Source organism: Ursus arctos, chromosome X (genome assembly GCF_023065955.2).
Source record: "Ursus arctos isolate Adak ecotype North America chromosome X, UrsArc2.0, whole genome shotgun sequence".
NCBI classification, from domain to species: domain Eukaryota; kingdom Metazoa; phylum Chordata; class Mammalia; order Carnivora; family Ursidae; genus Ursus; species Ursus arctos.
Genome location: NC_079873.1, coordinates 106,253,043 through 106,395,493, shown reverse-complemented (window position 1 = coordinate 106,395,493; position 142,451 = coordinate 106,253,043). Strand labels below are relative to the sequence as shown.

Genomic DNA, 142,451 nt, shown 5'->3' with positions numbered 1-142,451 from the left:
CTGAAAGCACCCACCACCACCACCGCAGGTTCCTGTCAGGCTGTCCCACCTCCAGGTGTCAGGAGCCCCAGGGCTGAGCCTTGGGTTTATCACCAGGTTCAGCAAGAGGCAGCCAGTGCAGGACCTTGTCATTGTCTAAGCTCACTGGATGATGGTGATGACGATCCAACAGGCAGCAGCTGGGAGTGGGTGGAAACACTAAGGGGGGTTGGTGAGGAGAGGTAGAGGAAGCCGTGGGCTGGGAAGTAGGACCCCTGCGATCGAAGGCCCCTGCCTCGTTCTCATCGCCCAGTCTTGCAGAGCTGCAGTAGACTCCTTGTCTAGCAGGCCTGCGAGACGACGGCATCAGGAGGGCAGGGATGGGGCAGATCTCAGCCACCACTCTGCCTCCCACGCCAGCACTCAACCAGCACCTGAGCCACATGTAGTGGGCAACGGTGTCAAGAGGCGAGTGGACGTATGGAATGGACAGGAGCATGTTTGGTCGTCTGTAAAGAAGCCAAGGGAGTCCTCTTATGGAAGCCCAGTGGGCCAAAGGCAGGAACAACAACTCAGGCTTCTAGGCTCTTCTTCCTGAGACAGGCCAGCGGAGGGTGCCTCCCAGGGTGCCTCGGCTGGGCCAGCTCTTTCTTCTAAACCTGGTGTCGGTCAGGGCTGCCTTCCCTGTGATCAGGGTCGAGGCCCAAGGATCAGGCACGCGAGGGCCTGGAAGGAACGAGAGGCTGGAGCCCACGGCACACACATCTGTGGTCGCCTTCCGTGAGGATCCGAGGCTCCACCGCCAGCACACATTTGTACCGCTTCCCGGAATGCTGGCATTTTTCTTTCCGAGTAATGGGAGAGTGTGTGTTAAACGTGAGGGGCGGCAGGGGAAGAATGCTGCTGCTCCCCCCCTCCCCCTGTGATGCAAGGGTGCCTGCTGTCCCTGTTCAGCTGTTGGGGCTGACCTGTGCCCCCCCCCCCCCGGGGCCAGATGACAGTGAGGAAGGGAGGGAGGGAAGGAGGCAGAGAGAAAAGGAGAAAGGAAGGAAGGAGGGAGGGACGGACAGAAGAAGGAAGGGAGGGAGTAATCTTCAAGGCTGCGTCTCCAAAAATGCCCGATTCCTCCCACGTTTTATTTGTCTCGACCACCATCCCTTGCCCCTAGAATGGTGTTCCCTACTAGAGGTTTGGGGGTTTTGTTTGTTTTATTCAAGTGTGCGAATGAGCACTGCCTAGCCATTTGCTGTCGATAGCCAGCTCCAGAAGAAGAGTCACCAACAGAGCCCTCTGGGAACGGGCTTCAAACTCTGCCGTCCAAGACCAGTTTTGAGACAGAGAGCACACTAAGGCTTATTCTGGTCTTCCCCTCTCATCATACAGATGGGATTGGCTTGGCCAGAGAGGGGAAGGGCTCTCCCAAAGTCACCATGCCAGGCCCAGTCCAAGCGACAGCCTCCTCACCAGCCTCCAGCTCTGGCCTCATCTGAGCTCCCGTCCTCACCAGACATGAGGCAGTGTAGCCCTCTGGCCAGCATGGGAGGTGCTTCTGGACATTTCACTGAAGCCTGTCCATTTGGGAAATTTGTGGCCCCCGGTCCTGGCTTGGGGTAGTAGCTGGGCACGCCCTGCAGCACGAGCCTGCAGTTTCAGGCCTTGGGGCCACTCCTGAGCAGTGCTCAGAGGACAGAGACATTGAGCTCCACAGCCCGACCAGGCAGCAAGTCTGCACTCCCCGCCCCCGCAGGCCCGAGCACACATGCCCGGGAAACACAAGCCGGAGACACTTCCAAACAAACACGCAGGCAAATAAAGCCCGGCGGGCCTGGCCCAGACAGGTGCCAAGTTTCTGCTGCCTTTGTGGGAACGTCTCCTGTCAGCGGAAAATCTTGGAGAGGGGGTGCATTACAGCCCCTCGGCCCCCAAAACCTGACCTGGAGCCAGGGGGCCACTGCCCTGAGAAACTGACTTTTGGTGGCCAGGCTGCCCTGCGGCGTGGCCCACTGTGGAGGGCCGAGTGCCCTCTGAGATCGCTACCTGCGTTCCAATGCTGCCTTTGTCACTGGCCAGCTGGCTGCCCTAAACAGTGGAAAAGCCGTAAGAACAAAAGCATGGTTTACGGAGGAGGAAGAAATTCTGCCTCGAGATGGCAATATCAGCTCCTGCCTGAGCTTCCAGCTCGCTGGCCTGTCCTGCGAATTTTGGACTTGCCAGCCCCCACAATCGCATGAGCCAACTCCTTAATCTATTCCTTATATATTTATATCCTACTGGCCCAGTTTCCCTGGCGAGCCTTGCCTGCTACAGTGAGTAACTGTAAAGCGCTTGGGCTGGCATCTGGGACATAAGGAAGCGCTACACAAGGGATCACAGAAGAGACACAGACACGTGGCAGCTTGGGCCGAGGGCGGGGGTGGGGAGTGACAGGGCGGGAGGTGCCCAGGCACGCGTATTTGCCCCCAGCGTCCACTCATCCCCAAGGAAGCTCATGTGCCCAGAGGACTTTTCCAGTGAAGTAGGGGTAAAGGGTACTCCCCGAAACTCATGAAACGGTTTCCCACCCAAACCGGGTCAGTAGAAGACTGTTCAGCTACCCCATCCTCTGTGAGGGACACACATAGCACTTGAAATCTGTTGGGAAATATTCTATCTCCCTCCTGAAAATCCAAAGCCTCCATGACCTAATGAAGACTCTCATTAGTCTGACTGGAAAGAGCACCCTTTCCTGTTGTTTGACCCAGGATCCCTTAAACTTTTCTGATCTCAGAATCCTTTTTTCTTAGAAAGGCTATTCTTGTTCACATCTGGCAAAACTCGTGGTCTAGCTCCACAAGACCCCTAAAGCTGGATGGTTCTCTATTAATTGTCATTCATTCGTTGGGTTGTTGAGAAGGTCATGGCTGAGTGCAAATATCCTTGGCCGAGACACCCTCGGCAGGGCCCAGGGGCTCGGGAGCGGCAAGCATTTGACACTCTAAAGATGAGTTGTGCAGTGCAGCGTAGGCCCACAGCACGCTGTGTCCACCGAGAAAGGTCCACAGTCATGCTTCCAGGCAGTTAGGGGGTTATAGATCTTTTGGAGGGGCTGAGAAAAGTTACGGAACTTCTCTCAAGAACAATGCACGGAATCTCATACATGTGCACGCACCGTATTCTGCATCCACATCCAAGGGTCTCGTCTATGACCTCCCTGGTCTTCCTACGGCTGCCTGGACTTGGCTTAGGAGCCTCAGGCTCCTGGATGGGGTTCGCCTCCAGAGTTGGCATTCTAACAGGGGTCCTGAAGTAGGTGCTTGCCATCCCCTGGCCCTGGCTAAATTCGGAAAGCAACAGGAATTATAGGAGTGCATGGGACGAGAGGGCCAGTCTGGGGTTTTTGCTGAAGGGTTCGAGAATGGTTGGTATTAATCACAAAGATAGCTCTTTAGAGGTGGGGCTTTGAGCTGCGATTTGAAGAATGTGGGTTGTGGCTTGGGGGGATCTAAGACCAGTTGTTGCTTGCATGAGGGACAACTCAGGCAAAGGCTTGGGGATAGGAAGGGGGATGCATTGGAGAGAGTGGGGGTGGCAGTAAGAAGGAGAACCAAGCATGGGTCAAATGGAGGGTAAGCGTGAACTCACAGCAATTTAGGCCACAAATGGCAAACCCACCCTACATTCAGCAAACATCCCAAGGCCCTCCTCTATGCGAAGTTCCGTCTGCCTGGCAAGCAGGTAGGGCAGGAGGCGCTCCCTCCGTCAACTCAATCCCTCTGGAATTCCCCACAGCAGCTGTCCAGAGCCTCACCACCAGCCTCCTCCAGCCCCAGCCCCACCCTGACTCTGCCAGCAGCAGGCTCAGCTCAGGCTTTGCAGAGAAGACTAGAGTCATCCAACCGGAAGCTTCCATTGTCCTCTCCACCTCAGAATCACCACACATCTCCCTTCCCTCTCTTCCTTCTTTCTATTCAGTCTCAAAGGAAAAAGGATGGCTCCTTCCCCTGTGGATGGCTGACCCATTCCCCTGGGTCCTGGACCCCATCCTGTCCTATCTCCTCTGGGGCTTCCCTTCTTCTAGAAAGAGTACTCTGCTCTGGCTGACCCCACATTCCCCACATCCCCATAACCACCCCTGCTTCCAAGGCTGAAACAGCCAGCGATCTTTGATGCATCCTCTCCACCCTTTATCCCTGCAAAAACACTTCTCCCCCAAAAGCACTGGCTTGCACCCCTTTTTCCTGACAAACTTTCTACTCATGCTTCATATATCAGCTAACACATCACAATTTAGGGATGCTCTCCTGAGCACCTCTCCCCAGATTACTTAGGACTCCTGTGATCTCTCACGCTCCTGTGGCACTGGGCACAGCCCCCGTGTGAGACAAGTTACACCGGGTATATAAGTGTCCTGTATCTGTCTCTGCAACCAGTCTGGAAATTTAGTGAGGATAGGCATATCCCTTCTCTCTTACTGTGCACTCTCCAGAAAGTTGAATCTGAGACAAAGACTTATATGTGAATATTATTCAGGGGAGAGTGACCCCAGGGAGCAGAAGTGAGGGGTAGAGGGAGCAACAGAGGGAAGGAAAGAAAGTCAACACAAGGGGCACTTGGGTGGCTCAGTCAGTTGAGCAGACTGTCCGCCTTTGGCTCAGGTCATGATCTCGGGGCCCTGGGATCGAACCCCACGTCAGGCTCCCTACTCAGCAGGGAATCTGCTTCTCCCTCTCCCTCTGCACCCCGCCCCCCACTCCTGCTCTCTCTCTCAAATAAATAAATAAAATCTTTAAAAAATTAAAAAAATAAATTTAGAAAGTCAACACAGGAACACGTTTATCAAGTTGGACACTGTGAAAGGCAACTGGCTGTTTGAATTTATGGGACCATCTGAGAAGCCATATGAATTGCATCTCGAGATCATCCGTGATGGAAGAAAAAGGAAAGCAGTTATTTCATGGGGTGTTAATACCCCCGAATGCCAGGGTGTACCTGCGTGGGTGCTGAGTGAGTTCCCAGAATCCCATCCCCTGGCATCAGAGAACCCCAAGGTATGAGAGAAGAAGCATTGCAAGGAACTGACAGATTGCACCAGCGTGAAGGTGGTCAGAAACTCCACAGAACTGGTCACCACAACAGTGGCTGGAATAAGAGATGGGTGAGGCCAGGGGAATCTGATATGTCTGAGACAGTCCAATCCCTGTACCACTCAGATTTGCTTGTGCCCTCCATTATGACCAACTCCATATTACAATATGGGGCCTCCATTTTTGAGAACATAAAACGCTCTCACTTTTTCTTGAGACACACGAAGTCCAAGACCAATCCATCCCAGAGGTCCTTTCAAGGTGATGCCGGCTGTAATCTTTGCAAAGACTTAAGGCAAGAGGGTTGGTGAAAAAGTGACAGTCCCTGGTGCCCCGGCTGATCCCTAGGCCATGATTCTTTTTTTTAAGCACAAGCAAGGGGAACAGCAGGCAGAGGGAAAAGCAGGCTCCCCACTGAGCAGAGGGTCCGATGCGGGACTCAATCCCAGGACCCGGGACCCTGAGATCATGACCTGAGCCGAAGGTGGACCCTTAACTCACTGAGCCACCCAGGCGTCCTACCCTAGACCATAATTAATATTCATCATCTTCCTCCTCCACCCTCTGTTCTAGAAATGTTCTTCCCCGGGCCAGCACTTTGGCAGGTCTGTATTGCTTGCCTGGTGAGGTGACTCAGGCCTGTATTCCCAAAGACTCTAAGCTTTTAGCTGCCTTGCTCTTGTTAGGCCATGATTCCTGCAATTGCCCATTCACCTCTATTACTGGACTTAGAAGCATCAAGAAAAATGGTCCCGTTGAATTCCCTGGGCTCTAAGCACATCCCTCTCTGCCACCATTGTATGGCAGCAACCCTAACCCCTCCTTTCTTTTCCTGCTGATTTGCTGGCATGAGAAACCGGAACTGACCAGATGGTCGTTGCAGCTTCAAGTTCAATGGAATCCTTTCTGTGACCCTTGGTGGAAACATTCTGTCCCATCAAACCAGAACTTCTAATCTGGCAGAGACTAAAGCTTCAGGGACAGGAAGCACAATTCAACAAAGGAGTCTCTGGGAATGATGGTTATAAGACCCACACTATATCCATCCCTTGGTTTCCAGATATGTGGGTTCTAACTATTGGGGACCATATAGCAGCCATTGGATCCGTGTACATACTGCATCCTAAAGGATAGTGCCTCAACTCCATAGTGTGTTGTCCCCAAACTGGCATCTTAGATAAGCCTTTACTAGGCTAGTCTATGACACCTGCCACTACTGAGGGATTGGGTACATGGGTAATCCCAGTGAGTCCTGTGCCCACTGTTGCACCTCCATTGCCATGAACATGGTTTTCCAAGCATGTTCTTTCCAGGCCCCTAGCCAGCTACTGTATTAATTTTGCCAGGGCTGCCAGAACAAAGTACCACAAATTGGGTGGCTTAAAGAACTGAAATGTGTTGTCTTCCAGTTCTGGAGGCTAGAAGCCCAAAATCAAGGAGTATCAGGTTTGGTTCTTTCCAAGGGCTGGGAGGGAGGCCTCTCCTTGGTTTGTAGATAGCCACCTCTCCCTGCGTCTCTTCACAGGCTCTTCCCTGTGTGTGTCTGTTCTAATCTCCTCTCCTTATAAGGACATCAATCACTTTAGATTAAGGGCCCACCCTACTCTAGTATAACCTCATCTTAACTAATTCCCATCTGCAATGACCCTGTTTCCAAATAAGGCCACAGTCTGAGGTACCAGGGTTAGTTAGGACCGCAACATACAAATTTGGAAGGTGGACAAAATTGAACCTATGACAACTAGCTAAGCCAACTGCCACTACCCAGTGGTTCATCCTTTTACAGGCCACTTCTCCCTCCACACCAAGTTGATCACCAACTCTACCACTTGCAACTCCACCCACTGGGAATATTTCCCATTGCCACTGTTCTTTATGCCTTCTCCGAGTGGGGTGGGAAAGTAGCAACAGCCCAATTCTTTTTCAGCTCTTGCCAATACTTTGTACCGACCCATCTGAGAACCAGACCTAAATTACTTTATCTTCCATCAGTTGGTCGTAAGGACACTCCATAAAGCCATAGGTATGAGCTGAGGGAAAGGTGTAGTCAATGTGACTGATGCAGATGACACAAAACCTGGAGTATCTATTTGTGTAATTTAGTTGAGTCCATGGACCTTCTTGGATCCAAAGTCAAATTACTATTTTCATCACATAAAGGATGTGCTTGCCTGGCCTTATAAGGTAATGGATCTAATAATACTAGCTCATGGTGGACAACTGCAGTCTTATAGTTACTAGGGGTTCCATGGTCAAGTGCTAATTCTCTACCAAAGTCCAGTAGCACTCCAAGAGCTGTTTTCTAAAAGGAGAACAATTCTCTGCCACAGAAGTCATGACCTTGCTCTAAAACCTTGGGAGTCCGCACCGTGACTCTGCTATTAGAGCTTGCCGAAGCCTGCACACAGCATTCTCATCTACCGCAGACACATCTAGCACCATTGGATCTGATGAGTCATTAGGCTCAAGAGGTAAAGTAGCATGTACTTCAGCCTGGGCCCACTGCAGAGCCTTCTCTTGTTGTAAAACCCACTCAAAACTGGCAATCTCTGAACAACCCAATAAATGTCTTGGAGAAAAATTCCCAACTACATTCTAAGCTGTCTCCAAAATCCAAAATGAGACCCACCAAGTTCTCTGTCTCTCTCTTAGTGGTAGTCAATTCAAGGAAAAATAATTTATTCTTTTCCTTAAAGGAGATGTCATGGCATGTTTCGATCATTAGACCCCTACCAGTTTCACTGACATGGCAGCTTATATATCTTCTTGGGGTCTACTTCCCACCCTCTTAATTGCACATGTCCTACAAGGACATCTGACGTACTTGCCTCTTGACACTCGCCAGATCCAACTAGCGTGATGTCAGCAATTTCAACAATATGATGGACCGATGTAGTGTTCTATGAAATGTCAAGAAGACCAAGACCCCCACGGACTACATTAGGAGAGAGCTGAGAGCAGAGAATTCACCTCGCCCTGGGGTGACATGCTGAATACGTACTGCTGGCCTGCTTGTATAAACGCAAACTGCTTTTAATCCCATTTATTGGTGGGAATTAAGATAACGCATTCTCCAGACCCAGAGCCACATGCCGAGTGCCACGGGATGCTCTGGTCTGCTTCCGTAAGGGTAGCACAAGCAGTGCTGAAACCACCTGGTGAAGTTTGCAGGAAGCAGTTGCCACCATCTTGCCACAATCCATCTGGTTTTTGCTGGAGCCATACAGGTAACGTGGATAAGGGTATGATGGGCGCCATCACCCTTGCATCCTTTAAGTCTTCAAAAGTGGAGCTAATTTTTGCAATTCCTCCTGGTGTTGCTTCTGATTTAATATCTTGGCTGAGGGAGCTGAGGGAGTAGACGGTTTCAGTGCTTTTCGTTTGCTTCTTCCTATCAAAATAAGACTTACTCCACAAATCAGGGTACCGATGCAAGGGTTCTTCTAGTTGCTAAAAATATCTATCCCAATTATATACTTGGGATTCACAGAAATGACCACAGGATGGGCCCACAGATCCATCAGACCACTGGGCCAGAACTCCATATATCATTTCACTTCCCTAAGTCCCCACTCTAACAAGAAAACCATGGTGGCATCTTGGATTTCCTGATGCTAATAATGTAAGCTCAGACCCTATCTCCAACAGTTCTTGAAAAGTAGAAGTAGTTCTGTTTCCCTAGCACAGTTACCTTCACAAACGTCCTTAGTTCTCTTTGGGGAGGGTTGGGAGAATGTTTGTCATATGTAACTGTGGTGACACTCTAGGGTTCTTCCACAAGGAGACCTGTGTCCCCTTCCATCTGGGCTCTGGGCTTGGGAAGTGATGGAGATCTGGAAACTGGGTAAGGAACTGAATTTTTCATTGTGGCCAACATGTTCCCTCTGCTCATAAGGATTAGATATTTTTAAAATTATACTAATCAAGGGAGACCCCAGCTATCCGTCTCTCCATCTATCTGTCCTAGGAACACAATGGTTTATTGGTTATCATACAGATCCCTGTGGGTGTGACACTCCGGTTGCTACTCTGACCTTGCTCCCCACTATAATAATGGCGAAGTGTTGCCACCTGGGTTCTGCCATTTTAGAGTCTCACCATATGTACTGATACCAGGGAACCCACTTCCGTGGTGGCGTCTCATCTTGTAAAACAAACCTAGAGAGGACAACTACCTACCAAGCTGCTCGAATATGCCAGTGCCCCTCTTCCCTAATGCCTTGGTAAAGGAAATGTTCTTTGTCCCATGCAAGGAACAGAGTTAAGTGGTAGGTTTTCTGGTGCTACATAATAAATCTGTTCTAACACCTCTTTGAACATTATGCTTCCATCCCCAATACTATACTATCCAAGTTAGAGCAGCCCCATCTCGTTTATTATAGGCTATTGTCGTGTCCAAGTTTCAAGGAGCATCCCAACAGAGTATTAGCACCCATTCCCAATGATCTTGAACACTGAACGCCTAGGTACAAGTGAGTGCCACTAGGTCACTAAATTCTCCCATCGACTCCTTGGGTCCAGCACCTTTAACACCCAAGTCCCACGAGTGCTCTCGAAGCTCTCACCGGCACGTCTTAGCTGGTCTCTGCAGTTCTTTTGGCATGCAAGCTATTTTCCGTCAAAACGAGAACTGTACTTCCAAGCTTGGGTTATATGGGGATCTGATCCTGGCTCTCAGCCCAGAGGCCATGAGAGATAGTGGAGGTCAGTCTTGAAAAGGAAAAGCATCATCTTGCAAAGCACCTACATCAGGAGAGGTCGTTGCAGGGTCTCTACACAGCGGGAGGCTACTCTCCTCTGGCCAAAGAAAAGAGGCTGCCAGCATGGAGGGTTCTGGAGAATACGAGTTCGAGAGTCTCGGGCTTACCCACCCAGATGTCTCTATCCCAGGTCTTAAGGCCCCACCATTTTCTTTTTTGTGACACTGTTTTTACAATTTGATGTTGGGTCTGATTTTCATCATGGTCTGCCCTAGTGCTGAAGGAGATGAGGACACGTTTAAATGCTTCCATGGAGGCCCTCTCCCTGTCACGGGGTTTTGGAGTTGAGAGTCAGCTGACCCAAGCCTGTCATTGTCTTTATTGCAAGTTTCTCAAAGTAACAAAAGCCAGACGACTCCCAGGAGTGAGAACTGGAGGGGGCAGGGGTAAGACAGGGAAGGGGGAGGGAAGAACCCGAACAAGGGTATGATATCTAATTCTGCATCATCATGCGTGACTGGTCACCTGATGCCATAACAGGCCTCTGCAAAGCCAAATGAAACATGTCTCAGAACCAGGGAGAGAGGGGGGCAGCGGTCATCCTTCATCTCCTTTCCCCACTAGGCCAAAGTTTTCCTCCACAGAACTTTCCTCCCCTGCATGTGTGCATACCAAACAAGTTCCCCAGTATTCCATGCCACCGTGTCAAGAAAGAAGGCCCAGGATGGAGACATATGGTGCAAGCCTGAGGCGAGGTGCTGTCAAGCTATACTCATGTGAAGTTTCTTGGATCCTGCAGGGAAAGAACTGGTTACCTCAGAGGCGGTAGCAATAAGAGACAGGTGAAGCTAAGCAGACCTAATATGGTAGCTCAGAAGTGTCGGTAGCCTTCCCTTTCACACAGATCTTCCTTCCAGGACCAGTGCCGTGGTGGAGCAGCACTCTTGGAAGAGAGTGGTGACTGCCTGCTCCCTCTCAGGCTGGAGGCTGGGGCTGGGAGCGCAGTCAGGGTCAGGGAAGGAGCTGGACCTCCTGGCTTAGGATTCTTTTCGGGCCCAAGACTGGTGGTAGGAAGGACCAAGGCCACAGGCAACAGAGACTACTGGCCTGGAGGCATCTGCTTCTTCTCTGCCGGGTGATGGAGGCCACCATTTTCCCAACCGAGGGACAATGGACCATTCCAAAGAAGTAGGAATCCTTTAAGAGGGAGGCCTCTGAGGAACAAAAGTGCAGCATTGGGTTCTGGGAAGGGGGAAGAGGATCCAGTCAGAGCCATGGGAAAAAAATCATAAAAGCATCCACTTAGAGTCCTGTCTGCTTGCATCTGTAGCTGGGGCTTTAGAGGAAGAGGGATGGAGGGTTCTTCAGGAGACAGTGAGTGGAAACTGAGCAGCAGGAAGCCGCACCGGCTGCCTCTCTGGGTGCCTTTGGCGAGCGATGCGCCGCTTGCCTCTCCGGGTGTCTGGCGAGGGATAAGCTGCTTGCATCTGAGCGCATGGCCTCAAGCAACTAGATGGACATCCACAAGCAGGATGCTTTCGATTTGTACCATCCCACAGTCCCAGGAAACCGCAACTGAAAATCAATAATAACTAATAAATCGCTAAGTAATGCTACACTGGTGAAATGGCCATTTCATTAGCAGGAACAAGCCTGAGTGGAGAGCAAGAGGAGTTGGCATGGAGTTTGGCAGGGGACAGCTAGTTCTGGCCTCCGACAGGGGCAGAAAATGTTCTCTGCTTGCCGTTCATCCAACTGCAGAGAAACGTGGTCCCTCGTGGCTACAGCTTTTGAGGGCTACCGAAGTTTCTCAGGGCTTCTGCTCTGGCCCCACCAGCCTCCCTGAGCCCATGAGGAGGCATGGCGTGTGGGGCTGTGAAGTGGTGCATCTCAGGAGCCGGGAGCCAGTGCGCGGCGGTGGCTTCACAGACAGGGCCAGGACTCTGGAATGGACGATAATGCATCCTGGGAAAGAGGGTTTCTGTGGGACGGGATTAATGAGGGGGGCAGGGTGGGGAGAAAGCTGACTCCTACATGGCCACCTGTAGCAAGTTTCTAGATACCTGTTTGCGAGGGTCAGGGTGGCACCATGTCTAGCTTGCTTGGGCGAACGCTCTAAAGCGGGGCACCATGGCCATCCTAGCCAGTCGGGCATCTGCCACCAGGTCCAGGGGATTTGATTACGAAAGCTGGCTGTTTTGCTGCTGATGCAACACGACTCCAGCCTGTGCGATCTGGCCCCGGGCATCACGTTGCCGGCACACAGCAGTAAGATGGAAATTTGGCTGCTGCGAAAGGCACCGATTTTGCCTTCTTCTCTGAATCTCCTTTCTCTGAACAGCAGGGACATTTCAGTCCCACGTAAAGCACACACTCTTCCTCCTGGCAAATCCCCAGTACCGTAATTCCCTATATAGTGCCACCTTGGAAGGACCTTGGGCAGCGTCTCAGGGGCCGGAAGACTGTTCTGCATCGTAGGTCCTGAGACACTGTGGGAGGAATGAGGCACCCAGGGAGAATGCACTTAGGGAGCAAGGCATCTTTTCAACTTCACTTGCTTCTGTGCTCAGGGGAAAGGGCTGGGGAGACGAACGGCCCGGCTCCCAGGGAAGAGCAGCAAGCCACTTCCTGGACCTTTGGTTTCATCACTCAAATTGTACCAGATGCCATCCATACTCATTCCTCAAGGCAGCAGGGCTTCCCTGCTGGCAGACGTGGCCGGAAGGCAGGATGGTGGCGGCATCGTCACAGCTCCAACACAGCCAGTGGCCACCTGCAGCCCAGGACTGGCCTCTTGGTCACCGGGGCAGGTGAGGTGGGGTGGGGGTGGGGCTTCCTGGAAAATGCTGCCAATGGGCGGTCCAAGCCCAGGTGAGAGCTAGACACTAAAGCCCAGAGAGGGAAAGGAGCTTGCCCCAGATCCCATGCTGGGCCAGTTGCAAGACTGAGCCAAGTCTCCCTGCCATCCCCTGCCCCCCCCCCACTGCCCCGGGCCAGGCCTCTTATCACTTGAAGGAGCTGACCCCACAAGATACCCAGCATCACTGGCTCTTTAGGGACTGCCCCCTCCCACATTGATTTGTCCATGTTGCCTATTGGTTGCACTGAAGTCATTTCGCATATAGGATAGATGTCCTGTACCTGAGAGCTGGAGGGGCCCTTGGGACTCGCCGGCACAGGTCTGTCACTGGGCAATGCGAATGCTGGCTCTACATGAATAACAGCTAACATCGATCGATATTAACTCACTAAATCCTCACTCCGACCACGTGAGGTAGGTAGCCAAATTAGCCCATTTTACAGAAGAAGAAACAGAGGCACAGAGAGAGCAAGCAAGCTGCCCAAAGTCACACAGCTGGTGAGTGGCAGAGCCTGGATTGCAATCAAGCTGGCTCCTGGTTGCTTGCTTTTAAACTATGCTATTTAATCTCTCACGGGATCGGTGTGAGGGTCCCATGAGTCAGTACGTGTCAGGTATCAGCACCTGCTGCTAAGGTCCCTTCCGGCTCTCAAGTGAGGTACATCTGTTGTCTGTAATGAGTGTGAGGTGATTTGTCCTCGCCCCTCCCCACAAGAGCGTACAGCCCAAGCCCAGCACTCCGCACACAGTAGGTGTTCAGAAAAGGCTTCTTTGTGCAGTCACTCCGTCAGACATGCAGGCATTCATATATTGCACCCCAGCTCTGTGTCCGCGCCTGTGCTGGGAAGACATGATCAACCAGAGCTGGTACCCGAAAGCAAGCAGTACCTAGTCTACCGGAGAGAGGGGGGGGTCCACGGTCCTGGGTCAGGGCTAGAGTCAACTCGGCCGCCAGCGGCGCTTTTTGTAAAGAACAGCTCCTTCAGGGGCGCCTGGGTGGCACAGTGGTTGGGCGTCTGCTTTCGGCTCAGGGCGTGATCCTGGCATTGTGGGATCGAGCCCCACATCAGGCTCCTCCCCTGTGAGCCTGCTTCTTCCTCTCCCACTCCCCCTGCTTGTGTTCCCTCTCTCGCTGGCTGTCTCTATCTCTGTCAAATAAATAAAATCTTTAAAAAAAAATAAAGAACAGCTCCTTCTCCTGGGCCTCGGGGAGGAGGTGGGTCAACAAGGCTGCACAGAGGAGAACTAAGGCTTCAGCTGAGGTGGGGCGGCTGCGGAGGAGTGCCCCAAGTGAGCCGGGAAAGGAGGGCTCTCTGCTGCCTGCAGGGAACGCCATGTGCACAGCATGGAGGTGTGAAAGAACAATGTGTTTTGCAAGAACCAGTTGTTTGCTGTGTCCATCACATGCGTTGTCTTTGAGGAGGACAGACCATTGAGCCAGAGGATTATTCTCAAGCGTTAAAATTGAATGGAATTTGCCCTGCTACATTTCAGACTTTCTTGGGACCCGTGATCCCTTTCTTCCTTCTGATTCCTCCCTTTTGAAATGGAAATGTCTACCCTGTGCCTGCCCCGCTGTGTTAGTCGGTGGGGGGGGGGTGTTCTCCAGAGAAACAGACCAACAGGATATTGATATCGATCGATATCAATTGATAAATAGAGAGGAGATTTATGCAGAAGTCAGCTCACACTAACAGGGGCCGAGAAGTCCCACGATCTGCTGTCTGCAAGGTGAAGACCGAGGAAAGGCAGCGGTGTAATTCAGTCCCAGTGCAAAGGCCTGAGATCTTTCGATTCCGTCTGGGCTCCCAACAGATTGGATGGTGTTTGCCCACATTGGAGACCGTGGCTCTCTTTACTCAAGCTACCGATTCTTGCACGAACCTCCTCACAGACACACCCGCCATGAGGTTTTTTACCAGCTATCTGAGCATTTCTAAACCCAGTCAAGTTGACACATAAAAACAGCCATTATGGCCATCATTACATTTCGGAAGCCGACGATTTGTTACCTGGCTCCACAGGCTCACAGATGGTGAGGAATTCGGGCTCAGGATGAATTATATCCTGAGTCTCATGCATATCTGATTTCGATGACATTTGGATGAGATTTTGAAATAAGGGTTGGTGCTGGAATGGGTTAAGGATTTGGGGGATGTTGGGATGGGATGTTGAATGTATTTTGCATGTGAGAAAGGCACACGACCTTTTGGGGGCTAGAGGGCAGACCGTGATGGGTTGAATTGGGTTCCCTTCCCCAAATTTGTATGTTGACGTTCTAATCACCAGCACTTCAAAATGGGACCTTCTCTGGAACTAGGATCATGAAGGATGTCATTAATTAAGTTCAGGTGTGATGACACTGGTGTAAGGTCTGATACCACTGGTATCCTTATAAAATGGGGGGAATTTGGACACAGAAGACAAGGTGGAAAGACACAGGGAGAAGACGGCCACCTACAAACCAAGGAAAAAGGCCTGGAAGAGACCCATCCCTCACAGCCCTCAGAAGGAACCAGTTTTACTGACCCCGGCATCTCAGACTCCGCCTCCAGAACTGGGACACAGTGCATTTCTGTTGTTGAAGCCCCCCAGTTTCCGGGCCTTTGTTATGGTAGCCTGAGCAGGCTATAGAATTTTAGTATTTTGGAGCAGAGACTTTTCCCTGAGGGTAGTAGGGAGCCATGGATATATTTTAAGCAGGGGAAGAATGAGGTAAGCTCTGTATTCTAGAAATTTACCCTAGCAGCTGTGAGGAAGATGCATCGGATGGGGCAAGACAGGAGGCAGGGAGACTAGTTAGGACATGTTGCTGATGACTTGAGATGACATGACTCTAGATGAAAGTGGATAGCTGCCAAATAGAGTACTAGGAATAATAGTCATAATAGTTAGCAGTAGGCGCAGTACACTTATTTTTACAGCTAACCCTGGCCGATCACTTGTACCGTGCTGGGTGCTTCACAGGGTGTGCTATAGTCAATACTTGCAACAACCCGATGAGGCGGGCACTACCGTCAGATCCATTTTGCAGGCTAGCAAACTTGCCCAGAGCGCACGGCAATCGAGGGGGGGCCGGATTTGAACCAGGCAGTCCAGCTGTAGCACCTGCGTGCAACGGTTTGTTGGTAACTGTTTCACAACCAGCCCCGATCTGCAGCACTGGCCCGTTTCTGCCGTGTAGGTGCTCCTGCCACGGCCAAGTCCAAGCTACCAATGAGTCATCAACAGGTTCACAACATTTCTGAAAATGTAGCAATCTTTTTTTATGAGCTGGTGCCAGCCAGCCAACTAGCCAAAGGCCAGGCATGGAGCTAGTGAGCTAGGGAAGCACAGGTGGCCTCCTCCTCCTGGTGAGCTTTATCTGAACAGGATTCTGGGGGGGCTTCTGAGCCCAGACCGCCGAGGACACTCAGATCTTGGTTCTACCAGTGAGTAACGGTGTGATCTCAGACGAGGTGCTGAACCTCTCCGAGACTGTTTGCTCAGCTCTGAAATTAGTTTTTATAGGGCTTCATGAAGCACATGACGTGAAGCAGAGGGCCTGGTGCGTAGTAGGTGTGCCCCAAGCTTTAGTTGCTTTTATTGTTAATATGATTGTGTTTTCCAAACCCAGAACAGCGGGAGCACATTGTCTGGTTTTTCTCCAAAGGTCTGCCTAGACAGTGTGCCTGCCCGAAGCTGCACGCTGGAGGTTCCCTGGCGTTAGGGCATATTAACCTTCTGAACGGTCGTGGTGCTGGTGCGGCAGCAGCCTAGCTGTTGCTAGGACAGCCACAGACCAGGGTTTTGTTCTATGTGTGGGTTTTTTTTAATCACGAAATTGCAAATGGTCCGAAGGGTCCTAGAACAGTGGATGGAGCCTCTTCCCATGTGGGGCCTGAGTCGTGCCTGTGCTGTTGTAAAAAAATGTCATTGCATAAAGAGTAATAATTAGCAAGCCATCTGCATACTTTTTGCTATATAAAAGCTTTGACAATGTCTTTCAGCTGTATGTATGGTGCAAGAGGAAAACTGGCAGCCATCTGGATTTACGTTAATTCCCTAAATTATTTATCCATTTCTGTTTAAATAACCGCTGCCCGTCCTTATCTATGCTTTGATGGTATTACCTATGGCATTCTGGAAGTGGCATTCGTGGTAAGCAAGGAGCTGGGAGGGGGGAAATTGACTTGTAGCCTCAGTTTTCTGGTTTCACGGTAAAATCGATGCAAGCCATTCTACCGCCCCTTAATTAACTGCTCGCTTGCTAATGAGGGCCTTTTTTCTTAAAGGTTCCTTTTTTTTTTTTTAAATCAGTGAAGTTGCCAGGAAATTACAATCAATGTTTTAACAATTTCCCATTTGTTTCCATTGTGATTTTTAAAAAATGCTTACCATCACCGACGTCCCCGAAAAAATTAAAATTGTTTAAGAACACGGTGAGGAGAAATAGTTCACCTCATTTCCCAGTGGCTCTCCTTGACCCCACGTGTCCTCTGCAAGCACCCCAATCTGGCTTCCTACCTGGCAGAGACTCACCTTGTTCCAGGCATATCAAAATGCTCCCGGTTGGCCAATAGCATATGGTGTTGGGACCTCAGTGTGGGACCTGAGCTTTCATCCTACTGTGTGTCCTCTTAGATTCAACACCTGCCTCCTGCCTTTGGGGGTTTGGGGACAATAATCATAACGGTAGCTTCCTCTCTGAGGACTAATAACCTCCGGGCCAGCCACCCTGCCAAGGGTGGTCCCATGCATAGAGGCCACACCCTGACTCCACCGCAGTAAAGCGGGTACTCCTGTGACCCCCATTTTACTAAGGAGACAGCTGGGGCTACACCTACACCCACGCCTCCAGCCTCCCAGCTCAACTTGCACTTCCTGTGCATGGGGTGATCACTACCTTGGGCCTGCCCGAGGGCGTTTGTCTGTCCTGGTTCCCTTCCTTTGTGGCCTCCCTTCTGCTGTGGTCACGAGGGTCAGAAGGGTCAGAGGAGGAGTCAACAAGCCCTGAGTGAATGCTTCAGGAGCCTAGAACTCAGAGCCTGGGCTGTGGGGCATGTGGCTGGGGGAGTGTGGCCACAGGGGGCTGGTAGCCAGGGAAGAGGCCGGGGAGCAAGGGGAAGGGGTGACCTCCAGGTGGGCACAGCCAGCAACCTCTATACATGGACAGCGGTGGTGGGGGATGGGCAGGGGGAGACGCCATATCCATTACCTCTCTTCTTCCCTCTGGACCTGGATTCTGTCCTCCAGAGGGCACCCTGAACCCCCTCCAGCCATGAGTTCATCAGATAGGCTTTGGGGGAATCTCCCAAGTCTCTGGTAAAACAGTGAAATGGGAGAAGTCGAGGGCAAGGGCCTGCAGAATCAGAGAGATACAGACAAGCTGTGGATGGCCAAGGGTGGGATTTTGACAGGAGAGCTGGAATTCTAGGCAGGGGGGTGGGGGATGTGTGGGCGAAGGTGCAGAGGTGGGAAGAAGCAGGAATTGTTCGGTGTCCAGAGAACAGTCCAGCCAGGCAGGAGGCCCAGCGGCATGTGTGAAAGCAGCAGGTGATGGGTCTGGAACTGGAGGCCGGGGCCCACCAATGCAGGGCGTTGAACGGCCGGCTGAGGAGCTGGGACTCCGTGCCACCAGCAGCAGGGGCCACAGGCTGCTTTGCAGCAGAAAAATAATGAAGAACAGAGCAACTGATGTGTGTTTCTTCTCTGCAGTCGGCACGCCTGTTTTCCAAATTCTAGAGGCTGCCCAGTTAAGCCCCCAGCATTTGTCACAAGAACTTGGGAAAACTTTGTATGTGTTCATAGGAATAGGACAATGAATGACAGATGGCCACGGATTGTTTTCTTAACCCTTGAGCTCCAGGTTTGAGTCAGACCAAAGGCAGGGCCCACATCAGCCTTGGCGTGATGTCCCTGGACACGCATAGCCCAAGCTATGCCAGTCTCCTGGCAGCCTGTCAGCAGCAAGGCCAGAAGATTCCCCGGGAGAAGAGCAGCCCCCTGAGAGCCCTGTGGGATTCCTTTCCTCACCTGGAGCCAGGACTGCACACACTTAATGTGAATGGCCACATGGCAGGGGGAATCAGCCTAAGCTTTGAGGCCCAGTTGTTTCCTGCTCTGCAACTCTCAAGCTGTGTGACCCTGGCCATGTCCCCTCACATCTCTGAACCTCCTGTTCCCTCATCTAGAACATGGAACTGATGGTCGCTTACACCGCATTGTGTACCTGGACTCATGCAGATGAAACACAGAGGAAGCCCAGGTAAACAGAGGGAGCTGTTAGCTCCAGACTTAGTCTGCATTTTGGGTGACAAAAAGGTCTCAGAGCAAGTCTCTTCAGTGAGGAGAAAGCCCTTACCCAGCCTCTGTCTCTGGCTTCTTCTCTCGTTTCTCCATCAACCTCAGGATATCCAAGGTGACAACCATGAGGGAACCTCTGTCTCCAACAGTAACTGAAAGAACCACAACACGTCTGGATCACAGTGCCCCTTGGGGATGTGACCTGAGGCTGGTTTCATGGTGCTAACACAAAGCTCTTGGCCTGACCTCCATCCTTCTTAACCTTTGCCTAGGTCATGAAACTCCTTAAAATGTACCACAGCTATGGACCCCTTTCCCAGTGTGTGTGTCCAATTCCGTGGCCCCCAGAGTTTCCCGAAAAGTTCCAGGAAAACAGAATCCAAGTAACATTCATTGAGCAGATACTCCCTGCCAGTCACTGTGCTAGGAGCGGGGAAGACAGCAGAGAGTAAACCGGGCCCTGGAGTAGCCCTCCTGGGTTCTAACCTATCGAGGTCAGCTAGTGGTAAGTGCTCAAGAGAAAACAAAGCAGGGAAGGCGAGAGGAAGTGCCACAGATGGGTGTGGGGCTTTGAAATGTTACATAGGGAGGCCAGGTGACATTTGTGTCGATATTAAAGGAAATGAGGGAGCCAGCCCCATAGATTTCTGGGAAAATGCATTCCAGTAGCAGGAACAGCCGGTGCAAAGGCCCTAAGGAGGGATGTGCCTGGTGTGTTGGGGAAGAGTTGGGAAGCCTGGAGCTCACCAGCAGAGTGAGGGAGGGCAAGAGGGAAGACGATACCATCCAGACTGTGGTGGGGGCATGTCGCGCAGGCCCTTCTAGGCTACCAGAAGCAATTCCCTTTTACTGAGTGAAATGGGGACTGGACTGGGATTACGGACTGGACTGGGATTAGGGACTGGACTGGGATTTGGGGAGGAGGTAACTGGGGGGAGGTCGGAAACAGAGCCACCTGTTAGGTGACCACTGGAGTAACCTGGTGGCTGGACCTAAGGTTAGTAGTGGAGAAGGAGAGAAGGCTGGGACTGTGGATGCATTTTCAAGATGGAAACAGAATTGTCTGCTTCTCTGGATGTGGGGTGTGAGCGTAAGAGAAGACTCAAGCAAGACTCCAGGGAACCCAGCTGGGACAACTTGAATGAGGGAGCTGTTGTGAACTGAGGGGGGCAGACTTCAGGAGAAGTTGGTTTGGGGATGACCAGGAGGGACCGTGCGTGGTTTGAGATGTCTAGCGGCCATCCAGGTGGCGGTTCCAAGCAGGCAACTGGCCCTCTGACACAAGTGCAGCTGTCCTCTCATAGGCTCCCAGGACACTTGGGGGCGCGGACATCACCCACCCCCCTGGGGAAGCAGAGGGGAAGTGGCATGAGGGTGGAGTGGAAGTGTCTGAGAACAGAGCCCCATCTTCCACCTCCTGGACAAATGCACTGGGAGGAGGGGGATCAAATTTTAAAAGCACTCTGCAGTGCTCTGTGATAGACTTAGTTATCCCCCTGGTCCGCTGTGTTTAATCAGATTCTCTTCAAGACACTCTTGAGTTCTCTCTTGCTGAAGGGGTCATGCGGACAGGCCAGGGGCCAGGACCCCACTGCGGCCTTGTCAGGGGTGACGGTAGGGACTGCAATCAGTTCAATCACCAGAGAGCAATAACTTCTCCAGGCCGCTGGCCCTTTCCAGAGCAGCCTCGGCTGGACCCGGCCAAGGTGGATTCCTATCCAACAGCCTGGCTGAGCCTTGCCCCCGCAAGGCGCTTCGTTGGGCCACGCTGGCCGTGGCGCACCAGCGCTGCGGAGAAGGGGTCTGACACCTGTGCCTCGCGGTAGGGCACGGACGTCGCTCCTCAGCCTGGGGACTTCGGGAAACGCTCGGAGGCAAGCGCCCAGCTCCGTCGCGCCTACGTAGCCCACGAAGGGACTTTGGTTGGTTCTCATAGGGGGCCCCAGCGCTTTCCGCGGGCCGAGGGCGTGGGCGCAGAGAGAAGGAGGGGCCGAGTGGGCGGCGGGCCCACCCCTTTATTCCTGGCCTGCGGCTCTGCCGAGTGCGACCAGATGTGGTGGAGACAGGTCGCTACTCAGAGGTGCGGGCGGGAGCTGTGATTGGACTCTGGGGCTTTCGCGGGCGCTGCTGCTGTCGGACCAGACGCGGCGTCCGTGGGCTAAGCTCAGACCCCGCCGCTGCTACCACCCAGGAAGTCCAGGTTAGGAAACGGACGCGGCCGGGGACCCTGGAGAAGGGGCACAGGCTAGTACCCCCCGGTATGGGGGGAAGAGAGCCGCTGGCCTCCACGCCAGGGCAGAGGGCGGATGGCGCGCTCTGACCCGCTGGGCGGTTCACGAGGAACTCATGTTCCTACAGAAGCCGCAGGTGTCTACCCCGGGATAACCCCTTGCAGAGACGGGGCCGGTCCAGCCTAGCTCGGGAAGGGGCTTCGCCGGCCGCGGGCCAGTGGGGAGGGAGACTGGCTGGCGCGCCTGGGCTCCTGGCTGAGCTTACCGGCGGGCAGCACAGACAGGGTCTGCGCGGAGGCGGGGGTGGGGGCGGGCGGTGGAGGAGGGAATGAGGGAGAGGGCGGGGGACGGGAGAGGGGGAAGGAGGACGCTAGGCGAGACGGGGAAGAGGGGGTGCAGTTCAGTAGCCGCCACCTGAGAGCACTGGTCCCCACTGCCGTCACAGCAGGTCGGCTTGGCTGTCCCGGCGGGAGCCAGCTAGCAGACGCGTTGCCAGTGGGACGGGCGCTACCCACCCAGCAGCCACCACAGAAGGTGAGCGCCCTCCCAGGGCGAAGGGGGAGGGGGTCCGACCGTCAGCTCTGGAGTCAGTCTCTGCTCAGAATGGGAAAGGAGTGTGTGTGTGGGGGGGGGGGGATTGGACAGGCTACTTGACGGTGAGACTCCAGTCCCTGTGACGCTTCAGTGTCTTCCAGGGGTCTGCTTTCGCTCTCTACCCCCCCTCCCTCTCTCCATCTCTCTCTCTCTCCCCTGGCGTCCCTCTGGCACTCTATCTCCGTCCTTCCGTCGTTTCTCTCGGTCTGCCGGTGCCTCTCGTTTTCTGTCTTTCCCTCTGTCCCTCTTGGTCTCTGCCAGTCTCGCGCGCTGTCTCAGCCCTGGCGCTGTTGAGTGCTGGCTCTCCCGCTCTCCCCGCTCCCTCTCCGTCTGTCAGGGGCGCGCACGGCTCACCAGCCTGCTCTGCCCAGACGCGGGAAGGCTACCTTCCGCGTGCGGGTTTCCCAAGCGCTCGGGGCTCCGCCTGCTGCCCTCGGGCGAGCTCCATCCGCTCGTGCCCAGGGGCTCTCGGTCACCCCGCTGCCGCTCCTCCCCATCAGCGCACCGTCTAGACGGGCCACCTGCCGCCGAGGGCACCGACCGCCTCCCGCTACGCGCGGAGCCACAGAGGTAAGTGCGGCCGTGGCCCTTCCTTCCCTCCCGCACTCCCCAGCAGCCCTGGCTCGAGTGCGCTGGAGAAACGAGGCGACCGCAGCGAAGCCATCCTGCGGCCGTTTTCCCTTTCAAAGAGTGGCAGGAGGGCCGGGGAGGCCCCTTGGGCGGCCGCCGCGCTTCCGCTGCCCCCGGCCCCATCCGGCCTGGAAACTCGGTGTTTCGGGGCTTGGGGCTGGCGGGGTCGCGGGCGGGGCAGCGCGGCTTCCCCTTTAAGGCCGGAGCCGCTCGTCGCCGTGAGTGTGAGGGTGTGTGAGTGTGCGGCGTGCGTGTCTCCTCCTCCCCGAGTGACACAGCAGTGAGAAATGCCTATCAGTAACTTAAACCCCCGAAACTCCACCTTCCGGGCGCGCGGCGCGGAGCCGGGCGGTGGGAATGGAGCGAGCAGATTGAGGCCGCCACTGCAGCGCCGCCGGCATGAACTTGGCCGCGAGCTGAAGCAGCGGGCGGCGGGCGGGCGCGGGGGCACCGGCCGCTAGCCAGGGGGTGATCTGCAACCGGGCCGGGCCACTCGCGGGTGCCCGAGGCCAGGCTGCCTGCGCCGGCGGCCGCCTGCCCCTCGGGCACTGCCCCCGCCGCCGCCAAGGGAGCTCCGCAGCACGGTAAGACTGAGGGCGGGAGCGGGAGGTCCGGCTGCTCCGGGGGCTCCGGTGTGCACTTGTGGCCCCTACTTGTGGTTCCCGTCGCGGAGGAGCTGGGGGACCCCAAAGTTTGCTCCGAGCACACGGCCCACCTGGCGCTACGCGGGGCTGGCCCCCTCTCGAACTGGCCGGGCCGGCCTGAGCGCAGCTCCCATCGTCCGGGACTTCGGCCTCTGCCTGCCCTCGGGCGCCCATCGGTTGTCTGAAATCGGGCGGGGGCAGTTAAGTACCGGGGACGAGGGGGGGGTTGCGGAACCAGAGGGGCGCGAGCCACACGGGCTTCTCTGGCCGCGCCAGGCTCACCGGGAGGCTCCCACTCCGCTCAGGCGCCCCCCCGGGCCGCTGGCGGCCCGGATGCCACCGGCGACGCTCCCATCGCATGCCAGCTCCCAGAGCCTGGGCCAGTCGACAGTGGGCGCTGGGCACAGGATTCCACACCCCCCCCCACACACACACCCCAACCCGGTTTGCCGCCACTGAGCGGGAGTGTGGAGTGTGCGTGCGCCGAGCCCGCTGCCTGGCGCTCCCTCCCTTGCCAAATCCTCCTCTGGAGAGCAGCCCCAAGCAGAGCTGGCGGCTCAAGGCGGCCCCGACTGGGCTCCTGCCTGGAGCTCCCGGCGCCCCCGCGCTCGGAGCTCCCAGGCCTCGGAGCGGCGGCAGAGCCCGGCGCCCGGCGCCGGCAAGGGCGGGCGGGAAGCCCCCCGGAGAGCCGCCAAATACTTTTCTGGGCCAGTTGGCTCGGCTAGGCTCTGTCCCGATGCAGTGTGTCCGAAGCCACTTGGAAAGCTGGCCGGACCGTCTGATTTTGATCGGTGATTAAATGCGGACTGAGCAGACACTAATAGGATTAGCCTGCCAGAAAACTGCCCTGAAGTCGTCGGAACCTGAGCAAACTGACGCACCTCGGGCAGGGGGCTTAGCCCCACCGCGCTCCTGCAGCGAAGTGCGGCTGAGCCGGGCACCCCGAGTGTGGGTGTGTGTGCGCGGGAGGGAGCACAGGATGGCTGGGGGACGTGGGGAGAAGGGACTCCACTATCTGGGGTGGCTTGTCGTCGTTGTTTGGCAGCAGAAGGAATCCCCCCGGGGTGCCGTCCCCACAGCGAACATGTCGTTTGCGGGTAGCCGACCGAGGCCGGCTCTGGGACATTGTCTGTGAGGGCGAGCGAGCCCAGCGTACCAGAGGCGGCTGCGGTGGAACAAAGACGCAAAGTCTCCCTAAGCCCAAGCAATTTCGGAAGAGTTGGCAGGGAAGAGGATCCGGGTCTCCCAGGGGAGACCCCCGCGGGAATCGTACGGTCCCCACCGCCCTGGCCCCGCGGCCCAAGCGATCGTGTTCCCGGGCTGCGGCGAGCCGGCGGGCAGCATCGCAGCGGCGCAGCCCAACCCTTGGCAGGCGCGGGCCGCCGCCCGTGCCCACGGGCCGGGCGGGGTGGGCCGCGCACCCGCGGGGGCTCCCGGAGGCCGCGCAGCTTCTCCCCCCACCCACCTCTTCTTGTCTTTATAGATCCCCCCTCCCTTCTACCCCCACCGCCGCAGCCGCCAACAATCCGCTTTATAAAAAGCCCCTTTGTTTCCCAGGAGGCTGGAGCGAGGGAAGGGGGAAAGGGACGCAGAGGCAGGGGGCGGGGGCGGGGGCGGCTGCCTCCCAGTGGCCTCGAGCCGCTCGGGACAGGAGGGCAAGTGTAGGCGGTGGGGGAGGGGGTTGTGTTTCGGAGACCTTCCCCCAGAAACCCCAGAAGGCGTGGGGAGCCCCTGGCTCCTGGCTCCTGGCACCCACCGCGCGCCCCGCCTGCCCGCGGCGGGCACCCGGGGCTCCAGCGGCCGGGACCGCCCGGCGGGCGGCTCGGCGAGCGTGAGGACGCGGAGCCTAGAGGCCGAGCACGCTCCGCGGAAAGGGCAGATGCAGCTCGCCGCTGCGCTCGCTGGGCGCGGGCATAGGGGGCGCCGTTTCCTTGGTTTCGCTTTGCAGCCCGGGCCCCTCACCTCCGGGCTCCGGGCCGCTCTCGCGCCCGCGGGTGGTTGAGACGACGGCAGTGACTGTGAGGCTTTCGCCACCCTGCGGCTACACTCCTCACTCCTTCCTGCGCCCTCCTGCCCGCCACCCTCTCCCCCCACCCCCCCAACACACACTCTGGGGCTCAAATGCTCCGCAGTCCCCCTTTGTTTGGAGGCAGGGAGGGAGTTGGAACCGCCACCTCCGAGGTTCGTGCAGCCTAGGCGGGTTGTGGGGACGGGGAAACACCTCCAGACTGAGCGTCTGTCTGTCGCCTCTGCACGGACCCAGCGCCGGACAGTTCGGGGTGTCCTCGACGCATGGGTTGCCGGCATTAGTTGGATTGAGAATTTAGTGGGCCCCTATCCTCTACACCTGCCCTTCTCCCCAAAACTTGTGGGAACACGGACTTGCACTGAGGAATGTTAAACATGTTAGAAGCAACCTTTCGCCATCCTGTCGGCCTGCCCCCCCTCCGCCCCTACCCCCCCCCCCCCAAAGCTGTCCGCTTCTCTAGAAAAGTTTGTTCTGTTGGGAAAAGGAATACTGACAACAAGAAAAATTGACAAATAAGGAGAAGTGGGCGGGGTCCAAAGAGCGAAGTCAGATTCCTCCCGATCTCCCGCCGCCGCCGTTCCCCTTCCCATTTAGTCTCAGGGAGGGATATTATTTGTACCTTTTTGCATATCTTTCCCCTAATCCACTCCACTCCCATCTCTGGAGGTTATTCGACAGTGTTGGTCAAACATCTGTTCTCTGGTTTATGGACTCGAAAGTGAAGCGTTAACGACCCCCCGCCCTCCCCCCGCCCCCCACGCACGCACACACACACAACATCCCAACTGTATCTAAAAACCACAAGAAAGTACTCAAAGGGTAAACCACGGGTTCTACCTTCTCCTCCCCCTTTTGTGCTTCCCTTCTGGAGCAAGACCATTGGAAAATAAAGCTGCTGATGTGCGAGATGGAACATATGGTGCCTCCATAAGAGAGTAGCTGAAATGGCCTTGAACCTGCCGGACAGACCAGCTGTTTGCTGCCAGCCAGAGCAGCTAATCAGCTTCTTCGCCTTAAAGTAACATCCCTCTTTTCTCTTGATGACCAGTTTGCATATTAAATAGAATATTCTCCAGAGGAGAAAGGAGATGGGCTTCTACATTGCTTTGTGCTTTGGTGGTTCTCCACATGCCTGTCCCCTACTCTGGGTACTGATTTGGCCTCTCTCCCCATGCTCCCCATGCCAGCCGACAGTGCCTATGTTTCCTTTAATACTGATAAAAGAATGTTGCTCAAAGTGGAACTTGGGAAGAAGGAGGCAGGAGAGGGGCTGAGATATTCCCAGATGCCTAGGAGGAAATCTCTCGGTTTTGTTCCTATCGCCTTTAGAAAAACTAGCAGCTCTCTTCGCCCCCCCCCCAACACACACACATTAAAAATATCACAAAGATCTGCAGCTCTTCCTTATAAGATCTCCTTAGAAATCATCCCTTCCGGCCGTGACCATTTTCAGTTTTCCTTCAGTACAATGTGTTTGAGAGGGGGAAACAGTTTGTCTTTAGAAGAAGTAAGGCTTGAGGAGATACAAGGAAATTCCATGTTAGGAAATCATTAGCAAAGGGTGACTTCGTCTGTTTTCCTGCCACTGACGCTGACAGTGACACAGATGTGTGGGTTGAAACAGGAACGTCATTGAATTTTTAAACTCAACCAGGAAATAGCCTGTTGCTGGGGTTGGGGGGGGGGGGCTACACGTTCACTGCATCTTAAGGTAGGAGATTGACTGTTGTTGATCCTTTTCAATAAGGAAAGGGATTTTTTTTTTCAAGCCTGGCCAGCATGTTTAATTTTTTTCCCATTTTAAACAAATCACCTAAAGGCTTAAAATGCACCTGCTAATAGATCATCCCTAGGAAACTCAGTGGCTGTTCAGGCTTATGAAATGGTCAGAAACTGATCTTAGATCCATGGTTCTGACAATAGTTGGGCTACTCTCCTCTACGCAGTTAGCCTTTTCTTTTTTTTCTAAGAGTCTGATTTTCATTTTTTTTTTTTCCTGCAGCGGTGTATTGGAGAGATAATTAGCCTAGGAGCTGGGAAACTTGTGTTCTAGAACACTTTCCCCATTAATTAGCTGAGTGATCTTGGGCAAGTCCGTCCCCCACCTTGCTCCTCCCGAACCCCCCCCCCCGCCCCCCTTCATGACCTGGGAGTCTGAGTCCCTTCCAGCTCTAACACACTGTGATTTGTAAATGAAATAGTCGTTTTCTGGGAAAGTAAAACACTTTGGAGAAAATGGCTGCATGTACAAAGAAATGGGGCTGAGATTTGGAGAGGCAGCAAGAAGAGGGAGGAGTGAAAAAAAATGGCAAAGGGCCAATGAAAACAATATAAAAGTGGGAAGTGCTCCCTCTCTTTGTGTCTTTTGCTGATGTGAACATCTCCCCCAGAAACAGAGATGGCGGAGGCTGGGAGGCATCCTGGAGGGCTTCTCGTCCAGTACCCCTAATCTGGGGAATCTCAGGGCCTATTGACGGCAGGCCTTCTAGTCAATGAGTTGGTTTTCAGATAACGGGATCTAAACTCTTTGAAATTAGGCTGGCATGTTTCCAAAGGACGCATCTAATAGAGAGAAGATTTGCTGCTTTGCAGTTATTTAGCAAAGGTTTCAAGGACAAAAAGGCCTTCTTTCTATACACGCGGGCCCCGCTGGAGTTGGGGCTCTGAACTCACTGTTGAACCTTTTTTTTCTTCCTAGTCCAGCTGGGTGTTTTTTAAAAAAAATCACATTTCCAACTTTGAGGACACAGCAGCCATGCAAAAATTTGCCACTGTCCTGCTTGATTTTAATATTGATTTTTTTTAAACGTGGGGGTGGGGGGGACTCGAACATTATGAAGAAGGACCTTTTATCCTCTGAGCTCTTTGGCAATTATCTTGCTGCCATAAATGTTGATACACATATAATGGATGTAACTAGAAAATCTCCTTATCCAAGCAGAAAAGGCTGAGTGTTTGTTGGAGCAGACAGATGTGGCCGGGGAGGGAGATAGATGGCGGGGAGCAGGAGCCGGTTACTATGCACCAGCACAATAAACTGATTCCCATCACCCCCCTCCCAGCGCCGCCACCCAGGGTAACCTAGGCAGCACCAGTCAGCTGTACGGCAGGAAAGAAGCCTCTCGAAGCTCACTTGGAAGCAGTCTGATTTTGCGGACATTGAGTCCTGAAACATCTTCAGGTCTCGAGCAGGGAAGCTTCCTAAATCTGCATGAACCCTATTACTTGTTGCTGTTGTCACTGTTGTCGTCATTTGGTTGCAACTGTAGCAAAGGAAGAACAGGCCCCACAGAGCCGCTGGGCGGTGGGTCGGGAGTCCCGTGGAGGTCAGGATCAGTAGCTCGTGTTGTGCAGTATTTACGTGCGAGCGCTGCAGCCGTCCCGTCCCAGAGGTGTCCTGCTCCTGGATGAGCAGCCCGGGACTTCTGAAGCCCCAGGAACGTTCTGTGCAAGGGGAGGGATGAAAGCAAGAGAGTTGGATGTCCTCCCTCCCCCACCCTGTTGCTTTCTTTTTTCTCCCTGTTCACAGAGCCTCCCTGACTTCCTTTGGGCCACAAGTCCCCCCCTAACAATTGACCTCTTCGGATTTTCCAAAGCAATCACATTTGTCGCAGCCCCAGAGATCTCCCAGGGTGAGGCATAGTGAGGGGCTTTGCTGACTAGAGACTCCCCAGAGTAAAAGCTTCGAGAGACAGGGCCTAAGGAGCACCAGAAAGAAAAAGCCCTTTGCAAAGTCTGTGAGAACTTTCCTTGCCCGGCTTCAGACTCGCCTTCCCTCCCTGGCCCACGTGAGGGTGGGCTCTTCCTGACTGTGGAGCAGGAGCCCACCCATAGCAGCCCAGTCCTGCCCCGGCTGCCTTCTGACCCGGGGGGGCAGTCAGCGCCTCTTTCTGTACAGCCTGGGTCCCAGCCTGGAAATCCCTCCATATCCCTGGGGTGGGGGGCCCAGCTGCCTTCCCTTCCCAGTGGGCCCTGCTTCGCGCTCTGCCCAATAAGTAACCATTAAGTGGGGTTTGGGCAATGCTGTTTTCTGAACGCTGAGAACTGTTCCATGCGGCCCAGAGGAGGATGGGGCTGACCTTGGGATTCCATCATGCTAGAAGGGGGCCTGGCCAGCTGGCCCTAGTGTCTCCCCCTTCCCTCCACCTGTGCAAGTACCTGGACACTGGGCCACAGGGACCCATTTCTGCCGATTCTAGAAAAGGCCACTGGATGCCACGGGGCATGAGCTAGTAAATGGCATCTGCTTTCATATTTTGCCCAGTGTTTGAACCTGAACCCCCCACCCCTAGCTGCTTTTAGAGGCTCAGAGACACAGAGGGGCGGGGGTGGAACCCACTCTGCCTTGCTTCGTGTGGCCTCATTAGTCTGTTGCCTCCAGTGCCTGTGCACGGTTGGCATGCATGCCCCCAACTCACTGCAAACTCCTACAGTAAAAGATGGCGAATTTTCTAGCTGCAAGAGTAAAGCCTCATGACTTTACAGAAGAGGAAAGTGAGGCCCAGAGAGGGGCCCCACTTTCCTGCGGGGACACTGACTCGCCATGAACCATGTGAGTCTGGAATACCCGGTTTGCACCCCTGCTGTGGGCACAGAGGTCCCTCGTTTTGAGGCAGAGCCGATGTGGTGGGACCTCGGCGCGCACTGCCTCTGAGCACCGTTCGGAAGGCAGACGGGCGGAGTGCGATCAGAGCTCCAAGTCGAAAGTAGTGAGGGTGGCAGGTGGCAGACTAAGGAGCAACCGGGGCCCGGCCTTGGGGCTTCAGAAAGGAGTGTGTCTCGTCTTGTTTTCAAGTTGCTGACGGAGAGTCAGGCAGCCGGCCCCTTGGAGGGCTTGGCTGGGTGGGCTCTGTTGGCAGTTTGGGGGACTGTTTGGGTTTTGTTCTTAATGAGATCTCCTTGTTAGTATCTGCCTCTGGAAGTTCCAGCGCCGACCTCGGAATTTTAAGTGGGACAGTAGTTGTGGTGTGGTTGCCAACGTCACGTGAAAGACTGGCATGCATTATGCTAGGTTTGAGGAGGAGGCCGCAGTGTTTCTAAGCCGCTTGTCTGTCAAGGATTAATTTAACCTCTAATTACTACATTTTCTTCGCAGTTTGCTGCGTGAACATGTTGTAACAAAAGCAAGGAAGTATGCTGTTTCATTTCGCCGCCGCTCTAAAATTAATTTTGGGGATATGATGGAGTCAAATTTGACACACTTGGTGTTAGAATAATTGTGCTGCTGTCAGAATGAGAGTGAACGGTCTGGTTGTCTCTAGGGATGCCCTAGAGATGGGGTAAAGAGCATTATTGGGTTAGCCGCGGCCGCAGCTCTGACGATATGGAGAAGGGTCCCGGCACCCCTGCTGCAGGGCCTGGGGCCTGCGCGTCGCCCCGGAGGGTGTGGGGGCCCTGCCTGCTGCTCCCCGAGCTCTCCGAGGCTGGGCGGTGGGCGCCCCGCCTGCAGCACAGGTGAGGTCAAGCTGGAGCCTCCCCCAGGTCTACTCCCCAGGAGGCAGCAACAAAAGCAAAACTGCAGGGCTGCCCTGACAGGGCGCCTCCCAACAGGCTTCTCTCCCTCCTCCTCCCTGCATCCCTCCAGAGTGACAGCCCCTTGGCAGCCCTACAAACCTCTTCTGTCCTCTCTCGGCAAACGGCAGCAGTGGGTGTGGGAGCCGGAGGCCGTTCCCCTTTCTCCGGTGGCAGCAGGGACGTCTGGCTTCTCAGACCCGGGGCTGGAGGCCCTCTCGGCATCCTTTGCTCCCACGGCCCAGCCCTATTTCCGAGTCCACAGCAGGAGGCTGACCAGGTCAGCAGGTTGTCGGGAGAGCCAGACTTTTCCTTGCACGCACACACCCGTCTCAGGGCCAGAGAAGCACCATCACTCTTCCTTTCCGCTCAGGAAGGGGGGGCATTTTGCCTTCTAGAGTACGTGTCACCCCAGAAGTTGAGAACTAGAAGCTGACACTGTCTTTCTCATCCCCACCACATCCTTTCGGAAGGTGATACCCAGAGAGAAAGGGCTACGTCTGAAGCCCTTGCTCCCCACATGGCTGGGGACAGGCTTTCTGGCCTTTTCAGTCACATCTGTGGGTTGGCTCTTCGCAAAATCCTGAGCAGACCAAATTTGGGTTGTTCAGTCCCCCACCTTGTCCTTCCTGGGTCCTGGGCCTGCCCCTGCCCCTCACAACCCTTCCCCCTTACCTGCAAGGGTGTCCTCCTTAGCCCTGTGTGTCTCAGTGTGATTCCCTTCCTCAGGAGAAGCTGGAACCCCCACTTGAATTGTGGGATGCAAGGGTTGCCATGTCTTGGAGAGCATCTGCTCTTTAGGACACCGGTAGGAGGTGTTCAGGGTTTAGGGAGGTCCTTTTGGACAGCCCCCCCTCCAAAGTGGCACCATGCCCTGCATAAAGCCGGTTCTGGTCATGAAATTGGAGAATAGCCAGGACCACCTGGCTGCCAAGGCTCCCCTGAGCTTGCCCCCAGGGAGGCCAACTCCAGCTCATGTCCGGAGCCCCAAATCGTAACAAAAATAATTCCTGTCTCTCTGGAGCAGGGACAGTCCTTGCCTTTCCTGTGTCACAGACTTCCTTGGGAATCTGATGAAAGTTGTGGGTCTTCTTAGACCACCACACAAGAATATGCAATGTTGCATCTAATTTCAGGGGCTCATAGACCTTTCTGGAAGCCCATTCATAGTCCCCTCAGGGATTCTTTGAGACAGGTTAGGAACACCTCAAAGTAGTGCCTTGGGCTGTGTAGATTGCACAGTCATCCCTGGTCACCACATGGGCATAGAAACACTGTGATGTGGTGGGAAGAGCAATGAGCTTTGCCTTCCGGCAAAGGTCACTGACCAGCCGTGGCATTTTTGGCAAGTCCTTAAACCTACCTGAGCTGCGGTGTCCTGGGTTGACAGATGGAAATATGAGAATGCCCGTCCTGCCCAGTGTAATCGCATCGTGGGAGATTCAAAAGTGCAGGTGTTGGTGAGATGGTCTTGCAGACATCAGGCTCAGGACACACTCTTAGGTTGCTCCCTTTAGGGTCACTGGTCACTCTCCATTTTGCCTTCTCGTTTAGCCTGAGAAATGTAACAAAAGAAAAGCAGGTCTCTTTTGACATGAAAAGTCCTTTTGTCCCTTCCTTTGATCGTTGTGTGAGTTACACGCAAGCAAACTAACATGAAAGAGCCTCTGGCTTGGGAGGGTATGCAGTGCTTCTGGGATCTAGACAGTTCTGGAGGCCTTGCCTGCTTAGATACCCTGCTTGTGCAGCCCTCTCAGCTCCAGAGTGGGGCCAGGGTGTGTGTGTCTGGCCCGATGCCCTGGAGGAGGTTCCATGTCCGCTGGGCATGGAAGTTAGCAAATGGAAGCTGAGAAGGCCAATGGTTTGGTTGGGTTTTCTACATTTCCACTGTCACACCTGGCATCAAGAGGGAAAAGTGGGTCTTTGACTCCCCCCAAATCACTGAAAAGGTCTGGCCAGCTCCTTGTGAAAACCGGGTGGTGGACCTGCCCGGGTGTCTTGCCAGGGCCCTGTCCTGGGGGATGGGAGCATCGTGTTCTCTTTGGAGAGAAGCCTCAGGAGGAGCGGGGGGGGGGGGGGGTCTGCTGGGTGTAATCCAGAGAACCTTCTCTGCTGTCCCCATTCAACCCTGCAAATATGGAAAGGTTTCTCATGGCAAAGCCAGGAGGGCTCATAAATCACAGGTGGTGAAACTGAGGCTCTGAGTGGGTCTGTGCAAGAGCACAGGTGAGCATGAGGGCATGCTCTTGGCCCCTGTTGGCCCATGCCGTCCCAGGCCCTCTGGCTCCTTACAGTAAGGGCCTTTTACCTCTCTTAAAGACCACCCTGTCATTGGATTAACCTGGCCCTACTGAACGCTCAGGTCCTGAAAGTCAGCCGAGAGAGTGAAGAGCACGTTCGGGAAGCCATTCGAACCCTCAGAGGATGTCCTGGTCTTGCTGAGCCAGTTGCTGCGAGATGCCTCACATTTGCAGATCTGGTGACGCCCATCCCCCCACACTCAAGGTAGATCCTTTGGGAAGGGAGTGTGTTGCTAGGAGCTTGGGCTTTCCCTCTCCTTTGTAAAGAGATGAGTGCTGGTTTGCTTTGAACTGGCTTGCATACAGACTGAGGTGTCTTCCATCCTTGGTTTCTTTTGCTAAAGAAAGCCAGATTGGCCCGGGCTGGGTAAGTAAGGGTCATGGGGAAGATGCGTATTCAGTCTTGGGTCCTTATGCACAGCAGCGCCTGCTCTGTCCTTTGCTGGAGCGTCTGGGCCTCTGCTTCAGGATTCATCTGGAGGGGGAGGAGCAGAGCGAGTCACTTGAGAGTAGATGCCCTCCAGCACTTGAAGGCGTGGGCAGGTAATCAACCCGAGATCGGAAATCATGGCAGTTAGTGCTTGCCCTTTGGAAGAGTCACTGTTTAGGACCAGCTTTGAGTCTGGGAGGGGTCCCTAGTGCTGTAGTGGGCAGAACATCCACCTGGGGTTCAGCCAACATGTACTTCACATCTAGCTCTGAGCCTCAGTTTCCCCATCTATACAAAGAAGGACTTGACTAGGGGAAATCTGAAGGGCTCCTCCAGCCCTGACATTCCATGATTCTATGAGTTGCAAATTAAACTCTAAGTTACTTAAAATATTTGAAAAGGATAAATCATCATTTGCTCTTTTTGAAATGACCAGAGACCTGACAATGTGGGGGGGGGGGTTGTATTAGTTTGGTAGGTGGGGCTGTGACTGTTAATATAGCCAAGAATAGTTCTGGAAGTTTGGGTAAAGATGAAAGGAATTGGTATGTATTTATGTAGGACTACAGAATGGGAAAAGTGGAAGTTCCCTTAGAGACCCCTGGTTTTACACACGAGGATGCCGGGGCTGAGCTAGTCCAGGACTCAGGCGTTCCCACTCCCAGCCCACCCTGGTGCTGTGTGCTCTGCCCTGTGGTTCACAGACCCTTAACAGCAGCATCATCCGGGCCTCCAGCTTGCAGGCAGCAGAAGGAAGATAGGGGTTGATTTTGATTTCTAGCTATCAATTGGTAACTTATCAAAAAGGAATTTTTGTCCCCTATCCTTGCCCCTAGTAACAGAGTTGTTCTCAACTAAAGTAAATATTTAATTCTGTTGGTACCGATGCCTAATTTAAGATAAAACAGATTTTTAAAAAAATACTGGGCTGGGGGTAGGGATGTGCTCTTTGGAGACTTGTTATTCGGAATTATTTTAATTTAAACATATGGGCTGTTTTAGGTTTGACTTCATATTTGCTAATTTTCATTATGAAAAAAAAAAAACAACTCGCGCTACCCCACCCTTATTTTTGTAATGAGTAACAGTTTGTCTTGTCTAGAAGAAGCTTTAAGTTTCTCAACTGCTTGTACCCACAGTACTTGGCAAGTTTGCTTATTGTTTGTTTGTTTTGAAAATTACTTTGGGGTCCACTGACCCCTGACTTGTCCGAATTGGAGAGGAGAAGCAGCCCAATGTGTCGCACCACCTGTGAGGGTCCACAGTAGAGCAAAGGGTCTGTGTTGGCCACCTGTAACTCATGGAGCGCTTACAGATCTGCTCAGCTCATCCCCACAAGGCCACCAGCTCAGGGACTGTTTTCCCGGGTTGTAGACCAAGCACCTCTTACCTCTGCCCAGCCACCCCCTCCCACCTGCCACCCTGGCCTGAAACAGGACCAGTGTCTGGGTGGACGCAACCTAGGTGCCAGGCCCAGCTCTGCTGCCTCACTGTGTGACCTTGCGCAAGTCCCCTCCCCTCTCTGGACCCTGTGGTCCCCATCACTCCAGTGAAGGGGCGAGCAGAGAAGAGTAGAGGACTCTCTGAGATTCTTTTCTTCTTGGGTTGGATTATTACATTTGGAGGCTGTGATTTGACCAGTGGAGTACATGACTTTTAAATCCTTTCTAGAGGCAAAACTCAGTGATTGCCTGAACCACTGAAAGCGGAAGGGAAACATGGGGTCTAAGAAAATTGAAATGGACTAGTACTTTTTAAATATATGTGCTTCTTGGGGCACCTGGGTGGCTCAGTTGGTTGAGTGGCCGACTTTGGCTCAGGTCGTGATCTTGGGGTCCTGGGATTAAGCCCCGCGGTGGGCTCCCTGCTCAGTGGGGAATCTGCTTCTCCTTCTGCCTCTGCCCTTGCTTGTGCTCTCCCTGTCTCAATAAATAAATAAATAAATAAATAAATAAATAAATAAACGAACGAACAAACGAATAAGCTTCTCTGCCGGCATAGTTCCTGATGGCTGTGTGCCTTCTTGGAAAATGTATCTATCCCCTCCCCCGTCACTCGGATTTGTTAGGAGCTTTGGCTCCTAAAAGGGAGGGGGGACGGGAGGACAGTGCCCAAGACCCTTCTCTCTATTGTGGACTCTCACAGGTTGTGGGGCACATTGGGCTGCTTCCCCTCTCCAATTCCGGCAGGTCGGGTCCATATGAAACTGGAGCCCAAAGTAATTCAAAGCTGGAACTTGGGTGCTGATCAATTCAGGAACAGGTCAAAAGTCATTCTGAAAAATTGATTCAAGGAAGATGTTTTGTGTATCTACTATGTGCCTGGTGCTGTGGATGGATGGACGGATGGACAGACAGATAGATGAATGGATGGACAGACAGACAGATGGACGGAAGGAAGGAGGGATAGGCAGATATGTGAGAGTTACGATGTAAAAGGCTACTAAGTACCCATGGTGAAGAACTTATGCAAATTAATGATTTGTCAGGGTGATGATACAAGAGTGAACAAAGCAGACAAAAAAATGCTCATGGAAGGCTGTCCAGTGGGGGAGACCGAAGGGAGACAAGATTAAGAAGTAAAAAATGTCTGAGGTGATAAGTGACTTGCAGCAAAATCAATTAAGGAAAGGATTTGGGGAGTGGCAGAGAAGGGTGCACTTCTAAATGGGATAGGCAGCAAGGATCTTGCCCAGAAGGTGAGATTTGAACAAAAACTTGCAAAACCACGAATCCACTAGGCCAGTGCTGTCTAATAGCCACATTGAAAAAGTTAAAAAGTAGGTGAAATTAATTTGAATAATATATCTTATTTAACCCAATCTATCTAAAATGTTATTTCAACATGTGATCAACTTAACAATTACCAAGGTATTTGTACATTTTTTTTTATCATGTGAAGTCTTTACACTCCAGTGTGTAGTTTACACTCACAGCACATCTCAATTCAGACTAGCTGCATAACAAGTGCTCAACAGCCATATCTTAACTGTCTACCTACCTGTCCATCCATCCATCAATCCATCCATCCATCCATCCATTCATTTGTCCATCCTGTTCATCCGTCCGTCCATCCATCCATCCATCCATCCATCCATCCATCCATCCATCCATTTGTCCATCCTGTTCATCCGTCCATCCATCCATCCATCCATCCATCCACCCATCTATTCTCCAAAATGACTCTACCTGAAAGGAGTTTTGATTCTCAGCTTTTCTGCCTGTGGGCTGGCTTAGGAGTGCAGAGCCATAGGGAGTCCAGTGAACCAGCTGGTGTCGGCCACACTGAGCAGGGCTCAGCAGACCATTGGCAGCAGGTCTTTTGTCTGAGGAAGCTCCAGTGTGGACCTGAAATTTATCGAAATGACAGCAACCATCCGCTGAATGCCTGCGTGTACCTAGAGACTCCTGCCCTGTTCCTCCCATCAACTGGGATCATTTCCGAATGGTTGGCACTCAGGCCTCTGCTCTGCTCTGTACACCTTCCCTTCGTCCTGGGGGTTCATTGATCACTTCTAACCTTTTTTTCCTTAATGTTTGAGCTCGACATGAATTCAGATTCAAGAAAAGTTGCAAGAATAATACAAATGATTTCTGAATACCTGTCACTTCATTCCTAAATGTTGACATTTTACCACATTTTCTTTGTTTTATCCACTCCCCTCTACACACACACACACACACACACTATTTCTTTTTCTGAATTGTGTGAGAATAAACTGCAGACATAATGCTCCCATTCCTAAGTACGTGAATGTATATTTCCTAAAAACAGAGGCATCCTCTTGTACCAGCACAGGAGGTCGATCAAATCAGGAAGCTAACATTGTTTCCAATCTAATCCAAAGCCCTTATTCAAATTTTGTTGATTGTCCCAATAATGTGTTTCATAGCAAAAGAAAGTTCAGGGTCATATGGTGCATTTGGTCATCATGTCCCTTTAGTCTCCTTTAATCTGGAACAATTCTTCAATCTGTCTTCGTGTTTTATGGCATTGGTATTTGTGAAAAGTATAGTTGTTTTGCAGAATGCCCCTCATTCTGGATTTGTCTGATGTTTCTTTGTGATTGGATTCAGGCTCTGCAGCTGTGGCAGGACTGCCACAGAAGTGATGCTGGGTCCTGGTCCGTGCATCAGATCTTGAGGTCTGTGGTAACTAGATGTCTCATTACTGGTGATGTTAACCTTGATCACTTGCTTAATGTGGCGTCTGCCAGGTTTCTCCACTGCCAAGGTACTAGTTTTCCTGTTGTAATTATCTTATGGGGATATATCTGAAGAAATGTTAATATACTGTTACTCTGAAAGCTTTCACTCACTACTTTAGCATCCAATGATGATCCTTGCCTGAGGCAAGTTTATTATGCTGGTTGCCAAATAATGAATTTCTAATTTCATCATCTCTCTATATGTATTGTTTGGCTTTCTACTGTGTGAGAGAGCTTTCCCTCCTCCCTGGTTTATTTACCTATATATTTATTTATATCAGGTAAACTTGTGGGTTATTTTTTTTTATTCAGTGAGTTATAATCCCTTACTATCATTATTTATTTTGATGCTCAAATTGTCCCAAATTTGGCCAGTGGGAGCCCCTTTATGCCAGCTCTTAAGGCTTTTTGACATGTCCGTAATCATTCTGTGAGTGTGGCCTTAGTTTCTGGCACAACAAGATGCTCCAGGCTCCTCTTATACATTTTCTGCCACAGCCCTCAAAGTCAGCCATTTTCCCAAGGAGTCCGAGTTTCTTTTGGTGGAGAATGGTATTTAGAAACCAAGATCTGGGTACTAGATATATGCTCATTTCTCCAAGAGTGTCATTGCTAATAGACCCTCTCAGGCCACAAAGGTAGGAAAATAATTACTTAACCCACATCTACATTTCATTTTATTATCTTACTAATTTTTATTATTGTGGTAATTTCTCTATCTACCCACCTACCTGTCTGTCTCCTATCTATCTATCTATCTATCTATCTATCTATCTATCTATCTATCATCTATCATCCATGAGTTCACACTGATGTCTCTAAATCCTAATCCAACAGCAAAGTTAATTCTCTTTCCCCGTCCATATTTGTAACTCCCTTTTATGACAGTGAGAAATCTCCCTGCTATTGTCCATAATGTATTTACTCATTTACTGAATCCTAGAATACACAGAAGGTAGTTTCATAATTGCTAACACAGAACTCTGTGAGAAGAAGCCCATTAACTAGAGTACAACATTTGTTTAGAATTCTCTTTGTCTTTCGCTTGGGTTTATATCATCCAAAGACTGTTAAAAAATTACCTGGGCTAGTTTTTGAGTACGGTTCAGTTGACTTGTTTCTGTTTAGATTACTTTTGGGGTTTTTGTTTCCCCATATTTGTTCATTTTAAATCTTTTTTTGAGCATGTGAAAAATAACATAATTCTGTAAGTTGAAACTGTACAGAAAGCCACACCTCCCATTACTTCTATCCTTCCCACTTTATTCCATTCAGCTCCACTAAGTAACCAGCCTCATTCGTTTTCCCGTGTTTCTTTTTGCACAAATGAGCAGATGTCTGTGTATTTCTTTCTTACACGAAGAGTAGGATCCTATAGATCCTTTCTTGGGCTTTGCTTTTTTACGTGACGGTACATGCTAGCAATCACCTCTTCTCATTTCCTAGAGCTCTTTCTCATTCTTTGGTTACAGCATTGTGTGGAGGTATCGTGGATTATTCAGCCACCTTCCTATTTATGAGCTTTGGGTTGTTTCCAGTATTTGCAATTACAGACAATGCTGCAGAGAGCAACCTGGTGCATACGTATTTTCATTTCGCTGAAGGTATATGTTCAGGGTAGATTCCTAGAAGTGGAATGGGTGTGTCAAAAAGTAAACACCTATTGGTTTTGTCAAGTATTGTCAAATTCCTCTCCTGAAATGTTTGTACCAATTTGCATTCCTATCAGTAATGTGTGAGAGAGTCTTTTTTCCTAAAACCTTGCCAACAAAGTGTTTGCTATACTTCTTAATTTTTGTAAATCTGATAGGTGAGAAATGGTATCTCAGTAATTTTAATTAGTATTTTTCTAATTATGAGTAACTTGGAGCATCTTTTCATATGCTCTAGAGCCTTTTTGGGGTGTGTGTGTGTGTCTGTGTGTGTATTATCTGTTTATGTCTTTCTCCCTTTCTCTATTGAATTTTGGTCTTTTATCCTCAATTTTAAGAGTTTTTATATTAAGGCTATTAGTTTTCTAACCTGTGATATATGTTGTAATTTCTCCCAATTTGTTGTTTCCTGATGGTGTTTATTTTTCTTTGTCGTGCAAAAGTGCTTTTTAAAAAATATTTTATTTTTAAGTCATCGTTACACTCAACAGAGAGCTCAAACTCACAACCCCTAGATCAAGAGCTGCACGTTCCACTGACTGAGCCAGCCAGGCGCCCTGCAAAGGTGTTTTATGTAGTCAAATATCAACCTTTTCTTTTATCGCATCTGGATTTGAGTCACAGTTAGAAAGCTTTTCCTCACACCCAGGTTAAAGACGAATTCACCCAATTTTCTTCCACTATTTGATGGGTTTCAGGTTTTACATTTAGATTCCTAATCCATTTGGAGTTTATCCTTGTGGATGGTTATATGGTTTGGATCTCTGCCTATTTTCAAATGGCTACTCAGTTATCACAACCCCAGTTTTTAAAAACATTTATCTTTGCCCCAGTGATCTGAAATGTCACCTTTATCATATATTCAATTTCCACGTATACTTGAGTCTATTTCTAGATGTATGCTCCATTCCGCTGGTCAATCTATCTGTTCCTTTAATACCACAGGGTTTTAATTATAGAAGACTTACAGTGTGACCTTTAAAACTTTTTATTTTGAGATAATTGTAGGTTCACATGCAGTTTTAGGAAATAATGCAACAGAGATCCCATATACCCGTCACCAAATTTCCCCCAGTGGTAACATCACGCATAACTGTAGTTCAGTATCACAACCAGGACACGGGCACTGATGAAATCCATCCACTTATTCAGACTTTATCAGTTTTACCTGCACTCATCTATGAACGAGTGTATGTATTTAATTCAAAGCAGTTTGATCAAATGTGCGGATTCATGTGATCGCTACCATCACCTCAACGATTCTCAGTTTTGCTCTTTGGCAACCAAACCCACCTCCTTTCCACCCCGCCCCACCCCAAGTCCCAAACTCATGGCAACCACTCACTTGTTATCCACTTCTGTAATTTTTTCATTTCAAGAATGTCATATAAATGTAATTAAACAGTATGTAACCTCTGAGATGGGCTTTTTCCGGGCAGCATAATTTTGGTAGTGGTGTAGTGCAGTGTATGAGGGGTCCTTTCTGATCCGTGTGGAGTGCTCTCTCGTTGTCTTTTAATTTGCATTTCCCTAATGCCTAATGATACTGAACACCTCTTCTTGAATTTACTTGCCATCCGTATATTCTCTTCAGTGATGTGTCTGTTCATGACTCAGGCCCACTTTCTTTCTTTTTTTTTTTCCCTTTAAAATAAGAAGTGTTTATTATTCATGTGACTGTATTTATTCAATTTTTCTAAATGTTTTTTTATTACATTATGTTAGTCACCATACAGTACATCCCTGGTTTCTGATGCAAGGTTCGATGATTCATTAGTTGAGTATAACACCCAATGCACAAAAGAGCACTCTTCTTCTTAAAAAGGCCTGCCCTCGTTCTTATGTTCCATAGATGAGAGAAATCATATGATAGTTGTCTTTCTCTGCTTGACTTATTTCACTTAGCATTATCTCCTCCAGTGCCGTCCATGTTGCAGCAAATGTTGAGAACTCGTTCCTTCTGATAGCTGAGTAATATTCCATTGTATATATGGACCACAACTTCTTTATCCATTAGTCTGTTGAAGGGCATCTCAGCTCCTTCCACAATTTAGCTATTGGGGACAATGCTGCTATGAACATTGGGGTGCATATGGCCCTTCTCTTCACTATGTCTGTATCTTTGGGGTAAATACCCAGTAGTGCAATGGCTGAGTCATAGGGTAGCTCAATTTTTAACTTTTTAAGGGACCTCCACACTGTTTTCCAGAGTGGCTGCACCAGCCTGCATTCCCGCCAACAATGTAGGAGGGATTCCCTTTCTCCACATCCTCTCCAGCAATTGCTGTTTCCTGCCTTGTTGATTTTTGCCATTCTAACTGGCGTAAGGTGGTATCTTACTGTGGCTTTGATTTGAATTTCCCTGATGCCTAACGATTTTGAATATTTTTTCATGTGTCTGTTAGCCATTTGTATGTCCTCATTGAAAAGGTGTCTGTTCATATCCTCTGCCCATTTTATGATTTGTTTATTTGTTTCTCGCGTATTGAGTTTAAGAAGTTCTTTGTAGATCTTGGATACCAATCTTTTATCTGTAGCATTATTTACAAATATATTCTCCCATTCCGTGGGCTGCCTCTTAGTTTTTTTGATTGTTTCCTTTTGGGCCCACTTTCTAATTGGATTATTTGTGGGATTTTTGTTTTGTTTTGTTTTGTTTTTACCATCAAGTTTTGAGAGTTCTTTATATATTTTACATACTTGTCCATTATCCAGTATGGAATTTGAAAATATGTTCTCCCTGTCTGTAGCTTGTCTTTTCATCCTCTTAATAGTCTTTCACAAAAAGATTATTTTATGGACCATGCTTTTGTTGTTGAATCTAGAACTCTTAACAAGCCCTAGGTCCCAAAGATTTTCTCCTATTGAGTTTCATTGTTATGTATTTTACATTTAAGACTGTGATCTATTTTTTTTAAAGACTTTATTTATTTATTTGAGAGAGAGAGCACGAGCAGGGGGGAGAGGGAAAAGTAGGCTCCTCACTGAGCAGGGAGCCCAATGTGGGGCTTGATCCCAGGACCCTGGAATCATGACTTGAGCCGAAAGCTCTAGCACCATTTGTTGAAAAGGCTCTCCCTCCTCCACTGAATTACTTTTACACCTTTGTCAAAAAATAAGTGGGGCATATTTGTGTAAGTCTGTTTCTGCTCTCTTGATCTATGTGCCTATCCCTTGGCCAATGTCACACAGTCCACATTAATGTTGCTGCATAATAATCTTTAATACCAGGTAGAGTGACTCCTCCCATTGTATTCTTGTTTTTCAAAATCGTTTTATTCTAGGACCTGAAGCTTTTATATAAATTTTAAAATAAGCTTGTCTATGTCTGCAAAAAGCCTTGCTAGAATATTGATAGGAATTGCATTAAAATCATAGATCAGTTTGAATTGAAATCTTTACTATGTTGCATCTTCTAATCAATAAACACAGTAAGTCTCTTCATCTATTGAGATCTTTATTTCTTTCATAAGTATTTTGTAATTTTCTAGATGTGGATCCTATGCATTGCATTTCCTTTGGAGCAGTTGTAAATGGTTTTGTGTTTTTAAAACATGGGTTTTTTTGAGTACAATTCACATACCCTAAAATTCACTTAAATTGTGTGGGGTTTTTTTTAGTATATTCACAGAGTTGTGCAACCATCACCCATATCTAATTTCCAGAACATTTTAGTTACCCCCAAAAGAAACCACATACCCATTAGCAGCCACTGCCCATCCCCCTTTACCCTCAGCCTCTGGCAACTATTAATCTGCTTTCAGTCTCTATGGATTTGTCTATCCTGAACATTCCTGTAAATGGCGGTGTACAGTAGGTAGCCTTTTGTGGCTGACTTCTTTCCCTTAGCATAATATTTCAAGTTTCATCCATGTTGAAGCTCGTGTTAGTACTTCATTCTTTTTTTATTGGCAAATAATATTCAATTATATGGATATACCACAGTCTGTTTATCCATTCACCAGGTGGTAGCAATTTGGGTTGTTATCACTTTTTTGCTATTGTGAATAATGCTGCTGTGAACATTCATGTGCAAGTTTTTGTATAGACGTAGCTTTCATTTCTCTCGGGTCTGTACCTACAAGTGGAATTTCTGGGTCATATGGTAACTCTGTGTTTAAGATTTTGAGGAACTGACAGAATGTTTTGCCAAGTAGTTGCACAGCTTCACTGTCTCCCTAACAACATATAAGGGTTCCAATGTTTTCCACATCTTCATGGACATCTGTAATTTTCTGTCTTCTTAATTATAGCCACTGATGTTGCGCATCTTTTTGTGTGTTTATTGGCCATTTGTATATCTTCTTTGGTGAAATGATTATTTGGGTCTTTTGCCTATTTTTAAGTTGGCTTATTTGTCTTCCTGTTGTTGAGTTGTAAGGGTTATTTATGTATTCTGGATACTAAACCCTTCTCAGATATATGAATTACAAATATTTTCTCCCATTCCCTGGGTCATTTTTCTACTTTCCTGACGGTATTTTTTTTTAAAGATTTTATCTGTTTATTTAAGAGAGACAGAGAGAAAACAAGCAGGGACAGGGGCAGAGGGACAGGGACAAGTAGATTCCCTGCTGGGGAGCCTGACACGGGCCTCGATCCCAGGACCCCGAGATCATGACCTGAACTGAAGGCAGACGCACAACCAACTGAACCACCCAGGTGCCCCTTTTTTCCTGATGGTATTATTTATAGCAAACAAGTTTCAACTTTATGAAATCTAATTTATCAATTTTTTTAAATGACATGTTTTTGATGCCATATCTAAGAAACTCTTATCTAATTCAAGCTCACAAAGATTTACTGCTATGTTTGATAAGAGTTTGGTAGTTTTCATTTTTACATTTAGGTCTGGCTTCCATTTTGAGTTAATTTTTGTCTATAGTGAGAAAGGGATTCAACATCATTCTTTTGGTTGCAAATAACCAGTGGTCACAACACCATTTGTTGAAAAGACTACTGTTTTGTCTTGGCACGTCTTGACAAAAATCAATTGAACATAAATGTAAGATTTATTTCTAGACCCTCACTTCTGTGTCATTAATCTATACATCTATCCTTATGCCAAAATGGTATTGTATTTTTAATTTCAGTTTCCAAATGTTTGTTGTTAGTATATGAAAATGTGATTGGTTTTGTGTGTTGATCTTATGTTCTGTGACCTTGCTGAACTCACTCACTAGTTCTAGAAGCTACTTTGTCAAGTGTTTTGGGATTTTCCACATAGATAATCATGTCACCTGCAGAGAGAGACAGATGTAGTTCCTTTTTCCTGATCTCTATGACTTCTATTTTATTTTCTTGCCTTATTACACCAGCTAGAACTGTAAGTATTTTGTTGAATAACAGTGGTGACAGCAGATGTCCTTGCCTTGTTTCTTTAAAAAAAAAAAAAGATTTTATCTATTTATTTGAGAGAGAGAGAGAAAGAGCACATGCACATGAGTCAGGGGAGGGGCAGAGGGAAAGGGAGAAGCAGACTCCCAGCTGAGCACAGAGCCCAGTGCAGGGCTTAATCCCAGGACCCTGAGGTCATGACCCGAGCTGAAACCCAGAGTCAGACACTCAACCAACTGAGCCACCCAGGCTCCCCCCTTGCCTTGCTTCTGATCTTAGAGGAAAAACATTCAGTCTCTCATCATTAAAGTATAACGTTAGCTGTAGAGTTTTTGTAGATGCTCATTATCACATTGAGGAAGTTCTCTGTTTCTAATTTTATGAAAAATGGGGTTTTTAAAATAATGAATGGGTGTTGAATATGTCAAATGCTTTTTCTGCATCAATTGATATGATCATGTGCTTTTTCTTTTTTAGCCCGTTAATATTGTGGATAACATGGATTAATTTCCAAAAGGTGAACTAACCTTGCAATTCCACGATAAACCCCACTTGGTCATTATATATTATTCTTTTTAGATATTCCTGGATTTTATTTGCTGATGTCTGGTTGATTTTTTTTAAATTTAAGTTCATGAAAGATAATGGTTTCATGTTTTCTTTTTTTGTACTGTGTTTGTCTGGCTTTGGTATCAGAGTCATGAAACGAATTGGGAAGTTCCTGCCTTTTCTGTTTTCTGAAAGAGATTATGTAAAAGTGGTACTAGTTCTTTAAGCATCTGGAAAAATTCTCCTGTGAAACCACCTAGGTGTGGAGGTCTCTTTTGAGAGGTTTTAAACTACAAAATCATCTCCTTAATAGTTATACGGTGATTTGGGTTATATAGTTCATAGTATAGAAGTTGTGGTAGTTTGCTAATAATTTCTTTTTTTTAAGATTTATTTATTTATTTGAGAAAGAGAGGGAGAGTGCGTGAGTTAGGGCAGGGGGAGAGGGGGAGGGAGACAAGAAGACTCCCTGATGACCAAGGAGCCCAACACAAGGCTTGATCTCAGGACACTGAGATCATGACCTGAGCTGAAATCAAGGGTCAGACGCTTAACTGACTGACCCACCCAGGAGCCCCGTTTACTAATAATTTTCTTAAGGACCTTTGTACCTTCATTCATGATGGATTTTGGTCTCTAGTTTTCTATCTTCTACTGTTTTTGTCTGGTTTTCATATCAGGGCAATACTAATTTTATAAAATGAGTTGGAAATGTTCCCTCCTCTTTATTTTCTGTAAGAGAAGGTGTAAAGTTGGTATGAATTAATTCTTTAATGTTTGGTAGAATTTTCCAATGGAACCATCTGGGTCTGGTGTTTTGTGGGGGAAAGTTTTAAAATTATGAATCCAATTTCCTTAGTAGTGATAGGGCTATTCAAATAGTCTATTTTGGTAGCTTGTGCTTTGCAAGGAATTGGTCCATTTCACTGAAGTTGTCAAATTTGTGCATGTGAAGTTTTTCATAATATTCCTTTATTAGCCTTTTGATGTCTGCCAGGTCTGTAAGCGATAGCTTTTTGCTTCATTTCTGATCTTGCTAATTGGCGTATTCTCTTTTCCTTTTCAGTCTTGTTAGAGGTCAAGTTTGTCGATCTTTTCAAAGAATCAGCTTTTTGTCTCATTGATTTTTCTCTATTGTTTTTCTGTTTTCAATTTCATTGATTCGTCATCTTTATCATTCCTTACCTTCTGCTGCCTTGGGTTTATTTTGCTCTTCTTTTCCTAGGTTCTTGAGGTATAAGCTTAGATTATTGATTAATCTTACATACTAATTTGAGAGCTTTCCACTTTTCTAATGTATGCATTTAGTGTTACGTGTTTCCCTCTCAGCACTGCTTTAGCTGTGCCCCCACACATTTTTATAAGTTAGGTTCTCATTTTCATTCAGCTAAATGTATTTTTTACTTCCTTTGAGACTTCCTCTTTGACCCATGGGTTGTTTAAAAGTGTGTTGCTTAATTTTCAAGTATTTGGAGATTTTTCTGATTTCTTTCTGTTATTGATTTCTACTCTGATTAAAGAACATTATGATTAAAGAACATACTCTGTGTGATTTCAGTGCTTTCAAATTTGTTGAGGTGTGTTTTAGGACCCAGGATATGGTTTATCTTGGTGTATGTTCTATGGGCCCTTGAAATGAATGTGTAACCTGCTGTTGTTGGGTGGGGTGTTCCATAAATGTCATCTAGAGCCTGTTAGTCAACAAAGTCTTGTCGAGTTCTTCATTTTTGTCGCTTGTGACTGGTGGTTATATCTATTGCTGAGCATGGGTGTTGAAGTCTTCAAGTATCAGGTGGATGTGTCTATGTCTCCCTTTAGTTCTCTCGGTTTTTGCTTCATGTGTTTTGAGTCTTTGTTGTTTGGTGTGTACACATTTAGGATCATTATATCTTCCTAGTGGGTTGACTCTTTTATCATGATGCGATGTCTGTCTGTCTCCCATAATATGCTTTGCTCTCAAGTCTTTTTCTGATGTTAATACAGCCACTACTGCTTTTTTTTTTAAATTAATGTTTGCATGGTACATCTTCCTGTCCTTTTACTTTCCACCTACCTATGCTATTGTATTTGGAATATCTTGTAGGTAGAATTTAGTTGGGCCATTTTTATAATCTACTCTACCAATCTCTGTCTTTTAATTGGTGTGTTTATACCATATAAATGTAAGGTAATTGTTGATATGTTCCAGCTGATGTGTGCTATTTTATTCTTTTCTGTTTGCTTCCTCTAGTTTGTGTTCCTGTGTTTCTCTTTCCTTGCATTTGTGTGGGTTACTGAGACATATTTTAGGATTGCATCTTGATTTATACTTAGTGTTTTTGAGTATCATATTGTATAATCTTTCTTAGTCATTACTCTAGTAACCACTTAATGTTACTCTAATAGCAGTATACATGAGTAATTTATCATGGTCTACAGTCTGCACTTTATCACTTTGAGTGAAGTGTAGAAGTCCTACATCCATTTAGATCCCTTTTCCCTCCCCTGCTTTTTAAATATAATTGTCTTAGCCATTTCTTCTGTACACACTGAGAAGTAGATGAGATGTCGTTATAATTTTTGCTTCATCCATCAAATATAAGATTGAAGAAACTCATGAGGAGAAGGGTTTATTTTACTTATCACTGTTCTTACCTATTCTGAATTTCTTCTTTCCTTTATAAAGTTTCTTTCTCTGTTATCATTTCTTTTCTGCTTGGAGAACTTCCTTTGGCCATTCTTTAATGAAGGGAGTATTATCAATGACATACCTTAGTTTTCCTTCATCCAAGAATGTCTCGATTTCCCCTTCATTCCTGAAGGATATTTTTTTGCCAGAGATCTAATTTGGAGTTGACAGCTCTTTTCTTTCAGCACTTGAAAAATGTTATGCCACTTCCTTCTGCACCCCATGGTTCCTGAAAAGAAATCCCCTATCTTTTGAACTGATACTTCTCTATAATTTTTTTCTTTGTCTTTTCGCTTTTAGAAGTTCAATTATGAAGTGTCTTGGCATGGCTTTCTTTGGATTTTTCCCGTTTGGGATTACCCCAGATTCTTGAGTAGGTTTATGATTTTGCCAAATTTGGAAGGTTTTTAGCTATTATTTCTTTGATTAATTTTTTAATCTCACTCTCTCCTCTTCTGGACCTCCAATAATACAAATGTTGGATCTTTTGTTGTTGTTGTCCCACAGGTCCCTGAAGGTCTCCTTTAATCTCCATCCTACTAATTAGCCCATTCAGTGAATTATTTTATTTTGTTACTGTACTTTTCAGCTTTGTAATTTCTATTTGGTTCTTTTTTTTATAACTTCTATTTCTTTGCTGAGATTTTTTGTTGTTGTTCTTAATTTGTTTCAAGAGTATTTGTAATTGCTTGTTGAGCTGACACTACCCCAGTGGGAAAATAAATGGGAGCATGCTTGGACCCTTGACACCTCTGGACAGAGGAATCAGAGTATGGCCATCTGCTTACATAGGGTTGGGGATGGGGTAAGGTGGAATATCAGTTTCCCACTTTGCCTGGCTGAAACCACAGGACAAGGATGGTTTTTCTGTTGGTGTAGGCTGGAGCAGGGTAGGGAATTTTAAGAAAGTTTTCTGTCATTTAGTCTACCGTTCCATCAGTGTTTGCCTAATGGGAAAAGAATTTTATTATTATTATTTATTATTATTACTATTGTTATTATTGCCTGTACTTGTTGGCAGTTCCATGTTGGAGGTTTCTGCAGCAGCCTGTCCAGGATCTATGGGGGTCAATAAAGAAACCCATCGAACTCCCTGATGAGCTTTTCCTCAAGTCTCTAAATCCCTAGGTTGACCACCCACCCTCTCTTTCTGCCTTCTAAAAGTTTCTTATACTTGTTTGTTATGTTATTTCCAGGTTTTGTTTGTTTCTACAGTTTGCTTTTTTAAAAACTTTCTAATTATGGTAAAATACACATAATGTGAAGTGTAGCATCTTAATCATTTGTAAGTGGACATTCAATATTTTTAAATTCATTCATGTTGTTAGGCAATGTGCAGGTTTTTTAGTTGTAAGAGGAAGGACCTGAGAGAAATGGGACTTTTGGTTGGAACCAAAAGTGTCCTATAATATGTTTTCCTGGCTATTCTTGTATATTAATTTTTCCATAAGAAATTTAGTGTCAATTGTCTAGCAGCACTAAAAAGCTTTTTGGTACTTTTTATTAGGATTGCATTTCATATTTATAAACTAAGTTAGAGGGAACTAATGATGTCTTAATGAGGTGAGTCATCCTATTCAAGAGCAAAGAGTGTCTTTCCATTTGTTCAGGTCTACTTTCAAGTCTTTCAGGAGTGTTTTAGTATTTTCTTCATAGAGATTCTGCACATATATGCTTGCTGTGTTTCTTCCTAGCAATGTTATTTTCTTTGTTGTTTCTGTAAATGGGGTTCTCTTTCTTATTGTGTGTGTGCTCTCCTTGGTTGTTTGGGTGTTTGAAGAAAACCGGTGACCCTCAAATCTCAATCTCCAGCCTGTCACCTGAGCTTTAGACCCAGTGAGCCTTCAGGTGCGAGGATCACTTGCTCCTCTTTCCTGCTCACTCCGATAATAGCAACAACACTCACCAGAAACTGTGTAGTTATTTCCAACTCCTCCTTTTACAGCCCCTCACCAGCTAATTAGTCATTCAGTCCTGATTCTCTAGCAGTTTAGAAGCCATGGTCATGAAATCTCTGTGTTAGATGGAATCATAAAGTCATCTAGCATAACCACACTTCTGATGCCTAAATTCTCTATTTATTTTCTTTCATTATGTTGTTTCCTGTCACATGCTTGAACATACATTTCCAGGGGCAAGAAACTTACTCCCTTATGTGGCATTACATTTTATTCCTGCCTATTTCTGACTCTCTCTCCCTTAAATTATATATATATAATGAACTTTATAAAATGAGATATATTTCATATTCAAGAAATATATATGAATATATATACTATATAAGCACGAATATATATATTAACATAATGAATAATAATGAAAAAATATATATCAGGGCATTTTCTGAGCTGACCACAGCCTTCCTCTCCCACATCATCTCCAGCTACTCTGGAAGGCAGGGGTTAGGGGGAAAGTGGAAGGGAGGAGAAAAGGAGGAAGTGAAGGAGGAATAAGGAACGAGACCACACTAGTTTTCCAAAGGCTCATATCAACTTTAGTTGTGGATATTCCTTCTTTTCTACTCCATCAGTGCAGGTAAAGAGAACTGGCAGCATCGGCCTCTTTAGTAGGAAGGTTGTCAGTGATAATTACAGCAGGGCATTTTCAATGTGAATTCAATCAAGGATGTTCAGCAGCCATTCCCTACTCCCTGGACATAGTTGGGGTGTCGTGACACACGTATGTTGCCATCTGAGAACTTCCAGACTAGTGAAGGAGACAAGCCAACAAAGAAATATAAAACCAGTGACCATAAATACAAAGCAAACTGTAGAACGCTGCCTCCTCCGTGAACCTCCAGAGGACATTTCTGTTTTCTGAGGGTATTGGTTGCCTGCAGCCTTGTAGTATAATTATTTCTAGACAGTTCCCTTAGGGAAGGAACTGTCTTTGGTTTATCTCAGTATATCTTCTACTCTGTCTTGTTTCCCTATCAGAGTCCCTTTCACTCATTAGGGTCCCCCTCAGATGTCACTTTTCCTGGAAACCTTTCTCTAGTCTCCTTAGTCAGAATTCATTCCACAGACATTTCTTAAGCCCCCGCTCTGTGCCAGGTACCGGGCTAAGCACTGAGTATGAAATGCTGGTGTGGTGTGCTTTCTGCCTTGTGGGAACTTACAATCTGGTCAGGCTTTATCACCCTCAAAGCCCTTCTGTTTTGGTGTTCAGCACATTCTGACATGTATCACATGTCAACCCACTGAGATCCAAGCTTAATGCCCAGCCAGAGTAAATGCTCAGAGGGCTGGACGAATGGATACCAGAAGGGTCCAAACGAAGTGATATCTGGGTTCAGGGAGGGGAGGGGGACGTATGGTTCAGAGGTCACATGCGGTGAGGAAGTGGTCATGCAGAACAGAAGCCAGCACTCAAGCAGCTAGGCCTTTACTTAGGCCCTGAGGTGGTCAGTTTGAGAGCATCGGGGGCTCTAGGGGGCTGAAGCAGGACAGAGAGGGGCTGACAAATGTGGAGAACTCCAAAAGCCATGCTTTGGAACTTTCCCCGGAGGGACCATGGTACCACCCATATTTTTGAGCACAGAAGATGGTCAGATCAGTGTTTTGGAAAGATCGCTCTGATTGCAGTATAGAAGACAAATTGGAAAGAAGAGACTAGAGGCAGAGGAGGTCCCCTGAGAGGAGGCTGTGGCAGGAGTCCAGGGGAAAAAATTATGAGGATAAGCCAGGGCAGTGGAAGGAGACGGGCCTGACAGACGGCTGAGAGGCAGAATCAACAGATGGGTATTACTCCAAAGACAGGCTTGACTGATGTCTCACCCACACAGAGATGTAGGCTAGAATTTGTGATAAAAATATGTTATTAACAAGTGTGGAAGGTGTTCAACTCAGAGACTGGAATGGTATTGTGGGTGGAGTTGTGTCCCCAAAAAAGATATGGTGAAGCCCTAACCCCCACCGTCTATGAATGTGACTGTACTGGGAAATGGGGTCCATGCAGAGGTACTCAAGTTCAGAGGTGGTCATTAGAGTGAGCCTAGTTCAATCCGACTGGGGTCTTTACAAGAAGAGGGAAAGGTGGACATAGAAACACACAGGATAAAGGCCCTGTGAAGACAGAGACAGACAAGGAGTGACGTAGCTACAGACCAAGGAACACCAAGGACTGCCGACCATGCCAGAAGCTAGGGCAGAGCCACAAAACAGATTTTCCCTCAGAGCTTCTAGAAGGAACTGACCCTACCCACACCTGGATTTCAGACTTCTGGTTTCCAGAACTCAGAGACAATAACTTTCTGTTGTTTGAAGCCACTGGTGTGTGGTAATTTGTTACAGCCACCACAGAAAACTAACACAGGAAGTATGAAAGATAAGTGAACAGGCTCTCGGGGACTATTGAGGAGGTTCTGAGGGGACATACGTGGCGTAAAAGTCTGACAGTGGCTGTGTTGGCTTCGGAAGAGATTGTCTTTTATTTCAGTCCTAGCTTTTGCCTCATTGCTCTCTAAAGGTAGGCTCATCAGAAAAAAAGTCCTGGGTGATGTTCAGAAGTTGTCACAGGCTGCTGTCAGAGAAACAAGATGGTGGCCTACAAACCCATACTGTCCTGTGGGTTACATGCTTACTCCCGGTCACAGGCTGCAAGTCCCCTGAGGAGGTTAGAACTCAGACCTGCCAGCGGAGTGTGCTTTCTGCTCTCCGTCAGCACGCCTCAGCTCGCCCTTCACTCGCGATGCTTACACGGACTGCAGCTAGTGTGTGTTCCAGCCAGACGGTTTTGATTTAGAAAGTAGAGAAGAAGCGAAGATACTGAAAGTCATTGTAGTCCGTGCGCCAGAATATTCTTCAGCCATGAAAAGGAATGACGTCCTGGTCTATGCTACGACACGGACGACCCCCTGAAACATGCTAAGGAAAAGAAGCCAGACACAAATCATCGCATATTGTACGATCCTGTTGATACGAAATGTCCAAAATAGAGAAATCCTTAGCAACAGAAAGCAGATCAATAGCTGCCAGGGGCTGGGGTTAGGGGGGACATGGGCAGTGACTGCTAATGGGTGCAAAGTTTCCTTTGGGGAGATGAAAATGTTCTGGAACCACATGGAGCCCATGGTCAAAGTTGGGAGGTCGGTAACCCTGTCTGTGGCCTCCCCACCCCCGTCAGCTGAGCAGCAGGCAGCCCAGAGCTCCCAAAGTCGCTCATCCCGCTGCGAGCCACCGCAGGGCCACCGCGGAGTGGGATGCTCCCTGCTCTGGCTGCCGTGGGTGAGCTGGCGCCTATGCGGGCGAAGAGCAGAGCGCAAGCAAAAGGAGGCAAGGCCTGCCGCACGCACTCTGTGGCTGCTAAAGGGTCTGCATGGATGGTTGTGATTTTCAAGAGTGATTTCCTTCACTGGCAGCTTCTCCCGAGGCTGGGGCCCCTGGAACCCTCTAGAAAATTCGACTGAAAGGACACTGGAGACTCTCATCCAGACAGCTAGGAAAGCCCAGGCGTCAGAACAATGAGAAAGTGCCTTGATGCATCATATGAAATGTCAAAAATCACCCATAGTCCCTTCCTCCAAAGCTCAGGGATGTCGCCCAAAGCTGGCAACAGAGCAGCGATGCCATTGTTTCATCGCATTGGTTGAGGGCACGTATTCGATCAGTTTTGACGTGTGCGTGTCCCATCACCACAGTCCGGATGATACAGCCACACGCCAAAGTTGCCTTATGCCCCTGGGTAGTCCCTCCCTCTTGGCCCTCTTCGTCATCCCTGGACAAACACTCATCTGCTTGCCATCAATGTGGAGCAGTTTGCATTTTCTAGGGATTTGCATCAGGGGAGTCACAGAACAGGGACTCCTTTTTGTTCTGGCTTCTTCTTTCCAGCGTAGTGACTGAGATCCAGTCATGCTGCGTGTAGCCACTGTCCATTCCCTTTTATTGCCAACTACCACTTGCTTGGACAGATCGTGCTGCGGTGGCTCATCTGTCCACCTGTTACTGGCCATTTGGGTCGCCTCCAGTTTGGGGTTACTATAAATACAACTGCTGTCAACGTCTGGGTAGGAGTGTTTGTGCGGACACAGTCTTTCATTCTCCTAGGTAAATATCCAGCAGTGGAATGCTTGGTTATAAGGTATATGTTTAACTTTTGAAGAAACTCCCAAACTGTTTTTTCAAAGTAGTTGTACATTCCACACCAATGTGATTCTTCAAATCCATGCCTTTCTGTGCGGCCGGCAGAGGTTTGTGGTCTTTCGACCGGTTCTGCAGCAAACCAGACATTGGGCTGTGTCCAGAAATCACCTTTGGCCTAGTTCTGGGGGCTATACTATGACACGAGGATCGGAAGGAGGGGAAAGTGGTGAAGAGCAAAGTGGATGTGGGGCACAGAGGCGCGTCGGGGACAGGGGGACATCAGCAGGAGTCACACTGGCCCCTTTGAAGAAAGCCTGAGCTCTGCGGAGTGCCAAGGGAGGGGAGGGGGAGCCACCAAGATTGTGTTCAGAACCTTTCTCCTGGCTGCCTGCCAGAGACATGGAAACTCTCTGAGGAACGAATGGGCAGTTTTCCTGGGCACCCCTTCCAGGCCCTGGAGCCCACCTGTGCGGCCACGTTGGGGCCTGGGTCTGGGAGCCCCTTGCCATGGGGCAGTGCACAAGTCAGACAGAGAGGGCAGTTGCGACATGAACTGTTTTCCACCTGTTGCTCACTTGTTGTCGTGCTTCGCCTTTCGTTCTCCTGTTATCTCTTTAAAGGCCGACTGGAGAAAGGCAAGGTGGAGAGGGGGCTCGGGGTAAAGTCCTTGCTCCCTGTCACGTGGCCGGGGAAGATGAGCTCCGAGCACACAGGTCAAGAAGGAAAGGCACGCTGTCTTCAGACCTCCATCACCTCACAGAGCCTGGGTAGCACTGAGCCAAATCCAGTGCCACCCAAACAGAACTACTCCGAGTCCCAGACAGCAGCCTTGCTTCCTTGCACCTGGGGTCTTCGGGGTGCCTTTGGGAGCCCCTGATGCCCAAGCCAAGAGCAGGTGGGTGATCCACCCAGTTAGTATTTTTCCATGAAGATAGTAACACACTCATTCTAGAATTTCTCTGTGGCAGACATGGTCTGGGTTTGGGGCCCCACCAAGGGAGACACAGGCAGAGGAGCCAAGCTGCCCTGGAGGGATTCGGCCCCAGGAGGGCAGGCAGTGCCCCCTATCCATGGAGCACATCTTCTAGGAGAGCCTAGAAGAGTGGCCGGGGTCTGACTCAGCCTCTCCCCTGCCCCTCCCTCAGTCGCCCCCTCCACTTCGTCCTCATCTCTGAAAGCTGCTTCTCAGCCATTTCCCAGGAACAACTGACTCATGATCCCAAGCTGTCTCACCAGGGAAAAATGTTGGAGTGCCCGTCGACAATTACAAGCCATGGGCATGGCCTCTGTCCGAGTGGGCCCAGCCATCCTAAACAAACAAGTATGCCTGTTTCTGGAAAGAGACACAGAAGTCTCAGGAGCCCCTCTCTAGCAATCAAAAGGCTCATTATACCTGGCGATGCAGTGGGGAAGACTGTAGATTCTAGAATTCTTAGAGCACTTGTGATGGGGTGGCTTCTGAGCGTTCTGGGACCGAGCTGGGCCTCAAGCCTTCTGGAAGGGAAGAGGACCAGTCCTGGGCTTCGTGAAAGTACTCTCAAAGGCTGGGATTCTTAACCCTTTGCATGCTATGGAAGTCCTTGGCTTTCTGGTGAACCTTACGGACCTTTTAAAAAAAAAGCCGTTCTTATATACAAAACAATGGGATCACAAAGGATACCAGCTAGACTGAAATAGTTATCAAAGTAGTGAACATATATAAATGTATCACAAATTTGTTTTGTTAGTAAGTGCTTCCTAACACATTAAATAATATCTAGCAGTAGGTCCCATAACCACTGTAGTTTCAAGGTGGTGATATTTGGAGATTCCTACTATGACTGTAATGTGAAATAAAAATGTCTGCTATTTCTCTTGGTGACAAAGTCACAGGTTCTGTAAAGATTACAGTGGTGTGTTGCCAACATTCATAATTGAAAGGAATGCTAACTTTCAGTTAGAGGTCAGTGAAAATAGAAATTAATTTTTTCCTGCATTCGACTTTACGGACTCTCTGAATTCTATTCATGACCCCTAGGTTAAGAGTCCCCTGCTAAGGCAACACCGAAACCTAGTTAATTGGTTGTTGTTGTTGTTGTTTTCCTGATTCTTCAACTAAGTCAAACTGTTGACTTTACAACTTTTTCTGATACAGTACTGTACTTCCTTCTTACTTCCAAAGCACAACCAGGGAACTTAGGTTCCAGTCCTTGCTCCCCACTTGTGAGCTGTGTGACGTTGGGTGACCTGCTAAACCTCTCTGAATTTAGTTTTTTCCTCTGCGAAATGGGAATAACAAGAGTACCTACCTCCTAGTGTCGACATGAGGATTAAACGAGGTAATGCTTGTAAAACAGCCTGGCCCTGGGTTAACCCTTAATAAAGACTGGCCGTGATAACTATCCTTAGGGAAAGAGTTCAGAGGCCAAAAGGCTACCTGTGTGTGACCATTAATAGTGATCTGTGTTCTCCTTTGGTGATTTATCTATTTGCCATCTCTATGATCCCAGAGTAGAAGGCACGGGAGGCGCACAGACAGGGGAGGGGCAGCGGTGTGCTAGAGGCCGTGCACGCCCGCTCCCAAAAGCCAGTTGTTACATTTGCAGGAATTTTCCGGGTGGCCAGAAATCGGCCCCAGTGAGAGCTTTTCCCCCTGGAGAGCTGCATGTCAATTATTTACCAGCAGGGCCCTGGGGGGGGGGGTGAGGGGCTCCTCTCCTCATAGGGATGGTGGGACAACCTCTGCTGTATCTGGGGAAGGTATGAAACGTCAGATGGGTTTTGGAGGCGAAAACTAACTGTTCCTCGTGGTGTAAGTTGATTTCATTTTCAGTCTATTGATTCTTCTATCTACAGAGTTTGGGATCAAGGAAAGAACAGGTTTTTCTTGATTAATGTTCTCAGTTCTTGATAATTACTTCCATTTTAGCAATTCTGCAAAAGGATCTGTTTGAGATAAGGAAAAAAAATATATATCTGTTCTCTTTATCTGCAGAGTACAATATTTTTTACTTAAAATCCAACATTTTTATGTACTGGTAACTTACTTCCATGTCAACTTTTATCTAAGATTCCAGTGCCTTCTTCCCGGAGAGTGTTGCAAAGCCACACAGCAGAAAAGGGAGTTTACTGATTATGCAGCCCTGTTAGCATTACTTGAGTCCAAATGTTGGCTTAGATGGTGTTTTCAGAACCCGTAAGTGGATGTTTATGTCTGCAAATGGAAGCACTGAGTAGCTAGACTTGCAGGGCCAATGCGGGGGAGGCAGTCCTGGGGTGGTGGTTTGCTCAAACATTGGCATTTGGTTGCATGAGCTGTTTTCCAGTGCTTCGCGGCTGGCTTGCCACAGTCTCTAAGCCGGTTGTATTTGCTGCTCTCCACCTGGTGTGGATACTAACACACGATGGAGAAAGGAAACATGGCGGAGGTGGCACGCGAAAGGACTCGGGACAGTGGAGAAGGATGGCCACAGCCTCTTGTGTGCGGATGCTGTGGGGTGCTCCACCAGAGAAAGTGTACAGCTCAACTCCCTGCGGCTTTGAGGAGCCCTGCGGAGACTGGGGGGCTCGCCGAGCTATTGGTCCCACACTCTCCCCCCACCCGCGTGCAGTTGCCCTTGGATTGTATGCCTTCTCATGAAATGTGGGTACAACCAATTGTTTGGGTGCTTTCGGGGCATGCCACTCCTTCCTTTGCCTGTGGTCAGCATTATCTGGGTCCACACAATAGTAGTCCATGTCTCCGGCTCTCCTCTTGTGAAAACCTCACTCGATCGGATAATACCTCTGACTGGCTGCTTGACACTAGGTAGACGAGCTGACCTCATCATCCAGACTGGATATTAATATCATCATTACCCAAAGAGGACAAGGAGTTAGGGATGGGGGCCATTGCTGCCGAGATGCACTCTGGCTTCCGGAAGCAAAAGTCGTCAGCTGATAACCTAACATAATGCGAGCCACTTGACTAGTCTGGGTTCATCCTTTTCTCAGGTATGCGATGGTTCGTGCACTTCAGAGAAAGTGGGCAGCCGAGTAGCCTCTCCACAGAACACGAAGCAAACCAAACAGTGGTTTCTATTCATGTGTGGTTATATCTGTGGTGATTTCAACTCGTTCCTGTCAGAGTGTACCTGCTTTCCAAAATGTGTTTTTTAAATGTAAGTTTCACACTTAGGAACGGGGGGAGGGGAGATGAACATAATATAACTAAGCCAGAGAAATTGGTTCCTCTCATTGACATAGAAATGGGCTGTGGATATCGCTGTCAGAAATTGAGCCTGACCTTGAACTTGATGGTAGTGAGCCCAAGCCTCGGAACTGGGTGTGTCCCTTCCCCTCCTGTTTTGCTAGTGCCCTGCGTGTTCTGGGCCCAGATGGGAACGGGACTTCCTGGAGGGCACAGACCATGGTCCCACCTCACATTGTTTGTCACCCAGAGAGGACACTGAGGCCCAGAAAGGGGCAGAGACTGCCCCGGGCCCCACGGCAAGGGAGCAGGAAAGCCTTTCAAAACCCAGCGTCCTGACTCCTAGGCCAGCTCTTAGTTCTGTAGACTGTCTGAAGCCTCCTTAGGTCTCTTCTGCTGTCTGTCACCCAACTGTGTTTGCACCCACGTTAGGAATTTTCAAACGTCGGGACCCTTTCCAGGGGGGATTCCCACACCTGCTTCTTTACCGCGTGCCAGGCTCTCTTCCAGGAACTGGGTATTCGCATGGGGCTCATGTTCTAGTGGCGGGGATACTGGACAGAGAAACAGTCAACGTTACTTTGTGACCATGACAACGTTTCATTCCACCCGGCAGTTATTGCCACAGTGGCCTGGTTTCCCTCTGCCAGGACCTGGGTGGGGGCCTAGAGGAAGACGGCACCACAAGCTACCATTCGGTGGGCTTACCATGTGGCAGCACCTGTTCTAAGGGCATTACAGGTATCATGCCCCTGATCTTCATCACAAGCCTATGGGCAGAGGCAATTATCACCATCTCTCTTTTACAGATAGGGAAACTGCACAGAGAGGTTGAGTAATTTCCCCAAGGTCACATAGCTAATCAGTGGCAAAGCTGGGATTCAAACCCAAACCGTTGGGTGCCAGAGTCCGTGTTTTAACTGCTCGGCTACTATTCTGCCTCTCAGGATGGCACAGAAGGTGAAGTCCAGACCCCGCCAAGTTCCAGGAAGGCCCAACAGCCAGTCCGGGGTCCACCCTAGGTCCTCCCCACTAAGGGTGAGTAACTTCACTCCCAAAGGAGCTCTGAGGCAGCCATGTGCTAGCTGGCTATCACAGGGCCTGACCAGTGCCCCATTCCCTTCCTCAGCCAAAGCACCCCCCTCTGGGATAGGAACCCCAGCCCTGTTTGCATCACAGAACGGTGGTGAGGCTCGGAGGAGCCTGCTCTGATCACACAAGTTCCTGCCCCCCCCCCCAAACATTTAGCAGCACTGGCATCCCCCATGCCCCGCCCCAGTCTGGCTCCAAGCTGGGACAGCAGGTTTTGCAGAGAACCAGAGACCATGGTTTTGCTGGACCAGCTGGGCACCACCGCTGCCTGGGCTTTGGAGCAGTCGTGCCAGCTGCAAGGCCGTTTCAGCCTTTATCGTGCGTAGTGCCCCTTGCATGCGGCCTCCAAAGCAGCTGGAGAAGCTGTAGCCAAGGCCGCTATGATGGGGAGAGGAGGCCCGTACAAGTTAGACTAGCAGCTGCCCAGAGGCGGCCTGTCACTTTGCCGGGGATGCTGTCACCACACCCCACACTGCCCAGTCTCGAGATCACCCTACAAGCCTGCCCACGGGACCCTTTGCTGCCAGGGTGGCTTTCTCGGGCCCATTTCTCTCTTTCCTGGGTCTCAGCAAGCCAGCTGTGGGAGCTGTCGGAGACCTAGGAGCAGAGACTGCCCTTCTTGGCGGGAGAAGCAGGCAGGCTGCCAGTGAGTTGAATCCACTTTATGTAACTGGACTGTGTGCTTTGCAAATCATTGTTTTTGGTCAAATCTAGGGAATCAAAATTGAGCAATTAAAACCATGTGATCTACAACCATATTAAAAGTTAAGGATGTAAAAGTGCCCCCACGAAATGTTCTAACGCTAAAGAAAACGGTATTAGTGCAGCCGTAAAGATTCTCATTGAAGGAAACATAAGCACTCAGTCCACGTGTCAGCAAATCAACAACATTGGGATTCTGTTTTGTACTTTTAGCCGTAGACGGTAATGTGGGGGCCCTGGGACGCATGACCCAGCGTCGGGACACAGCAAAGGAGGGGAAGAGTTCAGTTCTCTCCACAGTCCCATCACCAAGGGGTGAACAACAGGTGAAGCTGTCCCCAGTTCTCCCCACATTGCACCCTCACCCAGCACCCTCATGCAGCACCCCTCCGCCTCCGGGCTTCTGCTGACTCGCACCCATCCACACAGCTGGAGGAACCATCCACTGCTCTCGAAAACCCACCTCTCCAGCTCCGCCCCCAGGCTCTTCCCTTCAGGGGGACTGCCCTTCTCCGCCAGCTCTCTGCCAGTCTGCAACCCTTCGCATTCCTCTGGCCCATCCTTCCCTTGGTCCAGCCATACATGTTGGCAACTCAAGCCCAACCCGGTGAGCTCCACACGGGCCTATGGACTTCACCTCAAGCCTACGTGGAGTTGTGACAACCTGCCCCCACTAATTTCATTTCACAGCCACTTTTCATCTCCCTTACCTCTCTCTCTCTCTCATAAATAGCCGTAGGAGTTGGGTTTTAAATTAAAGTGAATGCTATCAATTTTATTCCAATCCCAGCACCCCTTTGGCTACGTGAGGGGTCACAAATCCAACTTTGGAATTTTTTTTTTAAGATTTTATTTATTTATTCGACAGGAAAGAGACAGCCAGTGAGAGAGGGAACACAAGCAGGGGGAGTGGGAGAGGAAGAAGCAGGCTCATAGTGGAGGAGCCTGATGTGGGGCTCGATCCCATAACGCCGGGATCACGCCCTGAGCCGGAGGCAGACGCTTAACCGCTGCACCACCCAGGCGCCCCCAACTTTGGAATTTTTGATGTGTTCTCTCCTGGTGCCTATAGTTCTAGTTGCTGTGGGTGGTCTGATCACCTCTCCCACCTATTCAGGGATCTTGAGAAATCTGAGATCTGTCTTTTTGTTCAGCGACCACTCAGTTGCCCCCACTTGGCTCCTCTTGCGCGGTGTTTCTCAGACCCCTCCTGTCTGTGCAAGCATCGTGTGCTTCCTTACATTTGGGAAATTCAGCCATTGACACTCAGCCATCACTGGAAGGTGGAGGCCCAGGGCGATTCCTAACAAGCTTACCCCGGACGTTTACGAGTTCGTTATGGAGGTGCACCTTTTCCCTTCCCACATTACCCAGGAACACTGCTTTCTGGCAGAAGATTGAGGCGGGAATGGGAAGAAAGGCCTAAGACAGGGAAGACCAGAAGAAACCCTTTTCCACTAGCAAGAAACAATCGTTTAGAGCTCACCACCCCACGAGTAAGACTCCAGATCTCCTGGAGATGCTTCAGAGTCAGGGGCGGAGAGCCAGGGGAGGGGTGTGCCCCCAGAATAGAGGCGGTGGTGAAGAAACACCACAGCCTGGAGTTCCTGGATAGTGAAGAGACTCGTCATGCAGAGATCAACGGGCTGTTGCTGCCCAGCTAGAGCTGGAGATGGTGCCCGATGAGGGGGTTGTGAGAGGGGGGCCGACTGGCCAGGCGCGGAGGGGAGAGCACTTGCTAGCACGACCATGAGCCCTCATCACGGAGCATTAAGGAATCACACACAACTGCAAAGAGGAACCATAAACCACCAGATGGGCATGTATGTCCAAACTGCCAGAAAAGAAGTTCCCCATGCTGGATATCTTACGTAGCTATAGTTAGCGTGGTGGGGCTTCCTGGAAAAACTGTGGAACGTGCTATTAGAGAAAGTGAGTGAATGCAGGCTTAGAGTCTGAGACAAAAGCAGAAGGAGTGGGGACCCCTCGGGGCTGCCTTGGGTTCATTAGAAGCAGCCTGTTGTGTTAGAATAGGCTCCTTTTCGAGGCACCTGGGTGGCTCAGTCATTAAGCATCTGCCTTTGGCTCAGGTCATGATCCCGGGGTCCTGGGATCGAGTCCCACATCAGGCTCCCTGCTCAGCGGGAGGCCTGCTTTTCCCTCTCCCTCTGCTTGTGTTCCCTCTCTCGCTGTGTCTCTTTCTGTCAAATAAATAAAATCTTAAAAAAAAATAGAATAGGCTCCTTTTCTGTTGGAATTGCTCACTGGGCAGGTAGGTCAGAGCAAGTGTTTTTAAACCTCAGCAAAGCATTTGGCAGCATCTGTTGTGAAATCCTTGTTTACAGCCCAGTTATGTGATTGTGTAACCAATTAAAGGACTGAATCCCAAGGCCATGGGTAATGGATTAATGAACTCCTTCAGGGAAGGAAGTCTAGAGGCAAGTCCCAAGGCTCCCTCCAGGCTGGTTTCACTTGTTCCTCGATGATCTGGGCGAGAATAGAGAAACCCAAATCTGGCATTTGCCCCTGACATAATGCCAGAGGGTGATGAATTCTCTGTAGCATGAACTTGGGAACTAAAGAGATCTTAACGAACTTGAAATTGTCATGGGAAATTCAACAGAGACAAATGGCAGTTCCCACATTTGGGTTGTGAACCCATCTGCCCAAGTGTAGGATGAGGGAACTGTGGCTTGAGAAAAAACTAGGGACTTTTAAACTTTTAATTGACTGTGACCTCAGTGTAATTAGCAGTGAGCTGGGCCTGCCAGCAATGTAACCATGATCTTGGGCTGCAGTGCCCACAGCAGCCCATTGGGTGTGACAGTGGTGGTGCTGCTCTGTCTGGAACTCCATTCACATCAGGTGATATAGACAAGCAGAGGAAGCCAGCAGGGTGGTGAGAGACAGGGTGATAAAGAGGTTCACAATTAATGTGCATGCAGCCAGCAAACTCCCGAGCCAGGACTTGAACCCAGGGCTCCTTTTCCAACTTCAGAACTTTTTTATAAACACCCATGCAAGACCCTGAATACCAAGCCTTGGATTCATTTCATTCCAATTCTTCTGCCTATATTGACAAATGCTTTAAGACTTGGAAAACATTTTAATGGAAAGCAGAGACCCTACCAGCTTTTGTAGATACGTGGACTACTCCCTTCAACTTCCGATACCCAAGAGAAACTCAGCAGAGATACTCTCATAAAAAGCGATTTCTTAGGGGTGTCTGGGTGGCTCAGTGGGTTAAGCGTCTGATTCTTGGTTTTGGCTCAGGTCGTGATTTCAAGGGTCGTGTGATCCAGCCCCACGTTGAGCTCCACCTCAGTGGGGAGTCTGCTGGAGGATTTTCTCCCTCTGTCCCTCCCCCCACTCCTCTCTCTCTCTGAAATAAATAAAATAAATCTTTTTTTAAAAAAGAAAGAAAAAAACAATTTCTTAAATGAATATGAAATGAATTTCAGAAACCACAAGAGGCTTCTTAACCTTCTAAAAGATACATATTATTAAAACAATACCTTTTGGATGCACTAAAGTTGTATAGCTAACAGAACTTTACTGTACCTTAACTTTGCTGCAGGAGAGAATGAAAAGTTTGTCTCTTTCCTTATACCTTTTGTACAACTCTCTCATCCTTTTTTTTGTATAAGCAAAAAGAGGAAGAATGAATCAGGATGACATAGGCAGCTTGCTTAGATGCATAAGTGGACGGCTGATTGGAGGAATGAACTGCAAAGTCTTGGCACAAAAGTGTTTGTTTGGAATGCTTCTGAATTCCTAACCAACTTCATGCACAGTTGAAGGACGGTACTGGGTGACACTCCGTTGAAGAGCCTGGAGCTCTGTGGCTCTGTAACGTTCCATAGTGGTATGTCTTTCAAGCTCTAGCTGTTTGACCCCTTGAACCCCAGAAACATACATTTGCATTTGGTCCAAAAACGGAGTTAAATATCTATCCTTGAAGGAGTTTGAGCAAGGACTCATGAAGTTGTGGAGGTGGTACTGATTTGGATCGGGAAGAGATCGGTCCAGAAGGAATAAATGCGGTGGATCGGGTTGGGCGCAGGAGAAGCTCGAGTTGCACGCATCCTGAAGCCCGACCCTATCCAGTCGTTTTCCCGAAATTTCCCCCTCCTGGTGAACTAGCCTCCACAGTGTTAAGCCCCAGCCGATGGCATGGGTTTGTTTTTTTCTGTCTCAGGCAAGACAAGATGTCTTATTCAGTCCGTCTTCACATGTGGCTTACGGGGTGGGTCAAGTGCCTTGCACCCAGAATCTGCTTGGGACTCAGCAGTCTCTCCTTTACTCATGGCAGATCACAGCAGCGCCGTCTCATGTCTGCTAAGGTCCGAACGCGGCATCGGACTGGCAACAGTAATCGGCTCTTACAGTTTGAACTTGGATATTCACTCTTGTGATCGAGGAGAGAAGCTTACACAAGTATTCGCATCAGTTCCCCTGCAGCTCTTTTAGAAGCCAGAAGCTGGCTTCGGCACCACATTGCTCTTGCCCGCTTATCATGCCCTCTCCTCTGCGTCTTGGTGACTGTATCCCGGGAGGGAAATGTCTGCGAACCATTTCCGAAATGCACAGCAATTTTCCCACTTTCTTTGGAAACCAGAGCCATTGTTGCCAAGTCGTGATAAATATCTTGAAAATTAGATTGTTTCCTCCAAAGCTGGTGGTAGCAGCCTTGACTGTTTTCTTTCATTTGTGAAATAATATCAGAAATATTTGCAAAGAAGCATTTCCAAGAATGGAGAGAATTTATTTCATCATAGTAGGTCCTGAAAGCACATTTTCCTCCCAACAAATGAGATTTCACATGAAGTCTGTGAGTGCCACACTAGGTTTTTTTCCTATTATTCTAATCCATCTAAAGAGTGAAATGTGTTAAGGAAGACAACTTAAACATGAGCTCTCCACAGATCTTTTCTGGCCTAATAATAGTCTTTATTTTGAAAGAAATGGCTGTTCTGTTTCTTCTTTTAACTCACTGCTCCTACGGGCCACTGGCTAAGTCCCCTTCCCTCCTTCTGTTCGTCTTCTTTGGCAGATTACTCAGTTGGACCCACCACAGTGTAGCTGGGGATAGAAGGCCGGAGTGTGGGTGCACACCTACGGGGACACCTCCTCACCACGCCCAATGACAAGTGCCCACGGTCCCCGATTAGCTGTAGCCTTGTCTCCTCCCACTTTCTTTTTAGAGCACTTTGGCCTCTGAGGAGGATGAAGAATTCTTGAGCATTGTCCTAATTAGTGATCTAGGGCTCTGATCTCCAGATTGCCTTGTTTAGAAATCCAGGGGTAGGGGGTTCCACAAGTCTTTGGTTGCATGCAGAGAGGACCCCAAGCTCCCCCAGCCCTGCTGAGGTGTCTTCAATAGCCCTGGCTAGGACATCAGAATAGCTGGACGGCCAGAGAGGAAAGTCGATGTAGCAGCCGCCAAGCCTCACAGGGTCCTCCAGGCCAAACTTATTAGGGTGTTGAGAGCAGGCAAAACCCAGAGGCGAGAAGAAGCTTGCCCATCAGCCTCGGCAGGGACAGGCCAAAGCTTCGGCGTGGCTGACCAGCTCACCCTTGGGACAGAGGCAGGGTCGTGCACAGCCTGGGAGGCTGTCTTGGGTTTTATTAGGGTTTCCTCTGTCAGTACCTTTCCGTATGTGAACCTGAGGGAACATTCGCTTGAGTGCCTGTCCTCAGTCCAGCTGCTGCCATGGTGCCCTGATGTGGGATTCAGTGCCAACTCTCCCTGCTCGTCGTTCCTGTGATCCTGGACAAGTCTCTGCCTCCATTTCCCTATCTGTACCTATACTCTCTAGTTTTCCCTCTCAATATTAACATTCTAGGACTCCAGCCACGCTTTACTGTAAAGGACACTACTTCTGTCAGCACGGTGGCTCGCTCCGTTTTCTGGCTGCCCTCTCCCTGTCCCTCTGTCCCACGGACTCTCCGGTTCAGGTTGTCATCTGAAGTCAAATGTGGAGCCTGAGGGTCAAGGGATTTGGGGAAGATGGAAGTGGAACCCGGGTCCCCCCGGCTGCCATGTTCCGCCCACGATCTCTTCTCGGCCACCAGCTAACAGCACACCGCACATCTTCATTTGCTGGTTTGGCTGTGGTTATGCCTGGCACCTGGGCCCAAGTGACAGGTGTTTCAAGCTGTTTCTGCACTCCGAAGCTATTGCCTTCTGAAGTTGCTACAAACGCAAACCATGTCCAGGGCTTTCCTCCCCCCAGCCCAGCATCGCCAGTTACTCTTGTATGCGAAGTCCACGGACAGCCCTGTTTTCGCAGTCATTTCAAGGGGAGATGAACCTTGCTCGAGTGTGTGCCTTCAGGCAAGTGGCGGGCAGGGCTGGGAAGGAGGAGGGCAGCTGCTGTTCTCTTCCCTCTGCCGGCCACCGCTGGAACTAGCTGGAAGGTAGAAGGGCCAGGTGCCCACCAGTACTGGGGAGTCACTCCCAGCTTAGAGAGGGAGCACTTTCTCCAGGGCCTCCAGTGCTGTGGTGTTTTCCGGGGGCAGAGATGGGGGGACATCTGTGTGTCGATGTCTGTCTCTGTGTGTCTGCAGATGTGTATGCGTGTCTGTACCCGCATGCATGCCTGCATGTGTCTATGTCTGTGTGTGTCTGTGTATCTCTGTTTCCGTATGCACGTGTGACTGTGTGCACCTGTGTCTGTGTGTGTGTATGTTCATGTCACAGCATATGAGAGGGATGGTCTGGCCCCGCGGAGGACACCAGGGCAGTTTCCCAGCACCCTCCGACACAGTCCCAAATGGAGTGGTCCGCTGTGGAGAAGCTCAGGGAAACTCGGCTTACAGGCGTTCAGCACGTGGAAGGGCCAGCATGTAGTGGGCCCAGCCTTTGTTTGCACTGCCGTGCTAAATCCCAGGGCTCTTTCAGTTCTCAAAGTGTCTGTGACAGGAAGAGATAATGCTGAACATGTCCAGTAAAAAAAATAAGGTTTTGACAAAACTTGGCTTCGTATCACCTCACAGGCTAGTCCTAATTTCTTGGTGTCCCCGTGTTCCAGAAAACTCTTTTCTCTGTTTGCCATAATGGGTGGCCATGATGCACTGCTCAGTCTTAGAGTCGAATCCACTTCAGGGCAGGGCCAACTGGAGAAAGAGTGCTCTCAGCTGACTTGTTGGTCTCTGTACAAGTTTTGGCTCCTTGAAGCAGGACTTTGCCATCCGGGCCTACTGTGTGGGACCACAGGACATTTGTACTTGCCAAGAAGCCCCGGCCCCAAGCAGATTTGTCACTGAGTGGCACATGACACCCAGATGGGGGGGCATTTTTAATATCAGTGGCATGATATCCCAAAGCCCAAAGGAAGCAGAGTGGGGAGTTCCTGGGGAGCAGCAGTGGCCTTGTCAAAAGTATAATCATGAGCGCCGCCTGGGTGGTTCGGTTGGTTGGGCGTCTGCCTTCGGCTCAGATCATGGTCCCAGGGTCCTGGGATTGAGTCCCACATCAGGCTCCTTGCTTCGGCAGGGAGCCTGCTTCTCCCTCTCCCTCTGCTTGCCTTTCCCCCTGCTTGTATGCTCTCTGTCTGTCAAATAAATGAATACAATCTTTAAGAAAGAAAAGTATAATCAACCAGAACTTGAGATATCATTTCCACATCAACGTGGTTAAGTTTTTTACTAATGATGTAGGTCACTGGGGAAAGGTCACCAGCAACAGGAGAAAAGGCCCATTGACATCACATTTCACAAGGAGCCAGCCTTACTAAGAGCAAAGGATACATGAATGGACAAAGAAGAGGTGGTGTATATATGCAGTGGAATGTTCCTCAGCCATGACAAAGAATGAACATTTGCCATTTGCAGTGACATGGCTGGAGCTAGACGGTATTATGCTCAGTGAAATAAGTCAGTCAGAGGAAGACAAATAGCATATGATTTCACTCATATGCAGAATTTGAGAAACAAAACAAGCAAAGGGAAAACGAAGAGAGAGGCAAAGGAAGAAACAGACTCTTTTTTTATAATAATATATTTTTATTATATTATGTTAGTCACCATACAGTATATCCCTGGTTTTTGATATAAAGTTCGATGATTCGTTAGTTGCGTATAACACCCAGTGCACCATGCAATACGTGCCCTCCTCAAACAGACGCTTAACTCTAGAGAACCCACTGATGGTTACCAGAGTGGAGGTGAGTGGGGGGGATGGGGAAAACAGGTGATGGGGATTAAGGAGCGCACGTGTTGTGATGAGCACCGGGTGATGCATGGAAGTGGTGAATCACTATATTGCACACCTGAAACTCATATTACACTCTGGTAACTAACTGGAATTAAAATAAAAACCTTAAAAAAGGGTAGAGAATATAAACTTTCTTTTCTCCAAACACAAGATGATTCATCCTTTCTCTAAAAGGAACATCTTTCTAAAACCCCAAGTTAGATTAAGGAGTGATAACAATTTGGGCTTTATAAAAAAGCTCAATTAGCGTATAATTCACATACCATAAAATTCAGTCTGAAAGTGTACAAGTGAATGAGTTTAGCATATTCACAGACATGTGTAACCATCCTCACAATTAATACTAGAACATTTTTATCACCCTCAAAAGAAACCAGTGTCCACCACTCCACATTCTCCCCTCAGCCCTAGGCAACCACAAATCTTTCTAGTTTCTTTTCTCTTCTTTTCTTTTCTTCTTTTCTTTTCTTTCTCTACAGACTCATCTGTTCTGGACATTTCATATAAATGGAATCATACAGTGTGTGGTGGGCTCTTGTGCCTGGCATCTTTCACTTAGCATCATGATTTCAAGGTTCCTCCATGTTGTCGTATGTGTCACACTTCATTTCTTTTTATGGTTGAATAACATTCCTTCATATGGATAGACCACGTTTTGCTTCTCCATTCAGCAGTTGATGGACGTTTCGGTTGTTTAAACCTCTTGGCTATCATGAATAGTGCTACTATGAACATTCACGTGCAAGTCTTTGTGCAAATGTGTTTTCAGTTCTCTGGGATACACACCCAGGAGCGGAATTGCTGTATCATGTAGCTACTCTATGTTTAACTTGTTCAGCAACTGCCAAACTGTTTTCCAGAATGGCTGCACCATTTTGCATTCCCAACAGCAATATTTGAGGATTCCAATTTTTCCATATCACTTTGGGCTTTTTAAAGTCAACTTTAAAAAAGTAAAAGTGGTGTTTTAGAATATTGATATAGACATATAATTACATGCCTTGCAGCACTTCATACTGTCAAAGCAGTCCTTTCATATGGACAGAACGAAGGATGTGTTATGCGTTCCTAAGGACTCATGGGCCCCGAGTCATCAAGGCTCTAGGGTGGGGGACTGCTTTAGAGGGTTCTAGTCCAGCCTTCTACCCAAGCTTGAATCCACTTTGTGGATCCATCCAGCAGATAGTTCCTGACTCCCTACTGTGTGTTCTGAATTCTGTGGCACTGCAGCCACAAGTAAGCCATTCTTCCTTCCCTCAGAGAGCTACAGACCACAGGGGAACCAAATGTTAGACAAGTACTTCCTGCCATGCGTGATGGGGACACAAAGGGAGCTCTTCATGTGTGCCATGTAGGAATGTTGGAGAGAGCCAGTGGAAATGCTATGTAAACTGCCAAGCCAGATGCCTGGCTCATGGTCGGCACCCACCAGTAGCTGTTATATTTCTGTATAGAACTTTGTGTTTTACACGTGAGGATACTAAGTCTTTAAGGTTTAGCTTTTCCAGAGCCCCATAACTCATGACTGAGAAGCTGGCCTTCCTAATTCAGGCTCTGTCATTGGGCTCCAAAGTCCTGCCAGAACTGATATCTAGAAGCCTGGCCTCTTTAACCCTTGATCTGCCTGTCTGCAGTCTGGGTTCTACCTGCTTCTCCCAGGTCTGAATCCTGCCAGACCAGGGCATCCTACTTGACTCACACCCAGCTTAACACCAAGACTGTGAGTGGCAGATAGTAATTATGAACAGTTAGCCAGTACCTTTTAGAGCAGAGTGACCTGCTGTGATCAGCAGCCACGGTGGTTGTGATTGATGACAGTGAGCTGCTAGATCTGTTCCTCATATAGTGCTCTCTGCCTGTCAGCAGCCCCACACTTCTTCCCACCGTCCGGCCTGGAAAGTCTGGAAGATAAGAGTGGCCGTAGCTTCCTGGTCTGTATGCAGCCAGCCATCAAGCCACGGGAATCCTCCTTCCCTTCATGTCCTTGCTTCTTCTCCATTCCCACATGCCGCCCCCCCCCCCAGTTTTGTCTACAAGATTTTATAAGCTGTTTGCCATGAGCAAAGCATTGTGTCAGGTGCTCTGGTTCAGAGCCACCTGGGAGAAGTAGGATGACCCCTGGCTTCAGGTTAGTGGGGTGGGCAGAGAAATAAGAGTCCAGAACTGGGTGTTCTCCAAGTGCCTAGAGCCAAAGACTGCCCTGGGTTGTCAACACTCCAGCTCTTAGTCATCCTAATGAGAGATTATCTTTCACCACAGAACATTAAGTGAGCCCAGAAACTCAGAGTAGCCAGTGAGTGTGCTGTGCTGTGGACACAGGCCAGTCCTTGCCAGCACTGGCTTCTTCCCCTACACATTTTTGTCCCTAGTGTATGAGTTTGTTGGGGCTGCCATAACAAAATTCCACAGGCAGTGTGCCTTAAACCACACACGTCTATTTTCTCAGAGCCCTGGAAGATAGAAGTCTGAGATCAAGATATCAGGAGGGCTGCACTCCCTCTGAATGGGCCACAGAGGACCTGTTCCTACTCTTTCTTCTAGAGCTTGGTGGTTCCTTGGCTTGTGGCAGCAACACTGCCGTCTTCACATGCCGTTCTCCCTCTGCACATGCCTCTGGGTCCAAATGTCCCCTTTCTATAAGGACACCGGTCATACCGAATTAGGGGCCCACTCTACTCCAGGATGACTTCATTTTAACTCCTGACACCTGCAATGACCCTATTTGCAAATGAAGCCACATTGTGAAGTATGGGAAGGAGACACAATTCAACCTATAGCACTAGTGTGCATGTTTGAAAACAGATTTGAACTATTTATCCATCAACGTTGTGGATGTATTCATCCACAAGCCCATTTGAAACCTGGAGGTCTTTTCGCTTCTTCTTTACTTTGGGGGCTAAATTTCACCATTGAAAAATGAAGGCTCTCCTGCTGAATGTCTTCTATCCTGACCAAAAATCTGCCCAACAACCTGGAGCCTCGGGTTGAGATGTCATGGCCTCAGGGGTCACCTTGGGAATGGCTGAGACTGTCTCCTCACTCTCGACCCATCCAGGGGATACAGAGGAAGAAGCAGTTAGGATGAGGGACACTCTCAGGTCTGTCAGTGCACCTGAGCAGTAGACACCCAACTCGGCTTCACAGTGCAACATGTTGTTTGGACCTTCTGGTCCAAAGACCAAGGCTGTTCCTGACCAAGTTGATAGGGACTGGGGGGCAAGGGCAGAGCTCCTTTGTGCTTTTATTTTTTTTTTAAGATTTTGTTTATTTATTTGAGAGAGAGAGAGAGAGAGAGTGCACAAGCAGGAGGAGCTGCAGGGAGAGGGGAGGGAGAGGGAGAAGCAGGCTTCCCGCTGAGCAAGGAGCCTGACGCGGGGCTCGATCTCAGGACCCTGAGATCATGACCTGAGCCGATGGCAGACGCTTCACTGACTGAGCCATCTAGTGCCCCTCCTTTGTGCTTTTAAAGGAGATTTTGGGCCTTCAGGGTTGCTTCAGCAATATCCTCACACTCCCTTTCCTTCCTTGCCAAGTGCCTTTAACTTGGCTCCTGGTTTCCTTCCTCTGTCATGCCTGCAGCCAGGTGGCAACAAGGTAAAGCTGACCCCAACTGGCACTTGGAGGTGAACTTGAGGGATCTGGCAGAGTCCACAGACCTGGGAAGCGAGAAGTCAGGCACTAGAGGCATGGCTAACAAGGGAGGGGTGAGCCAGAGATAACCCCAGAGGTACTAGTGTGTCTTCAGAGCTCTGGATGTGGGTGGCCAGGGGCTCCCAGGTAAGTGCTTAGAGCCTGAGGGGGAGATAGAGACTGTCCACAGGCCTCTGTTCTGAAGCCGAGGTATGAGAATACCCCTCGCCTCACCCTATCTCCAGGGGCACAGGCTACAAAGTCACAAAGCAATGCATCTCCCTGGAGCGGCCATGTATTTGAGGATGGGGCATGTTTTCTTTCTGTATGGAAGCCAAACATGGATGTGTATGAAATGGAAAATTGAATGTACTTGGATTTGTGGGAATGAAATCCAAAGTGTGTGTGGCAGATGGTTCTGGGGTTCATCTACAGCCGGGCTGTGCTTAGGTTTGAACAACTGCTGGGGGTTGGTTTCTTTTTATGTGAGGAGCATAGGCTTCCTGAACAGGTGCTCATGGGCATTGCCAGGGGACGAGGAGCCCAGGCAGGCCTCATGGGTAGAAAGGTGGCAGACCTCTGCTGCGGACAGAAAGGTCTGCCCAAGGGCTGTTTCCCAGGCCCAGGTTCATCTAGAGGAAAAGAGGAACCGAGACCACCGCCCAAGGCTGATACGCTGGGAGTGGGAGATCCCTTCTGACTTGGACCAAAGGCAATTTCCGGGCAGGGCCCTCCTGCCAGTGCTCCCTCCATTGGCCGTGCTCCCCAGCCCTGGGTCCAGCCAGTACCCAAGTGTGCTGATGTGGTGCTGGGCCAGTAGGCTGCTACCGCAGACCAGAGAATCAAGCCTTTGTTCAGGAAGCTCTGGCCATTACCCCCACTTGTCCCCTTTACGTTGGCTGCTGGGAGCCACAAAGGGGCAGGACAAGAAATCAGTGGAGTGGAGTCTTTAAAAGCAACAGCGGCATTTTTTTTTTTTCCTTTTTTCTTTAGAGCTGAATGGGTAGCTTGTTTGATGTCGATAGGTTTTGTGTTGCCAGACCTGAAATGAGATCCCGACCTCCGTCCCCCACACGGGCTCCAGATGCCGGGCCAGGGAGTTAGTGATGGCCTCTGCGGTAAATGGGGTCTTTTTTTTTTTCCAGTTTTCTTTGGGTGCATTGTACATTATATGCCATTTTGTCCCCAGACCCTAGTGTTTGAGTGAGGTCACAGACAAGGCCTTGGGCTCGGCCCCTGAAACACTCAAGAAAGATTTGGGTGGGAATTGTTTTTTATAGAATAAAAAGGTCTGTACAAACTTCTGTACGTTGGTTTAAAAAGGAATGCTACTTCGCACATGTCTCAGAAGCAAGAAGGAGAGTCAGGATCTGGACATTGACATCTGTTTTGAATAGCAGTTTGCTTCTTATTTTGAAGTAATTACATTGCCATTACATTGCCATTTCCCCTGAAATGGCAAACATGGTAGAGAGGCCCCTGGTGGTTACACCTTATATCCCAGTTGCATAACACCAAAACCAAGAAATCAGTACTGCCACGGGTTTTTTTCTAATGAGTCTTGCTACAGGTCTTTTGTGTGGGCATACATTTCATTTCTTCGGGATAAGTGCCCTGGAGTGCAATTGCTGGGTTCTATGATACTTGCATGCTTAGTCTTGGAAGAAACTACCAAACAGCCTTACAGAGTGTCTGTACCATTTTACATTCGCGCCAGCAGCTTCTCCATGTTCTCACCTGTTTTTGCCATTGTGACCATTTCTTATATCAGCCATTCCGATAGGTATGTAGGAGTATCGCATTGCGGTTTTAATTTGCAATTCTCTCATGGTTATTGATATTGAACATCTGTGTTTGTGCTCATTTGCCACCTGTAGAAACTTGACAGTATAATGTCTTTTCAAATCTTTTGCCCATTTTCTACTTGGTTAGTAATTTGTCTTCCTACCATTGAGTGTTGAGATTCTTTATATATTCCAGATACTAGTCCTTTAGTAGATATGAGGTTGCACATACTTACTCCCAGTCTGTAACTTGTTTTTTCATCCTACTCACAGGGTCTTTCACAGAGCAAAATATTGTATTTTCGGTCTGATTTGTCTATATTTCTTTTTATGGGCCATGCTTTTGGTATCAGATCTGAGAAAGAACGTTTTACCTAGCTTTACACCCTACAGATTTTCTCCTACTTTTTTACTGAAATTTGTATAGTTTGACTCTTACATTTAACTCCATGGCCCATTTTGAGTTAATTTTTGTTTAAAGGATGAGGACGAACTTGATGTTCATTTTTTTGCATACAGATGTTCACTTGCTCCAGAGCCCTGTGTTAAAAATGCTATGATCCCTGCACCGGATTACGTTTGCACTTTCTCCAAAAATCAGTTAGGCGTATTTGTGTGGGTCTTTTTTGGGGTTCTCTGTTCTTTTTCAGTTATCTGTGTGTCTGTCCCTCTGCCAATACCACACACTCTTGATTAATGCGGCCATATAATAAGTCTTGAAACCGGGTAGATTGATTCCTTCCACTTTACTCTTCTTTTTCAAAATTGTTTTTACCCTTCTACTTCCTTTGCCTTTCCGTTTAATTCTGGGATACTATTCCATTTATTTTAGAATAATCTTGTCTGTATCTACAAAAAACCTTGCTAGGATTTTGGGGCACCTGGGTGGCTCTGTCAGTTAAGCATCTGACTTCAGCTCAGGTTCTGATCTCAGGGTCCTGGGGTTGAGCCCCATGGAGGGAGTCTGCTTCTTCCTCTGCCCCTCCCCTTGCTCATGCTCTTTTGTGCTCTCTCTCTCTTTCTCTCTCATATGAGTAAATAAAATCTTTAAAAAATCTTGCTGGGATTTTGATAGGAATCGGTTAAAGCTGTACATCAATTTGGGAAAAATTGACATCTTTACTATTTTGAGTCTTTTAATCTATGAACACGGAATATCTATCCCTCCATGCATTTAGCTCTTCTCTGATTTCTTTCATCAGTGCAGTGTAGTTTTCAGCATATGAGTCCTATACATGTTTTGCTTGGTTTTCACCTAGGAAGTTTTGGGACAATAGCAAATGGTATTGTATTTTGCAGAGGGAAGGGTGGGCAGAAGGAGAGGGGGAGAGAGAATCCCAAGCAGGCTCCATACCTAGCACAGAGCCTGATGCGGGGCTTGATCTCGTGACCCTGAGATCACAAACTAAGCTGAAATCAAGAGTCAGATGCTTAACCGACTGAGCCAGTGAGGTGCCTCAATGGTATTGAATTTTTAATCCCAGTGCCCATTTATTCATTGATGGTACATATAAATGCAATTGATATTTATTCATTGATCTTGTATCCTGAGACCTTCCTGAACTCTCTTCTTGGTTCTAGGAGCTTCTTTGTAAATTTCTTAAGGTTTTCTACGTAGACAATTGTGCCAACTGCAAATAGAAATAGTTTTACTTCTTCTTTTCTAACATATATGTCTTTCATTACATTTTCTTAGCTTAATGGACTATCTAGAACTTCCCAGTACTGTGTTTTTGTTTTTGTTGTGTTTTGTTTTTTGGTTTTTTAAATAGATATATTTGCCATACAACATTGTGTAAGTTTAAGGTGTACAACATATTGATTTGATATAAACAGTGAAGAGAGCTGACATCCTTGCCTTGTTAACAATCCTGTAGGGAAGGCATTTATTCTTTAATCATTAAGTATGATGTTAGCTGTAGGTTTATTATAGACATTCTTTATCAAGTTGAAGTTCCACTCTATTCCTGGTTTTCTGAGAGTTTTTATCATGAATGGATGTTGAATTTTGTGAAGTGCTTTTTCTGCATCAAATGATATGATTGTATGATTTTAATAGAAGTTTTTTGTTTTGAGATCATTGTAAATGAACATGCAGTTGTAAGAAATAATCCAAATGGGTCTCATGTACATGTACCCTTTAGCCCACTTCCCCCTAATGATAACATCTTGCAAAACTATAGTACGATATCATAACCAGGATGCAGACATTGGTACAGCCAAGGTACAGAACAATCCCATCACCACATGAATCCCTCATGTTGCCCATTTGTGGATACATCCACTTCCTTCCCACACTCACTCCTTCCTTGACTGTTGGCAACCACTAATCAGTCCATTTCTATAGTTTTGTCATTTCGAGATTGTTACATAAAAGAAATGACGCAGTATGTAAATTTGGGGATTGACTTTTTTCACTTGGCGTAATTCTCTGCAGATTCGCCCAGGTCATTGTATAGACCAGCAGTCACGTCTTTATATCGTTGAGTAGTATTCCATGGTATACATGCACCAGTTTGTTGAACCACTCATCCATTGAAGGACTTTTGGGTTGTTTCCCTTGTTTGGCTATTATGAATAAAGCTACTGTAAACACTCGTTTGCAAAATTTTGTATGAACACAAGTCTTCATTCCTCTGGGATAAATACCCAGGAGTTCAGTTGCTGGGTCATCTAATGGTTGTGTGTTTAGTTTTTAAAGAAACCGCCAAACAGTTTTGCAGTGACTATTTTTGCAGAGTGCCTTTTTCATTCCCACCAGCAGTGTACGAGTGATCCCATTTCTCTCATTGTGACCAGTATTTAGTGTTACTGGTTTTTTAAAGGTGAAAGTTGCATAACAATTTAGTGTCATTTAATACATTCACAATGTACTAAAGCATCACCTCTATCTAGTTCCTAAACATTTACATCACCCTGAAATAAAACCCCATACCCGTTAAGAAGTCATTCTCCATTCTCTCCTCCCCCCGAGCCCCTAGCAAACACCAATCTGATTTCCATCTCTATGGATTCACCCATTCTGGACATTTCATATAATTTCATACAATACATGACTTTTTACAACAGGCTTCTTTTCACTTAGTATAATGTTGTCAAGATTCATCCTTTGTCAGTATTTCATTCCTTTGTATGGCAGTGTAACAGTCCATGGTATGGTTGTACCAAAATTTGTTTATCCATTTATACATTGATGGACATTTGGGTTATTTCCACCTTTTGGTTATCATGAATGATGCACTTAAGAAGATTGTGTGTTTGAGTACCTATTTTTTTATTCTTTTGGATATACACCTAGGAGTGGAATTGCAGGGTCAGATGGTAACTCTACATTTTACTTTTCTAGGAACTGCCAAACTTTTCCACAGCACCTGTAAAATTTAAATTCCCATCAGCAATGTACGAGGGTTTCAGTTTCTCCACATTCTTGCCAACACTTGGTATTTTCCTTTCTTTAATTGTGCTATCCTAATGGGTGGGAAGTGGTATATCATAGTTTTTATTTGCATTTCCCTAAGGCCTAATGGTATTGAGCATCTTTACGTGGGCTTGTTGGCCAAAAGTGTATCTTCTTTGGAGAAACGTCTATTCAAGCCTTTTGTCCGTTTTTAAGATCATATTGTTTGTCTTTTCATTGTTGTAGGAGTTCTTTATACATTCTAATTCATACCAGATCCTTATCAAATATATGATTTGCAATAGTTTTCTCTCATTTTGTGGGCTGTCTTCTTACTTTCTTGGTAATGTCCTTTGATGTGCAAGTTTTTAACTTTGATGAAGTCCAACTTATCTATCTTGTTGTTGTTTTTGCTCATGCTTTTAGTGTCATATCTAAGAATCCATTGCCAAATCCAATGTTATAAAGATTTTCCCTTATGTTTTCTTCTGCATGTTTTATAGTTTTAGCCCCTGTCTTTAGGTTGATCCATTTTGAGTTGATTTTGTATATGGTGTGATGTAGGGGGTTCAACTTCATTCTTTTTTTTTTTTAAAGATTTTATTTATTTATGTGACAGAGAGACAGCCAGTGAGAGAGGGAACACAGCAGGGGGAGCGGGAGAGGAAGAAGCAGGCTCCCAGCGGAGGAGCCCGATGTGGGACTCGATCCCGGAACGCCAGGATCACGCCCTGAGCCGAAGGCAGACGCTTTAACGACTGCGCCACCCAGGCGCCCCCTCAACTTCATTCTTTTGCATGTGACTATCTATTTGTCCCAGCACCAATTATTAAAGAGACTGTTCTTTCCTCCCTGAATAGTCTTGACACCCTTTTTGAAAATCGGTTGGCTGTAGATTTATGGGTTTATTTCTGGATACTCAAGTCTATTCCATTGGCATATGTGTCTGTCCTTATGCCTGTAGCACACTGTTTTGATTACTGTCGTTTTGTAGTAAGTTTTAAAATTGGAAAGTGTGACTCCTCCAACTTTGTTCTTTTTCAATATTGTTTTGTGGTGATCATATGATTTTTATTATTTTGCTTGTTAACATGGTAGATAATGTGGGTTGACTTTTGAATATCAAACCAGACTTGCATCCCTAGAATAAACCCGACTTGATCATAGTGTATAATTCTTCTCATAAACTGCTAAAACTTTGTTATGGATTTTTGTGTTTATGTGCATGGGAAATATTAGTCCGTAGTCTTCTTTGTACATTCTTCATCTTTGCTGTCAGAGTAACACAGTAAGTTGGGAAGCGTCCCTTTCTCTTCTATTTTCTGAAGAGATTATGTAGAATTAATGCTAATTCTTCTTTAAACAATTGGTATAATTCTAGTGAAACTGTATGAGCCTGGAGTTTTCATTTCCTGGAGTTTTTTTAATTATGAATTTAATTCCTTTAATAATTATATTGGGTAAATTTTGGTAGTTTGTGCTTTTAGAATAACTGGCCCATTTCATCTAATTTCCAAATTCGCATGGGTAGAGATGCTTATAGCATTTCCTTATTATTCTTTACATGCCTACAGAATCAGTAGTAATATTCCCTTTTTCATTCCAAAATTGGTAATTTGTGTCTTCCCTCTTTTCCCTTTGTTGTCTTTCTAGATGCTTGTCAATTATATAATTTTTTTTTCTAAGAACCACCTTTTCCCCATTGGGCTTCACTTTTTCTTCTGTTTTCAATGTAATTTCAATATCAGCATCTATTCTTTATATTCCCTTCCTTTTATTTGTTTTAGGTTTATTTTGCTCTTCTTTTTTTTGGTTCCTTAGTTGGAAATTTATTGTTTTTAGACTTCTTCCACATTTCTATTGTAAGCATTTAGTACTATAAATTTCCCTCTAGCGTTACCTGTGTCTGACAAATTTTGATATATTGTATTTTTGTTTTCATTCAATTCAATGTATTTTTTTAAGTAGCCTCCATGTCCAACATGGGGCTTGAACAAATGACCCTGAGATCAAGACCTGAGCTGAGATTGAGAGTCAGATGCTTAACCAGCTGAGCCACCCAGGTACACTAGTTCAGTGCATTTTTAAAATTTCTCTTGAGACCTCCTCTTCAACTCATAAATTTTTTTAGTGTGTTGTTTACTTTCCAAATGTTTAGAGATTTTCTTATTGTCTTTCTCTTGTTGTTTCCTAATTTGATCCCATTATATCAGAGAAAACACCCTGTATTATCTCAATTCTTTAAATGTTCTTGTGCAGGAGCAAAAATATTGTCCAGAATATGTCTATCTTGGTATATATTCCTTGGGTGCTTGAAAAGAATGCAAATTTTGCCGTTTTTTGGTGGAGTGTTCCATAAATGTCAATTAGATCCTGTTAGATGATGATGTTGTTGAGTTCTTTGTGTTGATTTTCTGTCTAGTTATAACAGTTGTTGAGAGAGGAAGTTGAAGTATCCACTATAAATGTGAATTTTTCTATTTCTCCTTTCAGTTCTTTTGATTTTTGCTTCATATGTCATGCAGTTCTGTTCTTTGGTGCATGCACAATTAGGGTTACTATGTCTTCTTGGTGGATTGACCCTTTTATCACTATGTAATGCCCCTCTCTGTCTCTGGTCATTTTCTTTGGTCTGAAGTTTACTTTATCTGCTAATACCAAAGCTACCCCTTTACTATTTTTTATTAACACTTGCATGATATATCTCTTTTCACCTTTTACTTTCAACCTGTTCATATCATTATATTTGAGATGAGCATCTCGCAGACAGCATATAGTTGGGTCATGTTATTTTTTCACCGTGCCAATGTCTGTCTTTTAATTGGTAGACTTAGATAATTTTCATTTTTTAAAAATATTTTCTTTATTTATTTGAGAGAGAGAGAGGCAGGGGAGGGGGAGGGGCAGAGGGAGAGGGACAAACAGACTCCCTGATGAGCAGGGATTCCAACACAGGGATTGATCCCAGGACCCTGAGATCATGACCTGAGCTTCCGAAGTCAGATGCTTAACCAGCTGAGCCACCCAGGCGCCCCAGATCATTTTCATTTTAATGAACTTGCTGGTGGTTAATGCTTAATTGTACCAATTTATTTTTATTTTGTTTGTTCTGTTTTTGTTTCTTTATTTTCTTTGTCCTGACTTCCTATAGGTTACTTGAACATTTTTTGAAATTCCGTTTGATGATTCGTGTATAGTGTTTTTGTTCTGTTTTTTGTTTTGTTTGTTTTTTTAAAGATTTTGTTTATTTATTGGACAGAGAGGGAGACACAGTGAGAGAGGGAACACTAGCAGAGGGAATGGGAGAGGGAGAAGCAGGCTTCCCGCTGAGCAGGGAGCCTGATGCGGGGCATGATCCCAGGGATCATGACCTGAGCCGAAGGCAGACGCTAAACACCTGAGCCACCCAGGCGCCCCCGTATATAGTGTTTTTGCATGCATCTTTTTGTATGCCATTTTTAGTGGTTACTCTAGGTATTATGTCATATATACATAACTTGTAATAGTCTACTGATGTCAGTATTTTACCAATTTGAGTCAAGTATGGAAATCTTACTTCTCTTTCTACTTCTTTACCCTCCCCTGTTTATAATGTAATTGGTTAAATATTTCTTCCACATAATGTTTAGAACCACAACATGCAATGTTATAATTAGTGCTTCAACCATCAGACATAATTTAGAAAACTTGAGAGAAGGAAAGTCTGTTATATTTACCCATTTTTTTTTCTTTCCATTGTTCATTCTTCCTTGGTGGTGTCCAAAATTCCTTCTTTAATCACGTCCTTTCTGGTTAGAGAATGTCCTTTTCCACCCTCTTAGGAGAAGTCTGTTACTAACAAATCCTTTTAGTTTTCCTTTATCTCAGAATATATTGATTCCCCTTCCATACCTGAAGCATATTTTCACCAGGTATAAGATTCTGGGTTGACAGTTCTCTTATTTCAGCACTTATTTAGATCTTCTGTTTTAGCTGACTTCCTCTGATCCTCTGATAATGCTTTGGCAGGGAATGGGGCAGATTTCTGCCAGATTCCCCACTTAGCCTTCATTGACACCAAGGAGGTTGGGATGCCTCATTACTGCTGGGTAGTAGTGATAGTTCTAGCTCCCTACTAGGCTTTCACTGATATCATCCTGGCTGGGATCAGTGAGAGTGCCTCATTACTGTTCCCCATGATATCTCCACCGACATTGACAATGATGGGATGTGGACTCATTACCACTGTGCAGGAGCAAAGGTCCTGGACTCTCTATTAGGCCTCCTCTGATACCATCTGGGGGGGGCAGGGAGAAAAAAAATCACTACTGCCGGGTGGGGGTGGAGTCTAGACCCCCACTTGGCCTCTGATGTTGGGACTTGATGGGACCACACTTTTTTCTGTGGTGTTTAGCTGAATTAGAGCAGTTCTTGTATACAAGTTTTCTGTGTTGGTGGGCTGCCCTTTTTCTGGTCCTTTACCTAAGAGATTAGGCTTTTGTTGGGGACTTTTGTCAGTGTCCATTGGCATTTTGGGGTTTCCAGCTTCTTCAGATTCGTGCCTGAGATCTATGAGGCAAAAACCCAGAGAACTCACCACCACATTGTTCCTCAGGTCCCAAAGTCCCTTCTTCTCTCCACTTCTCAGAGTGTTCTTATGTTGGTTTTATATATAATGTCCAGAGGTTTTAGTTACTCAGTGGGAAAATGGGAGGAGTACATTTCCATTTTCCCAGAGGTAGAAGTCTAGACATTGACATTTTCGTGCCTGATTCTGTACTGCCAAGGGGATTTCCAAGAAGGAGAGCTTCCCTCGTATATGAATGCCTTAACAGAGTTGTTATTTCATGTCTACATCATGAAAAACAAAAAGAAATGAAACAAAATAGAATGAAAAAAAGTTTTCCTTGGTTTAGCACGGGTCTGCTTATATGTCAAGGAGGGCATACATTGGGGTAGACATGATCACCATCTGCTTGGTCAGTTTTTTGTAAACCAGTACACCAGGGTTTCATGAGCCCCTTCCAACACCCATTGCTTCCTTCCACTGACTGTCAGGTTATAAATTGTTAGTCAGCACACTTGGCTGGGTGCTAATGGGGCCAGAGCTGGGAGCTGCTCCTTCAGTGGGCCATAAGGCTTACTCTAGTAGAGCGGAAGGGGCTTTAAGCCATTACCTGATCCAACCACCATGGTTTTCACATAAGAAAATTGTGTCAGAGAACAGAAGAGTCCCCAGATCTCACTACATACTACAAACACACAAAAAAGCCAGACCTAAGATCCCCATTCCCTGCCTTTAAGCCTAGGGTTATTCTAGCTATGTCAGGCTGCTTCTCCACCCATCCTTCCACTCTCCAGTGAATTCTGCTCTGCCCCATAGCCAGGGACTGCCATTTCATCCCAGCCAACCGCTTCACAGAAGTGCTCCTCATCCCTGGGGGTGGGAAGGGGTTCAATGAGGGTGGTGGGGTGGGGAGAGAGACATGAAAGGGAATGTGGCTGACTCCATCCAAACCTGTCCGCAGAGTGAAAGTCTGATTCACGGGGTCAATGGTCTCATCTTCATATCTGAAAGACAGTATACTTTTTGTCTCCCTAAGCCCTGTGTCTAGGTCGTTTGGGAAGCGCCTTGGAGAGTCAAGAATAAAATTGCAGGTCAAACAATGGATGACTGGAAAAGTCGGCTTGTAATCAAGAGCATGGTTCCCCATTTCGCCATGGTGGGAAATCGTCAGGAGCCCAGAAAGCTCCAGGAATCGGTCAGACAATGGGCTATTGGGGGGAGGGGGGTGTTGAATGCTTCTAATCTTAAACTTGAACGTGAGATGTGTTATTGAAATTGTCTGTGCAAACTTGTTGGCAGGGAACCAACCCAAAATGCAAGGAACTAGAATCTGACCTAGAAAAGATGTAGGAGATGAGCTGACCTTGCCCCTTATCAATTTCTGGAAGAGCAGGAAATATAGTCCAAGGATCCATCCCAATTCCCAGTCTAGTGATCTCTGCACTGCACCCCTTCAATTAGAAAGAAAGGAAGAGTGCGAGGGAAGAAAAGCCTTCTTTTTCTCTTAACAGAAACCGGGAATGTGGGACTGACGGACACTAGATATATTGCATTAGCTTCCTAGTACCACCAAGAACAGGAAGTCAGTGAGTAGGGCAGAGAAAGAGATTCCCATTCAAACTCTCTGGCTCTGGTGTCCTTTTAAAAACCCACTTGACAAATTTCTCCTTTCCTTCCTTGGAACCCAGACATCATCTATGTGTCTGTAACTAAGGGTTCAGGCTTCCTGTGGTAGTTCTAGGAGCCAGGGTGCTAGAAGGGACCATGAGAGCCACTGGTTAGTTGAATTTGACATTAAAAGCCTGCAACATCACCAGTCTACCAAGATTAGCTCCGTTAGTAGGAGTCACAGCAAACACAATGGCTGTTATCTCAGTGTATTGGGTCCACAGAGGAGTGGCTTACTTAATCTCTGAAATTAATACAGCAGAGAGGAAATGGCTCTTATAGAGCCGTGGATCTGCTTCCTTCCTGTTCAGAGAACTGGGAGCTCAGGGCTCTGAGGTAATGTCATTTCACACAACTAGAGGGCCCGGCCTCTCCCATTCCAAGGGCTATCCACTTTCAGGAAGTGCACAGGTGCGGGGGGAGATTTTTGAAATCTTGCTTCTCTGTTTTTCCTCACTGTCTACCACCAACAGCGTATCGAGAATGCGGCATCCAGTTGAGTACATAGACATTTACAGACATGGATTCCCGGAGCTCCGCTCACAAAGATGGCAGTCAGATGGAATGGCAGACATGGAGCCATCACTTGGCCAGCCCTTCAGGCAGGCCTCTCGTAGAAAGCAATCTCTAACCTCCAGCCCAATTACCCTTTAGATTTCTTGCTTCTCTTTCATGGTCAACAGCTGAGTCAGTGAAGGAAGACCTCTTAGTGACGCATCCAGTGTCCAGATTCATTTGGGCGTGACTTTCAATTTCTCCTCTGTTTCACACTGGGTTTTGCTCCTAGGAGGAATGGGTGGGTTGTAGTTGCAAGGGTCCTCTTCCCCTTCTCCTCCTGAGCCCCACCAACACCCTTTAAAAGAGTGTGACTGGCAAGTAACTGCTTTGGTTTTGATCAGTGTAGACCTCACTGCTGGAAGGGGTTTCTTAGAATAGGCCCTTGGAGCAGCCCTCCATGCCCTCACCTGGGAGAAGCTGCCGTTGCTCACACTATTTCGGGGCTTGGCATCTCTTTGCAGATGGCCTTGTAGAATCCTTTGTAAGCCTTGCCAAAAATTCACATTTAGTGCTTTAGAGTCACACCTTGGACTTGATCAAAATCAGTCCTTCTCCTTCCTCCGTGGCACACCTTGTTCTCTGCCCTTGGCTTTGAGTGAACTGACTGTTTCCAAAATTCTAAGCTGCCCTGGAAGACCAAGGATTTGCCCCAGTTGAGGGGATCCGAAAACATATGCCTCAGGCTCCAAAAGCAACTCTCCCAGATGAGTCGCCTTCGCAGTAAAAAGCACATGTGTCTTCTTGGAAGATGTGTGTGGTCTCTGAAGGGGATGACATGGAAGGAGCCCACTCCTCCGGCTGGGCCTACTGGGCATGCGTAGAGTCTGGCCAAGCCGGTGCTGCTGCCACCATCAGCCAGCAGTGAGGGCGCTTCTTGGTTTGAGCATGGATGGATTTCCGTGGTCGTTAAATCTCTGCAGCCTCAGGAGGATACCCGGTGCTAGCGTGGAGCTCTGCTGCACACACCGAGGAACTCAGCGGCCCGGGTGTTTGTGGTCTGAGGGACAGAGATGGACAGATGAGAGGCAGAAGGGCCTGCCGGTTCACCATGAAACCTGCCGTGCAGACAAGTTATTGCAGGGCCCGGAATGTGAGCGGCCTGCATCTTTCAGGTGGAGATCTGATTGAGATGCTCAGCTTACCTGCTTTTCTCATCCTTTCCCAAAAAAGAAACAGCAACAACAAAAATATGGTTCAAGTAAAGATCTGTTAATAAAATCATTTCAGTCTCAAAGGAGAAGTCTTTTAAATAGCCCTGAACTATTTCACGTGAATAACTGAGAGCCCCCTTGCAGGAAAATGTACATCCTCAGAACATCCTAAGGGCTCAGGACACTTGGATTCTAGTCTTGCTAGTGCTACTAAATAGCTTGGGGACCTTGTCCATCCTTTGCCCTCCCCGAAGACAAAAGTCGAATGAACCAGGAGTAAGAATAGCCACCTTTAATTGAGCACTGACTAGGTGCCAGGCACTTGCGGAGCATTATCTCTCGTAATCCGTAGGATAATCCCAAGACGAAGAGGCTGTCTCCAGGAAACTGAGGCTCAAAGAGGTTAAGCAGCTTGGCCGAAGTCATAGGGCACGTTGAAAATCCCCAAGCGCTGAGCACACATCAGGCAGGAGTAATCATCATGAGGGATCTCAGCAGCGCAAGGACCTTTTCCGTATTCAGTCCTTCATTCAGCAGCATGATTGCTTAATGACTCTTGTGATCTGGAGAAAAGCAGTTTTAACTTTTGAACATTTGGGCACCCACCCAAGGTTAATAAGGCATCTAGTCTTTGCCGTCAGCATATGGAGTTTTAAGAGGAGGCAGAATGTTTGGTCCTTCCCTTTGAAGTTAAGCTCTCCATTCCTCCCCCAGACCAGTGGGTTAATTGATTACTAATGTGAAAACCTCTAAAACATCACGTCACCTCTGTCTCAGTCTCCACCCATCACAGATACAAAGAGGCCCCAGCTCTGAGTGGTCACCTGGTCCATTCATAGAGCAGCTCCAGACCAAATGGGGGCATTCAGGGCACGTGGTTGGAGAAGGAAGGAGACACTGCTCATTGTCCATCTTCTGTGTTTTGTCATTTAATGATACTAAATGGCTTGCTATAGGTGATAGTGGGTTGGCATGCCCGGTATTCCTTCTGAATTTTCCAACCATTCTCCCTCTTTATGGATGAGGACCACTAAGGCCGGAGAAATCCAGGGACTCCCAGGAGGACGCCCATCAAGGTGGGGAGCTACACCAACAGCCTCATTCGGGTGGTCCCAAGAACAGCCTGCTTTCCGCCCGCAGACTGGCCCAAACCAACCTCTCCCACCTCCTCTTCTTCTTCTTCTTCTTCTTCTTCTTCTTCTTCTTCTTCTTCTTCTTCTTCTCCTCCTCCTCCTCCTCCTCCTCCTCCTCCTCCTCCTCCTCCTCCTCCTTCTTCTTCTTCTTCTTCTTCTTCTTCTTCTCTCCTCTAAATGCAAGTGGGGCTGAGCAAGGGGGAGAGAGGAGCCCTGCAGGGAACAGGGAAGATAGCGATTGGGATAGCTACAAAAATACTGGCCCCATCCTATCCGTCCCTCTTCCTTAGACTGGTAACCTTAGAAATGCCCAGTGAGAGGAGGGCCATTCGCCTCCTGCTGGGCCGCGCAATCAGGGCTCAGGATTTGTATCCAGTGCCCTTGGAGGCACCGTGCTTCCTTGCAAAGAGAGCACAGGACTCAGTAAGGAGACCTGGAACTGGCGCTTTGTGAGACCTTGAGCATGCCCCTTCCCTCTTGAGCTCGGAGGGCCTGTCTCTGGCCTCCCCCCACATTTCCAGGGTCTGTCCTGTGTGCCCAGCCCTGTGCTAGACCCTGGGTTCCAGCAGTTCCCAGTGAAGAGCGGACAATTCCTGGGCTCCATCCACCGGGAACAAATTGGTCCTGCTCTAGAGTTCTACTTATCCCACCCTGAAACCGGGAGGAGAGAATTGAGTGGCTCTTTAGTGCGAGCTACTCTGTATACATTAGTTCCTCTGCTCCCGTGGCGTGGGGATGGGGATTCGTATTTCCACTTCACCAATGAGGAGACTGAGGCTCACAGAGGACAGGGACTTGCCCAGCGTGACGGTCAGTAGGTTGGAAATTCAGATCTCAGCTCCAGAGGCCCTGACTCTGAAGGTCCTCCTCCTTCGCTGCTTCCCACTCCCAGATCAGAGCCCAGTGCGTTCGGGCCTTCTGCAGGCTGGGCATGCCCCGGGCGCAGGCTCGAGCAGCGCGCCGGAGTGCTAGGTGGCCTGGAGATTTCCTCCCAGTGGCAGAGAGAGCCCGCAAACAGAGGTAGAGTGGACGCATCTTTATAGCATCCTGGTGGCTCCCTGGAACCTTCTGACCAGCACTGTCTACAGCCCAGCCTGTGTGCAATGAGCCAGCTGATTAAAAACCTTACAGTGACGTAGGGACAACCAGCTGGGACCTGGGCGGAGTTGTGTAAACGGCCTTCTTGGAAGCCTGGAGAGGAAGCCCAGTGTCCCCCACTTCATGCAGGCTGTGGGCACGTTGCACGTGCAGGTCTGGCCCCAGGAGAGGGGAGCTACGTGTATGGCCCCACTTCCAGAAACCAGGTGGTCCAGGGACCAGCTCACCAGGTCAGCAGCTGTCCCCGACACTTACTGAGATCTTGCATGAGTGTCTGGGCTTAGGTCCACACCAGTAAAATAGGGTTAATAATCTGACCTCTGCCCACGTCAGGGTTTCTGGGATGACGATGACCAAGATGTGGCTATGAATGCAGTCTAAAGCCCACTAGGTATGACTGCTGTTTGCCCTTTTTTTTTTTTTTTTTTGTGATCAGAGAATGACATTGGCTCAGAAGGCGGTGGGAAGTGTGTCCTTGGAGCTCAGGTAGAAACACACAGGACCCCCGAGGACACCTCAGTCTCAGCGGCAGCCTGTCTGCGCTGAGGAGGGCTGCTTTGCGCTGGAGCTCTGAGCATTCTGGGTCAAGGCCTGCAGTGCGTATGCGCCTTTCTATTTTGGGGATCCTCCCCACGGAGCATGCAGCTGCTCGCTCCCTTTTCCCCCTCCTCCTCCTCCTGCAGGAAGGGCCCTTTCCTGCTTCAGACATTCAGCCAGGGTGGCCACCAGGCAGAGGCCTTGCCTTCAGACCGATCCCTTCTGCCAGGGCCAAGCACTGCTCAGTTTGCAGGATACCGCTGGGCTCCGCATCTGGGTCCTGCCTGGGTAGCCCAGTTCAGCAAACTGGTGACCTGAAAATCACAGTCTGTTTGAAAGGGAGGGCGCCGAGAGGGAGTTCTGTTTGGCAGCTGGCTTCTGCTGGCATCTGGGAGCTCCATGCTGCCCTGCCTGCCTTCCTGCCTGGCCCCCGCCCCCTGGCTTCCTTGACATTAGGCCCAAGGTGACAGGTGTCTGGAGGTTGAGCTTCCCGGGGAGGAGAGTAGACTGTGTTGGACCCCAGGCCGGGGCGGGGAAAGAGTCCAGCTGAGCTGCAGCCCAGGCATCACCCACCCCCCCATCTAGGGTATGTGCAAACTAGGGGCAAACCCTGAAGATGAAGCCTGGGACTCCCCAAAGTTTGGGCTGGCCTGTGTTGGCTGAAGCTTCTTGCTTTTGCTGGAAATCCCCAGCTGGAGAACTGAATAGAACTCTGCTTGCAGACAGATATTTGGGTCATCAGCTGCCCCTGGGGTGCTGAGCTCCAGACCTCACGGGGGAGTGGGGGAAGCAGGCGCTTCTGAGGTTTGCGCTATAGATTTTGATTTCTGCAGTCGATGTAGAATAATTTGTTAACACCCTCCCTTCTCCCCTTTGCCTTTCCTTCTCCTCCCCTTCCTTCCTGCCTTTTCTTTCTCCTCCTCATCTCCCTCCTCCCTTCTCACCAGATTTCCAAGCCCCCAAATACCAAAGTTAGAAAAGCAGCCATGAGCCACGGGCTGCTGGACTAGACTGAGGGCCCAGGCGTGGCTGCCGCTGTCACCACCTCCCACCCTCCTGCCACCCTGCCCCTTCACCCAAATATGCCTTCGTCTGTCTCCCTCCAGTGCTGCGGGGTTTGGTCATTTTCCCCATCCCCCATCCAGAGCCGCTGGTCCAGTTCGGTTCCTCCCCAAGGCTGTCAGTTGGCAGAGGCCCCTCTGGGACCCTGAGGTCTCCCGTTCCACCCAAGGCTCAGGCCTGGGCACGTAGTGAATGATTGATAAGCAGCGGCCGCTGTCCCTCTTGGCCAGAAGGTCCCTTAGAAATCATTCAGGCTAGCCCCTGTGTTGAACATAAGAGGCCAAGGACACACAAAGGAGAAGGAACATGTCCAAGGTCATTGGGCCAGTTAGTGAATTTAATCACACTTTCTGAAAAGCGTTTTTCTCTTGGCCTTGTGCTTAGAAACAGAAAGAATAGGATAATTTGCAGGAGACCTTTTGCTCCAATGGTTAATTCAAGCCCGCAGATGCCGGCTGAGCCCTGTCACAAGGCTAGTTGCTCTGGGGTACAGAGACGGGGAGGAAACGGTCCTTGCTTTCAGAGAGTGGCGGGCCTAACGTGGTGCCCTCGAGGTTGGCCAGAGCACTGGGCTGGGAGTGAAAGGGGTAGAATGGGAAGCTGTATTTTCATAGAGACCCCTGAAGGCCTGAAGGAAGAGGGTGTGCTTGAATCTGGTAGACAAGATGTGAACTGTTCAAAAGTATTCAGAGGCTGGGAGAGCAAGGCAGATGGGCGCCCTGGAGGAGGCGGTGTTCTCTCCTTTCACTGTCATCCGTGAAGGTGAAACATGGCATTCGAGACTGCTGCATACCTTGCCCAGTTCAGGCCCAGTTCAGAAATGGTCACCTAACTTGGACGACAGAAATATTGAAGCTTTTCAGCTCTGAAAATGTCGCCTGTCGCTCTTGTCAGCAGTAGACCTCCGTGGGCCCCTGCAGTGTAGGGAGGGCAATTTGGAAATAATGGATTTCCCTGGGGAAAGATGCTCAGCTCAGGCTCTAGGTCAAGGGTTGACAAACTCCAGCCCAGGGGCTAAATCCAGCCGGCAGCCTGTTTTGTAAAGTTTTACTAGCACACAGCCCCGTGCAGCCGGGAACATATTGTCTCCTGCGGAACGGCGCCGGAGACCACGCGGCCTGCCAAGCCTGAGATGGTTACGGTGTGGGCCTTACTGCTGAAGAGGTTTGCCATCCTCTGATCCCGGTCACGGGCTGTGCTTCGTTTTCTCCGAAGCCACTGTTTCTCCTAATAAGCAGGTACGGCTGTGTACCGCTAGAGGGAAATCCCCGATCCTCACCGCCCCCCCCCCCCCCCAGGGTTCTGCTTTCTCTCCGATGCCACAGCTGCCTCAGTCCCCCGCTCAGTCCCCCTGCCCCTCCTCTGCTGTCCCTGCCTCGGTGACTGCTCCTGGTTCTTCCGGCAACTTCCATTTCTCCCTGACCTGTCAGCATCCAGAGAGGCCTTTCACAGACAAGCTGAGTGGATGGTTCCGTGGCAGACACCTTCTAATCCACCGCCTCGCCCCCCACCTTCCGTGGTGCCCCGCGCCAGCTCACGGCGGCCTCCGGGCGCACGGTGCACCGCGCCTGCTGGCCACCTGCCCACCCCCAGGATCAGGCCAGGAGCTTCCCCCCAGGGCCTTCTCGCCTCTGCCCTCTTGCCTGGAGGCCTGCGTTTAGATGTCCACTTAAAAGTTTCCGTGCAGAGGAGCCACCTAGGCTTTGTCACGTCACTCTTCAGTCTTGTTCGCTTGCTGTCTGTGCCGCTAGGATGCCAGCTCCTTCTCGGGCTGCTGCATCACTTCTTTCCCTGGGGTGGGCTCCTTCTAAGGGGTTTCTGTTTGGGGCCCCCGAGACAGCCTTGCTTTGCACAGTTAGTGGACAGAAGCCCAGGGCCACTCTTTCTAGCTGCCTCTTTTTCTAGAACGAGCGTTTGGTGCTAAAGTTGTCTAGTGATAGGACTGCCTGTGGGACACTGTCAGGAAAGTTGAACATTTGCTTGCCTCTTTTTGTCCTTTAAGTCAAGCCTTTGGGGTTTAGAACAATTAACTTGGCCAATATAAAATATCTCCAGGAAGCCAGCCCCCAAACACCAACACCCAACATCTGCTTTCTGAATATATGGCTTCAAAGAGCTGAGTGCAGGGCGGCTAACTGCCGTCCCTCCTATTTATTTTAGCCACGTGACAGCCAAGGAACTGAGAACTGCCTTGCCCTTTCCTGTAGTTAAATCTGACATAAAATTACTTTATTGGCAGCAAGGAGACAGTTTTGAGGTTTTTGCTAATTCAGGGTGAGTCTTCTTCCTCCGGACCAGCCAGTGGAGCTTCAAACAAAGAGCTAGAGCAAGAAGGTCTCCTTAGGGCCACCCCCACCATCAGCACCACCTCTACCAAATACCATCATTACCATCACCGTCGTCTAGACCCGCAGCAGCACCACCACCGTTCCACATGCGCGTGCACACGCACACACACACGCATGCTGAGGCAGGGGAAATGTTTTAGGTTATATGACCCATTCCATGATGTGACCACAGACACTTTCCATGTATGGTGAGAGAAATGAAGATTTTAAATTGTCACTATTTTCACCATGTAACCCACTCCTGTTGCTTCGGGGCTATGGAACATTAGCATGTGTTTGTGGGCAAAATAAAATTAGGGTTCATTACCAAAGAAGCCTCTTGTCCCCAAGTGCACACCTTAAAAAACACACAAGTTTGATAGATCTTTTACTTCGTAAAAGGATTTACTGAGGATTTTCTTTCAGTGGCAAATTCTTTTTCTTCCAATGGCAAATTCTTGTTGCATTTTATGAGGATTTGGTTTACAAAAGTTAGCCTCGCCTACAGCTGTTCAGAAATACAGCCAATGAGTAAAGGCAGATCTCCCTCGAATGACAAATGCTGCTGAGTAAACCATGTTTAAGGCTATTTTAGGACCACCAAGAATGTGTTTGCATTTTCAAGAGTGGAAAGAGAGAGAATACTTGTTCGGCTTGTACGGATGCCGGGCACAATGCTCGCTTTACATTTTTAATGCATGTGATCTTATAACGAATTTGTAAGGTGGGCCCTACTATCCCCAGTTTGGTTGTTGAGCATTGTGAGTGAACAAAAGGCCACTAAATTGTACACTTACAAAAGGTTAATTTAATGCTCTGTGAATTTAACCTTAATTTAAAAAAACACCTATGTTATTTCACAGAGTATATGTATATGAAATCAGCACATGATACGTTTTAAAAAATCTCATTGTATAACCTAAATGTATAGTTTTTACTTGTCAATCATGCTTCGCTCTGTAAGGCTGGAAAAACCATGATGGTCCTTATCCCATAGCCCCCCCCCCAGCCCCTGCATCTATGGTGCCAGAGCTCAGACAGCCTGGCTCTAGATTCTACGAACTGTGGCTGGGACATCTGCAGACAGTTAGTGGATCCTAGAGTCACAAGTTGGCACTCAGCTGCTAAAATGTGCTTATTCACAAGCGTGTGACCTTCAGAACGCAGGAAACTAACCAGGTGGCTCTGGATTCTTCTCCCACCTACACAGCTGTTGGGTTTCTCATGCAAGGAAATTCCTGCCTTGTTTGAAAGCCTGTTGCCATTTTACTTAGCCCATTGTTGGGGCACAGGCAGAAGTGAAGTCTCCTTGCACTTAAGCTTCGAGACTCATCCTTCGAACCTTCCAAGGCCTGGTACCAAACTTTGTTCTTTTCTTTCTTTTTTAAAGTAATCTCTACATCCAACGTAGGCCTCAAACTCACAACCCCGAGATCAAGAGTCTGACGCTCCACTGACTGAGGCAGCCAGGGACCCCTAATTTTGTTCTTTTAATGTTATATTCTCCTTCAGAAAGAGGGGCCCCCAAACTGTGTAAGCTTCGGTCCCCACAAAGTAGAGATCTGCACCTGGGAAAAGAGGGGAAATTACTGAGCAATCGGCAACCATTTTTCTCTTTGCCCCATTTAAACTACCCAAGTTGGTGTCCCAGCAATGGGGAAGAGTGCCTCCCACAAAATCAGGAGTGTCACCGTGGCCTTGACTCTGCCACCTGCAATCCAGCGGGGCCTTGCTGTGAGGAGAGATCATTGCTGCTGTGCTCACCCGCACATGGGCAGAAGCGTCTAGGGTTATCTGGATGGAGTGCCATGACTACCCCATGTGGTGCTCAAACTGCCCCCGGCACAAAATGACCCAGGACTTTTTTCCAGCTCTTGAATTATCAATGGCTGGTTGTTACCCCAGCTTAGCTCCACCAGAAGTCCCGTCCTTGAAATACGCCAACAGACCCTCTAAAAACTTACTCAGCCCATCAGGGCCCAGACCAGGGGCTTCCCCACTGACCCCACTCCCTATTCTATTAGCATCGGCAAGGAGCCAACCACTGCCTGATGGAGCCCACATCTGGAGTCCCAGCCCACATGGGGGCACTTGTGAAAGGGAGGCCTGGGGAGCCGGGGGCCAGACAGCAAGGGAGAGGGGATAAGAGCTTCCCGTCCAATGTGCGGTCATCAGCCAAACTGGGGGCCTCTCTGGGGGCTTTGCGGTATGGCAGCAGAGCCTTCCAGATGGCTCCAGAGCCGCTAGTGTGGCTACATTCCACCTTCCTGGGTGGCTCTGAGTGCGAGAATCATCTGCCTCTCTGGAGCATTCTAGAAAAAGAGTGTTTTCTCAGGAGCTGCCTCCATGGATTCAGCAGAGATTTCTTCAAGCTCTGAGGTAGACCAAGAGCTGACCTCGAGCACAGGAAACGATAGCTCTGTGACCATGACCGAAGCAGCAGGCCTGAGGGGGTGCCCAGCCTGTTCTAAAGGCATTCCCTGGCAGCCGGGCCTCACTCCAGCCAGGGGGCTTTGCCATCAAAAATAGGAGCTCGTGACCTCTGGAAAATTGGAAGCACCGTGGTGTTCTCTGTGAACTCAGTCCCCCCCCCCCTCAATTTTGGTCATTTCCCATGCGTTGCATTCTAACTGGAGAGATGCAAAGTTGCGATTGGATGGTGCCTCCTGTGGCTGGGGAAGCAGTTAAGGGCAGGCAGGTGGGGGACATAGGCCCAGACGACTGACAGAGCCCATTGCTGAATTCTCATTCTGGATAGATCTCCAGGAACAAGCACTAAAATAGCACCACAGATTTTCACACGCCCCTCCGGGTGGTTGGGGAGCGGGCAGCCTTCCTGGTGACTGGTGACTTGGTAGGACTCTAATAGAATATGCAAATAAGCTCACTTACTTGACCAAAACCGCAGGCTGCCATTCTTGATTCAACCAGTGCAGACCTGCTATGCACACACACATTCAAGTCATTCCTTGTTAAAAAGTCATAGAGATCATTGGGGAGTTCCATAATCTGACCCCACCGGATCGGGGCGGGGGGTGCGCTTTCTGTAAGAGTGTTTGCAGTTGGCAACAATATGCACGCCCTGCTCACGGCCAGGGCACTTGTGGGCCATGGGGCTGCCCCTGGCCTACTGTCACCCCAGGGAGAGAGACCCTCTTGGGTGGGGGAGAAGAGAATTCATCATTTCCCTGCAGGAGCAGTCCAGGAAGAAAGTCACAGTATTAGCTTACCAAAGCTGGGACCCGTTCTCTTTACAGCTGGGGAAACTGAGGCCCAGGGTGGGGTAGGGACCTAGGAGAGGTCATACCACAGGGTCCTTAGAAGCACAGCCCAGAGAGAAGTGAGGAGCCTGGGCTTCAGCAACCGCTCAAGGCCCTTCTGCCCTCTTCATACGCAGACACGCAGGTAGCCTCCACCATCAGGTGTGTGGCCTCCAGCCTCGGCTCAGCCTCCTCTTTTCCCCTTCTTCGCATGATTCTGGGCTCAACAGCCTAATTCCAGTGAAACACAGATGAGGCTTGTTAACCTGGGTCCTGCACAGACAGGATTGTCCGGATCGGGGCAGGGCCTTTGCCTTCGACTCTCAGCTTCTGTTCCAGCCCAGGCAGCACCTGCCCCATCTGTAGCCCCTCCTTGCCAAATGCGTCCAACCACTTGAGACTGACCCCACCTTTCCATCCTCCCCAAAAGTGATCATCCTTATCCCACTAGTGACGCCACATGGGAATGTGTTTAGAGGAAAGCAAGGCAGGGTTTCTTCCTGCAAAGAAAGGCCAACCTGAGAGTCAGAGAAGCTGGCCCATGGGCGCATCTCTCCCTGGTTCCGGGCCTCACCAGTCCTAATGCGAGTGGGAGGCACCAGCCTTTCTCTCAGGGTCTGGGAATTCTGACAAGCCAGGAGTGCAAGGCTAGTGTTCAAGAAGCCCGTGTTTGGTGGCAGAACACCTCAGGTCTTCCCAGGGGGTGGGACAGTATGAATTACGAGCTTCTTAAAGCTACATGTGTCTATGGGCTTGGGGCCATGCTTAAGAGTTGCCAACTCTTCCAGCTGGTGTGCGTCCACTACAGAAAGGGAGAATGCAGTTCTAGAAAATGCATTTGCTGGGGCTGCTGCTTAGATGGCTCTGGTCGACATTTGCTGAAGCCACAAGTCCTCAGGTTGGGGCAGCAGAGTGCCACAGCAGCGTGGCAGGGCCCAGAGTGGCGAGCAGTGGTGCGCAGCGGGGGGGGGGGGGGGGGGGGCGGGATTCTAAAGGCAGCACAGCTGGCTGTCAGGACTAGGCTGCTCACCTCCCCCCCCCCCCCGCTCCCTCCTCTCCCTCCACTCCCTCCACTCCATCCACTCCTCCCTCCATTCCTAGTGGGCATGTCCTTAGTTGTCAGAGGGCAAGCCGAGGCCTATGCTGGAGGGCAAGGGGGCAGCACGGGGACCCAGGGCCTGGAGAATGAGATCAGTAACAATTACCGCTCCCGAGACGCACGCTTCAATGATGCTGTGAGGCACGCAGTGCAGGCCAAGGACCCATTTCACGGAAGAAGATATTGAGGCTCAGAGAGGGGGAGTGACTTGCCCACAGTCACACAGCAAATGGAGGAGCTAGGACTTAAAAGCAGGTCTTCCAGTGCCTCCTCTAGGGCTCTGTCCCGCCCCCCTGCCTGCCGCTGCCTGTGGCTGGTGAGGAGGCTGCAGTATCTGCAGGCTCAGGGCAAGGCAGGGGCACTGACAAATCCCCCATTTAAGACTCTTGCTACAAACCACGTATTAGCAGAGATTCGTGCTTGAGACAAATCAACCCCTCTGGAAGCCGATCAGCATTCAGGGCTCCCTGCCGTTCCCAGCTGCCCTGGGATTGTCCAGAGCCTTATGTCTTACAATTCTGGAAATGCTGAAAGTCCTGTTCGAGTTACACAAAGGTCAGTTTCAGTTTGTGAGGAGATTTTTCTGAAAAACAAACATGCAAATGAAATATATACTATACACATGGATACTCAGCTTAACCCCCGTGTATATCCGGGCATATTCTCTCCCTCCCTCCCTTCCTTCCATCCTCTCTCTGTTCCCGCAAGCCCAATCCTGCTGCAACATTGTCCGAGCTGTTCTGGGGCTGCCTGCACTGTGCCCCAGTGTCTTTATTCCTTCCTTCTGAGCAAGTCTACTAGGGACCATCCTTCTCTCCAAGGGCTTGGGACCCAATCTAGTTGGCCAACATCAGGTTCTTGGAAACTCCGGGAATGTACAACAGTGCCGAAGAAAGATTCGATGGAGTACAGATGTACTTGAGAGAGAGACTGAGAGAAGTAGCAGCAGATTGGCCTAAGCTGACCTGTGGGAAGCACCAGTGGGGGAGAAGGCAGCAGCTAATAAGCCACAAGCCATTTCCACCTTTTTGACAATTTTGTCCAGGCCCTATGTGCCTGGCGACCTCTGCAGGGAAAATGAGGCTCTCTGAACTGATCTCTGCTGGACACCTTTGGCCTCCTACGTTCTTACCCAGCAGGAACCGTGCATATTTCTGCTGGCCTTCTATTGGTGTCCATGGTAAACCTCTGGCTAGAGTTTCCAAAACTAAGTGTTTATAACAGCCTGCTAGATTTCTTTGGGAAGAGTAATATATTTATGTATTTTACATGTGTATATATTTAGAATATGTGTGTGTATATGGATGTGTGTGTGTATATATATAATATTCTTTTTTTCTTCTTATGCCCATTTTATGAGCCTGGACTATATTCTCATAATCTAGACCTTTTCCAAGAAATCCTTGCGCTTTTTGTCCTTCTGGACTAAAAATGTAGAAAGGGAAGAATCACCATGTCATTGCTCAGACAGAACCAGAAATAATACTGACTTCAGAGCTGAACTTCGCCCCTATCAGAAGGGTTGCCTTACTTTTTTCATTATTTAGGGGGTGGGGAAGCCATCACATGCTTTCAAATGCATTTTAATGAATGTTCTTACGGTTGTGGGGATCACATAGGTGGCTCTGTCTGCCCGCTTATGAAATGGGACTCTGCAGGCGTTTGGGGGTGGAGATGGTCATTCCTTTTTAAAAGATGCCAGGGAACCTCCCTCACTTCCCCCCCACGCCCCTCCACTAAAGGCTGACCTGTGAGGGCTCAGGCTGGGAGTCGGGACACCTGGGGTCTAGTGTTGTCCTTGTCCACTAACTAGCTGTGTGACCACAAGCAAATCACATCCCTTTCTGTTTTCTGTAAAAAGAGAAGGTTGAGATGTGCTCTCTAGAAATCCTGCCACTGTCTACTGATTTACTTATTTCTTTCTGATTTGCTTATTATGTAAACAAAAAAATCTCACAGTGAGTGGGTAGGATCAGGTACAATACATGGCCTGAGGAAAGAGGGGCCGGCTGCTAGCTGGGACCAATGGTTTGTTCAAAAACGGTGGCCTTGGGATTGTTCAGCACCACGCAGAGTAGTCAGGCCAACCTCAGCCCAGCACCTGCTGGCCCAGGTGACCCGGCCAAGGTGCCAGTGTGGCACTGGGGATGGGGCAAAGCCCAGCAGGCTGTTGGAAATGGAGAAGAGTAACACATCCCGGGACAGCACAGCAGAAGGCATGGAAGCCAGCCCGTGTCTAGCTAGGGGCAGAGTCAGTAGACCTCCATGCCTCAGCCAGTGCCTCTGTGCGAACACAGCCACCTTTCCTTGGCCTCGTGCAGGCTCAGCTGGGGTTCTGGCCATTCAGCCAGGGTGCTTCAGGCTGGCTATTGAAAGCTCTCAGCATAAAACCCGAAACACGGGGCTGAGGCCTCCAACAAAGCCAAGTGTTTCTTTCTTTCTTTTTTTTTTTTTTTTGGAAAGATTTTATTTATTTATTTGAGAGAGAGCACAAGAGAGGGAGGGGGGAAGGGCGGAAGGAAAGGGAGAGGGAGTAGCAGACTCCCCGAGAAGCAGGGAGCCTGACGTAAGGCTCGATCCCAGGATCCTGGGATCAGGACCTGAGCCAAAGGCAGACACCCAACCAACTGAGCCACCCAGGCACCCCAAGGCCAAGTCTTTCTTAAGTCCATTGAAAAAGGGAAGCACAAAAGAGGGTCCCACCTGCCCTGCTGAAGTCACCCCCACTGCACCCCTAGGGACAGCAAGGCCACCCTGGCCCCCGATTAGGCATCCTCCCAAAGTGTCCAGTGAGGCATCCAGCTGCCAAGTTCGTGCAGCAAGGGTGGCACCCACTTGGGCAGATTGGATTCACCAGCAGTGGGCTAGCCCTCAACGCCCCACAGGGGCACCCCAGGGGTCTGCTTTGTTGTTGAAAACCAGCTGGGTCCCAGCATTAGAACTCAGTGGGGAGCACTGGCTTGGGGGTCTGGAAGGTAGTATGCATGGGACCTGTCATTTCGGGGAGTTAGAGACTACTTTCCCTTGCCAGTGGTTCCTCCTATGAGCTGCAGCATCCCGTGGTCATGCCCAGCCTCCCCCCCCCCCCCCCGTCCCACCCTCCGGCTACCTTGGTTCCAACAAAGTAACGGCAGACTAACAAGGTCCAAGAACCCACAGAGTCTGCCAGGGAGTCCAGGCTGCTGCAACTCACAGCCCCCACCCTCCCTTCCATCCCGTTCCTCCCAGCCCATCCTCCCCCTGCCTGGGCTACATGGACTTCAGTATCATTGCAGCTCACCGGCAGTACGCTGGACCCGGCCACTGCCAGCTCGGGCTCCCTGCAGGGGATCTGGGGTAAAACTGCCCTCGCTCATCCCTTATTGATCCATTTTATCCATTTCTACTTTAAATATATTGGAATTCTTGTCGATGTCGATGAAACGGAATTTCAGTTTGGGACTCAGTGACTTGTTTGTGGGCTGCCCTGTAATTGACTGAATGAATGGCCAGGGAAACACGTAGCAGAGCTCCCTGTGAGCCAGGTCATTTAGGTTCGTTTGTCCGCTGATTCATTCAGCTGCTATTTACTGAACACCTGCTGTGGGCCGATACAGAGCCCACCGCCCCTGGATGGAAGACTGGGCACAGATAGGCCTCTTCTTGTGCCTGCTCCCTCCTCCCCAGCCTGTTCTGGCCGGCCCCCAGGCTCTCAGCCCTAGGTGGATTTGATGGCAGAGCTGCCCCGCAAAGTGCCCTTGTCCACGGTGCAGAGAAAAGGCGAAGAAGGAGGCAAGTTCCCTCACTCCAGCTGGTGGAGTCCCTTCTGCGGAAATGAGACAGTGTCCTGCCAGTGGGGCTGATTAAGGCTGTGGCTTGTGAGGCAGCCAAGGGGTCGGGGAGGGGCCCTATATCTGTCTGGGCCCTGTTGCCCTCCAGCTGAGCCACTCTCGGCAAGCCCTTCCCCTTCTCTGGGTGTCCGGGCCCCTGTCTCTCCTAGGACAGGGTTGGACTTCCAAGGCCGTTCCATGGCTGCCCTTGGTAATGGCAGCCACCAGTTAGGATTTACTAGGTGCCACAGAACCTGCTTCATTTTACTTACTACTCAGAGTGGCATCATGAGATGATGCATTCAGAATCAGAATCAGTCCAGGAACTTTGCAAAAACTCAGATCCCTGGGCACTGCTCTGGACGAGACTGAAACAGTTCATTTGTGGTGGGACGCCCTGGGAATCTGAATGTTTCTAAGTAAATCTGATGAGCACCAAAACCTGAGATGTGCAGCCCTGGAGGATCTCTTTTGATGTTCACTCTGTCGTGAGAGTCATGACCAGTGTGGTGCTAGCAGGTGGCCCCCCACACACGTTGACCCCACCCCCCCACCAGTGAGCCAAACATCAAAGGATCAACAACAAATGTCCCAGCGAGACTTCTAAAGCTAAACAGGGGTTTCTTACATGAAAAATTGCATCAAGAGAAATATAGTTGCCCCTTAAACAACACAGGTGTGAACTACACGAGTCCACTTACACGCAGTTTTCTTTGATAAATACAGGACAGTACTGTAAACGTATGTTCTCTTCCTTATGACTTTCTTGGTAATGTTTTCTTTTCTCTAGCTTACTTTGTTGTAAGAATATAGTACCGAATATATATAACATCCAAAATCTGTGTTAACCGACTGTACGGGACTGTAAAGCTCCCAGTCAACAGTAGACTATTAGTAGTTAAGTTTCGGGGGAGTTAAAAGTTACAATCGGATTTTTGACGGCGGGGCCATTTTCAAGGGTCCACCGTATATCTGTTCTACTGTTGGCATGTAGGTGCTTTCCAAGCCCCTTTCTTCCCACACATTCCTGCACTCCACCCCCCTCGATTTTCCCTCAACTTGCAGGTCACGGTCATTAACATGACAGCCACAGATGATTGTATGAAGCCTTGAATGAGTAGGAAATACTGCATCACTAACTGCTTTGTTCCCAAAGGCTATGCTTTTATAAATGGTGGGCAGCTCCCCCGAGGTGCAGATTGCAGATCAGGTCCTTTTCCTGTTGTTCCATATCTCCCCAGCCCAAGGATACATCCGCAGAGAGGAACTTCTTATTTAGCTAGCTTTATACTTTGGGGGGGGGAGTGGTTATAAGTCGTTCTCAGTAAAAACAAACAAGCAATACCAAACTGTCGAGAATAGAAAGGGACTCGCCAGTCATCTCCAAGAGATGGTCGCATATGTTCTTCCAAGTGATTTTTGTCTGCACGTAGCAATGTGTGTGTGTGTTTATAAAGATAACGGAGCCTGTGCCCCAATGACTGTTCTGCAACTTGTGTTTCCCCTAAACAGTAGAGCTCAGACAGCTGCCCAAAAGCACACACCCAGATCTACTTTCCTCTAAAGGCTCTGTTGTGTTCCATTGTATCACCACAGTCTGATGCATTTAACTAAGACAGGGAGGCAACCTAAAAGTTCAGCGTCTATGTTATGCTTTTCCTTTTAGAAACCAGGGTGTCTGTAGACAGGTAGGAATCAGAAATACCTGAAGTGCTTCCAGTATGCCCTCAAACGCCTGTCTGGGGCACACTTCGTTTCGCGGCTTCCGCATAGTTGAACTGAGCTCCCCCTTACTTGGGCAGAGAAGATCCTTTGTGGGACTTCCTGTGGTGTTTAGTACACAGACAGCATAATGCCTAATTTGAAGTGTAACAAGACAGTTTAAATGAAACACAGCAACAAAGAAGCAAGCATTATGGTTCCCAAAATAGGCTGTATTGTATAGTTTTGACAACTATAATTCTTGAAACTGAGAGATGTTTTATCTTGCAAGTTTCCTGTTCATTAGCTTTAATGTGCCAAGGCTTTATAAAAATTTCTCTCTCTCCCTCTCTCTTTCTCTCTCTCTCTCTCTGCCACAGGGAACCATTAAAAGGAGACAGGAAGGAGATAATTTCCAGTTTCCAGGCATGGGTGATGGGGGTTACCCTAATAAAATCAAGAGGCCTTGCCTGGAAGACGTGACCCTTTCTATGGGCCCGGCTACCCACCCCAGCACATCCTGTGCGGAGCTGCAGGTCCCTCCACTAACGATGAACCCTAGTCCCGCGGCTGTGGGAGTAGCAGGCCATCCGTTACCACTCGAAACAAATCCCATGAATGGCAGCGTCATGGGCTCACCATTCGTGGTGCCGCCCGCCGGAGAAGTGGGAGTGAAAGAGCCCACGGTCCCCTATTATGACAAAGCCAACAGCGTGCCGGCTGTGGACCAGGAACTTCAAGATCTCCTGGAGGAGCTAACAAAAATTCAAGAACCTTCTCCGAATGAGCTAGATCTCGAGAAGATCCTGGGGAGCAAGCCGGACGAACCGCTGGTCCTGGAACACCCGCAGGTGAGCCTGAGTACGACTCCCAAGCCGCCGGTTCAGATGCCGCACCTGGAGAGCCTTGGCGCCAGCAAGGACTTTGCTTCTAGCTGCAGCCAGCACCCCGGCGCCTCGCTGCAAGTCCCGCCCTCCCCGGCGGGGATCAGCTACGTGATTCCGCCCACCAGTAAACCGGTGGCCTCACCCAGCCCTTCGGCGGCCCAGGCCAAAGGCCAGGTCCAGGGGGCGCTCTCCGTCCCTTTGCCCCCACTCCCGGGGCCTCAGTGGCATCACGCCCACCAGCTGAAGGTGCTGGCGGCCAGCAAGCAGGGGTCCGCGACCAGGCAGCCGGGGACCACCCCCAGCTGGTCTGGCCTGCCGCCTCCGGGCGTGTCCCCGTCGTACCGCCCAGTGCCGTCGCCGCACCCGCCGCCGCAGTTCAGCTCACAGAGCCTCATGGTGTCCTGCATGGCGTCCAGCAACGTGCCGGCGAGCACTTTCCAAGCCTCCCCCAATGCCTTACTCGCCAGCATGGCGTCCGGCGGCAGCGCCGCCGCCGTGGGGCCCGCCATGCTCTACACTCCGGAGAAGCTCCCCAGCCCCGCCCTCAGTCAGCCCCCGCCGTTCAGCCCGCAGAGCTCCATTCTGGCCAACCTGGTGTCCTCCAGCGTCAAGAGCCCTCCAGGACACCTGCTGTCCGCTCTGCCCAGCAGCAACCCGGGGCCGTCCCCGCCCTACCGGCCGGAGAAGCTCTCCAGCCCGGGCTTGCCGCAGCAGTCCTTCACCCCGCAGTGCTCCACCCCGCAGTGCTCCCTGATCCGGAGCCTCACCCCCTCCGGCAACCCGCTCACGCAGCCGCCGCCGCCCCAGCAGTCAGCAAGCACCATCTTCAAGCCCATGACCACCAACTCACCCAAAACCCTGAGCATGATCATGCAGCAGGGGCTGGCCAGCCCTGACCAGGGAGTCCCAGAGCCATTTAATTTTGGCAACACCAAGCCGCTGTCGCATTTCGTTTCTGAGCCGGGCCCCCAGAAGATGCCCTCCATGCCGGCCACCTCGAGGCAGCCGTCCTTGTTCCACTACCTGCAGCAGCCGCCGGCATCTTCTGCCACTGCCTCGACCACCGCCACTGCCACGTTGCAGCAGCAGCAGCAGCCTGACCCCTCCTCGTTCCTCCTGCAGCAGATAATGCAGCAGCCCCAGCGCTTTCAGCGGTCGGTGGCCCCGGACTCCCTGCCTTCCCTGCCCAGACAGGTAAGACGATCTCACGTCTGGTCGCGTTCCTTGGTGTTGGAAATAAGAACCGTGTGCTATTGGTAATCTGGCTTTGGAGGCAAGTCTGGCTTAGTCCTCTCTGAGACTGGACTTGACTCCAGAAAAGTCTATTTAAGCCAGCTAATTCCGCGTGGTCCAAGTGCAGTATTAAAGAGGCCAAGGTTATGGTTTCAGTTCCTGCGCAGGCCACTTAACTTCTGTGGGAGGAAAAGTGCACCCGGAAGGTGCTGCCCGGGGAGACGGCCAGGGAACACAGGTCTCTGCACCGGGCCGCGTGGCACGTTGCCTCACACGGGGCTAGTGGAAGCTTCAAAGGATGCAAGGAAATCGCCCCGAAGCCTTTAAATCTTGTCCCTGCTGGCATGAGGCATAAGGCTGCACACTGAGCCTTCTAGAAATGGCACGGCAAACTTCTGCTGAGCAGCTCCAGTGTGCCCTTCAGCACTGCGCTAGGCACTGAGGCAGGTTCGAAATGAGGACAGATAGGTAGGAAGTAGTTACTCTTAGCGTCTCCATTCTACAAAGAAACTGAGACTTGGAGAGTTGAAATGACTTGCCCAGAGTTACATAGCCAGGGGCAGAGCAGGAACTGGAAACCAGGAAGTCAGTCCAGAGCTTCTGCTCTTCTCAAAATCACTGTGACTTCTCCCTCTCCCTCATCTCCTACAATCTGATCAATCACTAGACTCAGCTGGTCCCTCCTGGGTGCCGTTGACTGCAGTTGCCCCTCGTCATTGCCCCGACCCCTGCCTGTATTGGTTATGTTTTGCCGGGTAATGAATTACTCCAAAACATCTTAAAACAACACAGGTGTATCACGTTGCAGTTTCTGTGGGCCGGGAGTCCTGGGATCACCTAGCTGGGTCTTCTGGCCTTGAGTCGCTGGTAAGGTTGCAGTCATCTCCAGCTCAACCAGGAAGGTTCTGCTTCCAAGTTCACTCCCGAGGTTGTTGGCAGGAAGCAGTTCCTTGCAGGTGGTTGGACCGAGGCCTCAGTTCCTCATGAGCTGTTGGCTAGCAGCCTCCCTTGGTTCCTTGCCATGTGGGCCTCTTCATAGAGCATCTCACAACATGGCCGTCGGCTTCATCTGAGTAAGCAAGACAGAATGTGCCAGCAAGAGAGCGGAGGGAGTGCCAGCAAGTCAGAGGTCACAGTCTTTAGAACTGTGTCTTGAAAGTGACGTCCCATCTCTTCTGCTGTATTCCGTTCATTAGACACAAACATGGAGGTGTAAATAGCAGGAGGCAGGGTTGCTGGGGACCATGTCAGATGCCTGCCTACCCGGGGCACTGTCCATTCTGGTCCCTCCTTTCCATTGTCTCAGCCCTCCCCGAGTTCAGGCCCTCTTGGTTCTTTGAACTCAGAGTTGACTCTTAAAAGTGGTTTTCCCCAGTAAACCAGCCATCACTCAAAACATTACCTTCAAGAGATCCGAAACACCTGATCGTGTTTCACATTTGCTTAGAAGTTTCCAGAGGCCCATCACCTGGCTCCATCTATTTTCTTAGACTCAGTGTTCATCAGGCCCCATCTGGCACTTCACTTCTATCATCCAAAGCGCTTGTAGTTCCTGGCCTACTCTGCATTCTCGGCCTTACTCCTGCCATGCCCTGTCCCTAGCTGTCCCTTCCCACCTTCTCCCTCCCGTCCCACTCCTATCGCTCCTAAGGCTCACGTACCATTCCCTCCAAGAAGCTTCTCCCTGACCACCCTCGGTACGTCATCTCCCACGTTGCCTCCCTCTCCTGTAGAGCAGCCGAGGAGGACAGCTTGGCCAGGGACCTGGCCTAAGGGAAGCACGTGTTGGGGCTGACCTCTCTTCCGAGGGCCCTGAATGCATGTGACTGTGGCAGCCCCTGGAGGATAGGACCCGTGTCTTTTTCTTCCATGCCTTATGAAGCATGAGCAAGCAGAGAGCTCTGCACCGGGGAACTGGTCCTCGGGGAGGGAACTGGCGAGCAGCAGGCCCTTGTATACAGTTCCGGAGCACTTGTGTTTGAGTTCGCGGTAGGCCCCCTGCCGTCTGTTTTCATGGAGCACCAGCACCAGCGCTGGAATCCTCACCCTAGCGGGCAAGGGGCTCAGCCTGGAGACCCATCACCATCCAACACTGTAAGCCATGTGGGGGTTTTTTGTTCTCATTGGGGGTACATGTGTATCCTGGCTGTGTGGCCTCAGAACCGGATCAGGTGGCCTGGCCCCGAGGGAGAATCCTTAATGACTGTAGGCGTGAACGTCACACCCAACTGATTGCCTAGGTGAGCTGGAGAAAGTGCTCAGGAGAAAGACCGAGCAGCCAAGCTCCCTGAGGCCAAGAAGGGCTCAGGTGACCGCCAGCAGAGGGGAGAGGCTGGGCTTCCCGAACGGTAGGCTCTTGCTGCCGACGCCGGCCAGTGCCCACGGGCCAGGCATGCATCTCAGCCCTTCACCTGCCTTTTCTCATTTCAGTTCTCAGAGATAGAGGCCCTTATCATCATTCCCTTAAACCCGAGAAGACTGAGGCACAAAGCAGTCACCAGAATTGCCCGCAGTCACACAGCAGGTCAGGGACAGAGAAGGCAGTCTGTCTGCCTGTGGAGCCCGGACGCATGCGGCATGCGTGGGGCACTGTCTCCAGGGCCTCGTGCTCCTGCCTTGATCTCCTAATATCGCCTCGTCCACAACATGGCCATAGATTATGATGGGTGGTTGAGACTTAAACGCACTGATACATCTAAAGCATTTTGAATGGGGTCTGGCAGCACAAAGTACCTGCCGATGAAGATTTGCGGTCACTAAGACTAACTCCCGGCCCCGAGTCTCCACATCCCTTTCCTGCGGGCTGAGATGTGGCTCTCAGAACCAATACTGTGTCAGCACAGAATACGAGCAGTGCTCTCTCCAGACCCCAGACCCACCACAAGATGGACAGCAGCTGTGGGGCCTCCTAGCCTCGTGGCTTCTCCCTGTTCCAGGCTCTGCCCCGCTGAGACAGCTCCGGGCCCGGTGGAAGAGGGAAGAGGCCATCTCCGCCCGGCCGGCGGGGGTCTCTAGCTCACTGCCCAGCTCCCCATTCTGTCCATAACACTCCTCTAGCCAAAATGCGGAGTGGGCCTCCAGGCTGGGCACATCAGCAGCTCCGCTGTTCCTGCTCATGGCCTTTGCCCATTCGCTTGTAGGCCTGAGAACTCAGCCCTGCTCACTCTTGCAGGGGAGAGAAGAGAGGAAGCACACGCTTCCCCTTCCAGCAAGGCCAAACCGAGCCTCAGAAACCACTCCTCACCTACCACACGTGTCACAGTGGTTACCACAGAAGCACTGGGCCTTCGTTTTCATCCAGATTCTGGTTTTTGAAAAGAGTGCCTTCTGAATGTAAGCTGAGAAACCAACTCTTGAGTAAGCAGAGAAGCCAAATCTAGTCGTCTAGAGGAGCTCATTTTTATTTGTAGACTCGTATTTCTCAGCTCTGGCAATTTCACTTGACCAGGGAATCAACGATCCGGTTTCAGTGGATCATTTGTTTGCACTGAAGGGAAAAGGCAAGTGCCATGTGGCTTCAGGGCAGCAGTTTAGCGTGGCAGCCAAAGCGAGGGCGTGGGGGTTCAAGTCCAGGCACCGACACTGACCGGGCTTCGTGCCAGGAGCAGTGTCACTTAGCCCCTCTGAGCCTCAGCTGCACGTGAGCCGAGGAGTAGCCCCGGTCTCTTAGGACATTGGAAGACAAAGGAGGCGCTGAACAGAAATTGCTCCGAGCCCGGCCTGGAACACACTTCGTGGTCAGTCAGGGCGGGTACAGGCTCCGGGCTGGGATCCGCCCGCTCGGAGGTCAGATGTGTTTCCAAATTTAGAATGTTTGGGACTTTAGAAAGGTAATATGGTGCATTTAACAAATATCACGCAAGCCTCTGGCAGAACCTGGGGCAGTGTTTCATTATTCTTGCAGAGAAATGTGAATATTTAACTAAGTCCACAGCAATTTTTGTCCCCAAGTAAATTTTGATGCCAAATTTATCAAAATAAAATAGGCTTTCCAAGTTTTTTGGGTTTGAAATTATAGATGAGGAATGTGGACCTGGAATTATGAAGGGAGGGACTCTTTGGAGTCAGGACACCCAGCCCCAGTGTGTTGGAGTGTAATGGTCCCCAAATCTCCCCACCCTACTCCCAAGGCTGGGTGACATGTCTCTGTTCTTAATCAAGGTGAATTTTGTTTCCGTAACTTAGAACTCCTTCTGCCTGAAGGCTTATTGGAGATACTCGCAAAAATCAGTCAGGACTTCAACTTCACCACCAGCCACTGGTGAATGGAACTTCCATTTGCTCAGAGATAAAAGCAGGTGCATCGAGGAGGCAGCTTGAGGGCCCTCCGCACGCATGGTTTGCAGAGCTGGGAGTGCAGCGTCCTGGGGAGGAGGGATGTGGATGGTGGCCAGTTGGAATAAGAACAGAAAGGCCTGAAATCGGATCCTTGAGGCAGGCTGAGGCACAGGGGAAGGGGGCAGCTGTGGAGAAACAGACCAAAGAGGCACATGATATTGTTTGGACAGATTTTGAGAAGGGCAAGAGGGGAGCTAAGCCTGCCTTGAGGAAGGCGGGTGGAGGCCCCTCCTGGGTTTGTTACGCTTTCTACCTTTACCGATAAGCCTCCCGTCCCCTTAGCCGAGGCAGCAGTGACCATCCAGCAATTGCGGAGACTGTGGGTGAATTGAGAGAACTCGTCATCTGCCCTGCTTGAGGGGCTGGGCCTGCCCTGGGGATCTGGGCAGCTCGGTCTGAAGTGGGGCCTCAGGGAAGCCCTCTTGCCACCCTCAGCCGTGGGGGAGTGCAGCACCCCAGTGCCCGGGGCCTGAGGGAGAGGCCACAGGACAGGCGATGGGGGGAGGGGGTGTTTGGCAGGGGGCAGCCCCCAGGACTGGGCTTGAGACCAGGTTCAGTTCGGACCCTAGGGATCCCGGCTTTGCCACTTTGTAATTTGGCAAGCTGTTCTCCCTCTCCGGGCCTCAGTATCCCCATCTGTAAGCTGGAGATACTCGGATCCCTACCTAATGGCGTTCCTGGAAGGATTAAATGAGGTGAGGTGCAAGCGCTGGGCATGGGGCCTGGCTCACAGAAGTGCTCCATCTATGTGAGCTGCCTCTATTTCTAAAAAGGCCCTGAAACTTAGAACACCAGGAACCCAGTGGAATGGGTTGGACTGCCTCAGCATCCAGGTTCTTCTCCAGCTGTTGGCGGGGGAGGGGCAGTTGGTCAGGGAGCACATTTGCCAGGGCTGAAGAGAAGTCAAGTGGAGGGCACAGGTCGGTGACCCCAGAAAAGAGCAGAGCCGCCGAGCCAGGCCATAGCTTTCTGAGCACCCCTGGCCGGGGAGGAGGGGAGAATGTTGGCTGCCCCTCCCTCTGAGCACAGACAGCAGAAGCGCTGGGAGCCATGTGGGGGCTGTGTTGGGTGCTGAGTAAGAACTGGGCCCCAGGACTGCTGCTGACAGGCACAGAGAGCCAACGGCAGGGAGAGTGCAGGGAGAGCGAGGGCCAGCCTTGCCGGCCACCCAGCACCCACAGGGACGCTGCTTCTGCTTAGTCATTGGCATTGGGGGATGGGTGTCCCTTGTCTGCATTGTGTTTTTGAAGCCTTGCTCAGGACCCCAGATGGATGCCAGCACTCAGAGCATCCATGCTGAACGTGCAGGGGTGCCCCCCTTCCTCTCCTCTCCCCTCCCCCACTCACACCCACTCCCAAAGCCTCCCACAAGAACCTTTTGCAGAAACTCAAGATTCCTTTTGGTTTGAATTTCCAAGGCTGCACTCACCTGCTCAGTAAAGCAGAACCTTTAATTACTGCTGTCTCAGTTAGCACTGCAAATTAAAATCTTTACATTTGCACCGTGACCTCTCATGGAAAACAGAAATGATAAAACCAGGCAAGACCAAGAGAATTGTCTATTCTTGTCAAAGTTACATCGGCTCCACTTTCCACCAGAGAAAGATTCAGGAGCTGTACCATGTAATGATTCAACAATTCTATACACTGACTCAGTGCTCATCACAGTAAGTGTACTTTTGAGACTACTATGACACTGTGTGTTAATTATACTTGAATAAAAAAACTTTAAAATTAAAAAAAAATTCAAATTTAAGAAAAAGAGAAGGAGAGTCGGGAGAGATGGTGGCCCAGGGGAGCCTTCTAGTCTCAAATTGTTCATGAGTATTTAAAAGCAGGTGACAGCTCTCTTGCTGACATACCGGACCCCCTCACCCCCCAGAGTGAGATGCACCACATATTGTCAGGGAGGGCCTGTGACCTTGGACTTGCTGGTCCTTTTACTGGCTTCCCTTAGTTCTTCTCTTGTTTTGAGGGTAAGGGTTGGGGAGAGCGGCACTGCTCCCCTATTACGAGAAAAGTTTCCTTGCATTTGTCTTGTACTAATTCTGGCGCGAAGCATCACACATTTCCTATTGGAGGTCAGTCCCGCTGCTACGCAAGAGCGGGGCCTCTGGGCAAGCGGTCACCACGCCGGGGTGGATGGCAGGGGGGACGAGTCAGGTTCCCCGTGTCCCCGGGGCATGGCGGGGCCGGCTCTGCACACATCTTCTCTGCCGGATGGGGCAGCCTTTTCATGAATAAGTGTCTGCATTTTGTCTGTGAGCACGACTGTACACACAGGCTTACTTTTTCCTTTCTTTCTAAATTGGGCCGCAAAATGCTATTTCGTTTGGGGAAACCTTTTTTTAGCTGCTTTGGGAGGAAATATAATTAGACACAGTGTAACATACATTTTTGAAAATTTAGGGGCCAGTTTCTCCGTGTTGACCAAGTTTCGTTTTAACCACTCTGAATTGCCATGAAATGAAACTCCACAGGGCGTTGAATTGGGGAAATGCAGTCTCAGAACTCGGTGCTAGTCTTACCCAGAATCTGGTTTTTCTTTCTGTTTCTCTTCTGGCTTCTGAGACTCATGAATGGTGCTCCACCTCAAAGCTACGTCCCCTTTTCAAAAAGCAGAAATTTAAAACGCGCTGCTTACCAAGTGCTAACCCTTTCAACGTTGGTGGTATTTTCTGCCCCTGGAGTGACGATCCAACACTCAGTGAGGTCCACGCCGAAACTGATGGGGGTGCAAAAAGCCGCCCAGTCAGAAGCCTCGATAATAGAGATCAGCAGATCTAATTTTATAATTGTTTAGTAATTGCGTTACGAAGGCTCAAAGGGCAACCCTTTGCAGAAGCATATCAAGTTTTTGTGGGTTTTTTGTTTGTTTGTTCATTTCGCCTTAACGTACTTGAAGAGAAACCATGAACTTTGCTGAAGTTGAGGTGCTCAAAATGAGATGTTTTAAAAACAAAGTGTAGAAATTATTTTCTTTTTCAGCGTTCACTGAAACGACCTGCTTATTGTCACTGTAAAACCAGGGAAGGTTTTCAAAGAGTAGAAGAGGACGGAAGTGCTCTGAGCTGCTGTTGTGACCCCAAGTGAAAAGTTAGCAAAACATAAAAAAAGTCTAGGGTGAGTGGAAAGTCACAGTGGGCCTGCTCCTTTCTGCTCTGGTCCCCAACACCCTGCGTGCCTCCCCATCTTCCCTTACGCATCCTCCCCAGCCACCCCCTCTCAAACCCATTAATGGCCCCAGAGCACAGATTTAGGAAACCTCTCCTGAGTCCATGTGTACTTTTAGCCTCTTCTGTCCCTTGGGGGTTGACAAATGCCAAGATCTGGGCCTGCTGCTTAATGCGGCCATGCGTGTGCCATGGCCAGCTGCTCGTGGGCTCGAGGGCGGCAGAGGATAGAACACTGCTTATGGTTAGAGCAAAACCTCTTGCCCCGCCAAAGAAAAAGTTTCTGCTTTTTCCTGAGGAGTTGAAAACATTTGGATTATCATAGGATCTCGTTAGTTTTGCCCACAGGGACAAATGATGCTTTGTGTGTTTTATTGCATTTTGTTGTCGTGAGATGAGGGCTTCTCATTTGAGTCCCTCTCATCAAAAGGCGTGAGGTTGTTGAAAGCTAAAAGCCACATGCAGGTCCGAAGAGATCCCACTTCCACCCCAGACCCACGTGTGGCCCCAGCACAACCTTCCCTGGCTCTTGCCTCCCGGCAGACTAACAGGATTCTAAGACAGAATGGAGTAAGTGAGGAGGTGACGTATCTCTCTTTCTTCCATGCTTTGGTCCTTCTCCCACGTTAACAAAGTTTCCTGTTGGATTAGGACATGTGCAGCTGGGAATCGCACCGAGCCCACAGATCTCGATTTGGCTATTGGAGCTAGGTACACAGGAAAATGGGAAGTGGGCACTCCGGGAAATTATCATACAGCTTTGGCCTAAATGTGGGCCCGAAGGCCCGAAAGGTGTGGAGCCCTATTTCATCAGAAAGTATTCCGAGTCTTGCATTGCTTTGGGGGGCTTTGGATGTGAAGCCAAAGGCACAGGTTCTCGCTGGTTCCCCTGTAGCACGCTGCTGTGTTTGGCCATTGTCTGTTTTTGAGCAGAGGAGGTGAGCACAGTTGTGGGGAGCTAGACTTTTTTCACAGGTCCATGGCTGGGTGGCACATGAAGAGAATTTGCCAAAGCCGGCTGGCTCTGTAGGCCAACAGATGAAGGTGAACTCCTCGTTTACAGTTTTGAGTAATGATCATTTATTTCCAGGTGACAAAGCTTTGAAGGGTGTGGGAGGCCCGCAACCACCACTGAGTGGGAATAAGTGGGAATAACTCCATGACCCTTTTGCTCTATCAGGCAACACTTTGAAAAACAAGCTCTGGAAAATGTAAACAGACAAACTTTTGACCCCCGTTAGAGTGGCTATTATTAAAAAAAAAAAAAAAACAAGACAGAAAATAACAAGCATCGGCGAAGATGTGGAGAAACTGGAAATCATGTGCACTATCAGTAGGAATGCAAACTGGTGCGGCCACTGTGGAAAACAGTATGGCGGTTCCTCAAAATGTAAACATAGAATTACTATATGACCCAACAATTCCACTCCTAGGTATGGATCCCAAAGAGTTGAAAGCAGGGCCTTGAACCGATATCTATTCACCAGTGTTCACAGCAGCTCTATTTATAGCAGCCAAAAGGTGGGAAGAACCCAAATGCCCATCAACTGGTGAATGGGTAAGCACGATCCATCTGTCCATATAATGGACTATTATTTATAGTCTTAAAAAGGAAGGGAATTCTGACACCTGCTACTACATGAATGAGGCTTAAAGACATTATGCTTAGTGGAAGAAGCCAGACACAAAAGGACAAACTGTACGATTCCGCTTCTATGAGGTACTTAGAGTAGGCAAATTTATAGAGACAGAAAGCAGCATGGTGGGTGCCTGGGGCTGGGAGGCAGAAAAGGGGAAGTCAGTGCTTAACGGAGACTAGAGTTTCGGCTTGGGATGGTGAACAAGTTCTGGAGATGGATGGTGTGGTTGGTTGCACAACACTGCGAATGTACTTAATACTTCGGAACCGTGCACTTAAAATGGTTAAAATGGCAACTTTTACCACAATAAAAAAAGAAAGACTTCAGTTTTAAAGCAGTTGCCAATCCTCTCCTCAACAAAACCAATATTTTATTTTCAAAAAATATTAGTGTGCAACGCCAAGCTACCTGGTTTCTGTCATGGACGGGCGCGGTAGTGACCATGCATGTGCGCGTCATCTTGAGCGAGCCCGCTGGGGTTTCTGGAAGTCCTAGTGAGGTACATAGCCAGCACTTAGAAATCACTTTCCTGTGGGGCGCCTGGGTGGCACAGCGGTTAAGCGTCTGCCTTCGGCTCAGGGCATGATCCCGGCGTTCCGGGATCGAGCCCCACATCAGGCTCCTCCGCTATGAGCCTGCTTCTTCCTCTCCCACTCCCCCTGCTTGTGTTCCCTCTCTCGCTGGCTGTCTCTATCTCTGTCGAATAAATAAATAAAATCTTTAAAAAGAAAGAAAGAAATCACTTTCCTGGTCAGTTGAATGCAATTTCTGTCCTTTCTGGGCATTTTGGTGACATGACAACACGCAGGTCAGGGAACAGAGAAGTGACTGTAGACTGGAAGGGACATTATCTCTGCTTCCAAATGGGGTAAGAAACCCCACTTGCTTTATTGGTCCTCTGGTGACTCACAGCTTGCTGATTAATACAAGAGCCAACAGGCTCTCAACCACAATGCGAACCAGCTCCTAAGGCCTTGACACTGGCACACGAATAGGAAGTGAGAGCCTCTGACCAAGGCCCAAATGACTTTTGAAAAAGTCGACACACCTGCTTCTTGTGTCCCCACTCACACGCCCAGCTCCCAAGACCTTTGGTTTCTGCGTTTCAGGGCTCAGTGAGGTTCCCATTTTAATCAGAGTTATTTGTGTCTCGTCTGCGCCGCCACTTGATAACAAAAAGAGAGAAGTCTTCTCTGGCTCCGTCAAAGTGAGCTGAAGGACCCTTTGGAGGAATGAATGGAAGCTGGCGGGAAGGGGGGACGCGACAGATGAATTACATCTGCTGGCGTTGCCGAATTAAGCTCTTGAGACTATTTTTGAGTGTTTCCGAGTAATTATTGGTAGAAGCTCCCAGACTTCAAGGCCGGTGAACTCAGGCTCTCATGTGGGGCCACCACCCCCTGGCCGTGCTGCATTTTTCTGGTCCAGCTGGGGCTCCTGTTCTCTTCCAACACGGGGCCAACCATGCCTGGCATTCCCCAGGGGTGAGATCTGAGAACACAGGGTTCCTCCAACCTCTAACGGACCCACAGTTTAGCACCTCCAGTGGTGATTTGCACTGGCTGTTCCGTGGTGGCGGTGGTCATCGTCTGATGCGTTCTGGAAAGACAAAACAGGACCTCTGGCTGCCACTTCACAGCACGGTGACAGCAGCACCGAAGAACTGCCCCTCCCCCCAAACAAAAGTTGGCTTAGAAATTCAGGCCACTCTTAACCAGTTTTTTTTCCCCACGTAAGATCCATTCGTGCCACTCTGAGGTGGCACCACTATTCCTAACAGAAACAAGTACCTTTCAGTCAGTCCTGAGAGAGAGTGAGTGGTCTTCCCTCACACACAGCGTATTTCTAAGTCTGCTGTTTCTCTTTGACCAGCACAGTGTCAAGTAAGCACATTTTGAAGTCTGTTCAGCATATGTTCTTCTCTCTTCAGGCTTAAAGTGTAACTTATAAGTTCTGGTTGTATTTGAATAAGCTCCCACGCTCGGTTTAAAAATTTCCAAAAAAAAACATTAAGAGGTTTTCTTCACTAGTCCGCGAGCCTAGATTTTCACATTCTTTGTGGAAATGATAAGTTGAGGATTTCGTTTTTGTTTGTCATTTTGACAGCTATATTGTTTGTGTCTTTTATTTGCTTCATTAGCTTTTCATTTGGAAGCGTCTTCTTCGGCAGCCTAATTACATTACGAGGAGATTCCTTCCCACTCCTCCCCCCGCAGAAAGTTCTCCTGACTTCAGGGTCCTTGAGATTTGCAGACAACTGTGATGTTCCCCTGAGTCTTCTCTTCCCTCCCCCGTTCTTCACCCCTGTCCTGGCGGCTTGCCTCTGAACGGAGCACGAGGCATTGGAGTGAGACCCTCCGGGTGGGTAAGGCTCTACTCAACTGACCAAAATGCTCCAGGTAACATCTGGGGCGGAAGAGAGCGGGAGGCTCACGCTTTGCTCCTGCCCCCCTAAGTCTCCCACATCCCCCATCTGCCCTGCCTGAGCTCATTTTCCAGGCCAACTCCAGTCTGTACACCTCCTCACTCCCAGAAGAGGTTCCTGAAGGTCAGGTGTTTTTCTGTAAACATCCCCCCTCCGAGAAGAGGCTCTGTAAACTTGCACTTGACTTGTGTCTATTTCCCACTCTCCTGGTAAACAAAGTTTGTGATGGAATATTGGACTAGGGATAGAGAAAGAGAATGAGTCCTCATGATTGTTTGTAGAGCCATCGGCATCCTACTTGGCAACAACTCTTATGGGCTTTTAATATTTGTTTACAGTTATTACCTCTGAAATCTCCACTTTCTGGTATGTTCTCAGACTTTTCAAGGGATTTAAAAATTCAGGAGCTTGATGCCAATAATTGCTTTTAGGAGCTAGCCCTGCCTATTTTCTATAGATGACTTCCAGTTTGGACCGTCAATTATTTTCCTCACAGAAACCCACAAAGTACATATTCGAGTTATTCGGAATTGAATATGAACTAGAAATCCTTAATGTTGTTAAGCTTCTAAAATGTGTATCGCACTCAACTAATGCAAAACAGAGTCTTTAAGAGCCTGAGTACTGCACTTGAGATCTGAATGAAGAGCTCAGGCCTGCCGTAGCGGATCCGCGCCAGACGTGTTTGCTGGAGCAGGTCACGCAGGCAGTTCACGTGTGTCAGATTTCTCTGTAAACTGGTCTGGGGGCGAAGGAGGCTTGAGGCTGAACAGGGTCCAGCAAGCCCTGTGCTTCGTCACTGGAAATGGGATGCCCTCCAACGGGAGGCTGGAGCTATAATGCAGACCTCGTGAACTCAGAGGTCTGGGGGCCAGCCTAGATTCCTTATCAGTTAGGATGTATTGAGTCACAAATAACAGGAAAACCAGCTCACACTGGCTTGGCCAATGAAAGGAACTGACTGAGTCCTGTAAGTGCAAGTCTAGAGGTTGGGGTGACTTCAGGGGTGATTTGAATTAGTAGCTCAACTGTCACGGAGGATGCTGTTTCTTTCCTGCTGTCTGTTCCTTGTTCTTCATCCTAAAGCTGGCTCCCCCTTGTGGGCACACACAGCTGCCTGTGGCTCCAGGGGCTACAGGTTTCCTCTTCCCTCACCCAGCAGAGCCAGAGAGAAAGTCGCTTCTAGAAGCTCTGTCAGAAAAACAAGGAGATTTCTTTCCCAGAACCCCCCGGGAATTGGGGGCATAGTGGCCTGAACTGATCGCGTGTCTACTATGCTGCCTCATGTGAGTTGAGCTAAGTGCCCCACTTCTAGAACCCTGAGTGGAGCCAGGTTTCCCCAAAGTGTATAGGCAGCATGGGGCAAGCAAGGTTGCTGGAGCAAAAACTGGGGAGAGTGCCAAGAGGAGGAAGACTAGATGTTGGCTAAGCGACCAACTGTACTGTTATAATCGACCTCTTTGGCCATCCACATCCATCTGCTCCCTCCTTCCCAAACACATACCTCCCAAATTGCTCACCCCTACAGAAAGCCTATTTACTCGGCCCCCAAAGGGATTCCGCTCCGATCTAGAAACTGCAGGTGATGGGCCACCCTCCTGTCGCAGGACCCCTGGCCAGCGCTCACTGTGGCCCAGAAGGAGCAGGAGCACAGGACACCTCAGGGCTTTTGGAAGGTTAACAAGTTTCTGGAATTTTATAAATTAGGAACAGAAATGTGAAGATTGTTCTTCCGTCCCCGTCACCCCCACCCATACAGCCTGCGCTCTTTGGGATGACCGTGGGACTCGTGAAAGCAGCCCTTTCTTTATCCAGGAGAACCCGTTTCCTTAGGCTTCATTTTGCAAGCATTCCCCCAAATACCCGGAACCTGGGTGTTATTAGTCAGGTCTTCGGAGAGGAGTGGCACTGGGTACAGCTATGACGTAGATCAAGTCGATTTGAGAACTTTGCCAATTTCCTGCCCGGGGCCCCTCACCGGCCAACGTTTCATCGTCCTTTGGGCCACAGCTTAAAGCTCGGTTTTGCCATGAAACCTGCCCTAACCAACCCCCACCCGGACTAGGTTGGGTTCTCCTGTTTGTTCTCTAACATTCTGCGGTGTTCCTGTACAGCACTTATCGACCCGTACTATAAATCCTTGTCTCGGTGTTTCTCCGGAATGTGAATGTGCCAGCTCTAACAAGGCAAAAACCATGTCCTCCTGGTCCACCAATGTTGTCGCGGCACGGGGCCCAGATCATGGTAGGTGCTCAGTAAATATGCATCGCACAAATGTTATAAAAGGCCGACCAAGCAGATTTCAGCTACAGTCCTTGATTATAGTATGGTCTACGATGACAGGTATTCCAAAGGAAGCAAATAGTCAAGCCCTCAGAAGAAACACACACCCACGGAGAACACCAGTGTCCTTGGCAACTGTGGGTTGACTCCTTCTCGCTCCTTCTCTCTGGCAACCTGGTACCTCAGGGGCCCTGGGTACGCCCCACCTACTGGGCACCCTGGGCCTCCTAGTCCTGGGCAGCAGTCCCTTGAGGCCCAGCTCCCTCCTGTCCCATGCCCGTTCGGTTTGCAGATGGGCAGTTGGGGGAAGGCAGGAGAGGCCCCTCAGCTCACAGTATGCCCCAGCCAGCAGGGCCCAGAGAGCTGATCTGGGTGAACCCCACACTTTCCCACCAGGGTATGGGAGTCCCACAAGGCCATGAAATGATTGGCCCTGAGTAACAGCTGGAGTCCCCTGACATCTGGCGCAGACCCTGAGCTCATAAAATCTGCATCTTGAAGCAGGCACATGGCTTCCAGTCTGGGAACGGGATATGAACTTTGTACTCTCTTAACAGTTTATCACCATTGCTGTAATCCTCTGCTATTAAATATAATTTTACAATGAAACCTGAACCCTTAAACTAATTTATTAAAGTCCACAAACTAACTAGAAGTATATCTTGCACGTACTGACTTTGAAGACTGTGCCTAAGTTTAGTGTAACTGATGGATCCGTTTTCATTGGATATTCACACATCAAAAAGGACATCTGTTCGCCCAGCCTTATGGTAGGTTATGCATATGTTTGCCTTTCTGGTTCCCAGAGCTAGTCCTTATTCCTTCAAAACAGCCCCCAAATCCACCCATTTACTAGGTTGCAAAGCTTCGATGAGGGAGAGAGAGCGGTATGTTAGATACCAGAACTTTCTCTGCAGGGCAGTGTACTGTGTTTGCTGAGGGCTGCTGGATGTGTCCAGGGTTTCCCCATGACTTGCATTGCCCAGTTCATGACTGGGGTGAGGAAGGAAAATAACAGAAAAAGATATCTGGCCCTGGAAATTACAGAAACTCCAGTAAAACTCAGGCAGAAATTAAGTCTCCGAGCTGTGAGCCAAGTGCTTCAGGGAAGAGACAGGAGAGCACTTCTTGTGTTGATCACTGCTCACCATGGTGCTTCACGGGCAGTGTGGGGAGTGGTGGGGGGGGAGGGAAAAAGGGTTTCCTCTATATTTTGGGCAGAAAGAAGAGTTAAGTGGCCAAGTGCTTCTTTGTGTCTGTTCAGGTCTGCTGCAAGGCAGACACCAATATGGGGTTAGAAGTGTAAGACATGCATTGGGGTGGGGGAAGCCCATGAAAGCTACAGAGAAAGGGAGCCAGAGAAGGTGGGGGGAGCCTCAACCCACAATGCAGGTGGTCTGAGGGACAGGGGAGGATTGAGTAGGAACAATTTTGGACCACAGTGCAGCTCCGGGAAAGTTTCAGCAAGGTCAATGGAGAGTCCTTGAGCCAGAGTTCCTGTTGGAAGAGTCCCATACCTCACAGGAGTGGGCCTGCATTTGTACACCCACCATGTTGTGTCAGTGGTTAGGAGTGGGGACAGGACCACATATGGTGACAGAGCCAAAGGGACGGCTCCTGGAGGCTACCAGTCAATGATGCCCCCCATGGCAGGAGATCCGAGCAGCTGTTAGCATAGCTACCACATCCTTCCTTCAGTAGCTATGACTGGGCAGGCCCTTCCCTGAGTTCCTGGCAGACAGACAGTGACAGGAACGGGTGCGGGGGTAGTGCCAGACTGGCTACTTTGGAGAACAAGGCCAAGGCTGGTTTGGTTAGTTTGTAGGTAGACTGTGCTTCTTCACTGCCTCTCCATTCAGTGTTTGGATTCTTGGCTTCCCCGCCTTTCCCCTTGTTTGTTTAACTCACCCTTTGACCCCAGATCTAGGAAAACACAACCATATGCATTTGGAAGAAGTTTAAAATGAATCAGCTGGCTGGCTTTAGTTTCCATCCTAAGCATCTAAAGATTCCTAGGCCTTGCACGTGAGGCCGACTGGAGAAACTAAAGTTATTTGAGAAATCAGCAAAACGAATCTTCCACCTCTTGATTACCCAGGGAAGAGTCGAAGCTTTGTCTGTCTAGTGCCTAAGAATCACTGCCTTTTAATTGACTTTGTATCCCAACATCAGAGAACATGACTATTGAAAGAAACCTTGGAGGTTGTTTAGTTCAATGACATCATTTTACAGATGAGAACACAGGGAGGCCCTAACAGGAAAGTGTAGACCAATACCCTTTAGGAACAAAGATGCAAAAATTCTCAACAAATCAAATCCTAGAAAATCAAATCCAGTAACACGTAAAAAAAGGATTATACACCATGACCAAGTGGGCTCTATCCCGGGAGTGCAAGGCTGGTTCAACCTATGAAAATCATTCAAAGTAATGAGCTATATTAACAGAACAAAGAACAACAACAAAAACACCATCTCAATAGACACCAAAGGAAAGGGACTTTCTCAGGCTCCGAAATTTAATGGCAAAGCCCAGGCTACACTTGGGTCGCCCAGCTTCCAAGCCAGAGCTCTCCATAGCAGTGGGGGTGGGGACGGAAGGTGGAACTAGCCCTTCCCCGTGCCTGCACTGCCCTGAGCCCATATGGAGGAATTTCCCCTTGTCCTTCCATTCCATTCTCACAACAGCCCCTGGCAGTGGGCACTGTTGTTACCCCTACTTTCTGCATGAAAAACCAAGCTTAGAGAGGCAGTGGAACTTACCTGAGTCCACCCGGCTGCCGAGCACGAGGAGGACCTAAGCCTAGGCCCCAGGTCTCCTGTCTTCCCCACTGGCTCTTACCCTTGCCCTTCACTGCTCCCCTCATTGATTGGTGCCACTGGATTAACCCAGTTCCATTAGCTTTCAGATCATCTACTGCCAAGCCAAGTAGATGGGCTTTGGCTGTGAGCAGGTGGGAGTGTCCTCCAAATTCTCTGGGAGAAGAGCCCCTCCCCTGTGCCCGTGTGTGACAACTCTCAGAGGCCAGGCTTACCTTGGTGTAATCTGGGCCAAGTGGCCATTTCTGTATGCTAATGGCTAGATCATATGTGCAAGGGCTGGAGACGTGTAAAGAAGCACAGGGGAAGCCAGGCTGGCCTGGCTTTGGGCAGAGCTTAGCCCAGTAAGAGCTCTTACCACTGAGTCTTAGCTCTTCCTGGTAGGACAAGAAAAAGAAGGGAGACATTTTGGAAAGTCAGGGAGAGAGACAAAGCAGGGCCAGGATGCCGTGGAATGTCTTCTTTTTGGCCTCACACCCAGGCATCTCAGATGGAGCTGTACTGAAGGCCCAGTTGGCCAAGCTTCCTCTGGAAGTGTTCACCACGACCTCCACAAGCTTCTTCTCTTCAAAAATGCATTTGGAGAGTGCCTGCATCCCCCCCCCCCAGCCAGGCACTGGGTCTTCAGGCCATTTCCAGGCTTTCCCAGCACTGCTCTGCCTGTTTTACTCAGAAACATGGGGTACCCTTTTTTCTTGCTCTCACTGAGAATCACAGAGGGGCTGAAAGAGGTCGACTTTGTACAGTCTACTCTTTTCTCTTCCTCGTGCCATCTGCCTTGCATATAGATATTTTTCCACCCCGCCACGCACCAACGCTGCACACACCACTTGCCACCCTTCTCTCCTCCTATCCTGGCATTCAGACCAGGGAAAGTGGCTTCCTTTGGGACAAAGGGCTTGCAAGAAGGCACCCTGGACTGGGAATCAGGAGTGCTGAGTTCTAGTCTCCCTTGACTTGGGGCAAAGCCCTTCCCTACCATGAGCCACAGAGTCCCCCCTACCAAGTAGGAAGTTGGTAGCAACCAGTATTTCTCAGAAGGTGGCATTGCAGAGCGCCACTCCCAGAGACTGAGTCCCTACAAAACAGTGGAGCTAGGTGCTCTCTGTGTGTCTCTTGGACTCTCCAACTCTCTGCCTTTAACTTGCTTGACCACCTTCTTTTCTCTGATTTTTTTATTGTGCTAAAATGCACATGACATAAAATGGTAATTTTTTAGTGTACAGCTCAGTGGTATTAAGTACATTCACACTGTTGTGCAACCATCTCCACCATCCACCTCCAGAACTCCTTTAATTTTGCAAGACTGAAACTCTGTCCCCATTGAACAATGACTCTTCGTGACACACTGCCCACAGCCCTTGGCAACCACTATATTTACCTGGCAGGAGAGATACTATGATCACCAAGGTGGTTTTCCCAGAGCAAGGCTTATCCATTGCTTGGCAGACTTGAGCAAACCATGGACCTCTCCATCTACAGAGAATGGTGACTCACGTAGGTGACCTCTCATTTCCCTTCAAGTTACAAAAGTTCTAAGGTGGGAGGGCAAGGAGTCAGCCCCAGGGAGACAGAATGGGTCAGAAGAAGACAGAAGATGAGGCTTTCAGTAAAAGGAAAGTAGAAAATGCTGCCCTGCTGCCCTAGAGGTTGGGAAGGAAGGAGACCAGCCAGGCAGTCATGAGAAAGTGGCGAAGTAGGGAAGCACGGGTTCGTTTGTAGGTAGAGTGCCCACCTGCACATGCATGTGGACAATATCTGGGGAAGGACTCCTGAGCCCCAGAAGTACTGGGGTTCTTGCCAGGGCTCGGACTAAGCTGGGTAGTCCTGGTCACTGTCCCCCGCCAGCTCCCCTTTTACGGAAGTCGGTGGCCCAAGGCACGGTGGACGGGGGCACGTATAGAGCCCGCCACCATGGGGACGCCTGATGGAGTCATGGGCGTGGTACTGAACACCCAGAAGAAACAGGGCTTTCGAGCTTGCCACAGCCTGCCTCCGGGTCCTCTGGCCTCCAGGCGTAGGCCAACACAGGACACATTTGCGGGGTGAAGTGAGTGTCATCAGCTGATCCTGGCAGCAGGATCTAGAAGGCAGAGCAGGAATTCGGCAGCAAGGGATCAAGCCAGATCTCTGCCAGGGTTGAGGGGAGGCAGATACGGATGTGGAGTGGGGGAGGGGATCCAGGCTCTACCCCATTGCGTTGGCCCCCTCCATCCACTTCACCTCCCTTCCAGAGATAACTTGGGGCTCCTGTTCCTGAGCTTGATGAAGATGCAGCCGTCCAGCCCAAGCTACTTTTCCACCTTTCCCTCTGACGTCTTGTGACTCAGCTTCCTCGGGCTGTGTAGTCAGTTAACCTTGGTTCTAGCTATTCTTTAACTTGGGAAACTATGGTGTTGTTGTCTTCTCTCCTGTTCTCCTTATCCTTGTGGGATTGTGTCTTTAAAAACAAAACAAAACCCTTACCACACTTTTAGTGGGGCTCTGGGAGGGAGCAAAGTTAGATGCTTGCATTAAATCAGCTGTCTAAATCCGGAAGTCTCCAAAGGAAATCCTGCCGCTCCCTTCCTCGGTTGCCCGAATGTGATGGTTAGTTGCATGGCTCCTTTGGCACCCTGGGGCCTGTCAGCAGTGCTCGCTGTACCCAGCAGAGAGACACTGGTGGGGAAAGAATGTGGGTACGCATAAGCATACGGGTGAGGCTTTGGACATTGCATTTTTAGTATTTGTAATTAAGAGCCTGGATTTGGGAGTAGGTCAGAGCCAGGTTTGGCTTCTAGCTCTGCCCCTTACTTACTGTGGACTTGGAGCAAGTTACTTTGTTTCTCGGAATCTTATTTTCCTCCCTATAAAATGAGGAATAGTGATGGTACCCATCTTTCAGAGTTGCCTTGGGAATTAAAGGGGATTAAATGAAACTGTGCAGCATTTAATTCAGTGCCTGGCACGTTGCACACACTCAGTACCTGGTAGGTGTTACCATCACCGTCCTCATCATGAGACCATAGGAACCTTCCAGAAGCTGTCAGAGCAACTCTGCCACAGGCCTCTCTTGGCTGCCGAGGTTCTGGATTCCAGAAAGCCTTGATGCCCTCCCCCTTCACCCAGCCCTTGACGTCCTCCACAGCAGTGCTCCTGACCTCACCTTGCTCCTGGGATGATTTCCAGCGGCGCACCTAGCCTGACCAACCACAGCTTTCCTATCTAATCACCCAGCATGGCTAGCAGCAGGTGCAGCACTGGCCCCACTACAAAAGGGCCCCACAGAATATGGCCAGCCAAAATATCAGCAGAGTCTTGCAGACGTGCCCTGAGCCTGGCGCTGTGGGGGACGCTGAGGAGCACACCCATCTCTAGCCTGGGTGGTTCACAGGCCACCAGCCCACGCATTGGAATTCATGCTGCAGAAAAGATATTTCTTCCTTCTTTCCTTAATTGATGTATACATTATTGATTTTGCTTTTTTGTGTTCTTTCAGCAAAGTAGCAGTTTACCAGTTGAACTTAATCCTGTGATTAAATTCCAAGTCTGAGAACTTGATTCGGCTCAGTGAATTTGATTTGGGACCCCATCAATTTCAGTCAGCCCCAGACATTTAAATTTCGAAAAATTGAAGTTAAATTATATACATTTATAAAGGGAAAAAATCCAGAAAAGCTCAGACTCTCCCAGCTCTTGCATAGGGAATACCCAGCTCCAAGGACGCTTCCACAAACTGCAAATTTATGGGAAAGCTCCACCCAGCGGGGAGGATTGGTGCTACCCTAGAGTTCTTGGCAGAATCTCTTGAGTGAGCCCTAGCTCCCTGCCACCCCCTGTACCACATGGTCATAACAGAAATACCCCAACTTGGAGTTCTCCTAATTTTAGGATACAGCTGTTGTAAAAAGAACACGTGGGTCACACAGTAGTCAACCCTGCAGCCATTCCACAGCTGTGGAACCCTAGCCGCCTTCCAGAATCTTCTCTCTGCTGGTCTGCTTATTATCATAGCAAAGGTTTCAGTTGGGCAATTTGATCAAGCAAAGCTCAGGGCGTGGGCTTTGCAGTCAGACAATATGTGGGTTCCAGTCTAGGCTCTGGCATTTACTAATGAATGACCTCGGGCAAGTTGTTTGATCCGTGGCAGAGGCGTTGTTGGTAACGAAGACTGTACCACAAGCTAAGCATCAGAGAGTGCGGGTACCAGGCAGGCACTTGCGTATGTGTTCACCCAAGTAGTCTTCATAACCCCTACCACACTACAGATAACGTACAACTAGGACTTCTCTTTTACAGATGAGGCAGTTGAGGCACAGAAGAGTTAGTAAATTCGTCACAATGACGTAGCTGAGAAGCGGCAAGTCCATGATTCCAACCCAGGCCTTCCCTCTCCAGAGCCTGCACGCACTCTTAGCCCCTGTGCCAAAGAGCTGTGCTCTCCACTACTTAGCCAGCAACCCCATGTGGCTCTATAAATCAATTTAAATCGATTAAAAGTAAATAAAATTAAGAATTCAGTTTTCCGTTTGCACTAGCCACATTTCAAGTGCTTAGTTGCCACGTGTGGCCAATGGCTACTATGTTGGACAGCATAGGTATAGAGAGCATTCTTTTCTTTCTGGGAGGAAGATTCAACACCCTCTCAGAAAGCTCTGTTGGGGGGCGCCTGGGTGGCACAGCGGTTGGGCGTCTGCCTTCGGCTCAGGGCGTGATCCCGGCGTTATGGGATTGAGCCCCACATCAGGCTCCTCCGCTAGGAGCCTGCTTCTTCCTCTCCCACTCCCCCTGCTTGTGTTCCCTCTCTCGCTGGCTGTCTCTATCTCTGTCGGATAAATAAATAAAATCTTTAAAAAAAAAAAAAAAAGAAAAGAAAGCTTTGTTGGACAATGCTGCTTGTGGAGTTTCTGGGGTTTAACTCCTTACAAAATCTGAGTCTTGAGTTGTATAGCTTTCTTGTGTTATTATTAATAGACACATGGTTTTGATATATTGAAATCCCTTTTGCACCTGGCCAAGTAGGGAAATGGCAAGCAAAAAGCCAAGAAGTTTAACTCACATTACATTTTTCCTGTTTTCCCAATGCATTACTTCAGATTTTCAAAATTGTCTCCTGTCACTTCTGTTTGACATGTAGGGACATTCACCAATTTGCCCAAAGATCCAGCTTCTTCCACAGCTCTGTCTTGACCTCTTTGGGCTGTCTGGATACCATTTAGTCCCCTCATACATTCATCTCACCGGTGACCTGAGCGACTAGAGCTGGCTTCGGAAGTTGGCTCAGTCCTGAAGGACCCTGGGCTCTGAGAGTCTCTGGCCTATGTGCCAAGTCTCCAGCTCCTTGTTTTGGGCTTTTTCTGCTCAACTCTGTTACATGGTTAGTAAAGGCCAGAGAAAAGAAAGGAGCTCAAGATCCTGAGCTCTTGGATGATTCAGCCCAGGAATCTCAAGCTCCCAAAAGCCTGTGGAATTATAGTGCACAACCGCAACCTTGTGAATACACACACACCTGCTTCCGAATCTCCATGGTGGGGAAGACTGGAGCAACATCTAATCTTGTGGATAATTTCTAGAGTTAGAACAGCCATCCACTTCTTGCAGAGCAGCTGAATGTCTGCGGGGGTTAGTCATAACCTTCGTTTCATGCCCCAGAGCCCATCTGAGCTGCAGCGATGTCACAGAATAGTCAAGGAGGAGGAGTTACCCCAGTGGAAACGAAGGAGGACGCCTTGCACTGCTCCTCTGCAGGAGTTGCTTGGGTCTTAGGCACTCTGCAAATCAGATCCGGGTCTGTACCCCACCTTGCCACCGTGTGTCCTGGGTAAAGCTACCTCTGCTTCCTTGTTAGTTGATGTTATTTGTACGGTGTGGTTATGATCCCACTCTGTTCTATCGATGGGTTTTATTAACACAACAGTGTTGAAAAGGGATGAATAGATGTGCTTAAATGAGGGGCGGGGATCCGTTTACCGTTAACATTCATCCCAGAGAGAGGACAGCACAGTCCTCACTGGATTACCATCTCCCAAGTGCCTGGGGTATTCCACCCAAGCTCCTAACAGAGTAAGGTTGGTTGAGTTTTCTGAGTATCTGCTGAGCCCTTTGCCTGTGCCAGGCACTGTCTGGGCACCAGAGGGACTCAGAGATGATTAAGCCCTGACCCAGCACGGGTGTTCAGTCAGCCACAGGCGGTAGGCGGCGGGAGCTGGACCGAAGGGAAGGCAGAATTCCCAGGGTAGAGGAGCTGGATCTCAAAGGGCATGCAGGAGTCCCAGAGGGAAAACTGGGAGAAAGGACATTCCAGTCTGGGCGAATCAAGGGGCACCAGCTCAGAGGGCTGAACACACATGGCAGCCTTTGATGGGCTCAGAAGAGACTGGCATGACTGGAGGGCAGAGTTCATGACAGCATGGAGCATGAAACCCGGCTCTTAGGGCTACCGAGAGGATGGGAGGCCAAGCTTATGGGTGGCCTGAAAAGCAAAATTTAGCGGGATGTGCTTGATCCCCGGGCAGCTGCAAGCCAGTGGAGGATTTTCCGGGGTGGGGGGAGGCACCCTTGGCCAACCTCAGTCCGGCGAGCTCTCTGGCGATCATGGAAAGCCTACGATCCAGGGAACTGAGTGGATGTGAGTTCTATGAAATGAGGCGCTACTACTATCAGACACTATCCATCCCATGGTCTCCTTCTGCGAAATTTGGGTGCATGTGGAACCAGCTGGTCTAAGAGCTAGTGACCATGCCCACCAATAGTTGTTAATTGACTTGCTTTTGTGAGATTTTCAGCGGTTCCAAAGAAAGAGATGGAGTTACCTCACGTTTGGAAACCTCGAGGAGTTGAAATGTCCCTAACAGCCTTTTTTTTTTTTTTCGAAAGTTGAGCCTCACATTTATAGGATATGTGATAAGCAGGGTTTTCCCCCCAAATTAAATAAAACAGAGAAGATGCATGAGCACCGGTGATAAAGCGCCTAGTCAGTCCGAGTCAAGATCGAATATCATCTATTTTAGTTATTTCGTTTTTCATCTGGGGATTGCATTGGTCAGCCAAGCGCTGCTCCCATTCTGCTCCCCTTGAAGGAGCGGCTCCTGGCCTGCGCCCAATCGCCGCTCAGCTAGAGCCGCCCCCGCGCTGGGGCATCGTCCACTGCTGGGGACGCCTGTGTGCCACCTGCAGATTGTTCTACTGATCAACTACGGAGGCACGGCGAGCACCTGCTAGCGCTGATGGCCAGTCCTGTTTCTTGACCCGTCGCCGATACCCCCCAAGTCACGTGAAGCTGCCAGGGATTCTCGAGCAGAAGCTTTAAGTGCTTCAGTTCCCTCCAAATAAGCCCTATTCATTGCTTGAGGTTGTTGGAGTGGGCGGGCAATCAGAACTCGAGAAATATCTGCATTTGGGGATTGTAAAAACTCCAATGTGGCTATAAAATAGCGGTTAAAATGATCAAGGAGCTGGGTATGCAGTCACAAAGAATGGTCAATTGTAGAAAGCGACGTTTCTGCTTGAGTCCCCTGATGACTTTGCTCCATGGACAAACCCAAGCTGCAGGGGGCCAGGCCTGTGAGCTCAGCTCTGTAGGAATGACCCACCCCAGAAGGAGGGGCACTGGGCTCCGTGCAGTCCCTACACTGTCAGAATGGTGAAGAAGTTTCTTTCCCAAGTGCGTTGAGTTTACTTGCGAAGGCTATTTTGTGTTGTTTTTTGGTTTTATATCTGTCTGGGGGATGGGTGTACTCTCTGAAACGGTCCAGGTAGTTAAGATTGTCTTCCCAATCCCCTCTTTAAGTATTTATATTTGTTCTTAAGAATTTGCCTGGAGCCCCCTCGTAACACTTTGCCTGAACTTTTCTACATTTCAGAACTTGTTTTGCAACTTGGTAAGTTAACGACTGAACACACACACACCATGGCAAACCACGTGTGGGCTTGGGAACCAGGCAAACCTGAGTTTGCATCCTGCTCTGCTCCTAACTAGCTGTGTGACTTTGGGCAACTTAGTTAACCTCTCCAGGCCTCAGTGTCTTCACCTATAAAATACGGACAGTAAGAGCTCCTGCCTCACAGCTGCTTAAAGGACTGAGTGAGACCAAATGTCGAAAGCACTTGGGTCAGTGCCTGGTGCCGAGCAAATGCTCGATAAATTCTGTGGTGGTGATTTTTATTGCGACTTCAAACGGGACCTCCGAATACCTACTGGCCTGTCATCCATTGCAGGGACTCGTGTGCAAGAGGTGTTAGTAAGTGTTTATTGCAATGAACTGAATTGATTCTAGCCGTTTAACTTAGTTTGGGAGAGAAATATTTCCCTTTCTACTGGGATGGTAGGAGACGCAGATGAGGACTCGAAGCCCAGGTGTTCCAAAGTGAGAGGGAGGAGGCAGTGTCCTATAGAAGGACGAGCCTGTGGAGGGAGGCTTCCCTCTGGTCCTTGAAATGTTCGCTGACACGGTTATCAAGTGTGAGGTTTTTAAATTGCCTTTGGCTGAAAGAATTGGGTCATGGGTTCCATTCTGGCAAAATCCCTGTCATCTAAAACATGACGGCAAGGAAATGTGCCCCCCACACCCAAGTCCCAAAGCCTTGGGGCCCTGGTAAGGTGAAGTGCAGTGAGGGCTGCAAGTTCAGGACTCGGCTGTGGTGGGATTTACACTTGACTGTTTGGTTTTGCACTCACCGTTTGGTTTTGCAGATCCCTCAGCATTTCTACACACACAAACCTGCAAACCAGTTTAGAACTGTGTGCTCTGTTGGGGGGGCGGGGTAAGGGAATGGGAGGGATCGGGATTGGTGAAGGTGATTGCCGATGAACCAGCTATCTGACCTAGCTTCCTTCCCGTTTCCAACAAGACAATGATCAAGGCAGAGGATCCCTAACTGAGATCCATGGATGGGTAGTAAGTGTCCAGAAAAGCCCTGAAATTATATGTAAAATGTTGGTGGTCTGGGAGTGCTTTTTCTGTGGAGAGACACCATAGCTTTTAATGGATTCTCAAAGGAGTTTGTGACCCAAGACAATTAAGACCGCAAAGCTATTTGGTTTTGTTGCCCCAGACCAGTTGGTGTGTATAACCACAGCACCCAGAAAAGACCCAGCTAGGCAGGCAGTCATGGCAGTGACAAGATCAGGCAGAACCGTTTTGTGGCCAAGCAGCTGATGGACTGTTCAATCGGTTGTTGTAGACTCATGTAGACAAAGCCTGCAAGCTTGGGGAAGCCAGGCCCCCCCAGGTCAGCCTCGGGCGACAGCCCCCATCCTGCCAGGCCCTGGGGAGTGAGTCCTTCCTGCCCAGCAGCTCCTTTGCTCATGAGCTGGCCCGAGTCACCTCCTCGTACAGCACCTCAGAGGCAGCGCCCTGGGGCGGCTGGGATCCGAAGGCCTGGAGGCAGGTGCCCGCTCCACTACTGCCTAGCTGCGACGCTGTAGGTAAGTCACTTCCCCTGAGCCTCGCTTTCTCATCTGTCAACCGGGGCGCAGTCCCCTGCTCAGCCTGCCCGCCTGCCTCACAGGGTTCTTGGGAGGAACACAGGAGGTGACAGCCCGTAAAGCTCTGTACACCTAGGAGGGATCTCTAGTGCTTTCTCTACTGTGTCCCAGCCAGTCTTTGGCAAAGAGACCACCCAAGCAAGCAGAGTGCTCCAGGCGCCTGAGCCACACCTCCAGGGACATGAGTGGGGGTTGCCCCGGGTGCAATTGCCCCCTCCCTGCGGTAAGCCTTCCAGCACCCTGGGTCCTTCCCTGCCTGTCTGTCCCTGCGGCCACACTGTGAGCCCAAAGGGGGACAGGGGCTGCACTTCTGCACCTCCGGATCTCCCCTAGTACCTGCCTACTGTGTACCCAGTGGGTGCTCAGGAACTGCCTCTCCTGCCAGCTCCACTGTGGACTCTGCGCCCCCAAGGTGTTCTCTGACCCCACCTAAGACTCGTGCACCCTAGAAGTGGGAAGTCGGAACACCCCACTGGAGGACTGGCAGCCGGAGGAGAGCAGGCAGAAGGAACCCAAGTCAAGCCTGCCCACGATGGCTTTGAGTTTGGATCATGCCCTGGAGTCTAGAAGGAACGGCTTGACTCGCCCTGAAGAGCCACATTAGTGGTCACGGGAGCAAGTTGGTGGACGCCAGCCAGAGTGGGCCTCTGCAGAGAATATCATTTGGACCGAGGAGTTGTTGTTCTGCATGAAATATCAGTGTGCACAGGACGTCTGCCCTGTCTGCAGAAAAAAAAAAACCTGGAGAAATGAGCATTTGCTAAGTGATAGTGATCAGAAGATGGTCATCAGGCTGAAAGGGCCTCCGGGATTCTGGCCTTTAATGGAAATTCTGCTCTGGTACGTACAGCCTTGTTCTCCTTAGGCCGCCAGGCCCAGCCGGGAAGAACAAGCAGTGCCTGCTGCTCAAGGCCTATTGGTCCCTCTCTCTTTCGCCCTTTGCTCGGTGTGCTCTCAGACTCACGGGGCTTCTAGCTGTTCACTCTCCGGCCGGAGCCTGAGAAATCCTGTCCAGCTCAAAGCTGCCAGGGCAACAGAATTAGCAAAACGGGACTGGGATGTGGTCCCCTCGGGGTGTTGTCGCATCCCGCCCTGGTCTTCCCTGCCTTTCCCTTTCCTCACGAGTCACACATTGACAGGGATCCCAGCCAGCTTGCCTCAAATTCCTATTCCCCTGCCTTATTATGTCTCTTCCCAAGGCAACGCCTTCCGCCCAGCAGGGGAGGGGGGCCAGGCAGCCAGGCAGATGCTTGGCTCTCAAGCCTTTCCTAAGAAGTTTTGGAAGTTGGGCGCCCCTCAGGGGCTCTGAGGGGCTTTGAGGGACGGGTGACTTTCCAGCTCAGCCCGTGACTCAGGAAGGCCAGACTCAGTGTGAGACGGAGGACGCAGGCCCCACAGAGGAAGAAGAAAGGCGAGCTGCAAAGATATTTGTTTCCTCTGCTGCGGGACCATTCCCAGCATTTAGACCAAGCCCTTCCGGGACCAGGCAGCCCTGAGACCACCGAGACAGAGGAGAGATCAGAACAGAGTTCACGCAGTTGGAGATCAAGTAGAAAGACAGAAACCAGAGAGTAAAACAGCTGACTTACAGCTCTCTGCTCTTTGCTGTTGACGGCATTGATTTTGTGAAGCCCCTAGTGAAAGCCTCAGACTGGTTCAGACCCAAGAGCAGCAGCATCTCTGTGGGGGAGGCCCCGGGCCCCTATGCCAGGGGCCCAGAGGGGCCCAGAAAGACCCCGAGTGGAACACCCTCAGGGTTTCTGCCGTGCCCACCCACTCTTGATCTCTTTGCTCGCTCTTTATTTTCTTTAGAAGATCTGCCACCATCTGAAGTGATCTTCTTCAATTAACTTACCTGTATCTTGTCAGTTTCCCCCTCCATTATAAGCTCCGTAAGAATGAGAAACCCAGCGCTCTCCCACAGGAAATGTGAGTCCGCTGATTGATGGAGGGACTTACCGGGCTGCTAAGTAAACCCGATCTTCCCCTCTGGTGTTTGAGCAGATTCATTCCCGAGGCTCCAGAGCCACTGAGGCCCATATCTCGCTGGGTGCACTCTGGGCCAGGAAGGACATTGAGCAGAAGTGGTTTGATGGCCCACTCCTCAATCCCATCATTCTGGAGGCCTTCTGGAGAAACTGAGTCATGGGCACTGAGAGTTAGGAGGGACCAGGAAACAAGGAACCTCACCTGTCATTCACTCTAGGAAGCCCCCCTGTGGTTTCCAAAGGACACTTGTGGAGAATTAGAGCCCAAGAGCATCAGCACCCCCTTCAACAGGGCTCCCTATGGAAGTGTCTGCATTCCTTTCATCCATAGGCTACTGGAGAGCCAGAGCCCGTGGGTCTCAGGTGTCCCTATCCTTATGGGTGTGAGAGCCCCAAGAATTCCGATCTTGACTTCATGCTCTCCAGTGAGAATGCTGTCTTCCCTGTCATTTCAAAGGACAGGTCAGAAAGGTGGGTGAGTTGATTCCAAATCTGGTTTCCAGAAACTACAAAAGAAGGTGCTTTTCCTAGTGGAGTAATACAAAAGCAAACAGGCACAGCAGAGCTCATTAACCTTTAAACCTTTAAGGTAGCTGAGTGCCCTCTGCTGTGTGGCAGGCTGGCTCCCTGGGGACACTCAGGGGGCATGTCTGCTTGGAAAGAAGGCCTAGTTACCTAAAGGTAGAAAATGATCTCCCCCTCCCCCCTTCCTGCTCTTCTTCTCCCTCCCCGCCCCCACGCCTTCCCACCCGCAATTGCTGTACAAAACAAGGCTTTGGATCCATTCTCTGCCGTCCCCCAGGAGCTATTCCTTTGGAATCCCCTTCTGAGTCAGAATGCTCTCCTGGGGGCATGGGGGGAGTAACTTCAGTCTGAATGTGGCTGACATCCAGAAACCCTTTGTGGGCTTCTGTGTGTGAGTCCTGCTGCCTGATTCAGTGGTTGAGTCTGTGAGGAGACCCTTGGGCCCCTGCAGTGAAGAGGAAGCATCCAGGCCACTGCACGGGCGCTTACGGGAGACAGTCACCTGTGGTGGCTGAAGGATGAAGCCGACACAGCTTCTGGCCTGGCCTGCTAGTGGGGGCTGCTGTGTGCGGCTCAGCTGAATAAGGGGGCAGTGGTGGGGTTCAAGCCAGCCTTTTACCTCTCTCTCTCTCTGGCCAAGCACACACGGATGAGGCACTAGCCCTTCCAGGAGTCCCCAGAGTTGGGTGAGGGCTTTGCAGCTTCCTGGGCATCAGCATGAAGCTTCTAGAAAGGCAGTCCCAGAACTTCCAGGGTTGCCGTCCTGCCTGAGACCTGTCTGTGAATGTGGCACCTTGGCCAAGCAGGACCGGGAGGAGGGGTGACAGGGAAGAACTGGGGCCCTAGTTCTCTGGGAGACTTCCTGATGGCCCCAGGCTCAGCACGGTGACCACCATGGGGGAAGCAGCGGGCTCTCGCAGCATTCACCTGACACTGCTCTGTCGGTGTCACCTGGCACAATAGCACCGAGCGCCATGACAACTGCAGCCCTAGAAACATGAGTCATTTGATGATCTGCTCCGATACCGTGCTTATGAAAAGCCGCAGGTTGCCTGAGCCATCCTTCACAAGTGTCCGTCACTAAGCAGCAACTTTCAGCCATCACTTCCTTCTGGTCACTGAAAACATTTGTCATTTCCTGTTTTCTCCATTTTCCAACGATTCTAATTGTCAGTGTCAAAAGGCAACAACTGTTTTCTTGGGGCTTATCTTTGGAGCACACGGACTCAGAACAAAGGATGGGGGCCTCCATCTGCAAAACAAAGGAAGCACCCTCCTGGGGAGGCCTCCTCTGCTGGCCACGGGGCCAACAGGACCAGGCGCCCCAGGCTCCAAGCAGAGGGCTGCGGGGCCCCAGGCCGCCCCAGCCTAGAAGAGACTCGTGCTTGATGGTGGGGTCCCAGGATGCCAGAGGCCCAGCCCCGCGGGCCTGGTGTCAGCGTGCCGTTTGAACTTGGGGATTTCTGTAGCCATCCCGCTGACCAGAGTTTCCCTTAAACTCGGGAAGCTCCGGATCTGTGCTTCCTTGGATGAACACTGGCCAACATCCCCTGGTCCCTGTAACTCTGGACTGTTGGAGAAGCACTCTCTTTCATCTGGCCACCACCACCCAGTTCCTCCACCCTTTGACCCCTGCCCCAGCCCAGCCTTCTATTTCCTGTGCCCCTGGGGTGTCTTTCCTCTCAACTGCCTTCCCCTGCTTTTTCTCTGGTTGTCCTCTGTAACTTCCACCTGCCCCCTGCCCCGACCCCCACCATCCACCATCGTACAACTGCGTTGTTTGAGGAAACTAATGGGGCAGACAGTGGAGACCGATTCGGGGGTGATGTGAACCCAGCCAGCCACAGGAGCCAGTCCCCAGAAGCAGCTGGTCCCCAGAAGCAGTGGGCTGAAGAGGCTAGAGAGGCCAGAGCACTGGGTCTGCAGTTGGGAGACATTGATTGCACTTCCTAGCTGTGTCACTTTGGGAATGTCATTTAATCTCTCTGTGCCTCAGATGTCACATTGGTAAGCTGGGGCCGTAGATCTTCTGCCCAGATCTCTGAGGGCTGGTGTAAGGGTCCAAGGGAAGAGCAGAAGTGAAAGGGCCGCCCCCAGGGCTGCAGGTGGAGCCTAGCTTCCCTGCCCCACTTTCTGCCTCGGGCGGTCACGTGACCCCCACGCTCCTCAGTGGTCAGATCCCTAACTGCAATGACTTAGCAGTGCAGACCTCAAGGAGGACGGGAAAGAATGGGTGCAGGCGGTTCAGTACAGTGACCACGTATGGGGTGGCCCCGTGCCCCCCATGCTCTAGCAGGAAGAGGGCAGCTCCATGGGCCGCCCGAGGCATGGCCCCAGTGGAGGGGAGCAAGGGCCCAGACAGGAAACAGGCTAAGGACGGGACGGTGAAACGGCTTCTGGTGTCGTCTGCCCGCCCCGTGCCTTGGCTCTGTCCTCTGCCTTGGCAGAACCCGAGGCCGGGAACAGCCGCCAGGCCTGGGAGCCCAGCACTCTCCCAGGCACCAGCCCTCCGCCGGCCAGGCCCACACCAGCCCCACTAAGGGCGGAAAAGCAGGTCCTGCTGGGCTGCCCATGGTACAGGTCAAGTCCTCTGGCATCTGGGGGGGATGCAGCTCAACAAGTGGACTAAGGAGGGGGGAGTTTCCTCCCTGACTGAGCTGCCTTGGTTGTCAGCACCCTGTTGAGCCGGCTTCCTGAGAAGGGGAGAGAGATGGCAGTGGGCAAGCACTGCACTGGGAGTCAGACCTGGGTCCCACTCACAACCTGTCGCCGAATGGCTGAGGGTCTCAGGGCAAGTCGTGCTTGCGGGCCTTCGTCTGGTTCTCTGCTGGCTGTCTCCTTGAGCCACTCCCAGACTCAGTGCTGGGACTGCGGCCCCGAAGCTTGGCTCCTCCCCCAGCCCACCAGCTGCCCCGGTGATGGAGACAGGAAGCTCGTTCCAGTTGCCCATGCTCCAGCCAGGCAGGAGAATGAAGGGAAGTTGGCAGTGAGTGGCTACGCTGGGTGGCAGACAATGCATTTCTCTGACCATGTGACCATCCCGCCGTTCATGCCAGGACCACCCAGAACGAGCCTGGGCCCTTTCCCCATGACAGCCCTGCAGAGGCTGGGTACCCACCGCCACATAGCCCAGAGTCTGCTCTGTCCCATCCATGGCATCCCTGGTTTGCTCAGCCATTCGTGGTCTGCCCAGTTCGGGTGCAAGCCCTACCCCTATCACTTAGTGTCCTCACAGTGCAGCCAGTCCATCTGGGTCTCCCTGAGACTGGCACGCCCAGACTCTTGTCAGCACTGTAGACATGGTCTGGCCAAGGCAGAGGAGTGCAGGACTGTCACCTCCCTCCTTCTACATACTCTGCTTCTATTAATGCAGCCTAATGTTACATTTGCTCTTTTGGTGACCACATCTCACTGCTGACCCATCCTGAGCAGAAGGACATCCAAAATGCCTGAACCTTTTCTCTGTGTGCTCTTGCTATTAAGCTCTGTCTCTCCTGCCCCATCCTATGCTGTTGCAGTTGATTTTTTAACCCAGGTGCAGAATCCTACTTTTGTTTATACCTGTGGAATTTTGCTCGGGAGGGTGGGGCATGCATGCAAGTGTGTGTTGATGTGTTCACTCATGCTTTCTGCTACACCAAAGCCAAGTCCTGGGCCCCCACACAGCAGTCCCAAGGCCAATTTTCTTGGTAGCCACTGTCTAACACGTCTTTCTCATCTTCTGTTTAGCAAGAGAAGCAGAGATCAGGTCTTACGGCAATGACCCCTGAACAGCGGAGTGCATATATTGCCCAACAGATGAGTCAGTTTCAAGGTAAGCAGTTAAGGTCATTGTTCCCAAAGGGGCAGGCCAGGGGCTGGGGGATGGGGGTGAGAATTCACTCCAGAGGAAACCGTTACTGTCAGTGTTTCTGAAAGCACTGAGGGAGAGAAGGGAGGTCTGCAATTCAGTCAAATAGCACGCAGGGTGGATGGATCGCACATTGAAAGCTTCAGTAGGACCCCAACTGAAAGCCAGGTTTTAATGAGTCTAAAATCGGGGCTTAATTCAAGAGATTAATTAAATTGAGTCAGGCCCCTTAAAGCAGTTATTCTCAAAAGGAGAAAGGCACACCTGCAGGGTTCTGATCCTGTCCTCCCCACAACCCCAGCCACTGCTGGAGTGACCATCCATTCTAAATGTTCATAGCGGAACAGGGGTTGGGGAGGCCCTTCCTCAAAGTGTCTGTGGCAGGGGCTCCCAGAGCCTCCACAGAGAGCAGGGGTCCCTACCCTACCATGGCAGCTATGAATGTAATCCACATTTATTGGCCGGGGATACAGCAGTTCACAAAAAATGTCAGCATGGTCCCCACTTTGTGGAGCTTCCAGACCAGCCAGGGAGATGAGTGTTAAGCAATCCCTACAGGCCAGTGGAGTGACATTGGGCCAGGCCAAGAGGACTCTAACCTGGGGCTGGGGGGAGGCTGCTTGGCCTCCAGCAGGTGGTCACCATCTTCTCTTGGTGCACGTGCTGCAGGGAACTGGGGGCACAGAGCTGGGGAGCCAAGGGCAGAAGCCCACGTTGAGGATGACTACGGCACTGACCCCCACTTCTCTCTTTCTGTAGCCGTCCAAGAACAAGTCACCTCCAAGTATAGCCAGACCAAGGCAAGCCCCCCATCTAGTCAGCCCATGATGCCACCCACAGCTGGACTCCTTCAGAATAACCCGAATCCAGCAATGATCCCACCCACTGGGCCTCAGAGCCGCAAGGGCAGGGGCATGGCCTCTCTGACTCCCGGCAAGCAACAAGGAATTTTCAACTGTAACCCTCCGTTTCCCATATGCTGGAGCTCAGGCCAGAAACCCCTGGGCAGCCAGCACCTGCAGATTTCCAAGGCCTCCCGCTCAGGAGCGCCCCTGCCTGGGTTCTGTCCCAGAGCCCTGGGCAGCCAGCTCCCAAGGCCCCACCAGCTCAGACAGCCCCATGTGCCAAAAATGCCCCCAGTGTTCAATGATGCCAGAAGGGCGGCGGCGGTGGTGGCGGCGGCAGCGGCAGCTGCAGCGGGGACCACAGCGGTCTCGAGGGAGCTCCCCATGAGCCACGTAGATGACAGCATCCAGCCACACTTTGAGAGCAACTCGATCTTCACCAAGGCATCTGCCAGAGCTCCCCTGGCAGCGCCCACACTTCCATCACAGCAGACAGTTGTGCCCCCCAATCAGGTGGCCCCAGGAGGTAGGCCTGGCCAGAAGGTGAGTGCCGGTCTGGGCAACCAGAGCCTCAGGCAGAGCCCGGTGCAGGGTCCCGTGCCTGTGCTCAGTGCCGCCAAGTCCCGCCAGCAGGGCATGGCCAGCTTTGGTCCCATGAGTCCCATACAGGGCATGGAGCCACCAAGCTATGTGGCCGCCGCCGTCGCCTCTGCCATCGCCGCCAGCAAGTCTCCAGGTCCATTCGGCAGAATGGGTGCCCCCCCTAAGCTGCCCCCCTACGACTTTTTGCCCCTGGCCCCAGCCCCCACTAAAGGGTCTGCTCTCAGCCCCTAACTGCAGTGAGGTGAATTTCACTGAAGCGCTCTTGAAAGGCCCCAGTGGGAGCCCAGAGGAGGGCTGGGTGTACGACCCGAGGCTCATCGAGGACGTATTGAAAGAGCACGCCGCCACCGCTGCCACCCAGAGCCCTGGGGGCTTTAAGTGCCCGCAGAAACCCCCACGCCCACACCACTTCAGGCAGTGGCATGGAGCCATAGCAAATTCACGGCCGGCCCCACAGCCACACCGTTGTTTCCTCCCCACGATTTGAGTGGCATCCGTCTGTGCTCATCCCTCTCTCTACCTGTGACAAAATGGAAAGCTGGTGATTTTTTTCAAGCTACCTGTACATATTTGAAAATTTTGTAAATGGTTTTCCTAAACGTTAATGACAGAAGTATTTATACTTCATTTTGTGACTTTGTAAATAAAGTGACGGCTTTTGTTTCAGTAGAGTTGTGTTTATTATGCATTGTTTGTGTTGATTATACATTGTTGCAAATATGCAGGCTGTGTTCTTTGCTCCAGCGCTCCCTTGTGAAGCCCCAGTGCTACCTTAGAAGCCAGGTGGTTGAGTTGCTTACAGTTTTGGTGCAGTGAGACGTGGATGTGACCAAGAGGCATTGTACAAACTGACAAATGCCAAATAGAAACCCCTTGGCCGCTTATTGCCATTTTCACTAAAAATGCTATTGTCTTGTGTGATTCTTAAACTCTTTTGCAAAACTGTCAGTCTCCCCCGGCTCTTAAGTGATGCGCATATTACAGCAAGCTGTACAAGGTGTCCTGCAGGGGAAATTTGCCAGGAGGCTAAGGGTCCTGCAGATCTGGGAGGGGTGTAGAGAGGGCCTGTGAGCTGAACACTGGCTGTGCTGTCCACCCTGAGGACCCAGAGTGTCCTCCCTTTATCATTCAGACAGAGAAACCCCCAGGCTCCCACTTCTCCAGTGGCACCTTGCAGGGCGGAGGTGAGAAGTTCCTGGTTTAAAGCCTTTCAGTATTTGTTTTCATGTAAGGTCTGTGGTTGGGGTGGGGTGGGGGGGAGTCTGTAAACATTAATAGTTGACTTGGGGTTTGTCTTTGATGGTTTTTATCTGCAATTATCGTCATGTATATTTAAGTGTCTGTTATAGAAAACCCACACCCACTGTCCTGTAAACTTTTCCTCAGTGCCCAGAATTGTGTAATCACGTTTTAATTGCCACTTCCTATTTTGCCTCTACATTTGAAATCTGGCGTCTGTTTCAAGCCAGTGCGTTTTTTCTTTGTACTGTAATAAACAGCCAGGAGAAAAGTGCCTCTATGTTTTCATTTTTCAAGGGAGCATCCGTTACTTACGAATCCGTGTCAGCTAAGCCTACTGGTGTCTTTGGTTCTTTCAAGTGGCTACTCGGTGTCTAGCGCAGCGGGAAGATGCCCCACCAAGAGCTGAGGGCTAAGAAGTTGGTGAAGCGCGTCATTTTTTTTTTTTTTTACCCCAGGCCTTCATTCTACACCCCATCCTCTTTCCACTCAGAGGGTGACAGACCCAATTAAAGATCCGTATTCCTCCCATGTAAGGGACACCTTACGGGGTGTGGGCGCGCTAAGGCAGGCGGCACGGGAGAATAAATTCCTGCCACTTGGCAAAGCCGGCCCGGGAGAGGAGGGACTTGCCGCCTCCCCTCCACCCCCTCTCCGAGAGCCTAGCCTAAACCCAACCGCGTTCACCCTGAGTGCGGAGCGCCAGCAGCTCCGCGGGCCCCGAGGGCGCCAGGGCCGCCGAGCTTCGCTTCGGGTCCGGGACTGCAGTGGAAGGGCAGTTACCGCGGCACTTTGCCCCCTCCCCCGTCCCTCCCGCGCGGAGCTCCGCCCCCGACGAGCTCCACCCCTTCCGGAGCCCCGCCCCCTGGCGTCCCAGCGCCGCTCCTTCGGTCCCCACCCGCTGCCCCCCCACCGCCCGGCCTCCCTTGGGCCCCCTCCGCTCTTCTCCCCGCTGGCCTTTGCAGCACGCGGATTGGCTGCCGGTTGTTTCCGATTTAAAGTACACGAAAGCCACAGGGGACTCCCGGGACTCCGTACTCGGGCCACCCCCTCAAAGCAACCAAGTGGCTTCCACAGAGCCTAATATGAATTTGGCTTATGGTCGGGCCTCACTCAGAAGGGGACCCTAATAGGATGGCCGGGGCCCGTGCCTCTCCCATGAAAGCGCACGCCCGCAAAGGTAGCAGGGGAGCTAGCTGGGAGGTCCCTGCCGCGTGCCACAAGAGCAGAGCGGAAGCGCCGGTTGGCACCGTTTGTAGTACAAACTGAATACATCACATTTATCCCAACTGGCTGCGAGAGCTGATATCTTCGTTCTGGACGTACAAAATGTTCCACCACAATGAGCACACGTTGAGGGCTGAGGGAGGCACGTGCACTGAGGCATCCTGTCCTGTCCGATAGAGCCTAAAATGCTCCAAGAGGGTGCCCCCACCCACCATTCTCAATGGCTGTGGCTAAGAGCAAAGATGGGCAGCCTTTGGGCCAGAGGGGTGGTGGACACAGTCTTTACTCAAAAGCCCTACCCTTGGCCCACAGGCTCCACACAGGCCCTGCTGCTTGCAGAGCATTCCTCCTAGGTCTGGGTAATGAATGTGTCCTACCGATGTCCCTGAGCTCCAGGCCTCACTCCCAGCGTTACGTCAAGTGCCCCAGGGTGCCAGGCTCCAGGCAAGCCACAGCTTCACCTCAGGGCCATGCCAGGGCACTCATGCCCAGCTCTCCTGTCCAGTCTCCAATGGGCCCAAGGGCATTAGGGTTTGGGCCAGGTGCCCTTCCTGATTCTGTGTTGGACCCACCTGCCCGCTGACTATTGCTTCTAGCCAGCAGTTGGGAGTTTGAATCCCTGTGGATCCCGCAACCCAGCCCTCCCAGTCAGGTCTCCTCAACCTTCCAGAGGGCTCCAGGGGCTACAGCTGTCCCCACTCTGTTGGCTGTCTGAGCCCCCAAAGAAATGCTGAGCTCAGCCCCCTGGACTGGTTCCGTCTTTCACCTGGAGGGCTCACTGCCCACCCCAGCCAGCCACTACCTCGAGGCTGAGCCAGCGTGGACGGCAGTGTTGGCAGCTCCCTGAGCCTGTCCCACCACCTTACCCCAGCATGGTCTCACTGTCCCCCAGGGGTCCTTTCCTTCTGATCTCGGGCCCTTCCTTGTTCCCCCAGCATGGTTGTCCCAGGCTTCTCCTTGGAGGTGACAGCTCCCACCATTCTGCTGCACTTAGCTCCCCTCTCTTTTGTGCCTTCAGGCTCTCCTCTGCTGGATTCCACGCAGGGGCTTCCAAAGGCGATGTTCAAAAGACCCTAAATATCACAGCACACCCAGCTGCAGCTCTAGCTCCCTGCCACCCTCCCACTGACTTCTCAACCCAGAATGACCTAGCTCCAGTCCCCGCCCCCTCCCCTAAGCACACTGTTCCGAGTATGGCGTCCTCCTGGCCAGAAGTCCAATGCAAGTTTTCGGTCCTCAGTGGATTTGCCCCTCTGGCAGCACTGGACTCTCCCTCCTTCCAGAAAAACACTGTGCCTTAGCTCCTGGGAGCCTCCGGCCCGCAGCCTAGCCCTCTCCTGCTCTGAGATCTGTTCTGTCCTGCCCCTCTATGAGAAGACACTGCTCCTTCCATTACTTCCTCTCACTCTCACTCAGGTAGGACTTCTTCCCCCTTTCCCCGCCCTTCTCCTGGGCAGACAAATGGGTTTTGAGCCTGCATCCCAGCATCCCAGCCTCTCAGCGTCTTAACGGCCTGGTCAAGAAGAGTGGGGTGCATCTGGACTAGGCCCTAAGTTTCCATCCCCAGGGGGATGCTCCTGGACTGGGCCCCGCACTGAGCTGGAATCCTCTAGGCCCCTTGAAAAAAATAGTGAAAGAGCTTAGAGTCCTCTGGATGCTTCCCAAGAAGACAGTTCCCTATCATCCTGCTTCAGACAACAGTGCCCTTGGTTGGAGTCCCTCATAGGCCCCTGGCCTATGCAAGTCCTTCCCTGAGGAGCTTGCAGGCCAGAAGCTGATGGCCTTCCCATAGCAGTGCAGAAAGAACCACGATCACTATCCTATCACCCCCTCCTAACTCTGAGGCCAAGCCCAAAGAAAATTCTAGAAGTCCCCAGGTAGCTTTGTGAGACCCCAGGGCCTCCCTCCTTCACTAGAGCAGGCTCAGGCCCCTGGAGGCCCTGGGGCCAAGGTCTGTAGAGAAGGTACTATCTCTCACTTGCCATTCAGCCTAGGAAGTCAGGGGGGTCTGCCAGTGAACACGGGGTTCTGAAGATGCATATGGCTTCTCTAGTGTGTGGCCATTCAGTGATTCAACAAGCATGCTTGTGCCAAGCACAGGGAGGGAGACAGACATGGTCCCCAGCCTCATGGAGTCAACGGGTGTGTCGGTGGGTGCCTCCATCAGGGTTATAGAAGAGAACAGAACCAGTGGGAGCTATACGTGTGGGGTGTGTGTGTGTGTGTGTGTGTGTGTGTGTGTGTTAGTCAGGGTTCTCCAAAGAAACAGAACCAATAGGATGGAGATATATCTATCTCTATATATAGAGATAGATAGATATAGATAGATCGGGATATATATATATATACAGAGAGATTTATTACAAGGAATCAGGTCACACGATTCTGGAGGCTGAGAAGTCCCACAGTCTGCCATCTGCAGGCTGGAGACCCAGGACAGGCAGTGCTGTAGTTCAGTCTGAGCCCGAAGGCCTAAGAACAGGGGAGCCATTTGTGTAAATCCCAGTCTGAAGTCAGGAGATGACGCATCCCAGCTCAAGGAGGGGAGCAGGGAAAAAAGGGGCTAATTCCACCTTCCTCTGTCTTTTGTTCTATTCAGGTCCGCACCAGATTGGAAGATGCCCACCCACGTTGGGGAGGGCCATCTGCTTACTGAGTCCACTGATTCAAATGTTGATCTCATCCAGAAACACCCTCACAGACACACCCAGAAACAAGGCTTAATCTGGGCACCCCATGGCCCAGTCAAGGTGACACATAAAATTAAACATTCTCTACACATTTGACTCGTGAACAACACAGGTTTGAACTGTGTGGGTCCTCTCATATGTAGATTTTTTCCCCAATAAATATAGTATGGTCCTGTAAATATATTTTCTCTTGCTCATGATTTTCTTGATAACATTTTCTTTTCTCTAGCCTACTTTATGGTAAGAATACAGTATAGAATACATATGACATACAAAATATGTATGAACAGACTTGATGTTATCAGTAAGGCTTCCAGTCAATAGTAGGCTGTTAGTACTTAAGTTTTGGCGGAGTCAAAAGCTATACATGGGTTCAACCGCACCGGGGGTTGGCCCCCCCAACCCCTGTGTCGTTCATGGGTCAACTGTATATAATTATTTTTCTCTCTCTCTGTCTCTTTCTTTCAGTGTGGCCCTTGACCCAGGACAAGACAGTTGAGCCCGCAGAAAGGAAATAGAAGCAGACATGG

General features: G+C 49.8%; 1 protein-coding gene across 2 annotated transcripts; it reads left to right on the top strand.

The window, feature by feature from the left end:
* Positions 1-22,687: 22,687 nt before the first annotated feature.
* MAMLD1 (mastermind like domain containing 1) lies at positions 22,688-138,275 on the top strand. Of its 2 annotated transcripts, none has more exons than XM_026487511.4 (6): positions 22,688-22,926; positions 82,326-82,484; positions 101,073-102,773; positions 128,651-128,894; positions 135,197-135,281; positions 136,077-138,275. In XM_026487511.4, the coding sequence occupies exons 2-5, from the start codon at positions 82,389-82,391 to the stop codon at positions 135,235-135,237; spliced, it is 2,082 nt and encodes a 693-aa protein (XP_026343296.1). In that variant the 5' UTR covers positions 22,688-22,926; positions 82,326-82,388; the 3' UTR covers positions 135,238-135,281; positions 136,077-138,275. The 2 variants fall into 2 exon arrangements, with proteins under 2 accessions (XP_026343296.1, XP_026343297.1); XM_026487512.4 differs by lacking the exon at positions 22,688-22,926 and adding an exon at positions 32,627-33,031.
* The last annotated feature ends 4,176 nt before the right edge of the window (positions 138,276-142,451 follow it).

What these genes read in the sequence shown, in the direction of transcription:
- MAMLD1 (XM_026487511.4), top strand. Translation starts at nt 82,389, where the DNA reads ATGGATGACTGGAAAAGTCGGCTTGTAATCAAGAGCATGGTTCCCCAT. An exon ending in CCAGAAAGCTCCAGGAATCG is followed by an intron (nt 82,485 to 101,072) that starts GTCAGACAATGG and finishes TCTCTGCCACAG; the next exon opens with GGAACCATTAAAAGGAGACA. An exon ending in GCCTAGCTGCGACGCTGTAG is followed by an intron (nt 128,895 to 135,196) that starts GTAAGTCACTTC and finishes TCTTCTGTTTAG; the next exon opens with CAAGAGAAGCAGAGATCAGG.